This window comes from Panicum virgatum, chromosome 8K, assembly GCF_016808335.1.
Source record: "Panicum virgatum strain AP13 chromosome 8K, P.virgatum_v5, whole genome shotgun sequence".
Classification (NCBI taxonomy): Eukaryota; Viridiplantae; Streptophyta; class Magnoliopsida; order Poales; family Poaceae; genus Panicum; species Panicum virgatum.
This window is the reverse complement of record NC_053143.1, coordinates 10,577,514-10,720,680: the sequence shown is the minus strand read 5'-3', so window position 1 is coordinate 10,720,680 and position 143,167 is coordinate 10,577,514. Positions and strand designations below refer to the sequence as shown.

The window sequence follows — 143,167 nt, the reverse complement described above, 5'->3', positions numbered from 1 at the left end:
GGTGGTGGATTTAAAGACGACGGTGTTGGTGGATTTTAGTACCGGCTCCAGTCATTAATAAGGACGGTGGTGGCGGTGGAAAAATTTAGTACCGGCCGGTGTCTCCGGCCGGTACTAAATGACGCTTTTTAGTACCGGCTGGTGTTTCAGGCCGGTACTAAAATGACCACGCCATTTTAGTACCAGTCCAAGACACTACCCGGTACTGAAAGGCAACATTTAGTACCGGACGGAGACACTAGCCGGCAATAAAATGGCTCAGAGAACGTTTAAGTTTAGACCCGGTACTAAATTGACCTCGGGACAATGTTAGTACCGGACCAAAATATACCCGGTATTAAAGGCCGCGGACGAATGAGCCATTTTCTAGTAGTGTTCTGTTGTCTTGAATTCTAAAGAAATGAATAAACTATCAATAATAATATTGACAAAAAGGTTTGACAGGACATATTCAAAAGACAAACTGAACAAAGCTAGTATCGGTACATGCAAGTGTTATGGTATGATGCTATTGGCATTTGCATCCTCAGGCAAAAAAAAGAGGCCAAGTTTACATATGTTCTCTACTCCCCTGTACAAATAAGAAAAACAAACTAATTTAACATGCGGTACCCTACAACTTTCTAATATGATGTCAACAAGAAAAATTAGTACAAAAATACCATCTATCAACGTGACTGTATAATTTACAATGCGAGCAAGATGAGTCTTACATGCATCTTGGCAATGCAATTTATTTCAACTAAACAGTTTCTACTTGGGTATGATCGACACCAAAAACGAAATGAATTATATCAAGCTCTCTATTTTGCAGCAATGCAGCATCTTCATATTCAGCTAATTGGTTTAATCAACATTACTTCAAAAGATCTTAGGAGTTACTATACAGTTCTATTTTGCAAAAGTGCAGTATCTTTCATTCTTTACAAAATATGAAGGGAAACTGTAAAAGCTAATACAGAAAATATATGAAAGGCTGACACATGTATATGTTCGCATGTAAGGCTTGTTCACAAAATTGGTTTATTTGTGTTACTCTAATTTTCATTTTTCTACATCATCTTGCCTCATGTCAAGGCAAAGCATAGGAATACGAACAAGCAATAGTATTGCAATAACGTGCTAATATAAACCAAATGAATGTAGAAGACAACCAGTTTTAGTACGTCATCATCTTACATATGTTAAGTGTCCCCATGAAATTCAGAAAGCTGTGAACTCTTTCATTGATCTTTTCACATTTGACCTCGACTATCTGAAGGTATTCCAATATTTTAGTTGACTCATCTGTAGCATCAGGGCGTCCTTGGATTTCCACATTGTATTTGGATCGAACCTAAATACAATGAGATGAAGTTACAAAGATCAGCCAATAATAATTTACTATATAACTCTGATATGCAGTAGTAGTTGCCCATTTACAAATTTTCTACCTGGCAATAAGAAAATAAAACTGTGAGCATCTCTAAAACTGGTGTATGTTCAAGAAAACACGGCAGTGTACGATCAGCAGGCTCACAGAAGTTTTCATTGAGTATCAGGGTCTTCAACTTGGAAAATGTGGGGCACCATCTCAAATCCCTTCTGAAAATAAACTGAAATAGATTGCAAAGAAGAATAATAAAAGTTATGGTAAGTATAGCTTATTCTATCTGGAGCATGATATTTGTTGGAACATGATCATATAGTAAGTACGTAAATGATCGCTCATATAATTGCTACAAGATGGTACAGTTATGATTGGAACACATATGTACTCTGATAATGGTAAATAATTGACTGAGGCGAATGGCATGCATGTGTACCGTTGAGCGGGAAGCCATCATCTCTAGATCTTTAGCTTGAGCTAAACCTTCAAGGAGCACACACTTTGTGGTAGCAGAATCATCTGAATTACCTTCTTCATTGCCACTATCTGAAATGTGGCTAGGCCGCATAACGTGATAACAACCCATGGGATCATCACAAGAGCATTGGTCTTCATCTGAGCCAATATTGACATATGCTCCGACCAAATCTGGCATGCTCTCCAGCAGGGGAGTCCTGCACTTAAACAAGTCCTCCAAACACAGCGATATCAGACGTGGTGCACAAATTCGAACGCCGTAATTCCAACCATCGTGAGAGAACTCGCAGGTTGTGATGAGCAGGCGTTCAAGAGATGGTGATGAAATCTTTTCCACATCATACAAGTTGCAGTCACTAATCTCTAGATCTTCCAACGCAGGAGAGCCCGAGAAGTCGAGTTTTTCACCGCATATCCATACGCCTCTGAGCTCTAGACTGGTCAAGTGCCGCGAGACGATGGAGCTTCCGCTCATCTGCAAATAGAGGGCAAGGTCCATATGACCACCCATGTCGACCCAGAGCTCCTTGACTTGACATTTGAGCACACGGCGGATCCAGCTGTTGACGCTGGATGTGTCCTCGTCGCCCATGTAGTCGTCGTCGTACTCGTGGCCCCATCATAGCCCTGGACCGGATCGAGTATGATCTCGCACGCGTCGAGGGGCGCGCACTCGAGCCCGGCGAGGCGGACGCGAAGCAGGCCGTCCACGAATTCCCGGAGCTCCTCCACGGTTTGGCCCCAGATGAGCAGGCGCTTGGTGATCTTCCAGAGGTCGCGCCAAGTCCGCGCGAGGACGCACGTCCGCACGGCCTCCTGCGCCGGCAGGAGCGACAGGATCTGCGCCAGGACCTCATCCGGGAGCTTGCTGAGGCTGTCCGCGGGATCGATCGCCGGGGCTGGAGGCGCCGCGGCGAGAGCTTTCTTCCGGCGTCTCGTCAGAGGCGCCATCGTCGCTGGATCTTGACGATCGGAGCGCCGTTGCTCGAGCTGCCAACGATGTACAGCAACGACGTGAAGCGGGCGAGTGAAGGAAGAGAGGCAAGAACGGATCGGAGGGCATCAAGCAAGATGGGGAGATGCTCACCAGTTGATCGAGTTCACCTCTCGCCTACCTGATGGCCGGCGGAGAGACAAATTAAACCGGCCGCTTGTTGGGTTTCACACAGCCTCTGGCCCCATCGCTGGCCACTAAGATTGGGCTTAAGGCAATCACAACCCAAAACACTATTAGTGGTTCTATACTTGCCATGTTATATAGACACTACTTATATAAATTACATCCTCAATGGTTGGTTTCTTCAAAAAAAATTGCTATCCAATCATATCTCTTCTCTCTATTTTCTCCCTCCAATCCTATCTTCTTTTGTCTTGATTTTCGTGTAGACATGGTTTCTTGCATGAGACTTGGTTTCTTCATCTTTTTTCTTCTTTCCCCATTAACTCTCTTGCCACCTCAGCTTTTTTTTACATAACAATGTATTTAATGCTATAGAAACTAGCTAAATTGGAGAGTTGGTACTGCCCTTACTAGTACTCCATACTAGTAAAAGAAGTCGTTTTAGACAGGGACACGGTCTCCAAAACAAAATTTTAACTTCTTGTTTCTATAAAAATATTTGTCAAAAAATGATATATTTATACTTTTATAAAAGTATTTTTTTCAGACGAATCTATTCATATAATTTTCACATTTTTTAGTTCAACAACTTGAGAGTTATTCATGATTTATATTTCCAAGATTTGACTCAAATCTTGTCCTAAACGACTTCATTTACCAGTATGGAGGGAGTATAAGACTAGTCTCAACTCTCAACCCTCCAACTAGGATGATGTTCATAGCATTAATAAAGGTGCTATATAAGCAAAGAATCTGGTGTGGCATAGGATTTAAGGAAGAGAGAGAAGCAAAATACAAGAAACCAAGTCGCATGCATAACAGCAGTCGGTGTCTTGTCCAAGACGGAAGAAACCAAGGAACATCGGCGTTGGGCAGGTCTCTTCTTTTCTTATTTCCCCCGAGTTTTCCTAGTCGCCTCGATCCAGCGCGCCCGGCCACACCTCCGTCACGCCCGCCATGGCCACTACACGCGCCTGCTCCTCCCGCGCAGGAGTCCCTCCCACCCACAAGAGCCCTGCAATTTTTTTGGCGCGCACCCGAATCCTCTCGGCGCCAAAGGTTCGATCCTCCGTCCATATATCTTGCCATCCCTAAATTTCCCCCCTTGGCAAGCTGCAAAAGAAAGCTCTCAAATCTCCTTTTTTTAGATTAAGCTCTCAAATCTCTTGAGTAGAGCAGTGGTGCATAGGAACTGCCGAGCTGGTCTTGGCCCGTGTTCGAACCCGTGTGGAGGCACAATTTTTCCTCCCTTCTGTGCTCAATCGGCACACCTGTTTTTACAGTGGGCCTTTTCTTCTTCCTAGGCCGAAACCTATTTTCACAGTGGGCCATTTTTTTCTTCCTGAGCCAGATTGAGTGGATCCTAGTGGCTCACTCAAACCTCAGCCATCGGACCTGACTTTGAAATAGGCCCAGGACTTCTATCTGCGGGCACCACCTGGCCACAATGTGGACACGCTAGATAGGACAAATAACATGTGGCTGCACGACTACTTGCCGAACCCACTACTCGTACATGTGGCTGCCATGTGGACCTACCCAACTAACCTGCATAACACATGTTAGCCACCCCAGCCTGCTGGGCCTACACTTGTACGAGTGGACGCCCAGGTCAAACCTCTCGCAACGGACTCACGTTGACATAGTTGACCAACAAGTCAGGGACATGGACCCGGCAGCCGGTCTGGTTTTATGACAAATCGTGTCCATCTCAGGTACGAGGAGTTGATGGTGCACCATTTTTGTGATCATATGAAATGTTGTTCTGCGAGGTACGAGGAGTTGATGGTGCACCATTTTTGTGATCATATGAAATCGTGTCCATCTCAGGTACGAGGAATGTCGTCTTCACTGTCTCTGCCTAAACGTAGTCGCTCTAGTAATTGTAAGTCCTGAATATTTTGAACCTCATCTCCACATTCCTTGTCAACTTCCCTTTCATTGTCGACTTCCATTCTAATCTCGTCGGATAAGTCTATCTCGAAACTCCCTTGTAGCCCCTCTTCTTGAAAAAACTCTCTATCATTGTTGTAATCTTCGTTGTTTGGGAGAGGTAGTTTGCCGTGTGGCGATACTTTATACACAATATCCCAACCCCGAAGACGGTGGTCGGTTTGGCACGGGTATGAGAGATAATAAACTTGTATGGCTTGTTGAGCCACAATGTACACATCTTCGCCTTGTAACGTTGAATCCTGTCGAATTTCGACTAGGCCAACACTAGGGGTTTGTCTTGTTAACGTTGGATCAAACCAATGGCATTTGAAAATGACTGGAGTGAGCGGTACAGAACCATGAAACTTGAGTTCGAATATTTTTTCAACTCTTCCGTAATACTGGACTCCGTCTTGACCTGGCGTAAAAATGCCGGTATTAGTGGTTCTTCTATTGGGTCGACTCTGCCCGTATGTCATTGTGTGGAAGCGATATCCGTTCACGTCATAAACGTTAAACAACTTGACCCTGTAGCTAAAACCATTTGCAACTTGTCTCAACTCGGCACTCATGGATGAATCAGTTTGGCCCTGCAAGCATATGCAGGATAGTTTGTCATATAGTTCGAGGACAACAAAATGGAATAGAACTAAGAATTCAAGACTACCTTCTGTTGAAACCAATAAATGAAATCGGATTGGAGCCCTTGACCGACGCCAAAATAGTTGTTGAAATTCCCTGTATCAAAAATGACAAAGGGGGTTGGATGCTAAGTAGTGGAAACTTGTGAAACGGAAACTCGTGAATTAGGCAAAAATGTTGAGTACTTACGCAATATACGGCTCCACCTCGGAAAGGTTGGTCAACACGTATAGCATGATACGGTGCCACTCTTCATGGTTCAAGGTCTTGTACCTCGCATCACTTGCACTTCCAAGTTATCCTCGGAAGATGCTGAGACTCGATTCATTATCGCCAGCATTGTAACGAGGGGGTGGATTATGCACGCTGGGAAGATTGTCACCATAGTATTTGGTTGTGAAGTTTAACACCTCCAGAATATATGACTCTGCAATAGAAGCTTCAATTTTATATTTATTTTTGCATTTCGTTCGAAGGACCTTCTGACATCTCTCAATTGGATAGCACCAACAGTATTGCACAGGCCCCCCCATCCGTGCTTCGTACTGAAGATGTAGAAGCAAATGCTGCATCGGATTGAAGAAGGCGGGTGGAAAGATCTTCTCCAGCTTACATAGCAACACAGGGGCCACTTTTTCCATGTCCGAAATGACGGCCCGAGATAACTCCTTAGCACATAGCTGGCGGAAGAAATTTCTCAACTCTGCCAACACTCGCCATATATTATCAGGGAGATAGCCTCGAACCATCACAGGAAGAAGCCGCTCAATCCATATGTGGTAGTCATGACTCTTCAGCCCATTGATTCGCATCGTAGTCAAATTAACTCCCCTCCTCAGATTCGCTGCATACCCATCTGGAAATTGTAACTTTTGGATCCACTCTAGTGCTTCCTTTTTTTGGGGCCTCGTTAGGACGAAATCCGCCGGAGTCTTCCTCCATTGTCTCCCTAGTCTCGGAGTCTTCATTTCGTATCTTGGTCTATCGCACAACGTTGCCAGATCTACTCGAGCCTTGACGTTGTCCTTCGTCTTATCGGGGATGTCCATGACAGTTTCAAAAAGAGCCTCGCCCCAATATTTTTCAGTGTGCATGGCATCAATATTGTGTGAAAGGAGGATATCATTAATATAGGGAAGCCTCCACAAGCCAGAGATCTGAGTCCAGGAATGTTCTTCACCATATCCCACAAAACCACCTGCATCATTGACCTGGAGAGCATCTATCTGAGCATGAAGCACGGCACCCGTCAGCATCTACGGTGCAGATTGTGTAACTACGACACCTTTCGTGAAGTTCTTAATGTCTCTTCTAAATGGATGGTCAGCAGGAAGGAATTGTCGATGTTTGTCAAACGACGAATACTTGCCCCCCTTTCTCAACCAAATGAACTGCAGAGTTGCCTTGCATGTTGGGCGTGGGAACATTCCATGAGTACACCATCCGCAAAAAATGCCATACACTGGGAGGCCATGCAGGGAGTAGTGGTACCACACATACATTCTGAAGTTTGTCTTTGTTACTCGGTCGCACATCCACACCCCCTCCTCCCATGCTTTGATCAACTCATCGATTAGAGGCTCCATGTAAACACTCATTTTATTCCCTGGGTGCTTAGGAATAATCAATGACACAAATATGGTTTGTCGTTGAAAGAGAATGCCGGGGGGGGGGGGATTCAAGGGAATAACGAACACGGGCCAACATGAGTACGATGTGGCCATCATACCATAAGGATTGAACCCATCGGTTGCCAGCACAACACGTACATTATGATCTTCTTTAGCTTTCTCATGATGAATCTCATCAAAATGAGTCCATGACTCACCGTCGGAGGGATGCACCATCTTATCTGGGTTGTATCGAACACCTTTTTTGTGCCATGTCATCTGTTTCGCGATTTCCTCGGTCATATAGAGTCTTTGGATCCTCTGAATGAATGGAAGGTAACGTACGATTTTCACAGGAATCGTGAGCTGCCTCTTAGGCTGACCGTCACCAGCATCCACCTCCAGGAACCTTGAGGCTTTGCATTTTGGACAGTAAGTTTCAGCCTTGTGCTCTTTCCTAAATAAGATGCACCCATTAGGATAAGAATGTATCTGCTCATATGGCATATTCAGTGCACTAAAGATTTTCCTCACCTGATACATTGTCTTGGGCAGAATGTGATCTTCTGGAAGCATGCTCCCAAAAACGGTCAACATACTATCAAAGGCGTCTTGGCTCAGGCCAAACTTGGACTTTAAGGCCATAAGGCGTCCAATGCCATCCAGCTGAGAAACTTTTGTTTGGCCGTGAAGAGGTTTCTATGCCGCCTCCAACATCTTGTAAAACGCCTTTGTGCTTGCCTCTGGCTCCTCCTCCTGCGGTCCTTCACCGAAATGTGCCTCCTCATGGTCATCTAACATGTCTCCAATCCCACCAGTAGCATCACATTCATCGATGCATTGCCTCATGACCTCATCCCTCATACGATGGGCTTCACCGTGAAAGATCCACCGGGTATAGTTTGGCGTAAATCCATAATTGACAAGATGTTCGCCCATGACCTTCTTTGTCTTTCGTTTCTGGTTTCCACAACTCTTGCAGTGACACCACATGAATCTCGACCCTTCAGCTTGCGCCCATGCCCCTTCCAAGAACTCGTTAGTCTTCTCAATCCATTCATTGGTCATGCTAGCTCGAGTTACCCGACCGGTGTACATCCACTCACGGTCATCCATCTTCCAAGATATCAGCGGCTACTATCAAAATTCGGCTTAGACTCTAGTAGGTAAAGATAGGTCCTAATCCCACCCGACCATGCGTAGATAAGATCAGCTTCCATGATCCACTCCTATCCGAGACAGAATTTCGGTAGCACCTCCCCGCTGTTCTCCAGATACACGTCCCGAAAGGAAGATTGTGTATCCCGAGAACAACAGGGAGGTGATGCTGAAACTCTGACTCGGATCGGAGTGGACCATAGAATCTGACCCCATATACGCATCCTCGGGCTATCCAAAGAAGCATAGACAATTCGAAACAGACACGATTAAAGATATGTATAAAACGTATCTCTTCCAAACGGGAGACACCTAACTGGTTTACGCGATCTATGAACATGATTTACTAACTACATATCATTATCCAAATGAACTAAACTCTAATTTAGTTATCAATATTTCGGTTGTAAACTAAAATAAACTAAATAAATATCTACTTAACTAAATAAACAAACAAACTAAAAATATACACTAAGAATATATATAAACTAAATTCAAAATAAACTAAATTCTACATAAACAAGCTATAAATAACTATATAAAAATAAACTAAATAACCTAAATTTGATATAAACAAAATATAAATAACAATCTAAAAAAACTAAATTCTATATACACTAACAATATAAACATTTAAACTATAAACTAAAAATATTTTTAAAAAGTTACCTTGCCGGCGTGGAGCTGCGGGCCGGCGGTGCTGCGGGCCGGGGGCGCTGCGGTCTGGGAGCGGCGCTGCGGGCCGGGGGCAGCTCGGCCGGGGCGTCGCAGACCCGCGGCCATGCCGGCGTGGAGGGGTGGCCGGCGGCGCTGCGGTCCGAGGGCGGACCGGCCGGGGTGGCGCGGACCCGCGGCAGCGGCGGCGCAGGCCGGCGTGACCCCAGGAGGCGACGAGCAGCGGCCCGGCCTGGGGCGGCACGGACCAGCGACGGGGCCGGCGCGGGCCTGGGCGGGGCGGGTCGCCGTGGCTGGGCGGGACGACAAGGCTGGGGCGGAGCTGGGATGCCGGGGCCGGGGCGGCGGCGGCGCGGCTCGGGTCGGCGGCGGGGGCGCGGTCCGGGGGCGGCGCGGGTCGGCGGCGGGGGCAGGCCGGGGGCTCGACGGCGGCGGAGTGGCGCGGAAGGCCAGCGGCGCGGGTCGGCGGTGGCGGCGTGAGCCTGCGTGTGTGTGTGTGTGTGTCGAGTGTGTGGCGTGCGTGCGTGTGTGTGGAAACCGCGGGGTTAAGTCCTGGAACCACACTTTTTGCCGAGTGCCGCATCGGCTTTGCCGAGTGCCGGATCAGGGGCACTCGGCAAAGCCATTTTAAAAATCACATTTTATTCGCCCTTGGCCGAGTGCCAGATCGGCGGGCACTCGGCGAAGCTTGGGTTCGCCGAGTGCCAGGCACTCGGCAAACAAATTTTTGCCAATTCAATTCTAACCTGCAAAACACAAAAAACTAAGATACAAATTAAAAATAAACATTATTTCATGCATAATAATTTCAAACTCAAATTAAGATAATTAGAATTTCAAGTTTCATGATTTTATGCAAGAAAACCTATTATTTCATGTGTTTCTAAAGACAAATTGAATTTATATCAACAAATTCGTTTTGATGAGGTATGTATAAAACATTTAGTGACTACCAACTAAATAATTTGCCAAAATAATGCAACAATTTATGGTTCATGATTTCATGCAAAAAACCCTATTATTTCATGGGTTTAAAGATCAAGTTAAAACTAAAACTAAATATATTGATTTTCAATGTGTGCTAAAAATAATTTTATATATAGATAACTAAATAAAAATTAACCAAATTTTCACAGGACACATGTTTTGTTGTTATTTCTCTATATAAAAAGTTTCACAATGAGAATCATATGCGACTTTCATTTCAACCACAAATCGAACCGGATACTACGCATCTCTCTTAAACTTCTTCGGAGATCCTCCGGCTTGTAAGCGGCGTACCTTGTCACATGTCCTAAACGTTGTCAATTTTTTTCTACTCCATCCTAGCATGAAGCCAAGGGATTTGCACAACTACCATAATTTTCAGACATTGTATGCTATTTTTTGTTTTTTCCGAACGTCCGTGCACACGCTTGTGATCAAGTTTCCTGATAAAGATGCTTCAACTTTTAAGTTCTTTCATGCATACGGCATCAGTTTTGATTCAAGTACATAAATATCAAATTTCCATCCATTGATTTCGAAATTTCGACCCACTTCTAATTTTAAATTAACTTCAACCGATTATTCCCCGCAAACAAAAAAATTAACAGAAAATAGTAAACCAATCAATAAAAGTATTTTATGCTACTAGGGATTAAATTATCAAATTTCAGTAGAGACCAAAAAATTTGTAGGCCCAAAAAAAATTTTTTAACCAATTTTGCCGAGTGCCTAAGCTCCAGCACTCGGCAAAAGAAACTCTGCCGAGAGCCAGGCCAGGGCACTCGGCAAAGTTTCATCTTTGCCGAGTGCCTGCTGGAGGCACTCGGCAACATGTCTCCTTTGCCGAATGCCAGAAGGTGGCACTCGGCAAAGACTTAACGCCGTCAGCCCCCCTGACGGGCGGCGCATAGCGGGCGCGCATGCTGGGCACGTGCGCGGGCATTGCCGAGTGCCCTGCTTTGCCGACTGCCGGCACTCGGTAAAGCCTGGGCATGCCGTGTACCAAATTTTTGCCGAGTGCCCGTGGCCTGGCACTCGGCAAACAACATCTTTGCCGAGTGCCCGTAGTCTGGCACTCGGCAAAGGCCGAGACACTCGGCAACTTAGGGTTTTCCGGTAGTGAATATCCTTCAGAATATTGCTGCTCATGTATGTCTGACCGTGTATGTTTGTCTGTCAGTATAGTATCATTGACAGCAGGTTGCACAACTGGTTTTTCGTGTATGCTTGTCTGTCAGTATAGTATCGTGTATGCTTTCCCGTGGGCCAAAGGCTCTCAAATTTTAACAGAGTGGTTGGTACCTATTGAATCTATTACAACTTGGAAATTTCTCTGGTCATACAGTTATTCAAAGTGTGCCTGCTTGGGAGTACAATGCGCTTGCAGGCTTGCAGCTACTTGCACAATTCATATTCTAGTGGAGTGCGCTGATCTGCATAGACGATTGGGACTCATTTGCATCAGAATGGCAGACGTGTGCTCATCTTTGCACTGATGGACCTGGGCTGTAATTTCTGCTGCTCACGTTCGGCATCGGCTGATGAATGTTTGACCCTCGCAGCTCTACGGCATCGCTCGCTGCAGGCAGCCAGACAGGACCGCATGACTGTCAGGATCCGCCGAGCGCCAGAGCCGGTAAGGAAATTCCGAAATTATGCAATTCTTTTAGGAATAATAGGATTGCTATTTGGTTAAGGTACTCACATTGTCACCCGGGATTCCTTCCTTGCTGACACTGCATCTTTCCCTCCCGTCCTTATTCCTTGCTGACACTGCATCCTTTCCCTCCCCATCCTTCTTCCTCGCTGACACTGCATCCTTTCCCTCCCCTCTGCTTCTTCCCTCTTTAGAACCGACACTCCATCCCTTCTCTCCTCTGCTTCTTCCCGCTTCCTCGTACACCTCTCTCTCTCTCTCTCTCGCTCGCTCCCTCCCTTATATATATTGAACCCCCAAGTAAAACTAGCTTTGGCAGGTGCATTACCACGCACCGCAACCTTTGCCTGGGGCACGGCGAAGATAGCGGAAGCGTCTTCCAACTCCGACGAGTGCGTGACAACAGTAGCGCCAGGAGGGCGACGACGGCTATAAGCCGCCGACCTCTACAAGTCTCCAGAACATGGCGTTTCTATTATTGCCATTTGTTGGAGCATTAGAGGCGGCGGTGGCGGCGGTAGCTGGAGTGGCAGTTGTAGGTATACCTGTTTTAGCTGGACTGGCGGTTGGAGAATCGGTTTTTCGTCCAGGTGAGGGAAAAGACATCATTTTTCCAATGTCCAATTCCTGCGCAGTGTGGTCGTATTCGCATCTCTCCCCTCTAACCCCCACTAAAATTAATGAAGTTCAGGTATCAACGAGGACGTCACCCACCCTGCCCCCCGGGTGGACATTGATGATCTCCAAAAGAAACTGGATAAGTCTAGGGAGAGAATGGCTGAACTCGAAGGGCAACTGGTTAAGTCTAGGGAGAGAACGGCTGAACACCAAAGGCAACTGGTTAAGTCTAGGGAGATAACGGCTGAACTCCAAAGGCAACTGGTTAAGTCTAGGGAGATAACGGCTGAACTCCAAAGGGAATTGGACGAGTGTATGATGGCAAAGCCTAAACTCAAGGTCGAATTCGAAGTAAAGGTTAAACTCATTATGGAACTCGAATTAAAGATTAATCTCCAATTGGAAATCGAAGGAACGATTAGGCTGGAATTGGAGGAGTGTAAGGTGAGAAAGGATGAACTCCAAAGGGAATTGGAGGAGTGTAGGGAGGAAAAGGTTAAACTCCAATTGAAATTGGAGGTGTGTAAGGTGAAAAAGGGTGAACTCCAAAGGCAATTGGAGGACACAAGGAAGGCGATATGGGTGTTGGCAAAGGCAATTGTGGCAGCTACAAAGGCATATGATGCTGAGAAGGCAAAAATGATGAAGGAATTAGAGGAGTTAAAGAGTAAGCAGCTGAGGAAGTAGGACGTGACAAGAAGGCATACTTATCATCTTGCATCGATCTCCAAATGATTAGTGATGCCGACCTATTATGTTACTATGTAATCATGCTCAGTTGGTACTATATATGCAGTAAATAAAACGGAACATGTATATATTTCCATTATTATTATGTGTGTTGTTTGTTATTGTTTGGATTCATTTTGTGAACTAGCTAGATGGCACCCCGCGCGTTGCCGCGGGTTGAAGACGAAGTATTGCCCCATCCCATGAGCTGGCCTATGACGAGGTCCATGGCGATGCGGTGGCTTTGGTGATGCTGAGATCGATGCCCCTTGTGCAGCTAGAGGCTTGGGTTCACGGCTCCGATCCGACGACCTGCTACTTGTAGCCTTGGCCATCTCATAAGTGGTGCACGCTGTGAATCCTTGATGCCCGGCACACTGTCCTCGGCGGTCTGCATGGCAGCTGCATGCGTCGTGTGCTGCAATGGGCTCTCCAGCGAGGTTGCCCGTCGCGGCGAGCATGCACGTAGCTAGTGTTTGACGAGATTTTGTACCATATGAGCTATATATGTGATATGAATCATGTGTGCTGTATCTCTAAGCAAGAAGAGAAAAGAAGCAAGGAAAAGAGAAGAAGCTAGCAACCTTGGCTTCACATGCACGCACGCATGGCATGACAAGGTAATTGCACAAGAGTGCATGCATGCTTCTGTGTATTCTGATTCTCAAGACCAGGTAGCGTTGATCATTAGTCTGCATGACAGCCATTGTGTGTGGCGTCCTGTACGTGTACAAAATCAAGATGCAGTACTTTCCTAGTGTATGAACAGGAGACGGATTGTTTTGGCCCACCAGACAGCCATACATTGTGCATGGCGTCCTGCGCATGATCAAATTCCATATATTGGAGTTAAACATGAGAGATGCTAGTCCATCCGTTGCTAGCTTTCTTATCTTGTGTACGTGTTAACAAGGAGGTGGGCCGGCGCATGACTAGCCCTACGGCTTAGAGCTCACGTTCGGCCAGGTGATCGACACGTTCACATTCGTTGCCGCCGCACTCTCCAACAGAACAAGATTATCCTCTAAACAGATCCCGTGAAGCTCGTACCATTCAGTTTAACAGGATGACGGCTCTTCCGTGGATCCTGACTCCCGCCGCTTACCCTAGTCCTCGCCTATATAAGGCCACGAGGTCTTCACGTACAAGGGCTCCATTTTTTTCCCATGGGGGGCAGCCGGGCGAGGGGACGAGGCGCGTCCCCGTCCATCCAAGTTGTTGACGTCGTGCCCCTCCAGCTCGCCTTGACGAGCGGAGGAGAGGGGCTCCCACCAGGACGCCATCGACGGCTCGGCCACTGGGCAGGGCACTGCAGAGCAGAGCAAAGAAAGATCGATCTTGAAGCGGAGCCGGCCACCGCGTCGACGCCGCGTAGATACGAGGAACGCACCAAGGAAGCAAGAAGGCAGCCATGGCCGCCTCTCTCTTGATCTAAAGAGTGTTACGGTCTCAGATTATGGGACGATAATTGGAACTGGTTTACGAGGTCAGATTACACGACGACACGTTGTCGCCCAAATCCTCCGGCAAGCCGGCCAAATTCCAATTACATCCGGTTCGAGTTCTTCGGTCTAGATTGGGAGATTAATATAAAGCAACGCGTTCATCTCCTGTCGTGCGTCTTCAGCGTGGTTTTTTCTTTTTTATATTTAAAAAAAAATAAAAATTTCAAAAATATATGTCCATTTTGAAATATTTCAAAAATACCCCCGGTCGCCCTATGGGGGGCGACAGGGTCCTGTCGCCCAAGCCATGGGCAATAGGATCCTAATGTATTTTTTTTTGGAATTTGCAAAGAGCTCCCTGGCCCGGGGGAGGGGCCTGTCGCCCCCCCAACGGGCGACAGGGGCCTGTCGCCCCCCCAAGGGCGACAGGGTTCTTCCGCCCTATATAAGTCCTGACCGCCATTCCCTTCTCATTTGAACCTAAAAATTCAGAAAAAAAGAGGGGTGAGGAGAAGAAAAGCGGCGAAGCTCTGCCAAATTTCGCACTTGTGATCTGCCAGTAACTTCCGTATGAATCCGTTGATATTGTATAACAATTTAATTTAATTAGCGGATTAGCTGAATTAGATTTGGTGCTTTAGAACACTCGTTTAGTATTACAATTTGAGTACTATTACAGACTTGTTTTTAAATTAATTATGAATTAGAATATAATTATGACAGTACCTTATTGATATTGCAGCATAAGACAATAGAATTATGACAGTACCTATATTTTCACGCATCGATTTGGTATATGATATGTGCATTATTGAAATCATTGTTCGTCATTTGGCGCACCACACTATAGCACCTCATTGTTCGTCAGGATCAACCTACATTCCGTGGAGTAAGTGTGAAGCCACCGTACCTGAAGGAATTGATGTGCCAATGTGCTTCTGCGGTTCGTTATGCAAGTTCATGCAATCTGAGGTTTTAGGAGATGACTACGACATGAGGTTCTTTATGTGTGAGAACTACGAATATGATCCACCTAAGCGATACGGCAAAGACCGGGCCAAGGCAGCAGGACAACAGACGCTATTTTTCTTTATGACCTAACATTGAGTTATGATTCTAACTTTTGTTGGACAAAGTCTCCTCCGCCTCTTTGTGATTTTATGCAGTGGTTCGACATCGTGCAGTCGCAGCAGGCAAAGGACTTTGTGGAACAACAAGCAAGGTGGGCTGCAGAACGTTGGCGCCGAATGAAGCACGAGTAACAGCAAGAGGAGAAGCGCAAGAAAGAGCAAGAAGAGATCCGCAAGAGGATGGAGGAGGTGGATCGTAAGGCGGCGGCGGAACGTGAAGCTGACAGGGAGAGAAAGCGAGAGAGGGCATGCCGTGCGAAGGAAGCTGGGCCCGAAGCAATTAGGAAGGGCAAATATCCTCGGTGCACTCAGTAGAGTAGTACCATGTAATCCCGGCATTTTACATTCCAAAAGGCATGGTAGGTTTAGATGCAACAAAAAATTACCTTGTCGCGTGCACATGCCACTGCAATTAATTGTTTATGTTTTCAGTTGAGAGCTTGACTCTGTGTGTTATAACTTTTACCATTAATTTGCAGTTGTAGCCGGGAATCTATGAAATATTTGAACTTGTCTTTAATATTTTCGGAGCTTTTCATGTCACTAGAATACTAAAAAGCACACATTTAATTAATATAACGATAAGAAATAAGAACTAAGAAATGCATTACATAATGTGAACCATCAAGTTTACATCATAATACAATGGTAATGAAACACACATCACACATGCAGTGGCATGGCAGAACCCGTTGCAAACTACGGTAAACATATTCTGGACTAACCTAACATGCCTTAGGTAATTTAAAAAAACACAACAAATACAACGATGCAGCATGTCACTAGCACTAGGGTAGTCCTAGTAGCCATACCCCCACGTAGCAAACTGCGTTGAGCCTTCTCCGCAGTATCCACCCATTGCAGGTGGTGCAGGCGGTGGTGCCGGAGGCGCAGGGCCCTTCTTCTTGTGACAAGGGCAGTTGCAGTAAGGAATAGTGCATGGTTCATCCTGTGAACCAGCAGCATTGCTGGTATCATCATCTTCGTAGTCTTTGTTACCCTCGCTCACTTCCTCATAATGGTTCACCTTGCATTCCAGATCAAAGATCTTTATCTGGAGGTACTCGATGAACTCCTGAACAGAATCAATTGGTGCAGGATCGACCCACCTAGTAAAACCACAGTTTTCTGGAGCATCGGAAGACTGCAAAACAAATTTCATGTAAGGTGTCTCATTGAAGATAAAGAAATGAAACAACCGAGTATTACCCATGCGTGTGGACATTTAAAGAAACGCCGACCGCCATCCATCCCGTCGGTGCACATCTGCACTAAGCAGTCCTCACCATGTCTTTCGTATTGACATGTAGAAACCAAAATACGAAACATAAACTAACCTATGTAGGCCGGTATCTGTGGCCCCGGTACCATCCCTGGATACGGTCCGCCAACTGGTGCTGTCCCTCTAAACATTCCAGTATCGCCGAACGCAGTAGCTGGATCGTATCCTGTTTGTGATATTAGTAAATATGTAGGAACACTTGATCTAATTTTAAAGAGATATCTACGTTACCTGCAGTTATGAAGAATTGCGATGTCAGCCCGTGCACGGTCGACAGACACGGGAATGACGACGAGGCCTGGGACGACCCGTGGCTGTCTTCGTACTGCACACGGCTTCCCAAGTTGTGCACTACCTGACGCAACTGGTCACGCTGCCTCGACCATGCCTCTGTCTGCTCAAATTGGGTCATTGGGGATCCGGCACGTACCCTCGTCAGGTAAGTAGAGCAGTCTGTCTCCATCATGTTGCTAAGGCGAAACTGCATCCATTCAGTAAAGGAACAATTAGAAACACATGAATTATCTTATGAATATTAATATATATATGCAAATATGATCAAGAGACTCACCGCGCCAGCTAGTGCCTCCACGTGGTGCCGGGCATAGCCATCCTGAGGCCTCGCCTGGTGTGGCTGCGGGTGAGTGTCAACATAAACCAGACGAGCCCGAGTCCGGGGTAAGTACCAGGTAAGGTAAGCCCTAAAGGAGCTATCTGTGTGTGGTCCTGTTGGATAGACCAAGTGCTCGTCAGCCTGTTTCCATTGGTCCACCCACGGCTGTATCTTGGTGAGCCAATCATCAGAGCACGGCAAGCCACTCCTTGACAACCTACAAAAGTGGACCACGAAGAATCGTTAGATTCGACACGAATGTATGAGCCAAGTTCATTCATAATTACCTGTGGACCTGGCGACTGACACGCTCCAACGCGGTGGGCACCAGAAACTCCTGGCGCTGCCCAAACTGTCTCCTAACTCTCCAGGGGCAATATGCCTCAACCGCGATGTCATAAACCAGGACGGCTGTAGTAAGCCATAGGCTCACATTCGCGGAGCAGTGCAAAGACAGGCCTGCTGGTGCACGGGTAGCCATAGCCTCTGGCTGTAAGGCTCCCAGACAACGTCCTCGGGCGTCAGCATGTCGAGCTCCGAAACAAACTCAGGATATGCGCGTCTAACCTGCGCATGCGCCCAAGACCTCTGCAGTCCGAATAAGTAAAATTAAAAGTGCGCTAATGCATCATGAAACAATGAATAACAAAATTAGATTTGTTGCAAACGTACCTGACGCTAGATCCAGAGAGTTCCCATAGTGGGCCTGTCGTCCTCCTCGTCGCCGTACATGGCCCCATCGTAAGGCTCATGGCTGACGATGGGCCGACCAACGGCTAGCCTCTCGTACGACCAAAGTTGTATCAGTAGTGGGCACCCTGCCAGGATAGCGTTCCCATGTGTCTTCATGCAGCCGTCGCAGAGTTCACGGTAAGTGGCTGTAAGTACCGCCTCACCCCAGCTGTAGGCCGGTACGTCCTCGTCTCCATCTGCAATCTCCCGTGCATACGGAAGGAGAATCCTATCGACCGAGTTGCCATGAGTGTTGTTGAACATGATGTAACCAAACAACCAAAGTAGGTACGCCTCCAGCGATCTGGTCACACTGTACTCGTCGGCATTCGCAGCCAACAGGGCAGGCTGCATAAACAATTAAGATTAATGGTTTCAACTAACAATGCAACATGTGAATTGTAACAATTAAATTTAAATATGCAATGAATACGTACTGTAAACTGTAGGAACCAGGTCTCCAAAGGACCTGCTGCTCACGAGTGCAGGTTGATCGGACCTGCTTCTTCCACGCAGTCAACCAGGGCAAAACGGGCCTCCAGGTCATCCTTCCACGAGGCCTCCACCACACACAGACCTACAGCCACCCCGACGATAGGGAGGACGGGGAGGTAGGCCACGTCATGGAGTGTAGGAGTCATCTCCCCACACGGGAGGTGGAACGTGTGTGTCTCCGGCCTCCATCTGTCAACGAGCACCGTCAGGAGGGATCGGTCGAGCTGAATAGGCCCACCCTCAACAAGACGGCCCAGAGTCAGTAGACCGGCCTCACGTAACCTGCAATAAACAAAATTGTCGAAACAAAGGAATACCGACGAATACATAAGTGATAAACAATAATATTTCATTACATACCTGTCACACCAATCGTGGTGTATAGAGATCGCCACCCCGGGTGGACGAGGACGTAGCACCTCTAGGGCTCGGTGCTCAACTGCTACAAAGTAAGACCTATGGCTCGAGTCGATAACTGGGTCTAGCAAGGAGTCCATCTCCATACCTGCATTCAAAAATATATGAGAACACAAAGGTAATATATGTTTCATACAAACTGGACGCGTAATATTTATACATTACAGATAGGTTCGATACAAACTGAAACATCCCGTAATTTTACGGAATGTTATAATCTCTAAAAATATGAATTTTTTCAAAAACTTTTGTGTGGAAGTGTTAGTAGCTAGGATCACTTAAGGGATAATGCTACTCTTTCCCCAAAATTCTTAGAATTTAACCTATACCTCTAACATAAGGACCTAAATGATAGTGTGCCACATTTGGATTTGGAGTTTATTTGCCTCTACTGGTTTCAGTTTTGTTTGAATGGTTTTTGTTTGAATTGTGTAGTATTTGATTTGAATTTAAACCCATTCAAATCAAATACAAAAGCTAACCTAACCCTCTAACTGAAACGGGCCGAACCCACCTAACCTAGACAGCCTGGCCCGCTAACCTCTAACCCCGCCGGCCCGACCAGCCTGTTCCGCCCGGCCCGAAGCTGTTCTGCGGCCCAGCCCCACACGCGGACGCGCACGCCCGCGAGGCCACCCCGGCCCGCTCCACCATCGCCCAGCACCGGCCCAGCCAACCCCCGCACGCTCGTTCGCCGCCGAGAGCCACTGACAGGTGGGCCCCGCCTGTCAGCTTTCCATTCCTCCTCACGCCCGCCGCGCTCCCCTGCTTTTTCCCCCACGGCGCGTCGCGACAGCGCGTGGAGCGCGACTCCCGCCGGCCAACTGCCCTGCTGACGCCCGCGCCTGCCCCCGCGGTCGGCCCCGATGCCTTGCCGCGCGTGCCTCCCCTTTTCCCCTCACACACGAAAGCCGCTGTGGACTCCTGATGATGCCACGCATCCGCCCAGCGAGCCCGTCAAATCACGGCCGTTCCCTGACGTCCGGGCCACCCCTACCCCTAGAGCCTCGCCTATAAAACCCCCACGGCCCCTGCGCCAAAACCCTAGCCACCCAGGAGTTTTCCCCTCCGCCGCCGCTGCCAAAAGAGAGGAGAACAGAGGAGGCAAGGAGGAGAGGAAGGGAGAAGAGGAAGGAAGGAGAAGGTCCCGCTACTGGAGCTTCTCCACGCCGGCGACCCGTACCCCTGCAACAATGTTGCAGCTCGGCACGGCACAGCCTCGACCCGCCTGCACCGAATCGCCGCCGCACCGAGCTCATCTTCCCCAGACCCGACGGGTGAGCGTCGTTCGCCCCTTTTACCCAAATTCCTGCTCCGGTGTGCTTCGGCCGCCGTTGAGTCGCCGGTAGCGAGTCCTAGGAGCCCCGTTCCCCTTGATTGTGCGCCTGCAGGAGCCCGACGAACCGCGCCGCTGTTCACCCCGCAACCCGCCGTGCCCTGACCTAGCGCCGCCGTGCCTCGCTCACGGCCACGCCGCGGCACAGGCAAGCCTGGTGCCCGCGCGCGTGTGTGCGCACACCCGCATCGAGGCCCGCCATGTGCGAGGCTGTTCCACCGCCGGGCCTCGCCGTCGCGACGCCCTTGCGTCGTGGCAGCCGTCGCCCGTTGCCGCCGCCGCCGTGACCGCGCAGCGCGTGGACCACGTGCGAGCGAGTGTTGCGGAGCCCAGGTAAGGCCCTTGCCCGCCTCGGCGCCGTGGAACGCGGCCGCCGAGTCGTTCCGCCGACCTGCCCTGGCTGCGCCGCCGCCCTACTAGCGTGCGTGCGCTCGGGACCGGCCCAGACCGCCCTTGACCCTTCCAAGACCGCGTACGTGCATGCCACAGCCAAGGCAGAGCCCTTGCTCGCCGGAGGCACGGGCACCACCGCCGTTTGTTGCGTCGGACCGCCACCCCGACGCGCCATTGCCGTGTCGTCGCCGCGCCCACGCCGCGACGTCGCGTTCGCGGCGTGGCGAGCCTGCCCAGCACACACAACACACACACGCACACACGCACTGGAGTGCACACCGGATCGAGAAGAAGCCGCACGGGATCCCGGAGACGCCGACACATGGGCCCAAGCTGTCAGTCGCGGAAAAGAAAAGAGAAAGGAGAAGAGAAGGAGATGGGCCCGAACCGGCCCAGCAAGCCCAAGAATGAGGAGAGCCCAGGAGGACTTTCGGCCCGAAGATGCGATCCCTTTTTCCTTTTTCTTTTTGCACGGCACTGACACGCGGGTCCCACCTGTCGGTGAGACCCGCTGACTGACCAGTGGAACCCACCTGAGACCGCTGACCGTTGACTGAGTCAACGTTGACCTGGTCAATGATGACGTCAGCATGGGCCATGCTGACGTCATCATACCGGACCCCCCTGATGGCGTCATGCTGACGTCAGCATGCCACGTGGCACTCCCAGAGGCTGCCACATGTCACTGACTTTCTTTTATGTTTTTCCGAAATCCTTTTATTATTTTCAGAAATGCTTTTTAACTCCGCCTATGCTGACTGGAAGACTCTCTCTCTCCTGAGTCATCTCAGCATAGCCGGTCCCAAGCCCGGATAAAGGAGGAGGGTTGCGTTAGGTTTTGGCAAACCAGCATAAAAATAGCCACTCTAATGGATTTGAAACCCACAAGAAACTCGTTGGTGCGTAACCCTCTTAGCGACGCGCTACATCGGAACCCGGGTGTGGTGATAAATGGGCAAGGGCCGGGTCGCCATCCCCCCAAGGGCGTGTCGTATCATGACCTGGGTACGATGATAAGTGAGCAAGGGTCGGGTCGTCACCTGAATGGCACGCTACATATACGCCCGGGTGTAGTGAAAAATGAACAAGGGTCTTCGCACTTCCCTCGACGGGTGCGAAGGGTAAGGAAGCTAGACGAGCCAATTAGGATTCGTATAGGTAGATGGAACATAGGGTCCCTAACGGGTAAGTTGCGAGAGCTAGTTGATGTAGCAATTAGGAGGCGTGTAAATATTCTATGCGTTCAGGAGACTAAATGGAAGGGCCAGAAGGCGAAGGAGGTTGAGGATACTGGCTTCAAGCTTTGGTACACGGGAGCAACTCCGGGTAAGAATGGTGTAGGCATCTTGATTGATAGGAGCCTTAAGGATGGAGTCGTAGAGGTTAGAAGGCAAGGCGACCGGATTATCCTAATCCGGTTAGTAGTTGGAGATTCGGTTTTGAATGTGATCAGTGCCTATGCCCCTCAGGTAGGCCTTAGTGAGAGCAGCAAGATGTAGTTCTGGGAAGATCTAGATAGCATGGTTAGTACCGTGCCTACCAGCGAGAAACTCTTCATAGGAGGAGATCTCAACGGCCATGTGGGTGCGACTAATGTAGGGTTCGAGCGAGTGCATGGGGGTTTTGGGTTTGGTAGCAGGAGTCAAGAGGGGGAGGATGTGTTGAACTTCGCGTTAGCCTACGACTTGTTGATAGCGAATACCGTGTTTAAGAAGAGGGAATCCCATCTTGTGACGTTTTGTAGTGGACAACACTCGAGCCAGATCGACTTTATCCTTGCTAGGAGGGAAGATAGACGTGATTGCTTAGATTGTAAGGTGATACCTGGGGAGTGTGTTGTCCCTCAACACAAGCTTGTGGTGGCGGACTTTTGTCTTCGGGTACGTGTCCACCGGGACAAACGTGCCAAGATTGCGAGAACAAAGTGGTGGAAGCTTAGAGGGGAAGCGGCACAAGCGTTTAAGGAAAGGATGCTAGGTGAGGGGCCTTGGGAAGAAGGAGAAGACGCAGATGACATGTGGCTAAAGATGGCAACATGTGTTCGGAAGGTGGCCTCAGAGGTGTTTGGCGTGAGTAGGGGAGGCAAACAGGAGGGGAAAGACACCTGGTGGTGGAATGACGAGGTGCAAAGGGCTATTAAGGAGAAGAAGGAGTGTTTCAAGCGCCTCCACCTTGACAAGAGTGCAGCCAACATCGAGGGCTATAAATTAGCGAAGAGAGTTGCAAAGCGAGCTGTGAATGTAGCAAAGGGTAAGGCGTATGTTGACCTGTATCAGCGGCTAGGCACGAAAGAAGGGGAGAAGGACATTTATAGGATGGCTAGGATCCAGGAGCGGAAGACAAGGGACATCAACCAAATCAAATGCATTAAGGATGTGACAGATCGACTGCTAGTGAAGGATGAGGAGATCATGGATAGATGGAGAGAGTACTTCGACAAGTTGTTTAATGGGGAGAGTGAGGGCCCTACCCTTGAGTTAGATGACTCTTTTGACGATACCAACAGACGTTTTGTGAGGAGAATTCAGGAGGTAGAGATCGGGGAGGCTTTGAAGAGGATGAAGGGAGGTAAATCGATGGTCCCTGATGGTATCCCCATTGAGGTGTGGAGATGCCTAGGAGATAGAGCAATAGTATGGTTAACTAAGCTTTTTAATCGCATTTTTCGGTAAAACAAGATGCCGGAAGAATGGAGGAGAAGTATATTAGTACCTATCTTCAAAAACAAGGGTGATGTTCAAAGTTGTACTAACTACCGTGGGATTAAGCTGATGAGCCATACGATGAAGCTTTGGGAGAGGGTTATTGAGCATCGCCTAAGAAGAGTGACAAGTGTGACCCAAAACCAATTTGGGTTCATGCCTGGAAGGTCAACCATGGAGGCGATTTTCTTAATACGACAATTGATGGAGAGATATAGGGAACAGAAGAAGGACTTTCACATGGTCTTCATTGACCTTGAGAAGGCATATGACAAAGTACCGAGAAATGTCATGTGGTGGGCCTTGGAGAAGCACAAAGTCCCAACTAAGTACATTACCCTCATTAAGGATATGTACAAGGATGCGACGACGTTTGTCCGGACATGTGATGGCAACACCACTGACTTTCCTATTAACATAGGCCTACACCAGGGGTCAGCATTGAGCCCTTATTTATTTGCTTTAGTGATGGATGAGGTCACAAGGGATATACAAGGTGAGATCCCTTGGTGTATGCTCTTTGCTGATGATGTGGTGCTAGTTGACAAGAGTAGGGCAGGGGTTAATAGGAAGTTAGAGCTGTGGAGACACACGTTAGAGTCGAAAGGGTTCAGACTTAGTAGGACCAAGACCGAGTACATGATGTGCGATTTCAGCGCGACTAGGCATGAGGCGGGAGATGTTAGTCTAGATGGACAAGTGGTGGTCCAGAAGGATACTTTTCGGTATTTAGGATCGGTGCTACAAAAGGATGGCGACATTGATGAAGATGTTAGGCATAGAATTTCAGCTGGCTGGTTGAAATGGCAGCAAGCTTCTGGCATCCTTTGTGACAAGAGGGTGCCACAAAAGCTAAAAGGCAAATTCTATAGGACAGCAATTCGTCCGGCGATGCTATACGGTGCTGAATGTTGGCCTACAAAAAGGTGACATGTCCAGCAATTGAGTGTAGCAGAGATGCGGATGTTGCGGTGGTTTTGCGGGCACACAATGAGGGATAGAGTCCGTAACGAAGTTATTCGGGATAGGGTCGGGGTGGCACCAATTGAGGAGAAACTTACCCAGCATCGGCTGAGATGGTTTGGACATGTCCAACGAAGGCCCCCTGAGGCGCCGGTGCGTAATGGGGTTCTTGAGCGGGTCGATAATGTAAAAAGGGGTAGAGGTAGACCTAAACTGACGTGGGATGAGTCGGTTAAGAGAGACCTTAAGGATTGGAATATCTCTAAAGAGATAGCTTTGGATAGGAGCGCTTGGAGACTAGCTATCAATATGCCTAAACCTTGAACTTATTTCTTTCGGGTTTCATCTCTAGCCTACCCCAACTTGCTTGGGAAAAAATGCTATGTTGTTGTTGTATTTTCAGAAATGCTTTTAGGCTTAGAAAATTGATAATAAATCAACCGTAACTCCGAAAATTATGAAACCAGTTTCATAATTCTTCTAAAATCATGACCTACGCGCTAGAACAGGAGTTGTTGTGTTTTGGATCATCTTTTGAGGAGTTTTGTGCATCTTTGCACTTGGACCCTTATACTTTTCCATAATTGCGATTAGGACCTGACGCCGAGGAGCAGTCCGGAGGCTACGACTACCCCGATTCCAGGAGCACTACGAGGAGACACCAGGTTCACGCCCATCCATGTTTTGAGTACCTATTAGGCATTGCTTGCTAGACACGCTACGCCCCCAAATTGAGTGTTGAGATGAGCTTGCATAGCCATTTACTACTGTATTCCTTGTTACCCATGTTTATCTTTATTGTTGTATGCTATTGTTACTATGTGTGTGAGATTGGGGTATGGGATCATATGTATGGTATAGTCCTTGTGTGCTGGAAGATGCCTCCACATATACAGGAGTTGGGGATAGGTTATAGCAGGGCGAGCGGACCCTTTTCTCCGACCTTAGGGTCAGAAGTTGGGGGTTGTGTGTTGGGCACAACCCTGTGAGCACCTGTGATGGGTGACGAGCATCTGTGGTGGGTGCAAGGCTGTTCCCGTGGGAACACGAGTTGAGGAGTTGAGGAGGCAATACCTGTAATGGGTGCTGATCGCGAACCGTGTTTACGGAACGCAAACTGTGGACGAAGACGCTCGCCCTTGCGGGATTAAGGACTTGACTTTGTGGCCCCGGTGATGGAACTATGTCAAACGTGCACACCACTTATCCTTTATGAGGGGGGACCCAGCCCGAGCTAGCTATGCGCGGCACCATTACTGCAGGAGGAGAGTGTTTCAGTGTCAACTATGTCAAACGTGCACACCACTTATCCTTTATGAGGGGGGACCCAGCCCGAGCTAGCTATGCGCGGCACCATTACTGCAGGAGGAGAGTGTTTCAGTGTTAGGGGGTGTGGGCAGGACCCTTTAGCCCCCGATCGCAAGATCCATGGTGATTCAATTCTAGATAGCTTCACAGCCCCGAGCGACCTACTATGGGAGGACGCGCCCCAAACCGGGAGTAGGGTGGTGCCGTAGCCGTTAGTTTCGTTGACTAGTGCCTCGGAGATAGTCGGAGTTGCTTGCCGGCTGGATTCGGGGCAAGTGGGTACAGGTGTACAACCCCTGCAGGGTGAAAACTATATATATATAGCCGCGTACTCGATCATGTACAACTCTTGATCTGGCCCCACAAATGTAGTTAGATCCATATACACTCTTCTACCTCCCTCTAGTCCACTTTCCTGCTCGGATAGCAACTGAGGTGCGGGGAGAGGGAGTTCCCGTACCGAACTTGGGTAGTTGTTGTAGTGGAAGTTAGTTGACCAGGAGTCCGGGAGCCGGAGCTGCCCGCGTCTGAAGGTGAATGGATGACTTGTTATAAATGCTTGCATAGGAAACCATAGCCTTTCCCTTGCCATTGTTTTTACCTTAAATGCATCCACATATTGCTTCATGCGGATGGTGACGTGGACCTATCCCACCCTTGGGGATAGATTGGGTAGATGCAGGATATGACTCGGAGTACGACAACAACGATGACGGTTGGTATGACTGAGGGCGTGCTACACTCAAGGATGCCTGTGGAGAAGAGGATTCCCAAAGGAGGACCAGCAAGAAGACCTAGTTACCGTTACGCTTTCTGTTTGCACTTCATTTAGCCCATCGGGCTTGTACTCGGAGATTAATACTTTTATCCCGAATGCTGTAATAAGTTAAACCCATGAATGTTCTATAACCGCTGGTATGACTATGATTCTGCCTGAAATGAGTTCTGTATGTGATAGCGACTGATCCAGGGACTATCACGATGATACAGGGAGTCGGGTTGCCCTTTCAGGAACCCGGTTCGTTTTCAGTTGGTATCAGAGCCATACTTGACTATAGCACGAGCCTTAGAATGAACGTTAGCTTAGGAATGATCTAAAACTACTCTATCTACTCCTATATGCCCCCTTGAACTATAAATAACTACCTTTCCACTTTTACCACCTCCTTCATCTAATCATCTCACCTTTTGCTAACGCCTTTTCTACGTTCGCGCGTAGATGGACAAGGTCGAGGAGATCGAGCAGCTGTTGAGACAGTGTCTCCACCACGACGAGGAGGCTTACCAGTTGCACCGCGCCGAAGCTTTCGAGTGGTTCGAGCGAGTCCTCCGGAAGGCCGACATCTCCAAGGACCGCGTCAAGTTCGCCATACGAAAGGTGACCGAGGGAGACTTCGAGAGCTACGACGCCGACTTGGTCGTGATGCCTGATCCGACTACCCCCGGCTCTACCGGCTTGTCGGTTAAGGCAGTTTCGACCACAGCCACCGCCTGTGCCCAGCTCGCCGCTTACCGGATGGTGAAGAAGGTGCTTGCTCAGTACTGGGAGAGCAAGTTCCGAGACATCAGCTACCGTCTTCTTCCCAGAGCAGTGCTACCAGGAGAGGACCCTGACGTCACCTGTCTGGAGACGTTCTCAGCACCAGTCCAGGAGGGGAGAGGAGGTGGTGCGTTGGTACACACCGCAGGTTTGTACTTGCTCAGTACTGACCGTTTGCTAGAGGACGTGGTTGAGGAGAACCGCCAGCTGGACTCTATCTCGCGAGGCCAAGCGAGGCTGATACCACGGTTGGAACGAGAGAACAGGAACATGGCCTTCGCTCAGACCCACTTGGTGTCGATGCTCCGCCAGGTCCGCGAGTCCGAGTTGCAGACATACAAGATGATGGATGCCAGAGACAAGGCTGAGGAGAAGCTGCGACGGTCAGAGGCAGAGCGCCGCAAGATGGCCAAGAAGATGGAGGATCTTTACCGGATCATCGCCGATCGGAAGATCCTGGAGACTACCGTCAGCGACAAGGTCACTGAGCTGGAGACCCGTCAGAGGGAGAACCAAGACAACCTCACCCAACTACTCCGCACTGTCGCATACTACCGCGACAAAGCCGACCGTCTAGAGCAGACTTGGAGACTGACTGATGCGGTGAGGGTGTGCGAGCTACAGGAGTTGCAGGACCAGCTTCCAGAGGGGAGTAGGACCAAGATCCGCAAGGAGAACTTCGAGCCTATCCCTACGGACCTACACCTGCACCGTTGCTCCTACGAGAGCTGCCGCCAGCGATCGAGACCCCGGAGGTTCTACAGAGTCTGAAGACCGTCGGGGAGATCTTTCCCCTCAGCTACCCAGAGGAGATCAAGAGAGTGCTCCCGTTCCGCAAGCGCCCCCGTTCAGGATAGAGAGTGTGAGTAGTAGAGCTAGAATAAGGTAGATGTAGAGCAGCAGCCGCTGATGTCCCATTTCGGCGCGAGAGTCATGAGTAGTGTAGTGCCGAGGACCAAAATGCCGGCAGAGTTGTCATGATGTGTTATGTAATCGTTAAGAGTCACCCCTTTTGAGTTTTTCACGATGTATCTCTCTAGAGCGTGAGTCGGGTGTGCTATCCAAGGGTTAGGGATTAGCCTCGGATAAGCACTGGTGTCTCTTGTATCTCATGCATGATTGACTGAGTGTTTGGATCTTATGATGGTGCTTTATGATTATTGTATCGTTCTTCACATTAATTGTATAATTATTATGTTTTACTTATGACTCTTCTTTTTGAGTGACGTTTGTTAAACGGTTTAACCTTCGTTTTCGAAAGATGTCGATCCGTCGGTCCAACTGGATCATGGCCCACTTCGAGGAAGCCGCTCGTGAGGAAGCCGTTGTCGCCGCACGTGGACGTGGACGTGGCCAAGGACGTGGCCGCGGACGCGGACGTGCACCCGCGCCAGCACCGCCTGCTGGGCGTGGCAGGGGCGCAGCCCCGGCTGCCCAAGCCCTTCAACAGTACCAAGGGCGGGCAGAGGGAGAAGGTGACGAGGACGAGGAAGTCGACGAAGAGATCGAGGTGGAACTACCACCGCAGCACCAACAGGCGCCGCCACCGCCACCACCACTGCCTAACCTCATTGAGGTCATGGCAGCTCAGACTCAGTGGATGCAGCGCCTGACCCAGCTCGCCGAGCAGGGGGTTCAGCATAGGGAACCACACCCCGCCCCCCAGCAAGAAGGCCTGCACCGGAAGATCGAGAGGTTCATCCGTTTGAAGGCACCGACGTTCAGCTACTCGGAGGACCCGATGGATGCCGACGACTGGCTCAGGGTCATTGAGTCGAAGCTTGACCTCACCGACTGCAATGACGAAGAGTGCGTCGCCATTTCTACGCACCAGCTGGAGGGACCCGCTAAGTCCTGGTGGGACAGCTACTGTGACTCCCACGCAGACCCCGCTCACATCACCTGGGAGGAGTTCGCTAAGGCATTCCGCGACCAGCATGTGCCGAAGCAAGTGATGATTCAGAAGGCCCAGGATTTCCGCACAATGGTCCAGGGTACCATGAAGGTGGAAGAGTATGAGCGCCACTTCATGAAGATGATGCGATACGCCCCCGACGACACCAACAACGATGAGAAGAAACAGTTCTGGTTCCAACGTGGCCTGCACCACGGGATTCGCCAGCTGGTGGCCGGATGCGAGTTCCCCACGCTCCGCCACCCGGTGAACCATTGCATCACTGCAGAGAAGGAGAGACTTACCTGGGAGGATCGCCAGCGCAACAAGAAGAGAAGGGCTGACCAGCCAATGCGTGACCGCCCTTTCCAGAAGCACAGGAGTGCACCACCACCTCCGTCCAGGAGCAACTACCGCTCCGGCTCCGTCCCACCAAACAGGAACTTCAGAGGGGGAGGCAACCAGAACAACTACAATAGGGGACCAGCTCAAGGTGGAGGAGGCTACAACCGCTTCCAGCAGGGGCAGCGAACTAATACCGGTACCGCTCCGGTTGTTTGCTTCGCCTGCCACAAGCCTAGCCACAAGTCCTATGACTGCCCCGACAAGAGGACCCAGATGCATGCGCACGGCCCGGCATCTGTTGGCCGTCCTGCGCAGACGCCTCGCACGACCGACCATGGTCGCCTGAACCACATGACGGAGGAAGAAGCTCGTGAAGCGCCAGAGGTGGTGACAGGTATGTACTTAGTCAATGGTGCAAAAGCTTTGGTATTGTTCGACTCTGGAGCGACTAGCTCCTATATTACTACCAAGTTTGCTACGCAAAACTCCCTCCCCATGACCATTAGAAGCCGACCCATAGTAACCAGTTCCCCACTGGGAGATCTTAGGTGTACCCTTGAATGCAAAGGGGTGAGGATCATGATACAAGGAATGCCTTTCATGGCTGACCTGACTATATTGAAGTCAGAAGGGATAGATGTAATCTTGGGAATGGATTGGTTAACCAAACATAAGGGAGTCATCTCATGCTCACCTCGTCTTGTAACCTTAGAACACCATAGTGGAAGAAAAATAGAGGTAAAACCCCTAGAGTCCTGAGATGTACCTCGGGTATACCACCTAGGAAGTACAGAGGAGCAAAAACTACATGATGTACCAGTAGTGTGCGAGTCCCCGGATGTGTTTCCGGAGGAGTTGGCAGGACTACCGCCTGACAGGGACATCGAGTTTGCAATCTACCTAGTACCAGGTACAGCTCCGATCGCTAAACGGCCCTATCGGATGTCGGTGGAAGAACTGGTAGAACAAAAGAAGCAGCTGAAGGATTTGCTAGATAAGTGTTATATCCGACCAAGCGCTTCGCCATGGGGATCACCAGTCTTGTTCGTAAGGAAGAAGGATGGGTCCATGAGAATGTGCATTGATTACCGCTCCTTGAATGCGGTAACCATCAAGAACAAGTACCTGTTGCCAAGAATTGATGATCTGCTAGATCAACTCAAGAAGGCCAAGTTCTTTAGCAAGATAGACTTGAGGTCCGGTTACCACCAGATGAAGATACGCCCAGAAGACATTCCGAAGACAGCTTTTGTGACCAGATACGGCCAATATGAGTTCACTGTTGTGTCCTTTGGGCTGACCAATGCCCCGGCATACTTCATGAACATGATGAACAAGGTGTTTATGGAGGAATTGGATAAGTTTGTCGTGGTCTTCATTGACAACATACTAATCTATTCCGAGACCGCAGAAGAACACGCAGAGCACCTGCGGATTGTACTCGAGAAGCTAAGGCAGAACCAGCTATACGCCAAGTTCAGCAAGTGTGAGTTTTGGCTAGAGAAGGTTGCATTTCTGGGACATGTTCTGACAGCTGAGGGTGTTGCAGTAGACCCCGCTAAAATAGAAGCCGTAACAGAGTGGCAGCAACCAAGAAACATCACTGACATCAGAAGTTTTCTCGAACTGGCCGGATACTACCGCCGATTCATTGAAAACTTCTCGAAGATAGCCAAGCCAATGACAGAATTGCTCAAGAATGGTGTACCTTTCGTCTGGTCAGAAAAATGTGAAGCCAGCTTCCAAGATCTCAAGTCCAAGCTTACTACTACCCCGGTCCTTACACTCCCAGATATCCGGAAGGACTTCGTGGTGTATTGTGATGCTTCTCGCCAAGGTCTTGGATGTGTACTGATGCAAGAAGGCAAGGTGGTTGCCTATGCTTCGCGCCAGCTTAGAAAGCATGAAGAGAACTACCCGACACACGACCTTGAGCTCGCAGCAGTTGTGCATGCGTTGAAAATTTGGAGGCATTACCTGATTGGCAACAAATGTGACATCTACACCGATCACAAGAGCTTGAAATACTTCTTCACCCAGTCAGAACTGAATATGCGGCAGAGAAGATGGTTAGAGTTGATCAAGGACTATGATCTCAACATCCAGTACCATCCCGGCAAAGCCAACGTAGTGGCAGATGCCCTCAGCAGGATAAGTTATTGCAATAACATGATGGTTCGTAATGAACAGCCTGACTTGTGTGACGAGCTGGATAAGCTGAAGCTTGAGATAATCGAGCAAGGGCAGCTGAACGAATTGATCATCAAATATGACCTCGAGGATAGGATCCGTGAAGCCCAGAAGCAGTGTCCCGAGATTCTCGAGATACAAGAACTAATGAAGGAGGGAAAAGCCGTCGACTACAGAGTTGACGAGCAGGGAACCTTATGGTTGAAAGATCGCATATGCATACCCAAAGATGAACAGATTAGGGGAGAGATTCTGAAAGAGGGACATGATTCCAAGTATTCCATACATCCGGGGAGTACGAAGATGTATCAAGACCTCAAGGACCGATTTTGGTGGAAAGATATGAGGACAAATATAGCTGAGTATGTGGCTAGGTGTGACACGTGCAGAAGGATCAAGGCTGAGCACCAACGTCCGACAGGACTGCTCAAGCCCTTGGACATTCCAGTATGGAAGTGGGACGACATCAGCATGGACTTCATCGTGGGATTACCCCGTACCCAGAACGGGCATGATGCGATATGGGTGATTGTTGATCGATTAACTAAGGTGGCTCACTTTATACCCATCAGTGATCGATACAGGGTTGCCAAGTTGGCGGATTTGTACGTCGACAACATCCTGCGACTGCATGGGGCACCCAAGAATATAGTGTCAGACAGAGGGCCACAGTTCACCGCCCGGTTCTGGCAGAGCTTGCATGAGTCCATTGGAACCTCACTAAAGTACAGTTCTGCGTACCACCCCCAGACAGATGGTCAGACGGAAAGAGTCAACCAGATACTCGAAGATTTGCTGAGAGCGTGTGTTCTGACCTACGGCACAGACTGGGAAAAGAGCCTATCATATGCAGAGTTCACCTACAACAACAGTTTCCAAGCTAGCCCCAAGATGTCACCTTTCGAGGCATTATATGGCAGAAAGTGCAGGACACCACTGATGTGGTCAGAGGTCGGGGAGCGACCCTTCTTCGAACCAAAGGCGATCGAAGAAGCAGCCGAGAATGTGACCAAGGTTTGAGAGAACTTGAAGACAACCCAGAGCCGACAGAAGAGTTATGCAGACAAGAGGCGGTACGACCTTGCCTTTGAAGTTGGAGATCATGTGTACCTGAAGGTATCACCACTTCGTGGAACCCGGAGGTTCCATGTGAAAGGGAAGCTTGCACCAAGATACATTGGCCCATATCCAGTAATTCAGAGGATCCGAGAACTAGCGTACAAGTTACAGCTACCAGAAGAACTTGCCGGTGTGCACCCAGTTTTCCATGTGTCTCAGCTACGCAAGTGCTTGCGAGTGCCAGATGAAGCTATACCGGCAGAAGCAGTGGATTTGCAAGATACTCTAGAGTATATGGAATACCCGGAGAAAATACTAGACAGAGCCGTCAAAGAAACAAGGAGGACCTCCATACCCTACTGCAAGGTTCTGTGGAGCAATCACACGGAACGAGAGGCCACTTGGGAGAAAGAGGCCGATCTGAAGGAGAAGTACCCGCACCTGTTCGAAACCCAGGTAAATCCTCAATCTCGGGGACGAGATTCTCGTGAGGGGGGGAGACTGTAACATCCCGTAATTTTATGGAATGTTATAATCTCTAAAAATACAAAATTTTTCAAAAACTTTTGCGTGGAAGTGTTAGTAGCTAGGATTACTTAAGGGATAAATGCTACTCTTTCCCCAAAATTCTTAGAATTTAAACTATATCTCTAACATAAGGACCTAAATGATAGTGTGCCACATTTGGATTTGGAGTTTATTTGCCTCTACTGGTTTCAGTTTCGTTTGAATGGTTTTTGTTTGAATTGTGTGGTATTTGATTTGAATTTAAACCCATTCAAATCAAATACAAAAGCTAACCTAACCCTCTAACAAAAACGGGTTGAACCCACCTAACCTAGCCAGCCTGGCCCGCTAACCTCTAACCCCGCCGGCCCGACCAGCCTGTTCCGCCCGGACCGAAGCTGTTCTGCGGCCCAGCCCCACACGCGGACGCGCACGCCCGCGAGGCCGCCCCGGCCCGCTCCACCATCGCCCAGCACCGGCCCAGCCAACCCCCGCACGCACGTTCGCCGCCGAGAGCCACTGACAAGAAGGCCCCGCCTGTCAGCTTTCCCTTCCTCCTCACGCCCGCCGCGCTCCCCTGCTTTTTCCCCCGTGGCGCGTCGCGACAGCGCGCGGAGCTTGACTCCCGCCGGCCAACTACCCTGCTGACGCCCGCGCCTGCCCCGGCGGTCGGCCCCGATGCCTAGCCGCGCGCGCCTCCCCATTTCCCCTCGCGCACGAAAGCCGCTGTGGACTCCTGATGATGCCACGCGTCCGCCCGGCGAGCCCGTCACATCACAGCCGGTCCCCGACGTCCGGGCCACCCCTACCCCTAGAGCCTCGCCTATAAAACCCCCACGGCCCCGGCGCCAAAACCCTAGCCACCCAGGGGTTTTCCCCTCCACCGCCGCCGCCAAAAGAGAGGAGAACAGAGGAGGCAAAGAGGAGAGGAAGGGAGAAGAGGAAGGAAGGAGAAGGTCCCGCCGCCGGAGCTTCTCCACGCTGGCGACCCGTACCCCTGCAACGACGTTGCAGCTCGGCACGGCACAGCCTCGACCCGCCTGCACCGAATCACCGCCGCACCGAGCTCATCTTTCCCAGACCCGACGGGTGAGCGCCGTTCGCCACTTTTACCCAAATTCCTGCTCTGGTGTGCTTCGGCCGCCGTTGAGTCGCCGGTAGCGAGCCCTAGGAGCCCCGTTCCCCTAGATTGTGTGCCTGCAGGAGCCCGACGAGCCGCGCCGCCGTTCACCCCACAACCCGCCGTGTCCTGACCTAACGCCGCCGTGCCTCGCACGCGGCCACGCCGCGGCCCAGGCAAGCCTGGTGCCCGCGCGCGTGTGTGCGCACACCCGCATCGAGGCCCGCCATGTGCGAGGCTGTCCCACCGCCCTTGCGTCCTGGCCGCCGTCGCCCGTTGCCGCTGCCGCCATGACCGCGCAGCGCGTGGACCACGTGCAAGCGAGTGCTGCGGAGCCCAGGCAAGGCCCTTGCCTGCCTCGGCGCTGTGGAACGCGGCCGTCGAGTCGTTCCGCCGACCTACCATGGCTGCGCCGCCGCCCTACTGGCGTGCGTGCGCTCGGGACCGGCCCAGACCACCCTTGACCCTTCCAAGACCGCGTGCGTGCATGCCACAGCCAAGGCAGAGCCCTTGCTCGCCGGAGGCACGGGCACCGCCGCCGTTTGTTGCCTCGGACCGGCACCCCGACGTGCCATTGCCACGTCGTCGCCGCGCCCACGCGGCGACGTCGCGTTCGCGGCGTGGCGAGCCTGCCCAGCACACACAACACACACACGCACACACGCACTGGAATGTCGTGGGATTTCTAGGGTACCCACAGCCGGGTGGCGGAGCGCATCCGCCTATTCCCAGAGAGGGAGTACTCGGGGAGGTACTAGGCGATTGGGCTGATCTAGTTCTGAGGCGTGCACACAAGAACACACGATCTAAAGTGGTTCGGGCCGCCGGAGCGTAATACCCTACGTCCACTGGGAGAAGTTTTGATCTCTGTTGTGTATGAATCTATCCTCTGCCGGGCCTTAGCTCTCACCCAGCTTGAGTCTTCCTTCTAGCGGGCGCCCCCTTTTATAGACCAAGGGGGCGGATACATAGGACGTTGGGGCCCCGACAGGTGGGCCCAACGCGAATGCGCATCATACTACGCAGAGTATTCAGATGGGTACAGTGGTTACGGATCTTTCCTCCGATACGCTCTGCTAGCGCTACAGTGGTCTTCTCTTGTCCCGTCACCAAGGTGTCCGTTGGGGGAGCGTAGCTTGCGGCGTAGCCTGTGGAGGCTATTATGTAGGCGTCATAATGGGTGAAGCCGAGCCGTCGTATCCATCTGTTATGGCAGACTTGGCAGGCGCGGCGTGGGCGGCGCCTGCGGCTCCACTATCTTGGTAACACGCGATCAATAGTGCCTCCTGGTCAAAGAATCGCCTTGGCTTCCACCGCATCAATGCGGGTGTCCACCTACCATAATAAATGCAGTGGTGGGTGAGGCTTAGTATGGAGACCAAGCGGCCTTGAAAAGTCGTGCTTGTAGACACGTGTCGCTCCGGACCACCCCGAGGCAGGACGTCGACTTCTTCCCTTAGCGAGTGGTCCGGTTACCATACAAGGGGCCCGGGACTTCCGCGGGGGTCCGAACCCCTCGGGAGGTCCGGAGCCCCGGTTGTTTGGGCTGCCCGCCTCTTCCGGGACACGCGTCATTCCCGGACCTTTCCCAGCCGTGAGGCAGGTCCGGAACCGTCGCCGAGAGATCAGGACTCCGGACCACAGGGGTCCGGCTGTTTGGACGTAGTCAAGGATAACTACAAGGCTCTTGCCTAGATACAGCAAGAAGGGGTACCCCAGTCCTGGGGTACCGACAGGAGTGCACACCGAATCGAGAAGAAGCCGCACGGGATCCCGGAGACGCCGACATGTGGGCCCAAGCTGTCAGCCGCGGAAAAGAAAAGAGAAAGGAGAAGAGAAGGAGACGGGCCCGAACCGGCCCAGCAAGCCCAAGAATGAGGAGAGCCCAGGAGGACTTTCGGCCCGAAGACGCGATCCCTTTTTCCTTTTTCTTTTTGCACGGCACTGACACGTGGGTCCCACCTGTCGGTGAGACCCGCTGACTGACCAGTGGACCCCACCTGAGACCAATGACCGTTGACTGAGTCAACATTGACCTGGTCAACGATGACGTCAGCATGGGCCATGCTGACGTCATCATACCGGACCCCCTAATGACGTCATGCTGATGTCATGCTGACGTCGGCATGCCACGTGGCACGCCCAGAGGATGCCACGTGTCACTGACTTTCTTTTATGTTTTTCCGAAATCCTTTTATTATTTTCAGAAATGATTTTAGGCTTAGAAAATTGATAATAAATCAACCGTGACTCCGAAAATTATGAAACCAGTTTCATAATTCTTCTAAAATCATGACCTACACGCTAGAATAGGAGTTGTTGTGTTTTGGATCTTCTTTTGAGGAGTTTTGTGCATCTTTGCACTTGGACCCTTATACTTTTTCGTAATTGCGATTAGGACCTGACGCCGAGGAGCAGTCCGGAGGCTACGACTACCCCGACTTCCAGGAGCACTACGAGGAGACCCCAGGTTCACGCCCATCCATGTTTTGAGTACCTATTAGGCATTACTTGCTAGACACGCTACGCCCCCAAATTGAGTGTTGAGATGAGCTTGCATAGCCATTTACTACTGTATTCCTTGTTACCCATGTTTTCTTTATTGTTGTATGCTATTGTTACTATGTGTGTGAGATTGGGGTATGGGATCATATGTATGGTATAGTCCTTGCGTGCTGGATGTAACACCCGGTTTATAAAAGGACATAAACCGAGCAATCATATACATGCCAAGATCAAGTCACACGTATATACAACAGAATGAACAGTATATCACAGCACATATCACGTAAAAAGATATAATAAAGAGAGTACGAATGTTATTTATTACATTAATGACAAAAATGTCTGATACAGAGTATGCGGAAGCGTAATACATAAACGATATCTCTCGTCGGAAGCTGAGCAGGGCGCCACAGGAACGTCGACTGGGAGACGAACGCCTAGAAGTCCTCGTAGTCCTGGTAGCGCTGAGCGAACTCCCTCGCGTCGGCAGGAACTGAGCAGCAGTAGAGTGTCCCCAAGAGGAAAAAGAGTGGAGTAGGCAAGAGTGAGTACACAACTTGTACTCAACAAGTATAACACAAACTATGAGGCTCTAAGTTGGCTGACTCAACTGCATTAGCTTTTAAGTCTTGGCAAAATTTTATTAAAACAAATTACTACAAGTTGATGATTTACCATAAACCCAGTTACATAATAATTAATCAAAATTAATCATGTTACTAGTGAGAACCAAACCGAAACCACCAAGGTAACCCTGAGAGGCACCCCCCTCGTCGGAAGGAGATAACTCCACTAATCAAAAGGAGGATCTGGGCCGCTCATGACCATGAGCACGGCTAGTATACCAGTTTTACACTCTGCAGAGGTTGCACATCTTTACCCACAAGTCGTGAGCTACGCTAGTTGTTCATCACACTTCCTTAGGTGAGATGACTAGCCAACTCACTACGAGGCCTTTACAAATAATCTCGTTGGTAAGGAATAACCGCGAGGGTTGGATCGGCGACTATATAGCAGGTTTAGTGGGCGTCAAGAATACCACAGACGAGGCCACTCAGTACGAGAGACATAGAAGCTTACCACCCTTGCCCCGCAGGTAAGTTACTCCAAACCAAAAAGACCTAATTATTACGCCAAGACCGTCCCATTCCAGTCTTGTGGTAGCGTTGTTGTCCCAGTTTGTCGCTCTATGAACCGGTCCTGATGGAGAGTGGCCAACCAGGTAGTAAGCACTGTGCTGGCCCCCTAAACCATGTTTCTAACAAAACCAATTTTATGACGAGACGTGAGCCCCTCAAACGGGCCACTCTCATAAATTAAGTTGCATATACCATTAATCAATTTAATTAAAAAGGACCAAGTGTGTTATAGTGTGGCACCTAGCACAACTAACCAAAATGCAACCCAAAGGATATATATAAAGGATATAAAGTGGCTAGGGAAGTCCTTATAGGCATACAGTATTAAAATGCAGTATGAAATTGTATTTAAAGTGATGGGTGTTGTTCATGTTATACTTGCCTTCCTCGTACAGCTCTTGCTGCTGCTCAAACTGGTCGGAAGACGGCTGCTCCGGGTACTGGTACTGGGCTCCTCAGATGGATCAACGTCTACTCACGAACACATGGCCAAAACAAGGCACAACAATAAGCATACAAGCAAACACTAACAAAAGCTAAGAAACAGAACATCAATACATAAAAACAGCACACTAAACTAGTCTAAAGCTATTCTACGTGTTACAACGATCGCGTGGACATAAAGAACGCCTAAAACGGAGCTAAAACGCAAAATCTAGGCCAAAAACAAGTTCTAGGGGCTTATCTGTAAGAAAAATAGAGTTTCTGGGGGTTTTCTGCAAAAACCGAGGACCTAAATGTAATTAAAGGATAGATCCAGTGGCTAACGTGCAAACCAACGGATCTGGACTGCGGGTTCTATTTCTATAAAGATCAGGGTTCTAACTGAATAAAACAGGGCCCGGTTGGAAATAGTTTTAAACTTAGCTGGACCGCGGGTTGATTACCAAGAAATCGAGGGGCTCTTATGCAAAACTGACAGGCGCTGACCGGTATCTAGTGTGTTTGACTCGGGCTCGGGTTGACTCGGCCCATCCGATCTGGATCCTGCGGTCAGGAATAGCCGAGCGCGGGGCAGGGCGGCGGAATCCACCGGAGACGAAGCACCGCGGCGGCGAGTTCGTCGGAGTAGCGGTTCGGGCGTTACAGAGGGTCATTCGGGCCGCTATCTAGTGCAACAGAACGAGGGTGACATGTGTAGTCCACTGAGACCAAGAGCGAGGCATGGCGAGGCTCTGCGTGACGGGGGCAACTGCGGCGGTGGCTCCGCGCCGTGAGGTTCACAGGCGAGCGTGCGTTCACGCGTTCCCGGCCTAGATTCTGTGTGCAAAGGGTGTGGTTGTGTGCGCTGCGTTGCTGCAAGCCAAAACAAGGGCAACGCGGAATGGTGCAGCGCTGTAGAGAGCCCGCCATGGCGGATCTGCGGCGTGCGTGGCGGAGGAACGCCGGCGAGCGGTGTTCCGGCCTCGAGGTTGGCCCAGGTGCCACAATAGTTAGCGCAAGAGGTAGGTAGGGTCGGGGCGGTGCTCACCGTGCACTGGATTGGATGGAGGCGTGGCGCAGGGTCATCGGCGTCGTAGTTCGGCGGTGGCAATGGTGTGGTGGTCGCGGACGGGGTTGACGCAGGGGTACTCCGGGCTCCTGGGCTCCACGGGAAGCTTCGTGGAGTCCCTGCGATGAGTCCAAGGGGGTCAGGGAGGTCGGGAACCCACCGGAGGCGAGGAATTGCTTGGAGGTCAGCTCACCGGCGGCGGAAGTCGGCGCTGCGCACGTGGAGGAGGGTGTTGCAGGGGTCGGGGTCGGAGAAGAAGGGCTCAGCGAAGTTCGTGGCCTCCGGGTGGAGCTCCTCCGGCAGCTTGCTGAGGTGGAAACGTCGGCGAGCGCCGGGAACGTGGCGGCGCAAGCTCCTGCTCCGACTCCGGGGGTGTGGCGGCGCGTTAGGGTTTGCTGGCGGCTAGGGCATGGAGATAGGGTTTCCAGGGTGGTCGCGGGGTGCTATTTGTAGGGCGGCGGGATGGCCTGGGCGTGCGTGCCCGGGATTGGAAAGCCGGCGAAATTCCCGGCGAGGATCGGGTGCGGCGGTTGCGCGACGCGGGGAAGGAGGAGCTGACGAGGGGGGCCCGGGTGTCAGCGGGGCAACGGCTGAGCGGAAGACGCGGCGCGGGGGAAAAATGGGCACCGACAAGCGGGCCCGGCGTGGCAGCGGGACGGGTCGCGCGTGGGGCGGAGAAGCGATGTCTTGCTGGGCTGGTGGCGCGCGCGCACTGAGCTGGGCCGGGAGGCTGCGCGAGCTGGGCCGGGGTGGGTGTTGGCACTAGGCTGGTGCGGGAGAGAAGGGAGGTCGCGGACCGAGCCGGGAACTTGGGCCGCGGGGTGGAAAGAAACAGGCCGCGGGCTGAGGAAAGAAAGAGGAGGCGGCCTGGGCTGAACAGATGGAGAGGAGCTGGGCCGTGGTGTGGGCTGCGCGGAGGGAGTGGCTGGGTCCGCGTGGGGAGAGAACGGGCCGCTGAAGGTGGACTGGGCCGGACGTGGGAAGGAAGAAAGGGAGCTGGGCTCGGGTTGGTTTGTTGGGTTTTGGGCTGGGCTCTCTTCTATTTCTTTCTCCTTTATAATTCTAACTCTATTTCCTATTTCTATTTCTAACTAAAACAAATCTATTTGAATTCAAACAAAATTTGAATTCAACAACCTTATGCACACAAGCAAATAAAATAAATGCTCCAGCATGAATGCAGCAACAAAGTTTAACCTATGATAAAATTTTACTTAATTGAGGATCAAAATTAGAGTAAATGCAAGTCTAAACACAATAAACCTTAGAAATTTAATTAAAGCCAATTAAATTTATTATTAAATAGGAAAATTAAATTAGGGTGTTACACTGGAAGATGCCTCCACATATACAGGAGTTGGGGATAGGTTACAGCAGGGCGAGCGGACCCTTTTCTCCGACCTTAGGGTCGGAAGCTGGGGGTTGTGTGTTGGACACAACCCTGTGAGCACCTGTGATGGGTGACGAGCACCTGTGGCGGGTGCAAGGCTGTTCCCGTGGGAACTTGAGTTGAGGAGTTGAGGAGGCGATACCTGTAATGGGTGCCGATCGCGAACCATGTTTACGGAACGCAAACTGTGGACGAAGACGCTCGCCCTTGCGGGATTAAGGACTTGACTTTGTGGCCCCGGTGATGGAACTATGTCAAATGTGCACACCACTTATCCTTTATGAGGGGGGACCCAGCCCGAGCTAGCTATGCACGGCACCATTACTGCAGGAGGAGAGTGTTTCAGTGTCAGGGGGAGTGGGCAGGACCCTTTAGCCCCCGATCGCAGGATCCATGGTGATTCCATTCTAGATAGCTTCATAGCCCCAGGCGACCTACTGCGGGAGGACGCGCCCCAGACCGGGAGTAGGGTGGTGCCGTAGCCGTTAGTTTCGTTGACTGGTGCCTCGGAGATAGTCGGAGTTGCTTGCCGGCTGGATTCGGGGTGAGTGGGTACAGGTGTACAACCCCTGCAGGGTGAAAAACTATATATATAGCCGCGTACTCGGTCATGTACAACTCTTGATCTGGCCCCACGAATGTAGTTAGATCCATATACACTCTTCTACCTCCCTCTAGTCCACTTTCCTGCTCGGATAGCAGCTGAGGTGCAGGGAGAGGGAGTTCCTGTACCGAACTTGGGTAGTTGTTGTAGTGGAAGTTAGTTGACCAGGAGTCCAGGAGCCGGAGCTGCCCGCGTCTGAAGGTGAATGGATGACTTGTTATAAATGCTTGCATAGGAAACCATAGCCTTTCCCTTGGCATTGTTTTTACCTTAAATGCATCCACATATTGCTTCATGCGGATGGTGATGTGGACCTATCCCACCCTTGGGGATAGATTGGGTAGATGCAGGATATGACTCGGAGTACGACAACAACGATGACGGTTGGTATGACTGAGGGCGTGCTACACTCAAAGGATGCCTGTGGAGAAGAGGATTCCCGAAGGAGGACTAGCAAGAAGACCTAGTTACCGTTACGCTTTCTGTTTGCACTTCATTTAGCCCATCGGGCTTGTACTCAGAGATGAATACTTTTATCCCGAATGCTGTAATAAGTTAAACCCATGAATGTTCTGTAACCGCTGGTATGACTATGATTCTGCCTGAAATGAGTTCTGTATGTGATAGCGACTGATCCAGGGACTATCACGACGATACAGGGAGTCGGGTTGCCCTTTCAGGAACCCGGTTCGTTTCACAAACTCCACGCACGATATTTATACATTACAGATATGTTCCATACAAACTGGATGCACGATTACTACATATTACAGATATGTTCGATACAATTGTGGATCATGACACCGAATGCCTTCCACGAGCAATTCTCGCCGATGGTCGTCTGAACGTAGGAGGTGCTCCATCTCTGGGATTTCCGGAAGAACCGATGTCAGCAGCATCGTGAAGTGTATTTTGAGGACACTTCTTGTAGTTGTGACCCAATGCTCCACATTGGCTGCAATGCTTTTGTGCCTTGCTTGCTTCAGACTCATCCATACCATTCCGAATACGGCGTGTCTGACGGCGGCCTTTGCCTTTTTAGTGGCTGGATCAGGAATAAACATCTTATTCTCATTATCCTGAATGAAAGACCCCACTATTCCAATCCCGTATACCGCATGTCCCCAGGTGGATACAGCTGCTTCCTTGCTGAAGTAAGGTGAAACAAATACTCCAGGCTGCAACCCAGACTCTGCACATGCCGCAATGAGATGCGAGCATGGCAAATGCAATAACTTAGGCTTCATGGAGGAGCAGAAGGCTTTGTCATCTACTGTAATCAAACTCTCATGTACCACCCTATCTCTATGGATACCATGACCAGTTCTATCCTTGCATAGAACCTCAAATCTATGCTCCATTGTACCTGTCGATATGACGCGGTGCAGTTGGGCCTTTTCAATCTTCTCTTGCATATATTGTGTCACTCTTGTGCAAAACTGAATTTGGGAGTTGCTGATGTTTGTGCTTGCAGCCATGTAACGCTCTCTGAAATACTTCATGCACCCATACATGACAACAACGCATAACCATATTGAAACACTCTGCATGGTTCGTTGTCTGAATACCATACCGTATTCCGTTGGTATCATAAAGGAATGACCATTTCTCCTTAGGTGCACCTCGAATCTAGTGTGAAAATGGCTTCTCAATTGAATCCCTAGCCTCTGTAGCCTGACTCGTGCTTGTTCCTGATGCCCTTACCTTCACTAGCTTTGCAGTCAACTGATCAAGCATCTGCCATAATGCATTGAATTTTCTCTGTTGATTTTGGGTGCACAACCTCTTAAACATGTTCTTAAGATCCTTGTTCTTGAAGTGGTCATAGAAGTTTGCACCCATATGCCTAATGCACCACCTATTTTGGACATCGGGCCACAATGGAGGCGTTGTTGCTGTTCCACGTTGCAATTTCAGTATTGATTGGAGCAGACCTGCGTGCCTATCACTAATAAGGCACACATCTGGACGTGCAGCAACAACATGAACCTTCACTCGTTCAAGGAACCAATACCAACTGTCTAAGTTCACATTCTCAACAAATGTAAATGCGAGGGGAACTATTTGGTTCTTGCAATCTACCCCGATTGCGGTGAGTATCTGACCTTTATACCTTCCAGTCAGAAATGTGCCATCAATGCAGATTACCGGAAGACAACACTGAAATGCTCTAACATAAGCACCTATGCAAAAGAAGATTCGTTGCAGAATGCTTTGCCCCCTAGTCACGGCTGGTACGAGGTATGTGTCATAAAAGCTTCCAGAATTTCTAGTAGCAACCTGGGATAACATACGAGGTAGGTTATCATGTGATGCCTCGTATGTGCCGAACCGCATCTCGAACACCCTTTGTTTAGCCAGGCATGCCTTCAAATAACTAATGGTGTACTGGTGAGTCTGCTCAATGTGTAGAACAATCATTTTTGGCTCATAATTTAGGTTGTACATAATCAACCCATATATTTGCGATGAGAGGGAAGAACTTCTGACAGCAAACAAGTATGCTCTGTCACAATGGAACATTTCCAGTTCGACTTCCATTTTCCCTTGAATGCATGTACTCACCATGGACATCCATCATTCACACACTTCACCTCATATTCTTTACTGCCAGACTTTACGACTCTAAATTCTCATTTCAATAATATTGCCCATAGTCTCACAGCATCTTTTACGGCTTCAATGTTTGGATATGTTGCACCTTGCACTACCTCATTCCCTCTGTACTCCCACTCCTGATTTCGTACGTCTTCTGCGACATGACTACCAAAATCATGCTCCTTCCACTCTTTTGGCAATGAGTACTGCTCGTCATCAGATGAGCCCTCATATTCTTCCATCTCTATTGCGGTTTGGCCTTCTGCCTCCATCTCGTCCACAATGCAATGTATCCTCTCTCCCTCATCACCAAGGCCCTGTGGTCCCATGTTTTGGTACTCTATCTCTTCTGACTCATCTTGCTCAACATAGTTGGTCTCTCTTCGAATACTCGGAGTTGCTTGATCTGCACCATGTTGGATTTCATTTTGTGTCTTCTCCCGGATTTGAACAAGAATGGCCAGAGGCCACACACGCTCTAGAGCTGCTTGCATGTACTTCTGCCAGTCATCAGTGCTGTGTATCATCATCAATTCCCATAAATCACTTTCTACCTCCCAATTAACAAGAGACTGGACGATCATCAAATGTGTCAACGGATCAACACGGAACCCATGCTGCAGCCACTTACATATGGAACCAAAACTCCTTTCCAGAGGTTTATCTATGGCGCTAGATGTGCACTTAAAGGCAGAAAGGTCTACTCCATTTGGCCCATACAAAACATTGTAGTCATCATAAAATACTTGAAACAGTATCTTGCTCGACATATCTGTATATCACAGAATACTTCTCGAGTTATACTCTTTACTTCACTACCTTATTCAATAATCCGTAAAAACTAAGTATGGAATTCAACTACAACATATAAGTATTCATAACTACGTGATGACACTCAAATTCTATACTGCATATGCAAAATTCTATTCTAAATTGTAATTAATTTATAAACACGTCTCTAATAGTACTGCAATTGTAATAATAAATGCGTAGTACTAATTTTCTATACTAATTTACTACTACGTAACTAAAGTATTATTAAACTCCTACTTAAATGGTTCTACTATAGCACTAATTAAATTAAATTACTCTACAATACTAATGGAAAAATACATAAACTAAATGTACTAACATGCAGATCACAAGTATGGAATCCGGCAGGGCTTCGCCGCTTCCCTTCTTCTCACCCCTCTCTTTTTTTCTGGATTTTTGGTGGAATTTTTGGGCTCAAATGAGGAGGGAATGTGGGTAGAATGCTTATATAGGGGGGGCAAGACTCGGTCGCCCGAGGTGGGGGCGACAGGCCCCCCTGTCGCGCTTGTTGGCGAGGCCCACCGGTCGCCCGAGGGGGAGGCGACAGGCCCCCCTGTCGCCCGTTGGGGGGGGGGGGGGGCGACAGGCCCCCCTTGCATGCGCGCGCCCCCGGCCAAGGACCTCGTTGCAAATTTGAAGAACAAAAATTACATTTAGGGTCTGTCGCCCCCCCATAGGGCGACCGGGGTATATTTTTGAAAATTTTCAAAACAGACATATTTTTGAAATTTTGATTTTTTTAAATATAAAAAAGAAAAAGCTGACCCATTGTGGGCCGTTGTACTTCGGGTTGGGCCTTCGTGTCCTGGGCTTGTGTCCTTCCAGTTGGGCCGGTGTCGACTCCGTGACACCTCCCTCCCATGAGAAACGGCTTGTCCCCAAGCCGATGCAGCAGGAAACCGCCTCCGAATCTCATCTTCATCTTCCCAGGTAGCCATTGATGCCGGCCATGACGACCATTGCACAAGAACTTGTGGCACCAGATGATTGTTGCGAGACAGATTTCGTCACTGCAGTATTTTAACAGGAACTTGAAACTGGTCAGACACTGGTGGTAAAACATCACTGACCTGATGATTGGTACCCACAGCTTTCTTCAGCAGAGAAACATGAAAAACTGGATGGATTGTAGTGGATGCTGGGAGATTCAATTTATAAGTCACTGTACCAATCTTCTCAATCACAGTAAAAGGACCAAAATATTTGAATGACAGCTTGTGATTTGCCCGTTTGTGAAGAGAGGACTGAACATATGGTTGTATCTTCAAAAAGACTTGATCACCCACCACAAAAGATTTCTCTGTGCGATTCTTGTCAGCCTGATATTTTTGCCTCTGCTGAACACGATAGAGTTGTTGTTGCAGCAGTTGGACCATCAACTTGCGGTTAAGTAACCAGGTTTGCAAATCAGGAACCGCACAGGCTTCCACCACATCTATACCCAGATGGCGTGGTTATTGGCCATATAACACATCAAAAGGAGTTTTGTTCAGACTGGTATGATAACTTGTATTATACCAAAACTCAGCCAAAGCAAGCCATTCTTTCCACTTAGTAGGACAAGAATGAACAAAACAGCGCAAGTACCCTTCTAAGCATTGGTTGACCCTCTCAGTTTGCCCATCTGACTGAGGGTGATATGCTGAACTCATTCTTAATTCAGTCCCAGCCAATCTGAATAGTTCTTGCCATAAATTGCTTGTAAATACCTTATCTCTATCAGACACAATGGCTTCAGGTAAACCATGTAGTTTGAAAACATGTTCCATGTATTGTAAAGCAACTTTAAGAGCAGTAAAGGGGTGAGATAGGGGCACAAAGTGGGCATACTTGGAGAACTTATCTACCACCACCATGATACAGTTATAGCCATGAGATCGTGGAAGACCCTCGATAAAGTCCATAGTCACAACTTGCCAAGCAAAATCAGGGGCTGGAAGAGGTTGTAACAAACCTGGATACTTCACGCGTTCAGCTTTTGCCTGTTGGCACACTTGACAACCAGCCACCATTTCTTGTACACTTTGTCTTAATCGAATCCACCAGAATAAGGCCTTCACCCTGTGATATGTGACATGAAAACCAGAATGTCCGCCAACTGGGCTAGCGTGTAGTGCTGAGATAGTTCTGGCTTGCATTTGATGATCAGGTGGAACCAGAATTTTCCCTTTGAATCTGATGATTCTATCTTTTAAAGTGTAATCTCCCAATGGATTCTGGAGGGTTAAAGAAGCCAATATCTTTGCTATTTCTGGAAACTTGTAATAAGCCAGCCTAAGTTCCTCAAGCCACACTGGTTGGGTGACCGAAATGGCAATAACTTCTAGGTTATCTTGGGGTTGAATACGAGACATGCACCGGCAGCTCGATTCTCAATGCCTTTCTTGTAACATAACTTGTACTGCAGCCCCACTAATTTGGTCAGAGCCTTTTGTTGCCAGGGAGTTGTAAGTCTCTGATCATCCAAATATGTAAGAGCTTTCTGATCAGTTCTAAGCACAAATTCCCCTTGAATCAGATATGATCTCCAATGGTCAACAGCTAGTAAAATAGCTAAGCATTCCTTTTCATAGGCTGAAAGCATTTGATTCCTAGGACCCAAAGCCTTGCTGATGTATGCAATAGGATGGCCATTTTGCTGCAATACTACACCAATCCCTTTATCTGAAGCATCAGTCTCAATTTCAAAAGGTTTGGAAAAATCAGGTAAAGCCAAAACTGGTGCTGAACTTAAGGCAGTTTTCAGAGTTTGGAAAGCCTGTTCCTAATCATGAGGCCATAGAAATATTTCTCCCTTCTTGAGCAGATTTGTTAGAGGTCTGCTAATGATTCCAAAAACCTTCACAAACTTTCTATAATATCCTGCTAGGCCCAGAAATCCACTAACTTCTTTGAGTGTTTGTGGTCTAGGCCAATTTTGCACATCTGAGACTTTAGAAGGATCAGTAGCTACACCAGAACCACTGATAACCTGTCCCAAATATGGAATTTGTTTCTGTGCAAACAAACATTTGGAAAGTTTTACTTTAAAGCCTTCCTGCTGCAAGGTCAGAAAAACTGCCCTGATATGAGTGATGTGCTCCTCCCATGTTTTACTGTAAATAAGAATGTCATCTATGAAGACTACCACACATTTGCGTAGAAATGGGGCTAGAACAGAAATCATGACATGTTGAAAAGTTGCAGGACCTCCAGTCACTCCATAAGGCATGACTTTATACTCATAATGCCTATTGTGTGTTTGAAAGGCTGTCTTGTAGATATCAGCAGGGTCAACTCGGATTTGATGATAACCAGATCTAAGATCTAATGAAGAAAACTAACAAGCTCCACTCAATTCATCCAGAAATTCTTCCATGACAGGCATTGGATATCGGTTCTTAATTGTCTGGGCATTTAACCTTCTATAGTCCACACACATTCGCCATTCTCCACTCTTCTTTTTTACCAAAAGTACAGGAGATGCAAAAGGACTAGAACTTTCTTGGATCATTCCATTTTTCAACAGTTCTTGCACCTGCTTCTCTATTTCATCCTTCTGACATGGGTTGTATCTATAAGGTCTGATCCTGAATGGTTGAGCTCCAGCAATAAATGGGATAGTATGGTGGTGAGACCGTTTTGGGGGCAGTCCCTGAGGGGTGTCAAAAATGTCAGCAAATTCAGCAATCATTTTCTGGATCTCCATCGGCCAGCTATCCATTTTTGTTTCAGTGTTCACCATGAATAGCTCTAGTATGCACCAAACTGCATCCTCATTGTGCAACCTCTCTACTTGAGAGAGTGATAGAGATGGGATTTTAGTCAAATCAGGCACCACACCCTGGATTGTAATTCTGGTTCCCATATAATTGAAAGACAGCCACTTTAAAGCCCAGCGAATCTCCATGGGGCTAAACTGTTCCAGCCATTCCATGCCCAAAATCACATCATAGCATTGAAGAGGTAGAATTTTGAGGTCCACCAGGAAGAGATGTCCTTGAATTACTAGCTCTACATTCTCCAGTTTGTGAGTACAGAGAATGATATTGCCATTGGCTACTTGCACAGACACACAGGTTTGAGCAAAGGAGTCCACTCTGTGAATTCTGCAGCTAATTTTTCACTGATAAAGTTACTGGAGCTACCAGAATCCAACAGCAAGATAGGTTGATGGCCTTTGATATTACCCACAATCTTAATTGTTCTGGCTGCCTCACACCCATTCATAGCATGGACAGAAATGCTCATGAGATCATCACCTGAATCATTGTCTTGATCAATAGGAAGAGTAGGTATGGTATTAGGGTCTTGTAATATTTGCCACAATTTTTCAACAACATGCAGGGACATGTTGGTGCACACTTATGAGAAGGATTCCATTTAACACCGCACTTGTAGCGCAATCCTTTGGCTCTACGGTAAGCTTTGATTGCAGCAGATAGATCTTCAGACTTACTGAGTTTCGGAGAATCCACATGCTTCTTCTCATCTGGGCTGCCATAAGACACAGGCCGTTGAGTTGTGGCTGGTAGTGAAATTTGAGATGTTGGTGGAGTCTTTAGATAAGAATTCCCATCAGATCTTCTGAACTCCCTCTTGGATACATCCACAGTCAGTTCCTCCTGTAAAAGAGCAAGAGAACTCGCAGTATCGAGGTCGATAAGTTTATGAATCATAACAACTGCTCTAATAGAATCCTTTACACCATCTACAAATCTATTGGTGGTTAAAATGGCAGAAAAGTTTGGGTCATGAGCGCGAAGTTGGTGGACTATCTCATCAAACTGCTCAATATACTCAGCTACTGTGCCTACTTGCCTCACATGAAAGAACTGCCTAACAAAATGATTGTATTGGTCTCTTTCAATCTAGCATGAACAGCTAAACAAAGGTCCTTCCACAAAGCAACCTTAACCATAGCATCCACAGATTGCAGCCAAAAAGCAGCCATGGCAATAAAATTGAGCGTAGCAAATTTGACCCACATATGGACTGGAAAAGCATACAGATCAAAGTAGGATTCACATTTGTGTTGCCACATCTTAAGGTTTTTGCCATCGAATTGAGGAAAATCCATCTAAGGTATAGCCGATCCCCAAGCATGGGATAGCCACCCAAATCCAGGATTCAGGACAGGGGAGGGGTGGGGGTCAAAGGTGAGAAGCGTACCTGTGACCGGAGGTGGTAGAAGGGTGGTGACCACCCCACGACCAGACTCCCGGTGTGTATTGTCATCGCCGTGGCCAAATTGCCCAGAAGCCGCCTTTGAGGAGGACAGTGTCAGATTGGCGACACCCGGCTTCGTCGTGTCAATGTGCTCGTTGGTACTTTGCAACGCCACGAATAAAATCCGCAAGCGTACGGATACCGCTGTAGCTTTCACACAAGAGTATTCCAGGGTATCATATCCACTAAGGAACGTGAGTACGCTATCTACGGTTTCAGGCTCATCAAGGGACACACACGCTGGTGTGGAGAAGATAGAAGAGAGGACTTCCTAGATATAAAATCTATGGCTAGAAGAAGAAATCACGTCGCCGTTATACTTCGAGCTACCGGTTTCGACCGGCTTATACAAGCCGATAGCTCCGATAATAGTGCTCTATCCAATATCCGAACGTGAAGGATTACTCAGGCTCGGACAGGGCTGTCACCACCTACCGGCTACCTCTACAAACTGTGGGACTATTGGACAACTGAGTGGTATAGTCCATCCTAGACACCACGTCTACACCTTTCCCTACTAACCTTAGCCCTGGCCAAGACTACCCTTTTCTATCCGAGGTCTTAAGCTAAGATCAAATGCTACTCTATAAGCATACACATAAACTAATATAAGGCAGAGATGATAACTTGCGATCTAGACTCTAATTCTAAATAAGCAAAGGAAGTCTCGAACACTTACAACCGAATAAGCATCCGTCGAGATACAAGAGGAGAAGAGTGCCGACAGACCTGGCACTTCCCCCTACTCCTCCTCACTCTCCTCCTCTTCTTCTACACCTCCTAGTCTACCTAAGCATCTAGGATGAAGGCCTCAAGCTCCAAGGGAGAAATGTGAGTTGAGTTGGGTGTGTTGTGTTTTCCTATTCTCACCCCCTCCCCTTGTATTTATAGGAGGGAGCCACCCCGGGAATGCAGTCAATCCTCCTCAAACCGCCTTCTAGAGCCAATAGGGAAGTGACACGTGGTAGCTTGAGGCGGTGGGGCCCACTGGGCCGTCGGCCGACCAGGTTGGTCGGCCGAACTGGCCCAGCTGCCAATCGCCTTCAGCCTTCGTCCAGTGGTTGACACGTGGGTCCCTCGGTCTTCAGCACGTGGTATTGCCTCTGGTAAGTCGGTTTAGCTGATACATTTGGGTCCATGGATCCTTGCGCTTGCATCTGATTGGTCGAGAGGAGTTTGCCTCGGATTGGTGACGTGTCATTGCTCATGGGCTGCATCTCCTTCTTATGTGCAGCTGCCAAGTGGGCCCTTTTGACCCTTGGGCTTGCCTAGTGATTGGGCATTTGTACCTTGGATCATTCTTGCTAGTTTTCTATATTTTTAGCCCAAATTCACCTGCACACATTCTTAGACCAGCATCTATGGAATTCATCAAATAATCGTCCTATGCTAGTATTTATTCCCTCCGATGCTCGACTTTTGCACGATAGTTGACGGTCAAAATGGGTTGTTAGTGACCGTCAACAAGATCCCCCACACTTAGTTCTTTACTCAACCTCGAGTAAAGGCAAGAACTAAGGCGGACCCGGACTCATATGATATGGAACCTGCATACAAATTATTCTAAGCTTCACCCTTACCTGTGAATTTTGATGTGTCTACCATGAATTGCTTGGGAAGTTGAAAAGCGGAATGGTATTGACTTCAGTCTCCTCCACTTTTCTGCTATATGACTGGGGTTTTGGAAATATTTTTGCAAAGACCAACCATAGCTTTACTTCTCCATAGGATCTCTCATGTCGCTTACTGTGTATAAATCCTCACCAAGGCATTACTTCTTTTCACCCTACTTCTAAAGATGGCTTATGTGGAGCTCAAGGTAGGAGAAGTGGAAGCATGCACTTGTGTCACATATATTGCAAAATCAAACAAAGGATCCATGGAGATGACAAATCAAACAAGCTGATCAAGATCCTGCACATATGTGGAAGGTGGATGGTGCAAATGGAATACTCCTTCTATGGATCTCTCTCCCTTTTATTTGGATAACATGAGGGCATGGCTATATTAATATATATATATATATATATATATATATATATATATATATATATATATATATATATATATATTCCCCTTTTTTCTCTTGGACCTTCATGTGTCCAATTTTTTTTCAACACTGGGACCTTCATGTGTCCCTATTTTTTTTGGGCATGCCATCTTTTCTCTTTTTTTTTAATTTTTTATATAGCCCATGCCTCATTTGAGAGACACTAGAGAGAGATCATATTCAACATGGAGTTTTATTTTGTGGATGGATGGAATGGCATAGCTAACTTCTAGTGTAGAAGTTTAGCTGGTGGAGTGCACATGATCTTGATCAAACAAGTATGAAAGACGTCTCACTAGGGTCACAAAGTTTGATGAAGCTCAAAGCAACAACAAGGCACATATGTGTAAGATTTGTATCATAAAGGTCAACATATAGCTTTGGTAGGACAAGCACGTGGAGTTGTAAAGCTGTGTATGTTTTCCTTTTGATAAAAAAGTTTCCCAGACATAAAAGCAGAGAAAGCAAGGATTCTTCCATCAAACCATATCTCACTGGTCAACAACTTAACAATTATGGGTTCCCTAAGATATGATTCACAAGCTCAGGGTTAGCAAAGAATAAAAGGTATGCAAGCCGATCATAGAGAAGCATAAGAACCAGAGGATACCTTGAGTTTAATTTTAATGATTAATCAAATATTTCATTTAAACTCATTGGTTCAGGAGAGTACGAGGGGTAGAGTGCACAAACCGTCGCGATGAAGATGATCGGAGCTGGTGCTAGTCAGCCAAACCTGAGGTTCCACTGCTCAATACGAGCTCTGATTCGTCTTGGCTTTTTGCATCCTGGTTCGTTCGGTGTTGTGCATGTGTTTGTGGGAGATCTCGAGTGTATATGCATGAAAGTTCCGAGAGATCTCCCCCACACTTGTTCTTGTACCTGGTGCTTATTCAAAACAAAACTACGGAAACAAACTAATGGCTCTACTGGTTTTAAGAACAAGGGAGCTGCTAAAATTTATTGAAACTAAAATTTAATCTCACCAAGATACTTACTCAAGCAAGGATGAACTAAGATTGCATCAACATGCATATGTTGTGCAACATTAATTCAAAACCTCTACTTACCTTTCCGTTTGAATTCAGCTCACTGACTCACCCAATTGGATTTGGAGATTTCTGTAGGGGTTAGACCATATATGCAACCAATATATATACAAGTGTTAACTCCAAGAACGTCAATCAAACTAGACACAAGGTCTAATTGACTGAAGAGGACATTTTAACCCAAACACCATGCTTGATTTAAAAGGCCTATGAATGTGTCTCATGACACACATTCAAACTAGAGCATAAGAGGACAGATAATGGAAGCATGAAGCATGATCGAGCATTATTCAAAAGGAGATAAGTATGAGTACGAACCTGGTGATCCTCGGGCGACCTCCCGGTAGGGCTTTGTTTAATGTCAAAAGCAGGACATTGAGAGCACTTACCATGGCATTTTGTTGATGAAGACTCAATGTTGTCACCATGGCAATTCCTCTCATTTTTTTTCATTTTTTTATAGAGCAAGATGCGAGGACATATACCAATTCCAAGACAAGATATGAATTGAGAAAGGAACTTACTTCGGGGTACACACATACCTCCCCCACACTTGGAGTTTGCAAAACTTCAAGTGTATGGATTTCAAGTCTCCTTCTGTAGTTGTTCCTTCATCAAGGCATATCGAGGTGTTGTAGTCGGTGTAGCTCTCATGTCCGTAGGTGTTGCTTGTTCGTAATTCTTCTTGATCTTTCCCTAGAAAGGTTAGCGACCAAAAATACCCGAAGGAAAACTATATCCTAGAACATGCTCTTGCTTTTTATTGAAAGGGAAATAAGGAAGTAAATAAATAAATGATAGTCCAGGCTATCTCCCGGTAGTGCTTTGTTTTTGGTCATAAGCTCGACCATGATAACTCTTGCAGCCATCATTGGTGATGGGTCATCGTTTCACCACCAATCGTTGAAGCTAGCTACAAAGTTAGTGCCACGGTGCACCCACAAAATCTGCAATGTTTACGATAAACATATACATCTACAACCAACCTTCTAAAGATTTTGCAGAAGAGGACCATAAGGTGGTTGTTGTCCTCATGTGTGCACGGTGCACTAATCATGCCTGACTCTGGAGTTGCATTGAATGAGCATGGTTTATGTGGTATGTCAAAAGTGAAATTTCCAAGCTCATTTGAGGAATCCTTTTCATTGGACTCCAGAGTCGGCACCTCACAAAGTTCCATGGCCCTTTGATTCTCCATCTCGAGAGATTCATCATGAAAGATTATAGTTGTATCTCGATCAAGGTCGAGAACAATAGATTCTAGGCCAACGGGAAGAGGCTCAAACTCGGTCGAGGGGGACGATGAACGTTTGTCTTCACAAAAGTGAAGGCTATCTTTTGAGTCGTGCTCTTCAGAAGATTCGACATCTTCCAAGAGGACGGGGTCGGATGATACGAATGGAGATGTATGCACCATCTCCTCGAGCAAGTTCTGCTCAGGAAAATGCTTTGCCATGGGATTTTCTAGACAAGAGGCAGCAGTGGCAGAAGCATTTTCCCTTAGCATTTCATCTAGGCTCCCATGAGATGCTAGAAGTTTTTCTAGCGGGTAGCCTAGGAGAAGATCAAAATCGAGGATATCGTAGATGTAGAAATCCAAGTGCACCTCGATTTTGTCTACTGTGATAGGCACGTCCCTTGCAATCCCCCGACATTCAAAGTACAGTCCGGATGGACTTTTAAAGTACTTGTCGGTTGGGGTTAGAGGCTTGTTACCCACGAGAGTGTCCAAAAGGCACTCAGGTATGATGCAAACCTCAGCAAAAGGGTCATGAAGAGCTTCTACGGCTTTTCCCTTCATAAAACAAGGGATGGTTGTAGAGGTTGGGCTAATCCGAATTGCTTTGGAAGCACGCTTGGCCTCCTTTGACCAATCCATTGCGGGTGTATGGCGGAAATTTTTATCGAGTGTCTCATAAGGACACAACGATACCGTAGATTTCTCGTGCCTAAGATTCGAGGTGTTTCTGATGTTTCCTGAAGGATCATCCTCGAATTGGGAAGAGAACTTCGAAGGTTGAATTTCTTCTTCCTTCGGTGTTCGTGGTTCGGGAGAGGGCTCAACAAACGAATGTTGGGATGTGGAAAATGAAGGCTCAGATTCAGATGTTGAGAGATTCTTATGGCTTGACGCGGATTCCTCCGGGTGGGGTTCACTATGGTCGGTAGCGAAGAAAGAATTTTCTAGGAAACTATCTAGGATGTCTCTTTCTTCTTCCGGAATTGTGTGTGCGAACCATCCTCCACTGGCGACGTCAAGCTCTAGGGCAGTTTCCATGTCCAAACCCGAGTAGAAAACATTCAACGATACTTCATCGGGTATAGACATGTCTGGGATAGATGCCAAAAGGCGTTAGAATCTAGCCCATGCTGCACCTATGGACTCCTTCTCTAATTGCTCAAAATCAAGGATGTCGGTCGGTAGGGAGTCTATGCATCCGATGAGGGAGAACGAGTAACAAAAGTCATCTCGAAGCTCCTCCCAATCACCGCTCATATTTCCTATCGTGCGGGTGTACCATTGCTCCACCCTCTCTATAAGAGAGAAGGGGAACAATTTCCACCGCAAGGCTTCCTATGTCATGCCTAGGATTACTAGTCCCGAACATAGTTCCTCGAATTCTTGCAAATGCTCATAGGGATCTTCATGAATTTCTCCCGAGAAGGGTCGCTTCCGAACCATGGCTATAAAGCCAGGGCCAAGTTCATGGTTAGATGAGGAAGGTGGTGATGGCTCAGAGAACTCGCCCCTTGGGGTAGAGAGCTGTAGAAAGGATGGATGCTCCATGGGTAGCGGGGGTAGAGATAGAAGGAAAGAAAAAGAAAAGGAAGATACGAGGATGACTGTGTCCGAAGATAATGTAGCTGTCGTTCCCCGGCAACGGCATCAGAAAGCTTGTTGGTACTTTGCAATGTCACGAATAAAATCCGCAAGCGCACGGATACCGCTGTAGCTTTCACCCAAGAGTATTCCAGGGTATCGTATCCACTGAGGAACATGAGTACGCTATCTACGGTTTCAGGCTCATCCAAGGACACACACGCTGATGTGGAGAAGATAGAAGAGAGGACTTCCTAGATCTAGAATCTATGCCTAGAAGAAGAGATCATGTCGCTGTTATACTTCGAGCTACTGGTTTCGACCGGCTTATACAAGCCGATAGCTCCGATAATAGTGCTCTATCCAATATCCGAACGTGAAGGATTACTCGAGCTCGGATAGGGCTGTCACCACCTGCCGGCTACCTCTACAAACCATGGGACTATTGGACAACTGAGTGGTATAGTCCAGCCTAGACACCACATCTACGCCTTTCCCTACTAACCTTAGCCCTGGCCAAGACTACCCTTTTCTATCCGGAGTCTTAAGCTTGTGGCGGAACCACCCAAAACTACTAGGCCCGGGTGCACTGATCTTTGTTGCTAAGCAACTCTGACCCAATGTGGCACTCACCGGTAGTTCCTCGAGTGAAGCCTCGATAAAAGCCACGCTATTCCAGGATCAGCAGACAACACTCACACGAAGGTGAGCCCAGAGATTACAACACAAACCATTTCATACATCTCAGAGTGATTGCAGCGGAAAGAAAATTTATTACAAACCAAGTTCAGAGTAACAAAGTACCACGGAGTTCCAACTACTCAATTATTTAAGTCTCATGTTCAACAGAAGCAGCAAAGATAACTAGCGAGATAACGTGACGCATCGGTAAAGCCCGTACGAATGCGTCACTCAGCGGGAGGGTGATTAGCACCAGCTGAAGGGCCATCCCACTCAACAGACCAACCCGGAGGCAGAGTACAAGGCCAAGTAAGACTCGCAAACAGATCTTCAAAGTTAGTACCTGAAAAACAGTGCCACAAGCAAGGCTAAGTATACTAATACTCAGCAAGACTGACCCGTCTCCGGATATACATAGTCCGATAACTAGACATGCAAGGCTTTTTGGTTGGTAGGGTTTGTTTGCCAAAAACGCCGCTAAGTGTTGATCCTTACTTTCAGGTTTCACTTAGCCAGATTCTAGTGGAATTAACCATTCTAAATTTGCAACTAACTCTACTCAAACATGGTAGAGCAACCATTTAATCAACCAGCAGTATTATCATCATCATATTCCACTTGTTACTCTATGTGACCGAAATCATTAAGCAATCTCATGCCGTGAGAGGCGGACGATTCCGAATCGAATTTCAACCTGGCCAGGGGAACCTAGACCACACGCATGGGGATCGACTTCGCTCCCGCCCACGCTACTTTTCCCCTTTCTTTCCAGTCCGTGGATCCGGAACACCCTCCCCGACTACAGAGTCCGACCACTCTGCACCCGTACGTCGCGACAAAAATATAAATCCTACTTCTACCAGGAGGGTGCGAGATCGTTCCACTCGCCGGTCCAATCAGGTACTTCAGCTTACCGATTATCATATTTCTCGGTATGTGGCTAGTACTTTCAAACGCTTAACGAAATGAGCCACACACCGCGACCTTAGCCATTTTTGACTACACCAGCGGGGTATCACAACTATACAACCCCGCCCGTTGTCCTTACATTTCAACAGGAATTAAAGTCAGTACAATTCCTATTTGCTCGCGAGAGGCAGGAAACCACTCGACTTCTACCGTACCTATTTAGCATGGCAACTAGTCGGTACAAAGATCCGGTATCAAACATAGGTTCCTATGGATCATGCATCTAAGGTTTTCGATCAACGCCTAGAAAACATAATGCAGAAAACCAACTATTACCATACATAAATAAATAGATAGCAGAATGATAATTCGGAAAAATTAGTGGGATTATGCTCCGGGGCTTGCCTTCTTGGGCACTGTCAGGCAGAAAAGCTTCTAGGGCTTGGCCCAGGTCTTGAGACATGTTAGTACAGTTCAAGGAGACCTCCTGATCCGCACGAGAGTCCGCGGGCACCAGTTCGTAGTCACCGTCCGCAAGATTAACCGTTTCTATATGCCATGCAAGATTAAGAGTTATTCATGGATAACAATTTCTTTCCTTCACGATAAAGTTGTAGTCCAACAAAAGTCACTTAAGTGATGATTTCAACAGTTTATTTCATGGGCAGTCATTTATAGAGTAGTAAACCTAACTACGTTTCTTCATGAATGAGTGGGGGGTTTTAGTTTCCATTTTTCAATTTCAACATATAGCATGCTTCCCTTATTTCTTATCAACACAACTACTAAAGAGCTAGTGATGAAACACTAAAGTAACCCAGATTCAAAAATAAGTACTTATGGTATAGATTTCAGCATTTAACCATAAAGCAAAAACTATAACTATTCATGCAAGTAGATCGCTCTAGTTACTTCATCTTTTTGTACAGAACGTTTAATATGGGTTCTGGTGCTACAATTTTTACGAGAGCAACTTCATAGCATCTACTCAGCACTGAAATTTTTCCAGATTTTATTCACTTATGTAACTGAGGTAATAAAAAGAACAAAAACAGCAAGCTTGTAACTAAGATTAATTCTACAGAGAGTTTTACTAGGGATATGGCTCTCAAATTTTTACCAGAGACTAGCCATGAGTTAAACATACTCCAGAAAATTTTTCAAGATTTAACTCACTATGATAAATTAGTTATTCTGTGAACTTAGCATGAGTTTGCATAAATCTCTCAAGGTGCAATTAACCAGTATTGCTTATGAACTTTTTATTACAGTTAGATCATACTCTAGACAAGATCGTGCCCAACAATAATGATCAGAAACATTGTAGATTACTCAGAACAAAAATAGTAAATCTAGCCCTAAGATGCTAAGCATGATTATTCAACAAACCAAAACTCCATAACTGCAGCTCAAAATTTTTAGACAGGAACATAGAGCTAAAAAGAGACTCCAGAAATAAATATAGATTTTTCTGAGCATAAGAACTATATATGAGGAATTAAGTTGATTAAACCAGCATAAATCATGGTATATAGCATATGAACTCTAATAAATTTGAAATTTAGATATTTGCAGGGATTCAGTGGCACAAGTCTGTAGTAAAATTTTCAGAGCAAGTTCATGTGTATATTTTCCTGAATTAAATCGAAAAAGCTAACAACAGATTAGAGAATCTTGATTGTTCTAACATGATAACTGTTTTGGGTTGGTGTCATCTTTTTACTGTGATCTTAGCATTCCATTAGTGATAACATATCCAAAAATCAAGGTCATTTGATGGGTAGAACTTCATGAACATGCATAAGGTGGTTTTCTTATTCTTTTCCCTAGATTAAATTCGGTTGAGTTTCTGCAAATGTGAATGTTACAAAATTTGTAGATATTGTTACAAGGAATCCAGATCAGTTGAGTTTACATTTTTCCGATTTTTCTGTGATTTGTTTCGCATTTTAGGAGTTCACTTTGTACACTGAAAAACTTGCAGAAACATCCTTAAACGAAAAAAAACAAATTACAACCGGGTCCTTCGCCGGCCTTCTCCGCCGTGGCATCTTGCCGGTGGTGTTCTGCAGTGCAGGGCTTACCGGGGAACGGCGTCGGGAGGGGGTTTGGGTTCGATTCCGCGCGCGTGGAGCGTAACTAGGGGTGGAGAAGCTTCTGCGGTGGTCGGAGGGGGCAATGTGGGGCTGGGCTAGCCGGCCCGCGCGAGCTGGATCTCGGCGGCCATGGCGGAGCGGCGGGAGGAGGAAGAAGGGGGAGAAGGGGCGCGACGGTGGAGCTCTGGGGGTCTTTATTGGCCATAGAGCTCCTGGGCGAGGGGTGCAGCGACTGGGGGAGGTCGATTTGGGTCAGGGGCGCACGACGGCGAGCGGGCGGAGCGGCAGCGGCGCGGCGCATGGCGGAGGGTGTTGTGGCGGCACGGGGAGCGGCCTGGGACGCGTGTGCGCGCGAGGAGATGCCAAGGGGCGGGCCAGGTGGCGCTGAGAGACTCCCTGGGTCCATTTGGCCGCGGGCGCGCGGTGGACGAAGTCCACCGGCGGCGTACGGCGGGCGGCGGGCGAAACAGAGCCAGCCGGGAGAGAGAGATGGAGATGGGGGCTCTTTTGCGATTTCTGAAATTTCCAGGGACCTCTCGGTAAACTAAAATTATCTCCTAATTGGAGGGCTCAAATGGAAAAGTGTTGAATACCACTTTTGCATAACTTTTCAAGATCTACAACTTTTGTGTTATGCAAATTTTCATTTGAAACTCACATTTTGAACTATTGGTACATTTGCATATTTGCACAAAAGGACTTTAGTTTTATTCAGTTTTTGAATTGATTTTTGCTGAAGTTCAATTGAGCACATGTCAATTGAAACACCTCCCATGAGCCAACTAAATTTTTGTGCATATTTTTGAATTAACTTTTGAATAGCTTTTCACCCTTTTTCTTTCTCCTTTCATTTCTTATGCAATAACTGGTCTTTTATTTGAACCCTTCTCTTGAATTATTTTCCCAAATTTTCTTTTAACTTTAACTAAGGTGTATTGATTGGATTTAAAAGTATTGACACCTGAGGTGTCACAACCTACCCCCCTTAAAAAGAATCTCGTCCCGATATTGGATGATTGGATTTAGGTGGGGAAAATGATATACCTGAGGTAGAGCTAAGGAAACCCGGATAATGTCGATTAAGATAATCCTCCGTCTCCCAGGTGGCTTCTTCCTCAGTGTGATGAGACCACTGAATTTTATACATTTTTACCACCTTTCGACGAGTACCCCTCTCTTTTTGATCCAGAATTTTGAGTGGATATTCTGTATATGAGAGATCGGGCTCCACTAAAATTTCCTGTTGATCAATGATTTCCGTAGGAACTCGAACACATTTCTTGAGTTGGGATATGTGGAAAACATTATGGATGGTGGCAAGTCGTGAAGGAAGTCGCAAACGATAAGCCACGGGTCCACATTCTTCAATGATTTCATATGGCCCGACATAGCGAGGTGCGAGCTTACCCTTGACTCCGAAACGTTGAACGCCTCGAGTTGGGGACACTCGTAAATAGACGTGGTTACCAACCATGAACTTCAAAGGATCCCTTCTTTTATCGAAATAACTCTTTTGCCGAGACTGGGCTGCTCGGAGATTAGCTTGTACTATTTTTACTTTCTCCTCAGCCTCGACCACTAATTCAGGTCCAAATATTTGACGTTCCCCAGTCTGAGACCAACTCAAAGGAGTTCGACACCGTCGACCATACAAGGCCTCGAAGGGTGCCATTTTCAGACTGGCCTGATAGCTGTTGTTATTAGAAAACTCCGCCAAGGATAAACATTTGTCCCAGTTCTTGTCATAATGGATGACACATGCTCGAAGCATATCCTCAAGAATTTGATTCACCCTTTCGGTCTGTCCGTCAGTCTGTGGATGGTAAGCCGAGCTTCGAATTAATTTAGTTCCGAGGGCCTCTTGGAGTTGCTCCCAAAATCTTGCCACAAACTGAGGACCACGATCCGATATAATTGTTTTGGGTGTACCGTGTAGGCAGACAATCCGATCAATATAGATCTCAGCATATTTCTTGGCTCGATATTCAGTATGCACTAGAATAAAATGAGCAGTCTTTGTGAGCCTATCAACAATGACCCAAATGGAATCATGGTGCCGAGAAGTATTTGGTAAGCCTACGATGAAATCCATGCTGATATCGTCCCATTTCCAAGATGGAATTGGTAGAGGTTGGAGAGTTCCAGCAACTTTCAAGTGACTAGCTTTCACTCTCTGGCAGGTGTCACATTCTGCGACATATTTGGCAATCTCTCTCTTCATGCGAGTCCACCAAAAATTTTGACTGAGATCTTGGTACATCTTGGTGCTACCCGGATGAATAGAGAATTTAGAGAGATGTGCTTCGTCCAGTATTTGTTTCCGCAGCTCAGGATTCTTGGGAACGACTAGGCGATCCTCGAACCACAAAATTCCTTTATGGTCCACTCGGAAACACTTATATTTATTTTCACCTTCTACTACTTTCTGCTTGATGATACCAACACTTTTGTCCTGTAATTGGGCCATGATGACCTTGTCGTGCAGTGTCGGTTCCACCGAAATATGATTCAAAGAACCTTGAGGAATGATCTCCAATTTCAGCCTTTGCATTTCAGCACACAATGTGTCATTATACGACTCCACTGAAAGGCAATTGCAGTGAACCTTGCGACTGAGCGCATCGGCTACCACATTAGCTTTGCCTGGATGATAATGAACTTCCAGGTCATAATCTTTGATTAATTCCAACCATCTTCGTTGCCTCATATTCAGCTCACTTTGAGTGAAAATGTATTTGAGACTCTTATGGTCGGTATAAATATTGCAATGAGTGCCCATAAGATAATGTCTCCAAAGCTTGAGAGCATGAATAACTGCGGCTAGCTCAAGATCATGAGTGGGATAATTTAGCTCGTGTGGCCGAAGAGCTCGGGAAGCATATGCTATAACCCGATTGTCTTGCATCAGAACACAACCAAGACCAGTACCTGAAGCATCACAATAAACATCGTAGGGTTTATTGTTGTCAGGTTGAGCCAAGACTGGTGCAGTGGTTAGATGTGCTCTCAATGTATGGAATGCTTCATCACACCTCGCGCTCCATTTAAACTTGACATCCTTCCTTAGTAGTTCTATCATGGGCTTAGCAATTCTGGAGAAGTCTAGAATAAATCTGCTGTAATACCCCGCCAAGCCGAGAAAACTGCGGATCTGATGAACTGAAGTAGGAGGTTTCCAGTCCATCACTTCTTGTACTTTGCTGGGATCAACGGAAATGCCTTCACTAGATATAGTGTGACCCAGAAATTTGACTGTGTCCAGCCAGAATTCACACTTGGAGAATTTTGCGTATAGCTTATGATCTCTGAGACGTTGAAGAACAATACGCAGATGTTGCTCATGTTCCGCCTCGTTCTTGGAATAGATCAGAATGTCATCAATAAAAACCACGACAAACTTGTCAAGTTCCGGCATGAATACCGAGTTCATGAGATACATAAAATAAGCCGGAGCATTGGTGAGACCGAAAGACATAACCAAATATTCATAGAGACCATATCGGGTTGAGAAGGCGGTCTTGGGAATATCGCAAGGCCGGATTTTAATTTGATGATACCCCGAACGGAGATCAATCTTGGAGAAGATCTTTGCCCCAGCCAACTGGTCAAACAGTACATCAATGCGGGGAAGTGGATATTTATTTTTGATGGTCACCGCATTGAGAGGCCGGTAATCAACACACAACCTCAGACTATCATCCTTCTTCTTTACGAACAATGCTGGACAGCCCCAAGGTGAAGCACTAGGGCGGATAAAACCCTTGTCCAACAGTTCTTGTAGCTGGATTTTTAGTTCAGCCAATTCTTTAGGTGGCATTCGGTATGGCCTTTTTGAGATAGGTGCTGTACCAGGCTGAAGTTCAATGACAAATTCGATATCCCGGTCTGGCGGCATACCAGGTAAATCTTCCGGAAAAACATCTGCATACTCACGGACTACCGGAATATCTTCGAGGCGAATATCTTTCATGGTATAGGCACAAGAGTTGTGACATTGATGATGTGGTAAATATAGAACCGAATGACCATGAGTTGGAGAATTTATTTCAACGGCCCGGGAAGAGATATCTAACATTACCCCATGTCTGTTCATCCAATCCATTCCCAGAATAATGTCCATACCTTCTAGTGGCAACAAAATTAAAGTGGTAGGAACAGTTTTACTACCCAAACTAAGTGGCGCATTATGAACGATTTGGTTTGATGCGACTCTACCACCCGGGGTAGATATCATGAATGACCCTTTTGTGTGACAGAAACCTAACCCAACCCTTACTCCAAATTCAGAACTAATGAAGCTATGAGATGCACCAGAATTGAATAAGATAACAGTGGGGTGTTGGTTTATAGAGAATGTACCCGACATGATTGGTGCTCCCTCAGGAAGGTCAGCAAGGTTGGTGAAGTTAAGTCGGCCCTGCCTGACTTGAATGGTTTGCCTCTTGCCCTTGTGCTGATCATTTCTGCGAGAAGCCTGCCCTTGAGATTGTCCCGCCTGGGGGCACATTTTGGCAAAGTGATCTGGACTCCCGCATCTGAAACAACGGTTATTATTATCGGGGCGAGCGGCTGGCTGAGCATTCGGCCTAGGGCCGTTCTGCTGCTGCTGAGGTGCAAATCGAGCTTGCTGAGGAAACCCGAATCGAGCCTGCTGCTGCTGTTGAGGAGGCCGAATAATCCAACGCCCTGGCTGAGGGGCCTTCTGAGAGGGTGCGGGTGGGTTATTCTGCACAATACGATACCTCGGTGCAGAGGCACTTGAGGGTCCAGCAGGTGCCTTGCGCTTCTTTTCAGCGCGATGCGCAGAAATCAGATCCTCCTGAGATATAGCCATATTCACCAATTCATTGAATGAGTCTGCTCGGACAAGATTTAGCCTCTCCTGTAACTTGGTACTAAGGCCTCGACGGAAGCGTTCACGCTTCTTAGCGTCGGTATCCACGTGATGTCCAGCATACTGACACAGTTGATGGAATACTTGGGCATATTGCACCACAGTACGAGTGCCCTGAGTTAAGGCCAAGAACTCGTTGAGCTTACGGTCAAGAAGTCCAGCTGGGATATGATGATCTCGAAAAGCCAACTTAAACTCATTCCAATTCACCACATGATCAGCCGGTAGCATCCCGTGGTAATGATCCCACCACATACGAGCTGATCCGCGAAGCTGCTGCGCGGCATAGCGAGTCTTGTTCGCTTCGGAACAAGGAGTAGTCAATAGAGAAAACTTGGATTCGATCGTTCGAATCCAAGCGTCCGCGTCTAGAGGCTCATCCGCTTTATTGAACAGCGGAGGCTGAGTACTGAGGAAATCTTGGTAGCTCGCTTCTTGTGTGTGATGAGCATGATGCCCAACCCGCGGTTGTTGCTGAGCTTGAACCAACTGCCGCAAAATCTCCGTCTGGGCGGCAAGTACCTCAGCAATACCCACTGGTGGAGGAGTTGGAGGTGGATCGCCATTCCCTCCGGCTCCAAAACCACTAGGGGTGCCTCGAGTCGATCCCACCATCTGAAATGTGAGTACTTTTGCGTTAGACCCATCATTATCATCATCTCGAATGGGAATTTCAACTCAAGATGACATGTAAATGTTCGGAATTGCTTAAATCACGTCGTGCAGAAAACCAGTGATACAAAAACACTCATAACTGGAGTTCTGTACATGATATAAACTTGAAATTTTTACAGGAGATAGATAATTTCATGATCTACAACTTTGGTAGTCATAACAAAGTCAGATTTCCAGAGTAGGTTAGTCGAAAAATTCATTTACTCCTCCTCTGGTTTTTCTGTTTCACAGAAAGCAGAGCTTCTGTAATTGGCGATTATCTCCCGTGTTACTGATCCGTTTGGGCTGAAATTTTGCGAGTATTTCCACGATGAAAATTGGAACAACTTTGGTATTCAACTCAGGAGCTAAATCCGAAAGGAAAAGAGGATAAAAATTCGAACTAGCTGCTGCTTTCAGCTTTTCACAGATCACTGATGATTAACACTAGTAGCATTAGGGATTCATTACATCCATCATCCTCTCATTTCTACTTGGTTACTCCTAACATCAGTACTAAGGGGGTTACTCAACTCTAAGTTAGCCTAGTAGCCATGATCCCAAAAGTAGGCCACACTAAGAGGAGTCTACAAAAGCTAGACAACCGCGCCTCGGTCTACATGTTGACCGATGCCTCACTCGCCGCGGGAGTGTGAACCTCAACCGGCGCGGGCTGCGGCGCCTGGTCCTCGGAGTCCATCTCTGAAACGCCCTCTATCTCCTGGGGCTCGTCCTCCTCGTCCACCTGCATCTCGTCGGGAGGTGCGTGAAGGGCATCCTGCGCGTGCTGTATCGCGTGGAGCTGCCCCTGGGCCTCGTCCATCTCAAGCTGCAGGTCGTGAAACTGGTCCTCCAGGAAGTTGATCGTAGCGTCACGATCCGACACAGTGTCCTGAAGCTCGTGAACCTGGCCGTGGAGCTGGGCGATAAGAGTAGCCCTGCTCTCGAGCTCGGTACTAGCCTCCTGAAGCTGTCCATCTCTCAGCTGGACCGCCAGGTGCAGGGCCTGAGCGTGGTCCACCAACTGAGCGACGGCGTAACCCTGGTAAGTGTGAAGTCTGTAGAGACCGTCCAAGCACCTCGCTGTCGTCCGAAGGGCCCCGACCGGGTCAAGGGTAGCGACCACGTCCACGTGTGCCATCCGGTCGAGCCAAAGCGGGTCTGCCGGGTCAGTTGCAGGGAACAACCCGAACGCGGTCAGAACCACCTCCAGAGGGCGCAAAGAGCAAAAGGTGGTCATCGCCCTCATGGCGGTAAGCTCCCAGGTGTCCAGCAGGTAGTGACCGACCATCTGAGTCACGATCGGCTCCCACCCGTTGAGCGGGTGCTGCGGGATCACCATCGTCACACTGCAGCGACGAACTCCGTCCTCCACAAACTCGTGGCCATCGTAAACCGGTGGCTGGAGGTAACCGGCTGCACTCAAAAGCTCCCAAAGACGGCAGGGAAACCCGTCCCAGTGCAGGCAAGCGGAGTGCACGTGCCCCTGCGCGTCAACGACCAGCAGCTCTTCCATCTGTCCCAACAAAAGACCGATGGATCAGCTGATGGTAACAAGAACTACTAACTCTGGAACAGTGAAAGAAATGGCCAAAACTGTAGAGAACTTGCTTCAAAAATTCTCAAAAATTTACACAAGATCCCTCTGATATTAAGGAGCAATTCATCTAGTCATCACTAAGCTCAATTCGGATTCCATGGGGGTGATATGCTCAGGTATTCAGAGTGATGTCAACCAGGAAAACTGAGTGTCCAGAGAGGGTGTATTTTGACTATAACTCTCAACCCAGACGTCAAAAAATTTTCAAATTTTTATGGTATGCTCATCACTTAGTTGTCTACAACTTTCATGTTGAACGATTTTTAGTTTGAACAACTTATAAAGGTCGAAAAATTTCAGTTGTATAGACTGTTCAGAGTTAACAGTTTTACACAGGGTTGATCCAAAAATACAAATACCATGCAAGAAGGCTTCAAAAAATTTCAAATTTTTACAGCAGCTGGATAACTTAGGAAACACCATTTAGTCTTACTACCCCAAGTCGATTTGAGTAACTTAACAGAAGGTTAAAATTCGTGGAAACCAGGTTGCAGACTTTCTGGATACTCCTTAGGATGGTGTTTTAGCTGATTTGCTTGCGATTTCCCCAGAGATTTATTTGCTAATCTTTTTTAGAATGAATGCAGAACCTATACGTCCTCACCAAGAAAAAAATTGCCAAGTAACCTTGGTCTTACGCAATGACTTTGGTGGCATACATATTACATCTCTCACTATATAGCTACTCGATATAGCTAGATAGCCTATAATTCGATTTCGAGTTAGCGTACCTGCAGAAGATTGACAGTATATAAAATGAACCTTTCGTGCCAGCACTCACGAAAGCGTCCCCATACATTACCGATCACTATAGAATCGGCATCCATACCATTACCGCCGTATGGACAACGTTAAGCATACGTTATCGAAACAACGTATTGACTGAGTACCGTCTTTGACGGGGAATTGAATTCCAATTTCGAACCATTACTCCCCATATACTCAACCGAAGTTGGTATATGGGCAGCAGCTCAAGTAGGCCACTGCTTGAGCTCCAGCGTTCGGCTCGCATCACTGACGGGAAGGTCAGACTCCCTCAGCTGACTGAGTAAGCATACCTTCGTGGCGACGACGTAGTTGCAGAATTTAAATTACAGAATTTAAATACTGAAAGGTAATGTGCTGGAAGTTAGCCATACAAAATAAGCCACCTGATTATACCCATAAGATTCCCTAGGGCTTTACGTCCTAGACTTGTCCTTGGAGATCCTAAACTCTTTCAAAAACTTTAGTAGCTTTGAAGTCAAGTTTTAAGTTGTTGTTGTGAAAACTGAGGTTGCCATCCCTGGTAGGCTGTCTGCGAGCTCTGATGCCAGCTGTGGCGGAACCACCCAAAACTACTGGGCCGGGTGCACTGATCTTTGTTGCTAAGCAACTCTGACCCAATGTGGCACTCACCGGTAGTTCCTCGAGTGAAGCCTCGATAAAAGTCACGCTATTCCAGGATCAGCAGACAACACTCACACGAAGGTGAGCCCAGAGATTTTCAACACAAACCATTTCATACATCTCAGAGTGATTGCAGCGGAAAGAAAATTTATTACAAACCAAGTTCAGAGTAACAAAGTACCACGGAGTTCCAACTACTCAATTATTTAAGTCTCATGTTCAACGGAAGCAGCAAAGATAACTAGCGAGGTAACGTGACGCATCGGTAAAGCCCGTACGAATGCGTCACTCAGCGGGAGGGTGATTAGCACCAGCTGAAGGGCCATCCCACTCAACAGACCAACCCGGAGGCAGAGTACAAGGCCAAGTAAGACTCGCAAACAGATCTTCAAAGTTAGTACCTAAAAAACAGTGCCACAAGCAAGGCTGAGTATACTAATACTCAGCAAGACTGACCCGTCTCCGGATATACATAGTCCGATAACTAGACATGCAAGGCTTTTTGGTTGGTAGGGTTTGTTTGCCAAAAACGCCGCTAAGTGTTGATCCTTACTTTCAAGTTTCACTTAGCCAGATTCTAGTGGAATTAACCATTCTAAATTTGCAACTAACTCTACTCAAACATGGTAGAGCAACCATTTAATCAACCAGCAGTATTATCATCATCATATTCCACTTGTTACTCTATGTGACCGAAATCATTAAGCAATCTCATGCCGTGAGAGGCGGACGATTCCGAATCGAATTTCAACCTGGCCAGGGGAACCTAGACCACACGCATGGGGATCGACTTCGCTCCCGCCCACGCTACTTTTCCACTTTCTTTCCAGTCCGTGGATCCGGAACACCCTCCCCGACTACAAAGTCCGACCACTCTGCACCCGTACGTCGCGACAAAAATATAAATCCTACTTCTACCAGGAGGGTGCGAGATCGTTCCACTCGCCGGTCCAATCAGGTACTTCAGCTTACCGATTACCATATTTCTCGGTATGTGGCTAGTACTTTCAAACACTTAACGAAATGAGCCACACACCGCGACCTTAGCCATTTTTGACTACACCAGCGGGGTATCACAACTACACAACCCCGCCCGTTGTCCTTACATTTCAACAGGAATTAAAGTCAGTACAATTCCTATTTGCTCGCGAGAGGCAGGAAACCACTCGACTTCTACCGTACCTATTTAGCATGGCAACTAGTCGGTACAAAGATTCGGTATCAAACATAGGTTCCTATGGATCATGCATCTAAGGTTTTCGATCAACGCCTAGAAAACTTAATGCAGAAAACCAACTATTACCATACATAAATAAATAGATAGCAGAATGATAATTCGGAAAAATTAGTGGGATTATGCTCCGGGGCTTGCCTTCTTGGGCACTGTCAGGCAGAAAAGCTTCTGGGGCTTGGCCCAGGTCTTGAGACAAGTTAGTACAGTTCAAGGAGACCTCCTGATCCGCACGAGAGTCCGCGAGCACCAGTTCGTAGTCACCGTCCGCGAGATTAACCGTTTCTATATGCCATGCAAGATTAAGAGTTATTCATGGATAACAATTTCTTTCCTTCACGATAAAGTTGTAGTCCAACAAAAGTTACTTAAGTGATGATTTCAACAGTTTATTTCATGGGCAGTCATTTATAGAGTAGTAAACCTAACTACGTTTCTTCATGAATGAGTGGGGGATTTTAGTTTCCATTTTTCAATTTCAACATATAGCATGCTTCCCTTATTTCTTATCAACACAACTACTAAAGAGCTAGTGATGAAACACTAAAGTAACCCAGATTCAAAAATAAGTACTCATGGTATAGATTTCAGCATTTAACCATAAAGCAAAAACTATAACTATTCATGCAAGTAGATCGCTCTAGTTACTTCATCTTTTTGTACAGAATGTTTAATATGGGTTCTGGTGCTACAATTTTTACGAGAGCAACTTCATAGCATCTAATCAGCACTGAAATTTTTCCAGATTTTATTCACTTATGTAACTGAGGTAATAAAAAGAACAAAAACAACAAGCTTGTAACTAAGATTAATTCTACAGAGAGTTTTACTAGGGATATGGCTCTCAAATTTTTACCAGAGACTAACCATGAGTTAAACATACTCTAGAAAATTTTTCAAGATTTAACTCACTATGATAAATTAGTTATTCCGTGAACTTAGCATGAGTTTGCATAAATTTCTCAAGGTGCAATTAACCAGTATTGCTTATGAACTTTTTATTACAGGTAGAGCATACTCTAGAAAATATCGTGCCCAAAAATAATGATCAGAAACATTGTAGATTACTCAGAACAAAAATAGTAAATCTAGCCCTAAGATGCTAAGCATGATTATTCAACAAAGCAAAACTCCGTAACTGCAGCTCAAAATTTTTAGACAGGAACATAGAGCTAAAAAGAGACTCCATAAATAAATATAGATTTTTCTGAGCATAAGAACTATATATGAGGAATTAAGTTGATTAAAACAGCATAAATCATGGTATATAGCATATGAACTCTAATAAATTTGAAATTTAGAGATTTGCAGGGATTCAGTGGCACAAGTCTGTAATAAAATTTTCAGAGCAAGTTCATGTGTATATTTTCCTGAATTAAATCGAAAAAAGCTAACAACAGATTAGAGAATCTTGATTGTTCTAACATGATAACTGTTTTGGGTTGGTGTCATCTTTTTACTGTGATCTTAGCGTTCCATTAGTGATAACATATCCAAAAATCAAGGTCATTTGATGGGTATAACTTCATGAACATGCATAAGGTGGTTTTCTTATTCTTTTCCCTAGATTAAATTCGGTTGAGTTTCTGCAAATGTGAATGTTACAAAATTTGTAGATCTTGTTACAAGGAATCCAGATCAGTTGAGTTTCCATTTTTCCGATTTTTCTGTGATTTGTTTCGCATTTTAGGAGTTCACTGGTATACACTGAAAAACTTGCAGAAACATCCTTAAACGAAAAAAAACAAATTACAACCGGGTCCTTCGCCGGCCTTCTCCGCCGTGGCATCTTGCCGGTGGTGTTCTGCAGTGCAGGGCTTACCGGGGAACGGCGTCGGGAGGGGGTTTGGGTTCGATTCCGCGCGCGTGGAGCGTAACTAGGGGTGGAGAAGCTTCTGCGGTGGTCGGAGGGGGCAATGTGGGGCTGGGCTAGCCGGCCCGCGCGAGCTGGATCTCGGCGGCCATGGCGGAGCGGCGGGAGGAGGAAGAAGGGGGAGAAGGGGCGCGACGGTGGAGCTCTGGGGGTCTTTATTGGCCATAGAGCTCCTGGGCGAGGGGTGCAGCGACTGGGGGAGGTCGATTTGGGTCAGGGGCGCACGACGGCGAGCGGGCGGAGCGGCAGCGGCGCGGCGCATGGCGGAGGGTGTCGTGGCGGCACGGGGAGCGGCCTGGGACGCGTGTGCGCGCGAGGAGATGCCAAGGGGCGGGCCAGGTGGCGCTGAGAGACTCCCTGGGTCCATTTGGCCGCGGGCGCGCGGTGGACGAAGTCCACCGGCGGCGTACGGCGGGCGGCGGGCGAAACAGAGCCAGCCGGGAGAGAGAGATGGAGATGGGGGCTCTTTTGCGATTTCTGAAATTTCCAGGGACCTCTCGGTAAACTAAAATTATCTCCTAATTGGAGGGCTCAAATGGAAAAGTGTTGAATACCACTTTTGCATAACTTTTCAAGATCTACAACTTTTGTGTTATGCAAATTTTCATTTGAAACTCACATTTTGAACTATTGGTACATTTGCATATTTGCACAAAAGGACTTTAGTTTTATTCAGTTTTTGAATTGATTTTTGCTGAAGTTCAATTGAGCACATGTCAATTGAAACACCTCCCATGAGCCAACTAAATTTTTGTGCATATTTTTGAATTAACTTTTGAATAGCTTTTCACCCTTTTTCTTTCTCCTTTCATTTCTTATGCAATAACTGGTCTTTTATTTGAACCCTTCTCTTGAATTATTTTCCCAAATTTTCTTTTAACTTTAACTAAGGTGTATTGATTGGATTTAAAAGTATTGACACCTGAGGTGTCACAAAGCTAAGATCAAATGCTACTCTATAAGCATACACATTAACTAATATAAGGCAGAGATGATAACTTGCGATCTAGACTCTAATTCTAAATAACCAAAGGAAGTCTCGAACATTTACAACCGAATAAGCATCCGTCGACGTACAAGTGGAGAAGTGTGCCGACAGACCCGGCACTTCCCCCGACTCCTCCTCACTCTCTTCCTCTTCTTCTACACCTCCTAGTCTACCTAAGCATCTAGGATGAAGGCCTCAAGCTCCAAGGGAGAAAGGTGAGTTGAGTTGGGTGTGTTGGGTTTTCCTATTCTCACCCCCTCCCCTTGTATTTATAGGAGGGAGCCACCCCGGGAATTCAGCCAATCCTCCTCAAACCGCCTTCTAGAGCCAATAGGGAAGTGACACGTGGAAGCTTGAGGCAGTGGGGCCCACTGGGTTGTCGGCCGACCAGGTTGGTCGGCCGAACTGGCCCAACTGCCAACCGCCTTCAGCCTTCGTCCAGTGGTTGACACGTGGGTCCCTCGGTCTTTAGCACGTGGTATTGCCTCTGGTAAGTCAGTTTAGCTGTTGTATTTGGGTCCATGGATCCTCGCGCTTGCATCTGATTGGTCGAGAGGAGTTTGCCTCGGATTGGTGACGTGTCATTGCTCATGGGCTGCATCTCCTTCTTATGTGCAGCTACCAAGTGGGCCCATTTGGCCCTTGGGCTTGCCTATGAGTGATTGGGTATTTGTACCTTGGATCATTCTTGCTAGTTTTTGTGTATTTTTAGCCCAAATTCACCTGCACACATTCGCAGACCAGCATCTGTGGAATTCATCAAATAATCGTCCTATGCTAGTATTTATTCTCTCCGATGCTCGACTTTTGCATGACAGTTGACGATCAAAATGGGTCGTTAGTGACCGTTGTTGGCAGTCCTTAGCCTTACAGATAAATCCGCAAGTGTACAGATAACGATGTAGCTTTCACTTTGGAGTAATCCAGTGTATCGAATCCACGAGGAACGAGAAGTGTACTAGTAGTGGCTCTTGTTTATCCAGAGGATATGAAGGGAGTGAAGAGGTCCAGATAAGATAGGTAGAGGTGATCTAACATCGTCTTGCTAACTACTTCTAACAAGAATACTTGACTCTAGTTGCTTCGAAGGCCTCAGGGAAGGACTCAGAAAGGGATAAGAAGGGAGTCCAACGGCAGTCGGCAACTACTGCTACGAAAGCACCCGAATGTGGTGGACTACAAGGGACGGACAGGGCTGTCACCACCTGCCGCCTACCACAGCGGTTCCGTGGGGTGAAACACAACCCAAGGTAACTATCAAGCCTAGGCACTGCTTACACTATCAAGTCACTGACTTCTGCCTCACGTTAAGGCAAGAAGAAACCCCAAATGGATAGAACTTGCTACCCACGCAGACAAGGGATCCCACAACTAGAGAGACCAAGTATTCAAGTAAAGGAGAGAAAACAATATTACCGACGAAAGAAGAGGAAATTACTCGAACCGAAGCTTCATTCCTCGGAGGCACAAAGTTGGAGAGGGGCCGACACTCCGGCTCCTCTCCGGATGCTAGCTGGACGACAAGGCTTGCAACCCGAGAAGAGAGACAAAGGACGCCACTATTTAAAGCCTGCAAGCTATAATCTGAGCAAAGAGGAGAAGGAAAGTATGTTCGATTGCTTGAACAGTATCAAGGTCCCGTCTGGGTACTCCTCAAATATACAGGGCATAATAAATGTGAAAGAGAAGAAAATCCAAAACTTGAAGTCCCATGACTGTCACGTTCTGATGACACAATTACTTCCGGTTATACTGAGGGGTATTCTACCAGAAAATGTGAGATTGGCAGTTGTAAAGCTTTGTGCGTTCATGAATTAAATTTCGCAGAAAGCAATTAATCCAAATAATCTAATAAAGCTGTAGAAAGACATTGTCGAATGTCTTGTCAGCTTCGAGATGGTCTTCCCACCTTCCTTCTTCAATATTATGACACACCTTCTAGTTCATATTGTGACAGAAATAACTATCCTGGGCCCTGTTTTTCTACACAATATGTTCCCTTTCGAGAGGTTCATGGCAGTATTGAAGAAGTACGTACGTAAACGTTCTCGCCCAGAAGGATGCATTGCTAAGGGCTATGGAACAGAAGAGGTCATTAAGTTTTGCGTTGACTATCTTCCTGATCTCAATCCGATTGGGCTCCCCGTGTCACACCATGAGGGGCGACTAAAGGGAAAAGGCATACTAGGAAAGAAATGTAATATGAACATCCCTTGTAGTGAATTCAGCCAAGCAAACTTCACGGTTCTTCAGAATTCATCCAAGGTGGCTCCATATATTGATGAGCACATGAATATTATACAGTCTGAAAATCCACAGAAGAATCTTGCTTGGATTACACGCCAACAAATAAAAACTTTTGACGGCTGGTTCAGACAAAAATTATTGGGCAACAACACAGTTGATCAAGAACTTCAATGGCTGGCTAGGGGACCATCAATCACTGTCCGGCAATACCAAGGGTATGAAATCAATGGGTATACATTTTATACGAGAGTTCAAGACAAAAAAAGCACAAACCAAAACAGTGGTGTCCGTATGTGTATAGTAAACAGTAATGGAGAAAAGAACAACTACTATGGTGTCATAGAGGAGATATGAGAACTTGAATATGGACCCATAGTTGTCCCTCTGTTTCGTTGCGAATGGGTGGCTGGAGGAGGCGTAACGAAGGACCTGTTTGAGATGACCATAGTCGATTTTAAAAAGATTGGATATAAAGATGAACCATTCGTTCTAACCAAGGATGTGACACAAGTGTTCTATGTGAAGGACATGTCGAGCAAACCGAAGAAGAAGTCGGATAAGACGCCTAAAGCAGACAAGGCTGGAAATGAGCCGAAACGGCACATAGTTCTTCCAGGAAAAAGAAAAGTTGTTGGAGTTGAGAATATTTCGGACAATTCGGAATATTATGACCAGATTGATGACCTTCCTCCATTCTCAGTTGACGTTGACCCTAGCATCCTCTTATCCAAAGAGGACACACCTTACTTACGCCGTGATCACGCTCAAGGCACTTTCGTCAAAAGGAAGATTATCAATGTTCCAGTAGATAATGATAATGAGTAGTAGTTTTATATAAGTTATATATTGAATTCTCTCAATCAGTGATGTAATGTAACGCACCGCATCGTATTTATCTCAATTCTCGATACTATTTGTCCAATTATGACACAATATCATCTTCAGATAATATTATATTTTTGCATGGTATAAATATTATTTATGTTCACTAATTTTGCATTACTAGAAGCATTGAAACATTAAATTACAAATAAATAATCAAGTAATATACGAATTAATTACATCATTGTATAGGCTACTATTGAAAAGTTTTTTGAATATTTTTGCATGGATCAAAATGAAATATTTTTTATTTATAACGAATAACAGAAACATATACACATATAAACCCTATAAGCTACACATAATTGATAATGGTTTCATATTCGTGTATTTACTTCAAAACGAAATGTTTTCAATTTATTGTGTTGATATAATTAATAATATGCTAAAAAATTAAGATATATTTTTTTCTATATTATTTTAATTTTTAAGCCTATTACGAATAAATTAATCAATATTAAAAGTTTATTGTAAAAGGGAATTGATAGGGCAAATTTTTTGTTCCCGCCAGATGGAACACGTTAGTGCCGGCTGGTAAAACCAGTCGGTACTAACTTTGCACGTTAGTACTGGCTAGTTTTACTAGCCGGCACTAACCTGTACTGCTGACGTCATCGAGGGCACATTAGTGCTGGCTGATAAGGCCAGCCGGCACTAACCTTACCACCGCCCCCAACTATTCCCCTTAATTCATTCCTTCTCTCCGACACCTCACCAATTTCAGATCGACGTCGTCCGGGTGTGCCCCTGCTCCCGCGCTCGCCAGCTTGCGGCGCCGCCAACGCCGTCCCCGGCCGCGCGTTGGTCCCCGGCCGGCCCTCGCCCCGCGAGCTCTGCCACGCGTCGCGTCTTCATCCTGCCCCGCGGTGCCGCACGCCTCATCGTCCTCGCGTCCCCCGCGCACGCTGTGCCGGTGCCTCGTCCTCGGCGGCCGCCTCGACGCTCTGCCCCGGCCGCCGCCCGGCCCCGACCTCGCTCGTCGCCACCGTCCCCGGCCGGCCAGCTGCCCCCGCGCCGCCTCGGCTTCGCCATCCTTGGGCCCGCGCCGCCCCTCGCCGCGCCCGGTCTGCGCTGCCGCCCCTCCTCGTCCCCGTCGACGTCATGGCTGCGCCCTGCAAGGTGACAATATAAGATGTTCTGCCCATATTAAACTTTGGTTCCTGACAATTTTTCCATATTACGTTCGGTCTGAATACTCGCTAGGTGGCTCCGATCGAGCAGTGACAACAGTGCTGTACCGCTCAAGCAGTATTGCTGCACCCAGCTCTCAGTTCAGAGCAAAGTAAGCAGACCATCCTTGTTTGATTATCCATTCGCCCCCTTTAGCGTTTGTTGGCCACTTGTGTTGATTTGACTCTACTGGAAGCATCATAATAAATCGCCACAGCTAAGTTCATTTCAGCGTGCGCAGTATTGCTAAGCTCTGAGTGTCAAAAGCATCCATAGGCTTGGTTTCTATTTACGGTTTACACCTCTTTGCACTCCACGCAGATGTCGACAAACGGGATCAGCAAATAAAGGATATTCACTTCTCGGTTTACATCTCATTTGCTAGCTCTATTAGTTGTTGCTGCGTGGATCGATTGATCAGTTTTGCAGCTCTATCCTCCATATCCTGGTGCCACGCGATCGTCTCTACCGGCATAGAGGAGTCGATCTCCACGTGGATATGTTTAGTTAGATTGAATGGCTGCTGTTTAGTTAGATCTCGGTATGATTGAATGGCTGCTGTTTTCTCAGCCCTTCTGTGAATTACGTGCTGCACACAATCAATAGTTTCTTATTTCATTTCCCCTGACAGAGACAGGTGTTTAGTAGTTGGTTGCATCGGATCAGTCTCAGTCTAAGTTGAGGATCAAGTTTTTGGGAAATTTGCTTGAAGTTTAGTAAAGTTAAAAATGTATTTGTTTCTTGCAGATTTGTTGATCATGCTCATTCCATTAATCTAGAGACTATTTTTTTGAACTTAATTAGACACTATTTTTATCTACAATGTTCTCGGTCCATTGCCAGACCTGTATATACTAGGAGGGCAAGCGCGCTTAGCGGCACCCCTTGTCTGTACATGCGCAAAAACTTGGAAACCACATGTTGGGCCACGGATAAGATTGACGTTGTCGGCATGGTATATTATGCTCTGCACCAACATTAATTTCAAGGCTAAGAGGAGCCTGATCATGGCTTCATATTGTACATACATTAGAGTGTTTTTTGAGGCACCTAGCATGCATAAAAAACAACATGTTGATGCAGTCCTCAAACTTGCCATCACCAAGACTGGAAAGTGTGACAGGAGCCTTCGATAGGGAAAAAATGAGTAAATTAGTTGTCCTTTGACAGCAGTGTAGATTGAAGATACCATTGTTATTCTTGTTTTAATATTTTCCATTAATAAAGCCTTAAAAAAACCTAACCTAGGTCTACTGAAGATATGGTAGTGTTCTTGAGCATTATTTTTTATTAACAAATCATCCTTCTGTCACATTTGCGCACCTAACCTAGGATCAAATAAATAATAGGACTGTGCCACATTTTTTATTACCATGATGAAATAATGTTTACGCCCTTTATAGGACTGTGCCAGAGTGTCGGTCATACAAATGAATGTCCTTTCTGTCTTTATGTTTCCAGTCATGTTTCTGTATTGGTACATGTACACCAAAACAATGAAACCATGTTCCACTAGCCTCTCCTTGTTCAGATTCGCTACCTAGCAAGGATAATAGGAATCATGTAGCTATGGGCCGCCCATGTGGAAAATTATCATACAATTATTCAGTAGTTCTCTGCCGATTGAATAAAAAAATCGACGAAGCATTTATGAATATAAACTAGTGTACAATATTTTTTTTTAAATACATGCGTGCCGCATGCATATTTTTACTAGTAGTAGAAAATATTTAATGTTTTTATTGTTTCAGGTACTGGAAATGGATCATACGGACAACCAAGACGAGTTAATGCACGAGCTCATTCGTGGTAGTATTGGGTACATTGCTCCAGAGTCTGATGAGGACGAGAACGATGGCAGCCAATTTTTAAACTTGTATTATCATGGCAGCGAGGAGCAAGATATTAGTGGGGAGGAAGAAGAAAATGTCGAGGAAGCCGAGGTATAAAAGTTTAGATATTCTTTCAGGCATCAGGATAAACATTCAAAGATTCTTGTTTGTGACACATGCGGCCCAGCTGCGAACTATTTGTGTTATGTTGCTAGCTTTATTGATGATTTCAGTCCTTGTGTAAGCAATCGTGCTCCTGCTAAAAATTCTCATGAATGTTTCAGTCAATAAGTTACCTAATATCATGATAATTTTCGATCTGGAACCCTTGTTCAAAGGGATATCCATCATTGAATGTTTACTTAATTGTTCAACATTCAAAGATTTTATGATGTTTTCGAAACAATACGTACAAGTGAACCGTTGTGAAGAAAAAAAGCTAGCTAAACTTGTTTGCGGGTTATGCGGGTTACGCATACCTGCCGCGACGTCCACTAGTTGCTAGCAACCCGCTTGATTAATTTGCGGACAGTCACGAACCCGCTTATATATATATATATATATATATATATATATATATATGTGTGTGTGTGTGTGTGTGTGTGTGTGTGTGTGTGTGTGTGGACAACTTGTATTAATTTTTAGATATTCTTTCAGGCATCAGGATCGACGAAGAATAACGGAAACGTGGCTCCAAGAGGAAGATGGTAGGATGTACGACCATCACAGAGATCGACGAAGCAACCGGCGAGCCACTAGCCCCTTGTCAAATTAAGACGACATTTGTAAATCAATTGGGATATCTTGTTAGGGAAAGCATCCCCATAAAGTACAAGCTTTGGAAGCGAAATAAAGTCTCTGATCCACCTGAAGATATCGTGCCAGATTCAGAGAAAGATTTGTTATGGAAAGAGGTGTCGTTGCACTTCAACTTTCCCCCAGGCAAAGCTGACAAAGTAAAGGGATGGGCATTTAAGAAGATGGCAATTCAGTTCGGCTCGTTCAAGAAAAAATTGGTGGCAAACTTTGTCAACAAGGGCCTCACACTAGATTTTGATAAAGTCTGGAAGAAGCAACGAGAGTGGTGGAATGAATTCGTGAACTACAAGGACAGTGCTGACAGCATGGCAGTCTCGATTCAAGGCAAAATTAATGCTAGCAAAAAGATAAACTTCCATAAACTTGGGCCTGGAGGTTATAAGGTTGCTATTCCGAAATGGAAAAAGATGGAAAATGATTTAATTGCAAAAGGAATCGTACCGCAGATCTTAAGTTGGCCCAAACGAGCAAGGTATTACTTCTATGCTCATGGAGGCACACTAGACCCCGACACTGGAATGTTTGTGACTAGCGACATACTAAGATAGGCTGCCCAAAGACTCAATGACGCAATGAGGCGTACAGAAGAAGGAACCTTCCACCCCAACAGAGAGAATGATGAGCTAACTTACTGTTATCGCCATAAATTAATAGGATTAATTTATGGGCCGAAAGCAAGATGAGCTTAAAGCAGAAGATTGAAGAAGGCTTGTAAATCGGCTCCTGCGTGAGCATTTGGGCTACATGGGCTATGTATCTTAGATTTAGTTCAAGATTAGAGATAGAGTCCAATCGGGACAAGATTAGTTTAGATTGTTTCCCAAGTCTCCGGACTATAAATATGTACCATATGTTATTTGTAAGAAGAGAGAGAACGTCATCACGTCTCACAAACAACAATCTCGGCGCATCGCCACCCCTAATCCTAGGGTTTCATCCAAGTAAGCGCCATGCTGCCATGATCGCTTCTCGCGATCAGGACAGTATTGTTCTTGCTTTTACCTTGGTATTACTCGTACTGAAGCGTTTTTTATGGCGAGTAATGCTAGTTATACTGGTATTCGTAGCATGGCTTTTAGTAGATCTGTTGTGCTTTGTTGAAGATCAAATCCGATGATGAGTTTCACTGGGGGCAGAATAGCAACAAGCTTTCGATGAAATCAAAGAATATTTGTCAAAGCCTCCAGTGTTGGTTCCTCCTCAGCAAGATAGGCCGTTCTACGTGTACCTGTCCGTGGGTGACACGTCCATTGCTTCTGTGTTAGTCCAGAAGCACGACGGCCAGGAGAGGGTGGTTTTCTACCTCAGCAGACGTATGTTAGACACCGAGACTAGGTATCCTGAAATCGAGAAGCTTTGCCTTTGCTTGTTCTTTACATGTACAAAGATTCGTCATATTTTGCTCTCGGCGGAAACAATTGTCATATGCAAATCGGATGTCATAAAGCACATGTTGTCGGCTCCTGTCCTGAAAGGCCGGCTTGGAAAATGGATGTTTGCATTGTCAGAGTTCGATATCCGATACCAGCCTGTGAAAGCAGTCAAAGGACAAGCACTGGCGGATCTTGTTGCAGACAGGATCAGTACTGATATTGCTGCACTATTTATTCATGTTTGGGCTATGTTTTTTGATGGATCGGCCTGTGATGATGGATGCGGTGTGGGAATTCTGTTAGTATCGCCTCGAGGGGCGACTTACTCCTTCTCCATCAGGATGACTGCCCCATGCACCAATAATTTGGTAGAATATGAAGCCGTTCGCAAAGGGATGGAACTACTCCTCGAAGCTGGTGCAGAAGCGGTGGAAATTTTTGGAGATTCAAAGCTGGTGATTTCTCAACTCACGGAAGAATATAGATGTGAGAGCGAGGCTCTTTTTCCGATATGGATACAGTGCCGTGAGTTGATGTCACAATTCAGGTACATCAATTTCCACTGGATACGCAGGACTCTGAACAATGAAGCCAATGATTTGGCACAGATGGCTTCCGGGTACAGGGAAACAACCGATGGAGTCGATGTAGAGGTTCAGTTTCTAGAACCCGGAGACTGGAGAGCCGATATCTTCAATTACTTGAAGGATTCGGCTCGAGGGGCACCCAGAAGGATAAGACTCAAGGCCATGAAGTATGTTCTGATAGGGGATGACATGTTCTACAGGACCTTGGAAGGACTACTGCTTAAATGTCTGGGTCCTTCAGAGTCAAATCGGCTCTTGCATGAGGTTCATGAAGGAGCCTGCGGTACTCACCAATCGGCTCACAAGATGAAGTGGCTGATTAGGCGATCGGGTTATTACTGGCCCACTATGCTTGAAGATTGCTTCAAATATTACAAAGGATATCAGGCATGTCAGAGGTTTGGCAAAATTCAGATAGTGCCAGCATCAGTATTGAATCCTATCATCATGCCGTGGTCATTCAAAGGTTGGGCCATGGACATGATTGGTCAGATCAACCCGTCATCCAGCAAGGGTCACCAATGGGTCTTAGCTGCTACAGATTATTTCACAAAGTGGGTAGAGGCTGTGCCCATGAGGACAGTAGCGTCAAGAGATGTGATCAGCTTTGTTAAAGAGCACATCATTCACAGATTTGGGATCCCTCGGACCATTACGACCGATGGAGGATCGGTCTTTATATCAGAGGAATTCAGGAAGTTTGCCGATGACATGGGAATTAAGCTGATCAGATCATCTCCATACTATGCCCAAGCTAATGGATAGGCTGAAGCATCCAACCAGAGCCTCATCAAGCTCATAAAGAGAAAGATCGATGAATATCCTAGGCGCTGGTATGAGGTGTTGTCAGAAGCTTTGTGGGCGTATCGTATTTCATGTCACGGGTCCACCAAGACATCGCTGTGCTACCATGGGAGATCACGGCCGGATCAAGGCGTGTTGAGTTTCAGAATGATCTATCTGCTGAATAGTATGCAGCCTTGATGAATGATAATGTCGAGGATCTGACAAAGCTAAGGCTTTGGTCCCTGGAGAAGATCAAGGAAAATAAGGCTAAAGTTGCTCGTGCATACAACAAAAAGGTCAAGCCTAAGGATTTCCAGGTTGGAGACTTGGTTTGGGAGGCAGTATTGCCATTGGGAACTAAAGATAAAAAGTTTGGTAAATGGTCTCCAACTTGGCATGGGCCGTACAAGGTTGATCAGGTTTTGCCTGGGAAGGCATACATGCTCGAAGAATTGGACGGCGTCATGTTTCCTGTTGCTGTCAATGGCCAACACCTCAAGAAGTATTTCCCGAGCATGTGGGAGAGCGAGTAACAAGAGCCGATGAGATCCATCTGGCTGTAATCATGACAGGCCAACACATTGAGTTGGCCGGTAAAAAAAATGAAAGAGGCCAACACGTTGAGTTGGCCAGTAAAAAAAAGATGAAAGAGGCCAACACGTTGAGTTGTCTAGTAAAAAAAAATCATGACAGGCCAACACGTTGAGTTGGCCGGTAAAAAAAATGAATGAGAGGCCAACACGTTGAGTTGCCTAGAAAAAATGCATATGAGAAGCAAGACAGCCAATGTGTAACCATCGACTTAAGGTGTTTTTAAATAAGTACAAGTTTCAAGTTTTAACAGGCAACATCAAGTGTTTTCTGAATAGTTCTACTAGTTCAGGAATTCTTCTATGGCATGGATGGCTTCTGCACGTACGGTGTCTGCTCGTGCTATGATCGCTTCGTCATCCTTGTCATCGCCTGTACTATCTGCCGACTCAAGGTGTTGATCTCTGCAAACTCTGCTTGTATCTGCTCGGTTATTTCCTGAGTTTCTTGTTCGGAGTTTGCGATGGAAGTTTCCTCGGCCTGGATGAGTTTCTTGGTGGTACGAACCTTTTCTTCGAGTTCTACCAGTTCTTTCTTCAGGAGATCGAGTCGGTTCATGTTGGCAGACACGTCAGCTTTGATATCTAGAGTTGCCTTCTTCTGGTTGAGGGCCTTGCACTTTTGAGCAATGTCAGCGTTTAGAGAAGCTTGAGAGCGACATGCTTCTATTCTTTGTCGTGCTTTATTCACTTCTACTCGGAAGAATGGAAGATTGCTGGATGGCCAAAGTTTGATTTGCAATGGCTCCGGGAGTTGGGATTCTATTTGCTCGAAGATGTTCTTTATATTACTGGAATTATCAACCAGAGTAGTAATCGGAGCAGATAGTAGATCCTTGATGAGACGAAGCTGATGTGCCAAATTAGCCGATTGCTGCAAAGATGGTGCTTTTGCTCCAGGGACAGTCAGACCCATTGATGCTGGGTCAAAGGAAAGCAAACCTGAAATATCAAAGCCCTATGGACATATCTGAAGTTAGAGCAAGGTACGTTTATGAAGCTATCGGCTGATTCAGAATTGGTTTTTGTAATGTTACCTGTTCTAAAGAAGAAGTGTTGGGCGGTTCAAGAGCGATCGTCCTGTTAGAGCTTGTGTTAACATCAAGAGCATCAACTGTATCAGCTTGTTCCTCATTTGCCTCCGTCAGTGCATTAGGAGTAGCAGTTATCCCATGTTGTACTTGGCTTTCTGCATTAGGGATTTCTTCAACTGCATCCTGAAAATAGAATTACAGTCAACCAGAATACATACATACGCAGTAAGGAAGAGGTTTTAGAAAGATAAGTTACCTGGTTGGTGTTGGACTCTGATGGACATGGGGAAGCTAGTGCTGGTTTCTTGATAACTCGCCTCGTGATCATCTTCCTTTTCTTGGTTAAGACTCGGGGGGCAACGCTTGCAGAAGTTTGTCTTCGTTTGGAAGCCGACTGAAGTAAGTTTGACTGAACAGTCATTATCACTTTCTTCATTGTTGGTGATCCCTTGCAGAAGAGTACATCAGGGGCAGTTGGAAGAAAGTGGAATGGTTCCCCGTTGCTGGTCGTAGGTTCTGGACCATCCTGTTGCTGCTAACAGGGTGAGCAGGATTAGCCAAGAGAAAGAGATAGAGGACTTGGAAGGAACAAAATGAATAAATTCAGTACCTCTTCCTCGGGGATTACGTATTCAGGATCAATTTGCTGCAGCCGAGGACCTAGAGTTTTCCTGAAAACATGGGTTTTCCACATTCCCCACCACGTGCTAAAATCGATTGATGAAGGATCGAATGATAGATCGGCTGGTATTGGGATGTGGAGGTCATCGAACATGCTATAGCATCTTGAGCTGGTGAGACCATCAGGCAGATCGGCTCTACTCCCCACCAAGTGGTGAATATGGAAGTAGGGAGGGACCTGTCCTAGGCCAAACTGCCGAGCAGCTATAACTGGTTGGTAAGATTCATAACCTGGCTTGATAATTCTATTAGAGGTGCTGATGCCAACAGGAAGGAAGCCAGGTCGGATCATTAAAGAGTATAGATGCCGAGTGCTATCGTCATCGGCAAAACTATCTAGTCTGAAGGCAGTTGGGTTCTCAAAGGATTCAGATTCAGTAAATGGGAAATAGAGTGGATTGTCCAGTCCTTTGTAGAAGACTCTGAACCAGTTTGCTGCATATGCTGAATTTAGTTTACTGCCAGGGAGACTAAATAAAGCTTGGCCATAGCTAGTACATCTAATTGGTTTGCCACTCTCATCAGGAAAAGAGTTCTTGGTCAGGTCTTGGAAGTTTGGAATCTGGTGCTGAAAGTACAGTTGTGCCCACAACTGAATAAACCACCAAGAGCCTCCAGTTCTCAGTTTCTTTTGGTTAAGCAAGTTAGATGTCATCAAATGGAGATATCTGTAGGTTTCTCCAAGGAAAAGTTTGCCTAGGCCGGTGTGATTGCCATGGGCTAAGTGATAGGCCAAGGGAAGGTAATTCTTACTTGGAGCTAAAGAAGGACCACAGAAGATGAAGTGCTCTAGTCAAAGATTTAAGAAGGTTGTGTGTTCCTTCTTAGTCACTAGACCTTTTGTTTTCATGTGCTGATTCATGTAAGTGCCCCAGTTTGTGCAGTTAACTTTGGAAGAAAGTTTAAAGGGGAGTTCTGCCATTTTGTGGGCAGCAGGATTAGGAGATCTAATGTCTAGGCCAGTGATCATGGTGACATCTAGTAGAGTGGGAGTCATGGGTCCATGACCAAAGAGGAAACAGTTCAGAGCATCGGACCAGAAATAGCCGATAGTTTTCAGAAGATTTTCATCTTTGTCAAGTGGAGACAATGATAAACTAAGTGCATCGGCTATGTTTAAATCCTGCCACAAGGGCATATGAGCTTTTGCTATTCTGCTATACCATGTAATCCAGCTCTCAGGAGGGTTAGGCCAGGCTCTTAAGCAGTCGGCCCAGAGGTTCAAATCGATGTTTCGACTCACGAAAGGTATCCTATTTGCTTCACAAGAGATCAAATCTATGGGGTTTTCATGAGTTCGTGGGCCGAGACAGAAAGATTTTGGGTTCGAAGGATGCGGTAAAAGGATGTCTGACACCTGAAGTTCAGAAATTCAGAAGTGTGCATACGGTGTCAGGTTTTAGGATTTAAAATTTCAGAGGCTTGCTAAGCTGAAGAAAACTAAAAGGATTAGGCTGAATATTACCTTCAGGCCGCAGATTACCGCATCATCAACGGAAGGATTTGTTGTCTGAGCTGCAGAGTCTACCATGAGTCAGATCCGTTGACTTGGGGTTTGGTTGATGTGGGTTCTGATTCGAATTCTGGATGCTTGAGGAGTCCTTGCTTGGATGTGTAGGGCTGGGTTTTCGAATTGTGCTCGGATTCAATAGTTCGGTTCAAGGTGGAAGTGTTACTCTATTCTTGTGCGGGTTGCTTCTAGTTTGAATTCCGTCGGCTCTTGGATATTTATAGAAGCCTGATGCGTTGCCATCGGCTTTTTGGAAAGTAAACAGATACACAAAATTGAAGAAAATTTGATTTCATTAAGGGAAAGTTCATTACAAGGAAAGCCAATTTTACAATGGAATTAATCCTTCGGCTTTGTGATACTACCCCTACAATGCTACCTACATCTACCAGTCGTAGGTATCTGAATGCCTACGGCGCTTCGGACTTCGCGACGGTGTGTCTCCGCCGTCGTCATCGTCGTCATCGCCGTCGTCGCTACTGCTGTTGCCGTCGTCCTCGGCACTGCTGCTGCTTCGCCCGCCGCTGCCGCAGCTTCCTTCTTCTCTTCCCTCCATGGGGGCTTTGAGGAATTGGTGGGGGTTTCCTCCTGTCGCCGTGTCGTCGCTGGAGGAGGAGTCGATCTCTTCGGAGGAGTTGGTTCCCTCCCAAGAGAAGACGTCGTCTTCACTGCTCTCCAGTTCCTCTTGGAACAGGAACTGCAGGTCTTCCTCTCCTTCGGTCTCGGGCTCGTCTTCCTCGGAGACGACCCCGAAATCGAACTCCTCTGCATCCCAATGCAGATAGCCAGCGCTTCGTACGCTGCTATCGGATCCCATTCGGGGGTCGACTCTCGGCTCTCTGGGATAGAGTCGATGGAGGAGGCGGAGAGGGAAGAAGAAGGAGATGGGGAGGAGGAAGAAGAGGAATCTCCAAAAGAGTTGGAGCCAGAGGAAGAAGAGATGGCCATGGCTGGTGAAGGATTGGGGTTTTCTGCGCTACTGGCTTTGGGAAGAAGAAGGAGTTCGCTGTGAAGAAGAGCTGATTCGGGGTGAGATTAAATAGTGAAAAGATGGAAGACGGATCGGCAGTTTCACGTTCTACGAGGAGCCAGTTGCAGAGACGTTGTGTCTTCCTTGGTGGTTACAGTGTGTTTAATGAGCATTAACGGGAAGATGAAGCGACAGATTGGTTTTGGAACTATCATTGCCAAAACCAGGGGGCATGTGTTATCGCCATAAATTAACAGAATTAATTAATGGGCCGAAAGCAAGATGGGCTTAAAGTAGAAGATTGAAGAAGGCTTGTAAATCGGCTCCTGCGTGAGCATTTGGGCTACATGGGCCATGTATCTTAGATTTAGTTCAAGATTAGAGATAGAGTCCAATCGGGACAAGATTAGTTTAGATTATTTCCTAAGTCTCCGGACTATAAATATGTACCCTATGTTATTCGTAAGAAGAGAGAGAACGTCATCACGTCTCACAAACAACAATCTCGGCGCATCGCCACCCCTAATCCTAGGGTTTCATCCAAGTAAGCGCCATGCTGCCCTGATCACTTCTCGCGATCAGGGCAATATTGTTCTTGCTTTTACCTTGGTATTACTCGTACTGAAGCGTTTTTGATGGCGAGTAATGCTAGTTATTCTGATGTTCGTAGCATGGCTTTTAGTAGATCTATTGTGCTTTGTTGCTTATCATCTACGAATATCATGTTGTCTTTACGCGATCATGTTATCATCTTATACTAGCTCTTGTTGCATAGAGTTAGTTGTGTAAAGGCAACACCCTGCTTCTTTTATGTCTAGTAGATCTGATCTGTTATGGTTTGCTCTTATTTCTAAGAGTTGGCGTAATATCTGTTAGATTAGGCCTTGCAAACGGGTTGGATGATCCGGTGGTGTAGTAGATGCTTTATCTTAGCCTTGATGGGGATTGTCCTGGGAATCAGCTCTTGCTAGTTCTTAGGCCTCTGTTTTGGGTTATGGTTTAGTTATCTGTTACGTTCATTAGTCCCAGTCACGTGTAGGATGTTCCGATCTAGCAGTGAAGCTTTTACCATCGTGGATTAGATTGATTAGATCTAATTGAAGCAGCTTTACAGTTATTTGCTTTATTCATCAATATCTGGATACATACAGATCCAATCTGACACCGGAACTCGATCGGCTCTTTAAAGCCGATGCAAGAGTCGTCCCGGGGAGACGACCACGGCTCGGACTTATGTTTACACGTGTCTTTGTATGCAGGAAACTGTTTGGAGCACGTTCGCACCTTCCTGATCGGGTATAGGTCAGGTGGCACACCCGGCTTTCCACAGAATCTCCGGGCGCGTGACGGAATTGCGGGCCGTCGACGAGGGAGCTGTGCCTGCCAACGCCCCGGTGACCTCCCGGCTCTTCATTTTGCCTGTCGCTGCTCGCCGATGGGTTTTGACCGACAACACTTATGCTCTTGGGAATGCGGAACACACTGGACGGACCCGAGGCATGGGCGTAGTTCCATGGAAATATGGCTTTTCCGGAGATCTCGAAACCTACCGAAGCCGATGCAGAAGCAAGGCAGTAGTGGCAGAGAAGATCCATAGCCTAGAAAATCGGATAATGTCACCTGAGGCAGCAGTTGGGCAACGCTCGGACCAACCAGCTGCCAATGTGGAGATCAGCCCCCCTCTCAGCGTCGTAGCAGTGTTGCTTCCACGGAGCACCCTAATTTGGGTGCCGACAGGACGAGGGACCCCATTGACGACATCACTGTTAGGACCCAATGTGAGCTTCTGGTTCTTTATGGGAAAAAGCTCAAAGTTTGTGCTGAGGGTTATGCAGAAGTCCAAGAAGAAGGCGGGACAATACATTGCCAGCCGATTCCTGAAGGATTCGCTAGAGTCTTTGTTGACCGAATTACTGAAGAACGCTGGGAAGACATGGACCTCCCGATCCCTATAGGTCCTGAAGAAACAGAACTACAACATGCCGTACACACATGGATCGCGTGGCCAAAGCGCGACATAAGATTGGTGCAAGTAGCCACAGATTCCGCTCGGTGCTCAAGGCAAAGATCACCAACGCCAGCTGACAGGAATCCTAGTGTTGGCCCACCTTCTCCACCGCCTGCACGGGACCCCAGCATGGATCCGCCATCACCAGCCGCACAGGATCCGCCATCACCAGCCACACAAAGCGAGCCAATTCCGGCATCATCACCAGCCGCACAACAGAATCAGAGTCAGCGACAGAAGGCATACACGGTACCTTCGGTCCAGCCATCTCATAAGCAGCAAAGAAAGAAGAAAGCGAAGGCTCCAGAAGAGGATGAGGCAGAAGAATCGTTACAAACCTTCTTGCTGAAACGCAAGCTACTGAGGGAGGCTGCGAACAAGAAGCCAAAAATAGATCCGGGTGCAAAGGCACACTTCATTAAATACTTCATTAAAGATCCCACCAAGGAGAAAGAGAGAGAGTCGGATTATGATTGGCAGATCAGAAAGTGCTACAGCAACCCCAAGAATCGACGGATTAATGCAAAAACCGTTCCCCAGCTCGAAGAGCAGTCCAAACAATCGATCCCTCCGTTGATAGTGCCGCGTGAAGAATGTCCCGATGAATCAAAAGATCCATTGACCATGGCTGGGATGATATTGCAAACTGATCTAACAAGGGCTCAATTGCTTGGGGAGTCTCTATAGAATGCACGCGGCAAGAAAAAGTTTGTACTTGGTGAACCTTTGATATGGCCAGAGTTGCTAGCATTTCTACCAACGAGAATGGCCGAGTTACACAAATGGTATGCCGTGCAATCTAAGGCTAATGAATTAGAGATGTTCCCTGCTCGGATTAAAGATGAGCATTTCTGGCGGGGGGTAGATGATGTATATATCGAGTTTGCATCACTTTACAATTTATACCATCAAGATGCCCTTCACAAGTCCCTCGTGAGTGTATGGTGCATGTAAGTATTGTCTCTCGTTTCATTATTTTTAGCCTTGTGTGTTGACTGATCCCCGTTTTTCTTGTGTCCCATAGATCAAAAATTCAAATTTGCCGAAAGAAGAACTTCCATAACGTCGGGTCTTCGACCCTGATATTATACACGAGAAATCGGTAGCGCAAAAGCCTGAAGAAATAGTCGATGTTATATACAGGGGGTTGCGTAAGAATAGCATGTGTCCCTTCATTCTCTTGTCATACAACCATCAGTGGGTCGTTCTTTGTTAGCCTCTTTTTTCAATCCCTTCGTATTAATAATACTATTTAATAACTATTATAATAAACATTAATTGGTTATGCGTATGTATATGCACAGCTTTCATTGGATATTGCTTTGTATTCGGATTGAGGAGCACAAGGTCTTGGTGTACGACTCGTTAAGGCAAGATAAATCAAAGAACCAAGATCTCATCGAGGTGGTAAATACTGCATGGAGTCGCTACCTCCCGCAAACACATAGGCTTGCCCATAGGTCAAATCGAGCCTCTTCGTAGGGTGACTGATTTTCCGGTATGAATATACTCTCGCTACTAATGTCATTTGCAATAAACATCAGAAAAATTCTATATCGTAACTCACATTTGTCCATAGTGTTGGAGACAGGAACAAGAAAACAACTTATGTGGATACTACGTATGCGAGTGGATCAACTCTTTTGCAAGTGAAAAAGGGCAAATGACAGTGGAGGCATTCAATGTACGTGAGCACAATCACATCTGCTCATTATTTTAATTCATTATTTTTTATTCTCATGTTTTTATCCAAAAATGTGACAGCATTGGTGGATGAAAGAAGAACTCATTGAAATGGCTCGGATCAGGGCAATTCAAGAAGCTATATGCGGATTCCTGCTCGATGAAGTCATAAATCCTAAGGGCGAATTTCATGGCGATCTCCGTACAAGCGTCGCCAAAGAAGATCCGACGACGGGGAAGCTGATAAATTACTATAGTTGATGTGCTTAATAATTTGTAATATCTCAAGTACTTTTGAACTCCTAAGTGTTCCATACATGACGAATATATATATAATATTAGTGTAATATGCTGTCCTAATATTACTGTGCAATGCAAAGAGTACGACTATGTAGTCACATATGGTAGAAATACGCATAGTCATACGTATAAAAACGAAAAAGAAAAGAAACATAAAAGAAGAAAAAACATTTAGTGCCGCCCAGATATACCAGCCAGCACTAACCTTGCTGCCAGGAGGCAGACGGGGTCGGGCACGTTAGTGCCGGCTAGTATTTCGGACCGGCACTAATATGCGCACGTTAGTGCCGGTCAGAGTAGCCGGCACTAACGACTGTCACGTTAGTGCCGGCCATTTAGTGCCGGCCACAGGGACCGGCACTAAGCCATTCTGTGACCGGCATTGATGTGCCTTTCTCCAGCAGTGGAGGTTATCCATCATTTCGCCATTAGCACATGGATTCTTGCCGTAAATTATATTGGGCTGGCCCATTAGCAGTAGAGATTGCCTACAAAGTAGAATAGAATCTTTACATGCATGCAGAAGAGTCAAAAATGCTGACATCACTCACATGCATGCAGATCTGAAATTAAAAAAATTATAACCATTAAATTAAGCATCTAACTTAAATTTGAATTGCATCATTATCTTTCTTATAATAAGATCTTCAAAATAAGACACACTTGCCTATGTTTGCATGATACTTTTTAAAGAATATTTTCTTCTACACTAAATAATTAATTTTGGATCCTAGGAACAAATAATTTGACAACACAAACAAATAATTATTTATATGAACAAAAAATTAAACACAATAAACAAATAATAATAATATACAACGAACGAAATATTAAACATCACGAATATTTTTTCGTGTTGTTAAAATATTTGTTCTCAGTAGCCGAAATTAATTATTTAGTACTAAAAATTAGTTTTGAAAAAATATGCAAATATATGCAAGTGTGATTTTATTTTGAAGATCTTGACATAAAAAAGATAATGGTGCTTTTAGAATTAAATTCGGATGCACAGTTTATGGTTTACAGTTTTTTAGTATGAAATTCTCTTGCATGTTAGTGATATCATCTATTTTGTCTCCGCATGCATGCATGTGGAAAAGTGCGGGAACAATTGAAAGAAAACACTGCTAGACTAAATTCGGCCCAATAGTACATGCTCTCTCGGAGAGAATTAATCCGGCTGCTTGAGGCGATGCGAGGAGATGCTACCGTGCGCGTGATGCATAGGACCTGTTTTGGACCGCGTTAGTGTCGCTTATGAGCCGAATACGCAGAATAATCCCGTGCGAACGGCCTGCGACAAACGCGCGTACGCCAGCTGCCGGCAACGCAAAACGCCGAGAAATAAACTACACATGCGAGAATCGCAGAAGCGGCCTCGGAACTGCGTTGGGCTTCTACGCGTCGCGATTTTTACGCCCGCGGTCCCAAACAGGCCCATAGTCTTTTGGCCGTCGCACTGCCGTGCGCCATGGCGAGATTCCGAACCGGGGAGATATCCTCTGCAGCTTGGCCTAGGGGACTTGGCCCTAGTGTGGCTCCGCCCCTGTCTCATGTGCACATTTACAACGGGATTTCACGACATACTCTTATATGTCACAGTATTTTCCTTTTGTTTTTTTAAAAAAAATGAAGATGCTAATTGCTAAGCTCCCCTGAAGACCTGGGCCCCTAGTGAATGCGTCCATGACTAGTGGGTCCGCTAAACTTGGAACGTGGGGCCCGCAAGACAGCGTCGCCCACTTCCATGGAGGTCGCCCAATTTCTCTTCTGTTCCACTCTGCTTCCGTCCCTCCCTGTGCTGCTCGTCCCCTTCCTTTCATCCTTTCCCCACCCGCGCCGCCTCTCCCTCTGCCCTGCTCCTCCGCTCTAATCCTAGCTGCGTTGATTCTTCCACATCCCGCGCCTATTGCCTCGCTCTAATTCGACGCCCAGGGTTTGGGGTTCCTCCTTGGCGAGATTTGGCGGCTCGGGCTAGCGCGCTTGCGTTCTTGGGGTCCTCGCGGCGGGACCACCGCTGCAGCTGCCGTCGGCGAGGTGAGGTTTGGCCACTCGACTGGGCTTCCGTCTTCTTTTTCTTCTTCCTGTTACTGGTGTACCCAGCACCCCTGCATTTGTGCCTCCTCACCATTTCTTGTCCCGCAGCTAGGGTGCTCGACGGAATGCCTCCGGGGAAGAGGGGAGAGGTGGACGAAGGCGCACGTCCGGATGTGGAAGGAGACCGAATCAGCGCGCTGCCTGACGTGCTCCTGAGCCACGTGCTCTCACTCCTGCCGGCAGAGGAGGCCGTGCGGACGTGCGTCCTGGCCCGGCGCTGGCGCCATCTCTGGAAGTCCGCCCCTGCCTTGCGCATTGGGCACCTCCACAAGCATAAGCCCAAGTCTGTCGGCGCGCTCCGCAAGTTTGTGGACCATCTCCTCCTCCTTCGTGGTGGTTTGTCTCTCAATAAATTCGAGCTCAGGTTGGGTGGCTTCTCAGGCCCTGATGATGTGCCCCGCGTAAATCTCTGGCTGCGGCAAGCTGTAATGTGCAAAATTCGGGTGCTCAAGCTCTACCTCCATCATAATAATGCGTATATTGATCCCTGGCTTGAGCTAGATGATCTGCCTCTGGTCTCAAAGTACCTGACCAGGCTACAGCTTCGCGGTGTAAGGTGTCATGCTAGTTTCCTCAACTTTTCGAGCTGTCCGGCACTGGAACAAATAGAGTTTGAGTACTGTAATGTCTCATCAGCCCAGAAAATCTCATCTGAGTACCTAAAATGTCTGAGCATCTAGGATGCACGGATACGGGTACGTGTATCGGATACGATACGTATCGGATACGCTATTTCAAGAAAAACACCAATACGCGGATACGGATACAAATTTTTTAATAGAAATAAAAACATACAGCAACTTGCAGTCTTATAAATAATTTAAAACTTAGTTCCAAACAAGCAAACATAATAGTCTCATAAGTCATAAATAACTGAAACCATAGTTCCAAACAAGCAAACACAATAGTAGTAAATAACATATCATCAATTTGAATCGGAGCACGTTCATCACGTCCAGCCATCTTCTAGAGTAGGTGCTACCGTGCTAGTGCTACTGGGAGAATGCAAAGCCAAAGGAAAAACCTATCACTATCAGATCAGAGATTCAGAGGCGGAGGCTAGTGCTAGTGCTAGTGCTACTAGTGCTAGTGCTACTAGTGCTAGTGAATGTAGAAGCATAGAAGGGAAGGGAAGAAGGAATTACCCAATAGTCAGGAGCAGAGGCGTCGGGCGGCGTCCGCGGCGTCGGGCGGGGTCGCAGGTCGCGCTGGCGCCTGGCGGATGCAGGACGCGCTGGGCTCCGGCGGCCAGCGGGAGGCGGCGACCGACGCGTAGGGCTCCGGCGGCCAGAGGGAGGCGGCGGCGCGCAGCAGCTAGAGGAAGAGGAAGAGGGGACCAAAGAAATCAAGCAACAAGAACTCACTAACTCTGCTGAAATAGAATAGATCGAGAATGGGGAGAGGAAGACGAAGTGGGGAGCAAAGAAATCGAGCAGCAACCGGCTACGAACTGAAGAAGAAGAGGAGATCGAGAATGGGGAAGGGGATTAACTCACCGGAGGAGCTGGATCCACGTCGCAGGGGCGCGGAAAGTCCACTGGCGAGCAGGGACGTTGCTCGTCGCCGGCGAGCAGGGGCGGGTGCTCGTCGCCGGCGAGCGGAGGCTCATCGCCGGTGGCCGGCGGGCGGCGAGCGGATGTCGCGGCGTCCCCGCGCGGGATGCGGCGCGGTGCGGGCGTGCGGGAATGCGGGGGAGAGCCAGCATCGCGGCTAGGGCGACGGGGATATGCGACTTCTTGTTGGGCTGGGCCGTATCCACGAAAGCTGATACGCTGTGTCCACCAAACCGATACGTATCAGCACACGTATCCGAATTTCGCGAAAATAAAAAAAAATCGGATACTCCTCGGATACGTATCCGACGCGTATCGGACACGTATCCGTATCCGATACGCGATACGCGTCTTCCAGCAAGTATCCGTGTAACGTAGCTGAGCATCACTGATTCCGTATTTGGTGAGGATTCCCGCATTCGAATTTGTGCTCCAAATCTTGTGTCGTTGCATCTAGATGACCCTTGGTTCTACACACCCATCCTTGAAAGCATGCCAGGATTAGCAAAGGCATTTGTTCGAATAGCCGAGCAATGTCATGACAGTTGCAGTAAACTATGGGATCCACATCAGCATTGTGATTGTCAGTACTGTAACAGTTCTGATAACATTGGTGATGGAGCTGACAATTGTATGCTTTTAAAAGGCTTATCGGAAGCTAAGAGTTTGGTATTGATTTCTGACCTTGACTTGGTATACTTACACCCTACCTCAGTTACGTGATAACTTCAATTCTAAGTCACCGCCTTTGTTTCTACTGCATTGTTTACCTTATTTCCACTTTATTATCTACATAGTTGCTGGACATTAATCGATATCTGCCTTTGAGGATTATCTCATCTCTTTCGTTTGCACCTTATCCAGTTTATTTTCAAAAGCGATTTGAGATGGTGTCCTACCTTTAAGAAGCTAAAGACTATGTTGCTCAATGAATACTGGTGTGTACCTGACCTCCAAGCATTAACTTGCATTCTTGAGCACTCACCGAATTTAGAGAAGCTTACTCTTCAACTCTTTTCTAAAGTACACACTTCATAAATTGCATTGGAACCTTCTGCATTTTAGAATTATTACACTTCTTGATCCTACAAAATTCTTTTTTTTACTTGTTCACTACAGGGGCCTAAACATAAAGTGGAAATGAATGGAAGCTTCAGTTCGATGGAGCGATCAGTTGGAATATCTGAACATCTTAAGATAGTTGAAGTCAAGTGTGAAGTGATTGACGAAAGAGTTCTCAAAGTTCTGCAGTTCCTATGCACATTTAGCATACGTAAGCTAACTTACATCTCTTCTCGCGCTTCTATATTTCTGATATTGTTTTAACATGCATTTGTGAAAAATATAGTAAAGAATGTAAATTTTAAAGAAAAAAAATCTGAATACTTAGACCTTACCTAATTATGGACATATTGTTGGATGTACAATGCTGCAAATTGATTTATTTGAATTGAATTGGATTGAACAGGTCATGAGTCAATTTGTTAAATTCAATTAGTTCTGAATTTTCTATGTGTGGATTAGTTCGAGATGGAAATAATGACAGAATTTAGTTGTTCTGACTATATGCTAGTTTGCTGATTATTTCTGAACAATACCTCTGATATCTGCATTTAATCATTCTAAGAAGTAACGTGATATGTTGATCTCTTGTCTTCCTGCCTCCCTTTTTGTTGAAGGCTCATTTGACATAATCCAGTTAAATCTGGTGTTTGTTGAAGCTATTCACTGAATCAGCTAATCTGGTGTTTGCAAACAACCTAACTGCATGCATTCTGTAAGCAACGAATTATAGCTTCTCCATGCATTCTGTTGATTATGCATGCACATACCACCTTCAGTTATGTCCTATATGCATTAATGCATATATGTATTACAAACATCAGCATGACATATTTACACTGTTGCTTCATTTGCCAACCTTATTTCTGTATGACCTATGTTTCGTATTCCTTATTCACTTCTACTATTATTCTAGTTCACATCTCTTAAAATAACTCATGACATGTTGTGCTTTTTCTCCCTTTTTATGTTATTTTCTTCCATCTCAATGCATACCCTCAAATGATCTTTTGATAGCTCAGAGTTCAGAATACATGTGTGGTTTGCATCCTTTTCATCATAAATAATGGAAACGCTTGAGTGTTTCATGGCTACAAAACTAGGCACCAGACAAATGAATATTTTTGGTTCATTGTCAAGTTATGTCAACATGTTAATCCGATTAAGTTTAATGTCAATAAAGTGATTTTCGTATTCATGGAAGTCTCTTCTAGTATTTTAAACCATCTGTCAAATAACTGAAAATTTTACTTATACAGATTACATTTTACTCTAAACTTATTGTGCATTTACTTTTTTATACAGGTTTCAGTTTTTAATTAGAAGCGAAGATTTGGGCAGTTGCTGGATCTACGGTGTCTCACTGTTATGAAATGCAATGCTAATTTCAGTGCAATGAGGATACCATCTTTTGTCTATTGGGCCATCGGGTGTCTTGGGTCAGTACTAGACTTCTGATCTTAGGAACGTGTAAAATTTGTAATTTAAATTGTTCAAGACTTTCTTTATCTAGTTGGGCCTTGCCATCTCTATTCTCGTTGCCAGATGTCCATGGAGCTGCCTTAGATGTAAACGAAAAACCTTGAAGATGATTGCTAATTTCGAAAGATAAAAATCTAGTCTGTTAGAAAAACAAGGGTGTTCTGAACGTACTGTTCTCAGGTGTCACTTTAGCTTGCAGTATTCTTGTTACAAATAGAGATTGCTGTGGTGCGCCCTAGATAGAAAAGTCACGTGCCTGATGGTCAATCGATGTTTTTCTTTCATATTTAAATTAATCGAACATATTTATCAGACTAAAATCTCCACTCTGGAGATGTGGTTAGTTCCTTTGGCGTAAAGTTTTTGAAGTATAAAGACACGCATTTGAAGTATTAAACATAGACAAATAACAAAACAAATTACAGATTCTACATGTAAACTGCGAGACAAATTCATTAAGGACTAAACACACCTCCAGTAAACATTTGCTAATGAGAAAAAAAAAGGAGAGGTCAACTAACTGATTGATCATGTGGGAGAAAAAAGAACAAAAAGCATCTAAGAGCATCACTAAGAGCCTTTCTAATATGTACTTTCTAAATTATTATTTAGAGAGTCATTTGAGTAAAAAATCATTTCCTATATCTTTGTACTTTTCAACGGCTTTTCTATATCTTGTGCATAGTCAAGAGAGCTATTCTCGCTCTTCATCTTTGGCTAGCGAAAAATCCGGAGTAGAGAAGGTCTATATTTAGATATCCAATTGAAGAGGCTGTTGGAGGTTACTTTTTAACCAAAATCTCTATTCTAAATATATAAAAAGCCTTTTGGAGATGGCCTAAGAGAGCAAGTTCAGGTAATAAGGTGTTAGTGTGTTATACAGAGTTCACAAAAAATAGTGTGTTATACAGAAACTAAAATAACTAGAGAAACACACAGAAAAGTAAATTTGGCATATGGTGAAATTGACTCCATGGGTCATGTGCATATTATGTTACAACGTGAAGCGACAGACATGTCACATTATTTTCATTTTTTTTTAAAAATCAACATGCTAAGCTCCCCTGAAGGCCTGGAGTTGGATGCGTCAATGACTAGTGGGTCTGTTGAACTTGGAACGTGGGGCCCGCAAAACGGTGTCGCCCCCAATTTCTGTTCTGTTCCACCCAGCCCCTGCGCTGTTCGTCCCCTTCGTTTCATCCTTTCCCCACCCCCGCCGCCTCTGCCCTGCTCCTCCGCTCCAATCCTCGCTGCAGTGGTTCTTCCACATCCGGGCCTATTGCTTCGCTCCAATTCGACGCCCAAGGTTTGGGGTTGCTCATTGGCGAGATTTGGCTGCTCGGGCTAGCGCGCCTGCGTTCTTGCGTCCTCGCCGCAGAACCACCGCGGCAGCTGCCGCCGGCGAGGTGAGGTTTGGCCACCCGACTAGGCTTCCATCATATTCTTCTTCTTCTTTCCGTTACTGGTGCACCCAGCACCACCTGCATTTGTTCCTCCTCACATTTTCTTGTCCCGCAGCTAGGGTGTTCGACGGAATGCCCCTGGGCAAGAGGGGAAAAGTGGGCAAAGGCGCACGTCCAGGGGTGGATGGAGACCGCATCAGCGCTCTGCCAGACGCGCTACTGAGCCACATGCTCTCACTCCTGCCGGCAGAGGAGGCCGTGCGGACGTGCATCCTGGCCCGACGCTGGCGCCATCTCTGGAAGTCCGCCCCTGCCCTGCACATTGGGTACCTCAACAAGTGTGAGCGCAAGTCTGTCAATGCACTCCGCAAGTTTGTGGACTATCTCCACCTCCTTCGTGGTGGTTTGCCGCTCGCTAAATTTGAGCTCAGGTTTGGTGACTTCTCCGGCCCTGATGATGTGCCCCGCATGAATCTCTGGCTGCGGCATGCTGTAATGTGTAAAGTTCGGGTGCTCACGCTCGGCCTCCATGGTCATAGCTTTATAAATCCCCGGCTTGAGCTAGATGACCTGCCTCTGGTCTCAAAGTACCTGACCAGCTATGTTACACGGATACCGGTACGGGTATCCGATACGATACGTATCGGATACGCGGATACACACTTTCCCAAAAAAACACCAATACAGGGATACGGCTGGGATAATTAATAAATAATAATTATATATAAATATCACATAGATATTCAGCAACATAGTGGCAGTGGCTTAAGGCCAGTAGGCCACAATTAGAGAATAACTAACTTAATAGAGTTCAAAGATAGCCAGATACATCATACTGGAAACTGGAAAGAAAGATATTAAGCCACTAATTGATGAAAAGATAGGAAAGTAAGGCAATAGAGCAGCAAGACCCCAAGTCTTCTTCCATCACAAGATTCTCCATATCATCGCTCATGCTCTCGTCCCCATCTTCAAAAGACATACTCTCCATCAGGGGTTCATCAAGCGACAGATCAGCAACTTCTAGAATGCCAATACCAGATAGAGATTCAAAGCCATCTCCTCCAACATCCCACATCTTTGCCAGCCCTGACTTGTACTCTTTTGCCTTTCTTGACAACAGCCTTAAATTGTTGTGTATAAAGACTAAATCTTCAGCACGTTCAGGAGTTAACTTGTTCCTTTTCATGCTGTGGATGAAGCTATATGTGCTCCAATTTCTTTCACAACAGGAAGACGAGGCTGGCTGGTTGAGTAATTTAAGAGCTAATTTTTGCAACATGGGAATAGGTTGTCCATGATTTGCCCACCATTTTATTGGATCAAGTATCCATCGATCATAAATGGAGTCAAAGTCATTGAGTTCTTCAGAGCAAGTAGCAAATCTTGAATACTCATCTTTCACTTGATTGAGCTCTGCAGTAATAGGGAAGAATTTCCTGAAACACTTCATTCTCATTTGTGAAATCTCAAGGTCCTTGTGTGGGGGGTTACATCCAGCACGCTCATTGATCCACTTCTCATGATAGTACCTACAGAAAAAAATATGATCAGCATAGACAAACAAAAACAAACGAGTGGTCTACTAATCTGACTTGGTAGAATAGACTAATGGAGTGTTTACTTTGGATTAAGAGAATGTGCAAGACAATGAAGTGGAGTGTTGCTTTTTGTCCAGCGGTCAACCAATATGTCCAAAACAATTGAGAAGAAGGTGGACTGCTCATCATATTGCTTCTTTTCTTTGGTATATATCACTTTCTTTACATTCTCTATCATTGTGTCCCACATCTCATAGATAAGATGAAGACAAGGCTTGTCAGTGTCAGCCACACGTAGCATTTCATAAATGGGATTAGTGAAATCAACAATGTAAGCTATATTCTCCCACCACCGCTCGCAAAGAATTTTCTGTCTTACATGTCGTGCCAGCCCTGAATTGTCTTCTCTATAGGTCTCCCATGCGTCACTGATCACCATGCTCTGGAGAGCCCTCTTGACCATTAACAATCGCTTGAGCATAACAATAATTGAGGCAAATCGTGTTTCTGCAACAGCAAGTAACTTCAGCTTGCTAAACTCATTGAACATAGAAAGCCTCATGCCATGGTTCATGATATAATTCTTGATCATACTAGCATCCCCAGCTATTAAAGTTATCCAATGCAACTCATCATACACTATCTCTTCTTCTTCTTCAGTTCTTGGCAGTTTTGCAGCGCAAATGTTTTTCAGTGCAAGATTGAGAGTGTGAACAACAAAAGGAGTCCAGAAAATATTGTCATACTTTTGCTGAATAATAAGGCCCGCACCTTTGCAGTTTGCAGCATTATCTGTGATGATTTGGACCACATTTTTTGGCCCAATTTCTTCTACTACAGCCACCAGCTTCTCAGCAATATAATCTTTTGTCTTTTCTTCTCCTGAAGCATTGATGGCTCGCAAGAACATTGGTGAGGTCTCACAAACAGCAATAAAGTTAATGAGTGGCCGTCTCTGCACATCAGTCCACCCATCAGAACATATGGTGACTCCCTTTTCAGACCAAACACTCTTTGTTCTATCCAGCAAGGTCTCAACATGTGCCCTTTCTTGCTGAAGCAAAGTTGTTCTCAGCTTGTCATAAGAAGGAGGACAATAACCATCCAGACTGTGGCTTGCTGCAAACTTGTACGACTCTCTGTAGTAGGGATTTCTTGCAATATTGAAAGATAAGGCTGCACAACAACACAAGACAAACAACCAAAGATAAATTAGTTAAGGACCCAATTCTTTAACTCATAACTATCAATTTCAATACTTAATTAATACAAGGTTGCAAACCTCCAGAGTAGAACAGTCTGGCAATCATTGCATCCAGTTGATTGCGAGACTCCATGTCAAAAGCTTTCTCAAGTGCTGAACCTCTTCTTTGTCGCTTCTTCATGCTGAAACCAGCAGTTGTCGTTGGTACTGGCAATGGCACATCTTTAGGCTTTGATTTATCATTGTCATCTGCAGCCTTTGCAACTTCATTCTTCAGTTGGCCTAGGATTGACTTTGTAACTCTAGGACATATCTTGATTCCACCTCCAGTAATCCGGAGCAAGTGAGATTTTACTCTTGAGTAACTTCCTCTATACTCAGCCATGCAATACTTGCATTTCCATACAGCATTACCTCCAGAACTAGCCTTCTCTACAAGCACAACGTGATTCCACAAGGGATTCTTCTTCAGTTGCTGCTCATCTAGTTCTATTGGAGCACGTTCATCATTCTGTGACATCTCTTACTACCAAAACAGCAAAAGAAATGATAAGAGGGGGCTTCAATTCAGAGAAGAGAGCAGAGAGGGGGCTTCAATTTATACCTGCTGAGTGCTGATGCTCCTGCTGGCTGCTGCTGCTCCCCTGTCGGCACTCTGCTGCTGCTACTGTGATGCTCCCCTGCTGCGGGTGGGCGGGCGGACGGCGGGCGGGCGAGCGAGCAGAGAGCAGAGTGGGCGGGCGGCCGGGCGGGCGAGCAGAGAATAGGGCGGGCGGCGGCGGGAGAGCAGGGCGGGCGGGCGAGCAGAGAGCGAGGTGGGCGGCGGCGGGAGAGCAGGGCGGGCGGCGGCGGGAGAGGCAAGCAGAGAGCAGGGCGGGTGGTGGCGGGAGAGCAGAGAGCCTCGCCGGCGGCCGGCGGCCACCGGATCCAAGGGTGACAAGGAACGGGAGCACGAGCAGTCGAAGATTGCGGCGGTTGCTGTTACTCTGTTAGGTCACGGTCTCTAAATCTGGTCTGGGATGGGCTCTAATTGGGCTGGGTGCTACTTTGGGCCGTATCCCATCTAGCCCAAACGTATCGGATACACGTATCCAACACAAAATGTATCTGCATTTTGTGGATACGGCTGGAAATGTATCCGGGGCGTATCCATATCCGAAACGTGTCGGATACGGATACGCCACCCCCTAGGAGTATCCGCGTAATAGAGCTGACCAGGCTACAGCTTCATGGGTGTACGGTGTCATGCTAGTTTCCTCAACTTTTCGAGCTGTCCTGCACTAGAACATCTAGAGTTTGTGTTCTGTGATGTCTCATCAGCCCAGAAAATCTCATCGGAGTATCTAAAATGTCTGAGCATCACCACTTGCGCAATTGATCAGGATTCCCGCATTCGAATTTGTGCCCCAAATCTTGTTTCATTGCATCTAGATGACCCTAGTGGCAAGACACCCATCCTTGAGAACATGCTAGGATTAGCAGAGGCATTTGTTCAAATATCCCGGCGATGTGACGACCGCTGCGATAAACTATTGGATCCACATCAACATTGTGATTGTGAGTATTGTGACAGTCCTGATAACATTGGTGATGGAGCTGACAATTGTATGATTTTAAAAGGTTTATTGGAAGCTAAGAGTTTGGTATTTATTTCTGACCTTGACATGGTATACTTACACCCTACCTCATTTACGTGATAACTTCAATTATAAGTTATCGCTTTTATTACTTCAATTATAAGTTATCGCTTTTATTTCTACTGCATTGTTTACCTTATTTCCACTTTATTATTTACATAGTTGCTGGACATTAATCAATATCATCCTGTGAGGATTATCTCATCTCTTTTGTTTCAACTTATCTAGTTTATTTTCAAAAGCGATTTGAGATGGTGTCCTACGTTTAAGAAGCTAATGAAGTTGTTGCTCAATGAATATTGGTGTGTACCTGACATCCATGCATTAGAGTGCATTCTTGAGCACTCACCAAATTTAGAGAAGCTCACTCTTCAACTCTTTTCTAAGGTACACACTTCATAAATTGGCAACTTCTGCACTTTAGAATTATTACACTTCTTGATCCTACAAAATTCTTTTTGCACTTGTTCACTACAGGGACCTGAACATAAAGTGGAAATGAATGGAAGCTTCAGTTCGATGGAGCGGTCAGTTGGAATATCTGAACATCTTAAGATAGTTAAAGTCAAGTGTGAAGTGATTGATGAAAGAGTTCTCAAAGTTCTGCAGTTCCTCTGCAAATTTAGCATACGTAAGATAACTTACATCTCTCCTTGTGCTTTTATATTTCTGACATTGTTTAAAAATGCATTTGTGAAAAATAAAGTAAAGAGTGTAATTTGGAAGATAAAATTATGAGTGCTTAGACCTTACCTAATTATGGATATATTGTTGGATGCACAATGCTGCGGATGGATTTATTTGAATTGAATTGGATTGCACAGGTCATGAGTCAATTTGTTAAATTCAATTAGTTCTGATTTTTCTATGTGGATTAGTTCGAGATGAAAATAATGACTGAATTTAGTTGTTCTGACTATATGCTAGTTTGCTGATTATTTCTGAACAATACCTCCGATATCTCCATTTAATCATTCTAAGAAGTAACGTGATATGTTGATCTCTTGTCTTCCTACCTCCCTTTTGTTGAAGGCTCATTTGACATAATCCAGTTAAATGCCCCTATTCACTGAATCAGCTAACCTGGTGTTTACAAACAACCTAACTGCATACATTCTGTGAGCAACGAATTATAGCTTCTCCATGCATTTTGTTGATTATGCATGCACATACCACCTTCAGTTATGTCCTATATGCTGCATATATGTATTACAAACATCAGCATGGCATATTGTTATGATCGGCATCACCTACAAGAGGCACCGGTCAAGTGGCTAGTGGGCCATGGCCAGTCGGGGCCCAGGGCCCATAGATTATTAGCCTTTCATGATTAGAGGAAAACCCTAGAGACTTATATATATTGTAAACATTTGGTCATTGAGGAATTAAGCTGCAACAATAATTTGTTGCTGGCTTCTCTGGAAGCCGTAGCCGCCGCACGTCTCTCTCTCTCTCTCTCTCTCTCTCTCTCTCTCTCTCTCTCTCTCTCTCTCTCTCTCTCTCTAGTTCTTCTTCCTCGCTGCACACGCCTAGCATTGCAGGAACCCTAGTTCCTACCAATCAGCTATGTCAGGTTCCCCGCATCTCCACCACTTTGCCGGGGTGTTTGGTAAAACCTCGTCCAGTGACACGGCCTTCCAACAGAGGACACTACGTGGGAGCAGCTCCAGGAGTTTCAGGACCTCTACCCAGCCTTCCAGCTCGAGGACGAGCTGTTCGTCGAGGGAGGGAGAGATGTTATGACCGGAATCACCTACAAGAGGCGCCGGTCAAGTGGCTAGTGGACCACGGCCAGTAGAGGCCCAGGGCCCATAGATTATTAGCCTTTCATGACTAGAGGAAAACCCAAGAGACATATATATTGTAAACATTTGGTCATTGAAGAATTAAGCTGCAACAATAATTTGTTGCCGGCTTCTCTGGAAGCCCTAGCCACCTCTCTCTCTCTCTCTCTCTCTCTCTCTCTCTCTCTCTCTCTCTCTCTCTCTCTGCACACGCCTAGCATCGCGGGAACTCTAGTTCCTACCACATATTTACACCGTTGCTTCATTTGCCAACCTTATCTTTGTTTCTGGTGAATCTGTATATAATTTATGTATGACAAATGTTTCATATTCCTTATTCACTTCTACTATTATTCTAGTTCACATCTCTTAACCCACGACCTGTTGTGTTTTTTTCTCCCTTTTTATGTTATTTATGCATACCCTCAAAATGATCTTTTGATAGCCCAGAGTTCAGAATACATGTGTGGTTTGCATCCTTTTCATCATAAATAATGGAAACACTTGAGTGTTTCATGGCTACAAAACTAGGCACCAGACAAATGAATATTTTTGGTTCATTGTCAAGTTACTTCAACATGTTAATCCGATTAAGTTTAATGTCAATAAAGTGAATTTCATATTCATGGAAGTCTCTTCTAGTATTTTAAATCATCTCTAAAATAACTGAAAAATTTACTTATATACAGATTGCATCTTACTCTAGACTTATTGTGCATTTACTTTTTTTATACAGGTTTCGGTTTTTAATTAGAAGCGAAGATTTGGGCTGTTGGTGGATCTACGGTGTCTCGCTGTTACGAAATGCAATGCTAATTTCAGTGCAACTAGTGGTTATGCACGTGCCCAGGCACGTGTTTGAAACCAATTTCTATATCAACTCTATAAGAACATAATGTACACCATGGTGCAAGAGTTCAACTAAGTGCAAGAGTTCTTGTGTCAGGCGGACTCCATATTTGATATGAGCTCTGTTATGGCTTTAGCTTTAATTGGATACAAACTTTTCTAGGTAGTTTGGAATGTTGCATCTTCATAGTATCACTCTCCTTCTATCACTGGGCGGGCGGGTAAACATAGGCACAGTGACAAAATCTTTTTACTTTGGGCACAATCACTCTCCTTTTAACAGTTTTTTTGTCCACCCAAATTCTGTCAACCACCTGGCCCTTACATGTGGGCCATTAAGATGTGTTTTGTGAGCAGTATGAGTGGGTTAATTTTGGTGAACAATGTATTAGAATGTTTCATCCTTTATAGTATAAATTCTTTCGCTGATCATGTGGCACGTTGGTCCATCCTTCACCCAATGGATTCCTCTTTTCATAATCAATCTTTTCCCTTTCAAGCCTAGATACATGCTTCACCAAGATATCATCTAAGCCCTCTGTCACAGTTGTGCTTTGACCATGCTTCTCAGGATGTTTGGGCACATTGGTTTGTCCTTTGCGTGCTTCCCTCTTTTCCTTCTCCAATCTATGGATTGGCTTAATGAAGATCTTATCCGGGTCAACATCTAATGTGTTGCCATCTACAGTACAGAAGGATTTAAGTGCTTCCAGCTTAGCAGCTTCGATTCGAGTTAATCTTTTACCACCCTGTCTGCCCATTGCACCAGAGGGCGGTAGCTGATGTGAATATACACTTCTGTTCTCTTTTACTTCTTGCACAAAATCAGGAAAGTCTTGGATGTGATTGCTGTCTTCACCTGATCTCTTGGAATCACAGCTTCTCTTTGAATCACTCTTATTTTCAGCTTCTAACTGTGTCCTGTTGAACTTTGGTTCTCTGTTTCTGGACTGCACATCACTGGCTTTGACATCACTGTAGCTTCCTTTCAAATGAATGTTTTGATTATTCTTCTCTGCTTCCAGGACCCCCTTCTCAAGCTTAGATACACGCTTCACAAGAATGCTGCCCAAATCTGATGCAGATTCTGCTGCCTTTGCATTGCTGCTGGAAAATTGGCTGGGGGTATCATGTGCCACATATTTTATCGAAGTGGCTTTTCTGCTTGCTTCTCTTGCTTCCTGAACTTCTCTTTCGAGTTTTGAAAGATGCTTCACTTTAAACTTGTCCAGACTTGGTAGCTCAGAAGTGACTTCTTCCTTTGGTCCTTGGACATCAACCAAGCTCACTGCAGTAGAATACCTCCTTGATTGTGATCTGAGTGACCCAGCACTAATGTTGTTCACAGGATCTATTTCATGATATTTGCCCCTTTCACATTGAAGTGCAGTGTTAAGCCCAGATGTGGCTACAATGACTGCCAGGGAAGCAAGCTCGTCTTCATGAAGAGCTTTTAGCCTTTCAAGCATACTGCTAACTACATCTATGGATTCTTGAACAGTTGTGGTATTGAAATCAGAAGCAGCACTGCTGCCGTTGATGTCTTCTTTATTGAGTTTCAAGCTACTTGTACCTTCATTGCTACAGTCACCAAGCCGCTGTTTGTCGTCATAATTCGAATCAGCCTGTCAAATCAGGATTTTGGCTTATTTTCCATAACAGCTCCTTAAACTCTTCTCTCTTTCCTGAATCTGGAGAGTTCGCGAGTCGAACAAATGCCTTTTTAACTGCAGCAGAAACCTACATATCAACCTGAAAAGCAGTCTGAAAGGACGCAGTAACTTTATGGGTTGATCGTCCTCCCGTATGTGATGATGATTCCACCTCATACTGCTGATGTGGACAATCTGGGCTGCCATACATCATCACGCCCATTGCTCTATCTTCCTCAAATGCTTCGGTTGCTCGAAGCATGGCCTTTTTCCTATCTTCTTCAGCATTTTTATTATGGATCCTGTAGCAAAATAAAATAAGAGAATTGAATCACGAACACACAACATAATAAAAGAATGAATGCATAAGATCCAGCATAAGAGATTAAAAGAGCATGTGGAGTAATCTCACCTCGCTGCTCGAAGAATTCTACACCATGAAGCTTCAACCGTAGCTGCTTTGCGAGCTTCTGTCGCCTTTCTGGCAGCCTCTCTAGCTGCAATCTTCTCCCTTGCCATCCTTGTATAGTGAGGATTAGCATTTCCTAGAGTCTCATGAAGGGAGGCAGTCATTCCATCTGTTTCCTACAGAAGACAGAAAGGCAGAGCTTTAATCCTTCATGCTAAAAAAATAAAACTGATTACCCTTCTCCTTTTTTTTGGGTAGCATGACGCTAACTATTACAAAATACTCAAAATATCAGAGTCCATCTTATACATTTAGATATTGTTGATCGCCATTTAATGAAAAATTAAGATTTGTGCTGAGCTTCACAAGTCAATGTTTCTAACATATACAGTGGTTGATAGCAAGAGATAAATGCTAAAACAATAGTATCCTCTTGAGATGCCATGAGAAATTATGGGCTAAAATTTGATTGACAAAAAAGCAAAGACAGAGTAACAGTAAACACAATATTTTCTGCTAATGAATAGACGAATAGAGAAATCAAAACAAGGTTCGGCCATGTGCAAATTATGGTTCTCACAGTATTCTGCCACGGTTGCAATGCATTCACAAAAATATTACTTAAAAAATAACCACTGCTTAACTTGATTAGATCGTAGAAGATAAGCAAGCAAGTTCGGGCAGGGAGCACGCACACATGCTTCAATGACAAAGGTACCTGAAAATTGCTGCATGACATTGTCAGTATTGTTTGATTCCCTTTGGAGTCATTGATTGTCTTCATTTGTTTCGATGGCTATATCCAGAACTGCATGGAGTTGCCGCCATATAAATTGTGAATAATAAGCTCTGCCCTTCTTGAAATTTAGAGGACACTGAAAAACTTGATCATACCTGTTGACTGAGGCTGCAAGTTGTCTTGTTGAGAATAGCTTAAAGGGACAGGGCCATCTGCAGGTTATACTATACAAACAAAGGCCAATGTTTATTACAAATAATTCATGGATGCACTTGTATACATAAACTAAATTATTTTGTGGAGAAAAATATTAACCAAAACTGAATTTGGCTTGTAATTGGGGTGCTGTGTTATGGCTTTGGACGCACATGATGTTGACAGAGTAATCTCTGATGCGGTGATGCCTAAGTCCTAGTGGCTATGCTTCACTAATGACTAGTGGTCATGGACAAATTGGCATGACAGCATGCGCGCCCGCTGTCTGCCCGACTCGCTGCCTGGGTGCCTTGGATCATCGCCGCCAAGGGACGACACCTTCAAAGCAAGGCCGCAAGGCAAGAAAAGGGACGACCCTGTTCCACTTCCATCGCATACCCCACACGTGCCCCGGGACCCAGGCCTCGATGGCGAGGTAGAGGATTTGGGGATAACCATAACCATACCTCGTAGTGGCCTTGGGCGTCTGCGAGAGGATTTGCGAGATGATCGTTGCATCGATGGCGAGGTAGAGGATTTGGGGACAACCATAACCATACCTCGTAGTGGCCTTGGGCGTCTGCGAGAGGATTTGCAAGATGATCGTTGCAGCAGCAGATGTCGATTCCTGGCGGGGTTCTCCTTGATTATTTGTAATGGTGAGACGGTGGCAGCGCGGTGGACGTCGGTTACCGGCGGGCCGGTGGCGTGGTTCTCCGTGATCTTCAACGGCGAGACGGCGGCGGATCCGCACGATGGGATGGCAGCTTTGATGGGACGACGCGCCGCCGTGCGATAGGACGGTGGGCTGGCCAACGCTCTGCGCGGCGGGGAGGGCAATGGGTTCGAAGGTAGGGGGGCTAGGAATCTGCGAGAAGGGCGGACGGAGGGAGCCATCTTACAGGAGGTAGATAGATGTAGCCGATCCAGATACTCCATCAGCATCGAGCCGCCATCGTGCCCGCCCTCGTCGTCTCCAAGGCATCCGCCGTGGGCGGCGTCCCGTTCCCTCCTTCACGGCCACGACGTCGGGTCGCAGCGGCGCGGCGGGCCCCCCGAGCTGGCACCCCAAGGGCCATGCGTCGCGGCCGTACAGAGGCGGGTACGGAAAAAAATCCAGTGAAAAAAAAGGCAGAAATGGCAGAAACATTTTCCTTAATGATGTTTTTGTCTTCCATCAAATCCTGTCAAGCACCTAGCCCTTCCATGTGGGACTTAAAGAGGTGTTTTGTGAGAGGGATGAGTGGATTAGTGTTGGTGAGAAATGATCTCAATTTTTTCATCCTTTATAGTATAGATGAGGTTACCATCTTTTGTTTATTGGGTCATAGGGTGTCTTGGGTCAGTATTAGACTTCTGATCTTAGGAACGTGTAAAATTTGTAATATAAATTGTTCAAGACTTTCTTTATCTAGTTGGGCCTTGCGCAACATGTCAGTATGTCACCTTATTTCCTTTGTACTGAGCTCGTGACTTTGTTCGACAATCTGAAGCTACTAACGTGCCGTGAGCATATCTTGATTCATTGTTGTTGAGCTGGTAACATGACCTGTGGTAGCAAGATTATGAAAAGGGAAGAAAACATGCTGTGTTGGAAGTTTGCACTGGTCCAGAACTACACTTCGCTGCGGGCTTTCTCTGCTGGTTCGTTTCCAACCAGAAGTGAAGCCTTTGTTACTGCCGTGTCTATAGCCCGATGGCTTGGTATCCTTACACTGTAGCTCTGTTTTCAAATCCTATCTTTGTTGAACCTGTGCATGGCTCATGTAATGCTAGTTCTGCTCACCATATGCCATGTAGTTCAGTATTAATTCGTAACAGTCTGAAGCCTGATTTACCACATGTCCAATCATTTTATTTGACCCCTTTTATGTCCACAATAATACAGTTGTGAAATAATCATTCCTGTCATCTCTATTCTCGTTGCCAGATGTCCATTGAGCTGCCTTAGATGTAAACGAAAACCTTGAAGATGATTGCTAATTTTGAAAGATAAAAATCTAGTCTGTTAGAAAAACAATGGTGCTCTGAACGTTCTCATGTGTCACTTAGCTTGCTGTCCTTTGTTCGCGCTAAGGGATATTTTCAGTGAAAAAGCATATTCATGTCAAAAACTCTTCTACTTCTTTCCCCAGGCCTAGGAATTCCTAGAAGACTCAAGTCATTTTTTTCATCGGTAGACGAGCATGCTTCCAACATATCTGTAGGCGTGAATAAGAAAGAGGTGTTTAGCTTAAAAGGAGAAGTCCAAATAGTGGCTGTGGAAAAGTCAATTCTATCATTTTTCGAAAGTTCAAGAAAGGTCATGCATTCTTGTTACAAATAGAGATTGTTGTGGTACGCTGTAGATAGAAAAGTCACGTGCCTAATGGTCATGTTTTTGTTTCATATTTAAATTTATCGAACATGTTTATCAGACTAAAATCTCCACCCTGGACAAGTGTATTTGTGGAAGTTTGTTCCACCATTTTAAGCATCTCTATGGAGTACTACCTCCATCATACGAAGAGTACAATTTTAGATCTTTTTTCCAAGATAGATTAGAGTGACGGCATAAAAAGACTCATGCCCTGGTTTGTTTGTCACATGCGGTTAGTTTTAGCATACAATTCAAGTTTGACAACTAAATTAGGTAGGTAGTTGGGATCCAATTTCTAGAATTGTATTTTTTTGTGGGATTTTTTCAAACTCACGCAGGATTGCACTTTTCACGGCGGGAGTAAGATATTGGGGCTTTGGCGTTCTTGCCCCTGTTTTGAAGTGAAATGGTGATTTTGCCCCTATTTTTTCAACTTTGTGAATTTACCCCTAATTTTTTAAAACGAAGGAAGCATTTCCCCCTATTCCGTGAAAGCCAGTTAATGGTGCTAAAACTACTTTGAAAAGACCAATTTGCCCTTACGAATTTGCCCCCTCAATTATTTGAATTTGGTGATTTTACCCCTATTTTCTTAATTTGACAGGTATAAAAACAAATTTTCTCATGCATATTCAAACCAATTTCTATCCCAATCTACGGCACATGAAAACAATTAGCGTATCAAATTAAGTTTTAATTTTTAGCATGCATTGTTTGGAACTTATGTCATATAATAATGATATGTTACTTTATAATCTATAGACATTGGTAAAGTGTGATTCCTACTTGATAACATTTTTATTTTTCGTTATCTTCCACTCGTGTTTTCTTTCCTTTGTTTTTTTGTTTCTTGGCGGGGATAAGCATGGCTTTCTCGATCGGTACGGCTTGCTTGCTTTGTCTCAAGTACATAGACTTATGTCTGATGTAGACTGCCATAAACTGGCAATATAGAAACTGCCCAGGCTTGGCTTTACCACACCCTAGCCTGCACTTATTCATTGCTTGATCCTGTATGTAGATCAACGCAATGGCCCCTTCACGCACTGCACGCCTCACTGGACTGATCCGACACGACGCTGTAACCGCTGCTGGTCACGTTCCTCCAGTAGCACCCGTCGGTGGCCTCGTACCTGTACGTCTGCCGGATGCCCCACGACGCCCCCCCCCCCACCCCCAACCACGCTGCTCCGCTGCGTGTTGCGCAGGGACTGGTGCCTGGGCCCCGACGACCAGAGGCCGCCGGCTACCGTCGTCTCCTCCAGCCCGTGCGTGACGGTCACCTGGTCCGCTCCCGAGTCCAAGAAGAGCGGGAAGCTGTGGTGCGTCTGCGCCGAGTAGTACAGGACGCCGGCGCGGCCGGTGGCGGCGACGCCGGCGTGCACGACGGTCGTCTGGTTCACCGTATCGCCGCCGGTGTTGGTGTTGTCGAAGGCGAACGTCTGCGTGGCGTTCGTCGTCATGTTCCCGTACGACGACTTGACCCATCCGGTCGCCGAGATCTGCCGGCTCGCCGTCGTGCGGGAGGACGTCGCCGTCGCCGCTAACTCCGGCGCCATGTAGCTCACGAGGCCCGCCGCCGTTGCGGCGCTCCCAGGGTCCAGCCAGAGGTGGAGGTTGGCGTCGACGTACCACACGTCCACGGCGTTGGTCACCGCGAACCCCAACTCGTGCGCCTTGCCGTCCAGCATCTTGCCGAGCAACGGCGTCAGCTCGACGTCGTACGTCGGGAGGTTGAAGGAGCCGATGCCGGTGATGGGCCGCCATAGGAGGGGGTTGACGCCGCCGGTGAAGATGACGGGGAAGGGCCACGCGGCGCCGGCGAGGACCCCGTCAACACGGACGGTGACCTCGCGGAACGGGCCGTTGGAGTCGGCGCCGGGCCCGTTTGTCCACCAGAACTCGTCGTCCCCGTGGAACGAGACAAAGACCTCCACGACGGCGCGGTAGGTGTTGGATGGCAACGTCACGCTCGTGGACACGACGTCGGTGGCGTTCTGTATCTTGTACCAGAGCCCGTCGTTCAGAGGCAGGCCTCACGACATCGGGACGATGAGGTCGGCGGGAGCCACGGCGGGCGGCGGCGGCCTCGTCGGCGTGCGGCGGAAGTAGAGGTGGAGCGTCACGTTGGCATAGTACACGCCGGTGAGGCCGCTGTTGACGAGGTTCTCGACGAAGACGGCGAGGGTGGAGTTGCCGGAGGCCGCGAGGAGGGACGCGTACCTGGTGACGTCCTTGGAGAGGGACCAGACGACCCCGTTCTGCAGCGGCTCGGCGGTGCTGCCGCGGAGGAGCTCGGCGCCGCCAAGCCAGACGCCGAAGATTCTGTCGTACTGGACTCCTTGGCAGGTGGCGCGCCACTCGAGGACGGCGAGGGAGATCGCCGAGGCGCGTCCGCCCGCCGCGGCGAGGCAGGGCGGCGCGGAGTACGCGGCAGTGGCTGGCGGCTTGGTGAAGGTGAACGCGAAGGAGCCGGAGAGCAGGAGCGTGGAGCACGGGCCCGAGCTGCCCGGTGGCGGACGGAGCGGGCGGTCCACCTCGAAGAAGGTGGTCGGCCGCGACGCGTCGGCGGCCGCGTCGAGCGCGGCCAAGTCGGTAGGGGATATGCGTAGATTACGACGTGGTGAGGCGACGGTTGCTGGGACCAGACAGAGGAGAAGGACAAGGTGAATGCAGGAGACGGCCATGGTTGAGATCAGTGGGGAGGCAACGCTTCCTTGCTGCGTGTACGGTGTATCTCGTGATGTCAGGCAAGCTTGGATTGATGAAGCAGAGCGTTTTCTATTAATTAACTTCGTGTGGCCCCTTGGGATGGCCCCTTCACTAATTAACTAATTAAAAAAATTAATCATTAATATAATTTTCTTCACAACACAAAAAGGACGGACCACCAGGTCAACGTCAACGTCAACATGAAGGATGCGTCCATTCATGGACGACCCTGGAAAGTCTTTCAAAGTCTTCCATGGATTACAGCTGCCGCCACAGCTAAAGGGTAACGGGCAACAGTAGTTAACTTCGCCGCGGAGAGCTACTTGCCTGGTGTAAGGATCACCGGAGTGTCCGACCCTAAAGGGGAGGGGGTGAATATGGTCGCTAATTAGCTTTCTAACCTAGGGCTCAATCTACTTGCATAAGATAAACCTAACACGTCTTACACATGCTAGTTATGATTAAGGTTTATCTATGCTACTCTCTACTTACCCCAAAACACTTGCAATCTATAACCAATTCTAATCAAACTAACTATAAAAGTAAAGACACGCAAGATAGAGTAAATACGGAAACGTAATATGGTAAGTAAAGAGGTAAGGGAGAGAATATGCAAACTCCCGCGAGGACACCAAGACACACGATTTAATGTGGTTCGGTTAGGACACAAGTCCCTCCCTACGTCCACGGCCACTTGTGCAATAAGAACAAGTGTGATGCCGTGTCTCTTCGCTTGATCACCGTCTTGCGTTCGCCACCAAGGCTTCCGGCAAGCAAAGGCTAAGTGGAAGTCAAGGCCACCGCCACCATCTCTCTCGAAGCGTCACCAACGGCACCGTCTTCACTGTCGGAGCTTCTCACCAAGAGGGGTCTCCTTCCTCGCACAAAGTGTCGTTGCCGCTCCACACCAAGTCGGAGGGTCACACGACGATTACAACGATTGCTTGCCGCAGCAAGACTTCTCTCAAGCTTACTCTCTCAAGAGCTAAGCCTAATCAAGCACTAAGCACTCTCACAAGTGTGCTTAAGCCTATATGATGTACAATGAAACTCTATGATGGTTGGAGGTGTTCTTCAAGTGTAGTAGACTTCTCTATCTCTTCAGTAACTCCAGCACACTCCAAATGAGGCGTGGGGTGGGATATATATAGCCAACCCTCCAAAACTAGCCATTAAGAAAAGCTGACAGATTTCCTTAGCACCGGTTAATCCGACGGTCAGAAAAATCGTCATCACCGGTTTAACCGGTGAGTGCATTTTCCCAGCCGACCGTTGGCCACTGTCCGTTACTGTTCCAACGGCTACTTGATCAATTGACCGATGCTCTCAAAAGCATCATCGGTTTAACAGGTGTATGTAAGCTCAGAAACCCCAAAAAACGGAGTTTCTGGACAACTGCACCGACGTTTATCTTCAGGCATCGTCAGTTCAACCGACCGATGCAAAACCCTAGCCTCAGCTTTTGGGTCCATTGCACCGATGAGTACAATTTGCTCATCATCGGTTTAACCGGTAATAGCAAAATGTCTCTGTCTTGTTTGTTTTGACTTGATTTCTTCACGATCTCTTCAATCTTTGTCCTTTAGACCGAAGAGGTTTCAGGGCGATACCCTGAGACCCGTGAGGGGCGGCTCCCCCTCGACCCCCCGTCCACTAATCGGTTAGCGGAATCCCTGTAGGGGCGGCCCTTCGGGCCTAGCTACGCCTATTTTCTCTTTGTCATCACTTGAACCTAAAAGCCTGAGAATGGTCATCTTAACAATCATATTAGTCCAAGTGTTGTGTTGTCTATATCAATCACCAAAACATTATATTGAAATATGACATGAGATGCCATTTTCGCTACACTTGGCTGGACCGGTGCTGGCAGAAAGCGGACTGCGATGGCACACCTACTAGAGCCAGTTGCTTGGCAATTGGCATGCTAACTGCAAGCCTTTCCTATATATATATATATATATATATATATATATATATGCAACGCCTGCAAGAAGCTGTGGCACATACGAGACCTTGTCCCCGTATGCAACAAGAAGAACGTTGTTCTCATCGCTGGACGTTGTCCTAGGTGAACCGAACCAGTATAGATCTCTTGGTTTTTACGCCTTCCAATCAGTAGATTTGACCATAAGTGTCTAGTATGCGTGCTCTTCCGATGAGCAGTACAGTTTGATCGGAAACAGTTGTTTTTAGTGGCGAGGCAGGATTGAAGTCAATTTCTTTGGGTTTTTTATTCATACCATTGCAATTCTTGAAGTTTGGATAAACACCATTACAATTCGTCTATTTTGAACCGCGCCACTATAATATTTGCTTTTCTAAAAAATGCCATGGAATACGTATGAAAACGACTTGGGCCCAGCTGCAGATGTATTCGTATACGTATATTTCATTGAAGCCATCTCCCCTGTCACCGACATGTGGGCCCCACATGTCATGTTCTACCTCCTCCTCTTCCCATCTTCCTTCCTGCATCCAGGCGGCTTCTCCCTCAAGCACGGCAGCAGCGGCTTCTTCCTCAAGCCCGCCTCCTGGTCGGCGAAGACGACGGCGTCACGGCGGCGGTAGCCGTCCTCGTGCTAGCGTGTGCACGACTACTTCCATCGCTTGCCGTCAGCTCGCACCGGCACTCGCATCGCCTCTGCTCAACTAGCGTGTATCAAATCACCCCCTGTGCTCCCACCGCCCGCCTACTTCCATCGCTTGCGGCTCCCGCCTGCACGGCTTCGAGCGGCCAGCGGAGCTCGCCCACAGGGGCTCCCGCTCGTCCGCGGCGGCGGAGCGTGCCCGGCGCTGCTCTAGCTTGCACAGGGGTGGGACGTGCTGCACAGCATCGGTGTGACCGACGGAACTTTGCCTGCGAGAGGACGCGCCGCAGCTCCAACACCGTCCGTGCTCGACTCGCCGGACCTCGACTTGCCGGAGCTCGATTAGTTCGAACAGGACATCGATTCGACCGAACAGGACCTCGAATCACCGGAGCTCGAGGTCCTGTTCCGTCGGGGGGGGGGGCTGGCCTGGGACCGCGGGACATGGGGGGTTGGGCAGTGATTCGCCGCGTGGTTGTGGACGCCGCCGTCAGAGGCCGCGCCTGTGGGGGCTTGCTGTGCCCGTCGGCCGGGGCTAGCCTGGTGCCGCGGGAGGCAGGGGGCGGCGATTCGCGCGGGAGATGTGGAGGCGGTGGCCCTCCGGTGGAGCTTGCGCGCCCCGCTGAACGAGCTGCGCCGCCAGAGTTGATGCGGAGGAAGATGTGAAGAGGAGGAAGAAGAACATGACATGTGGGGCCCGCATGTCAGTGATAGTGGAGAGGGGCTTCAATGAAATATACGTATACGAATACATCTGCAGCTGGGCCCAAGTCATTTTCATACGTATTCCGTGACATTTTTTAGAAAAGCAAAAGTTATAGTGGCGCGGTTCAAAATAGGCGAATTGTAATGGTGTTTCTCTAAACTTCAAGAATTGCAATGGTATGAATCAAAAAAACCCTTCTATATAAGCATTCTTGGTGCAGCGGGTGTGTTTGTTTCACTGCCGCCAGACAAGTGTCAGCTTAACTCCTTCAAGCCCTTGCTTGGGTGATGGGAACAGTTTGCTGCAAGCTGAGGAGGGCCATTGCATGCTCTGAGTCTCTCTGATGTATGTGTGTGGGTCATGCCAGTGTTCCCCAATATCTAAGTCGTATGTGGTGTTTTACAAATTTGGCTTTGCAGAATCAAGGGAACACGTGGTTTGTGTTTTTCTATTTCAAATAATTGTCTATGTTTTCATGCATGCATGCATGGCTGATGGCCCCAAGAAAGGTATAATTTCATGAGCATTGCGTGGAGTAGTACGGCTTTCTAACCCTGTTTAAATAAGGTCAAGTACCAATAACTGAACTTCCCAATTCCCAAGTACAGATTTCAAATTATTTATACTAATTCAGTTAAATTGTCTGTAGTATGTTCATAACAGCTTAGTAAAAAGTATACCGGACCGTCAACTACTCCCTCCTTTATTTTTTTTTGACAGCATACAACTGACCAAACTTCTTACAATCATGGATAGAAGAAAATTTTGACATGCAAATTAGGCGGTTGTTGTTGTCCAATTTCTAGAATTGCACTTTTTCGTGAGTTTTTTTTCAAATGCTATGGTTGCACTCTTCGTAGAACCGAGGGAATAGTAGTGAAATGTACCATCTTCATGTTGATAAGGAGGAAAACAAATCAAACACTTGTCTAGAACAACTTTTCTGAAAATTACTAGTTCAACGACAGTCGCTCATTGCTTAATTCAACGGGTACTCCCATGTAAGGAAAATTCGAAAATATAGAGGGTAAAAAGTTCCGGAGTGTCCTTTCTTCTAAAAAAATTATGCACCAGAAATCCTATTCCTCGCCCAGTGGCCCACTGTCATCCAAACACACTGCCACTTCACTCCTGATCCAGGGATCCCCTTCCTCCGCCCCTGCTACTCCTGAGCTCCCCGCCTCCGCCAGCCCGCGCGCGGCTGCCGGATCTCGCGCGGTATGGCGATTCGCCCATTCCATCGCTTCCCCCTAGCTTCCATCCCTCCGTAGTGACTCCGAGCTTGAACTCCGGCCACGGGCACCCCGCCGGCGCCCACCCGTTATCTCAGATCTGCGCCTGGCCGGCGTCATCTGGCCACCCACCGCCGGTCCTCTCCGTCCTTGACTGGCCGTGGGAGACCCCGAAACTGACCGCGTCCGGGTTGCGAAGCTTCAGGCGAAGGTAAGAAAGCTCGGCCTCCCTGATTTCCCCCTCCCCAATTCCACGTTCCTCAGAATCGCGTTTATTTCCCATCCCGCAGCATTCGGCACTCGACACGCGCCGCCTGTTCGACGAAATGTCGAGCCGCCAGAGCAAGAAGGCGTCGAGTGCGGACGGCGGCGACCGGATCAGCGGCCTGCCGGACGAGGTCCTCCACCGCGTGCTGTCGCACCTGCCGGCGCCCGAGGCCGCGCGGACCAGCGTTCTAGCCGCCGCCTGAGCGTCGCTTTTCCTTGGGCGTCCCTGCCTGTCGGCAGGACCGAGAGAGTCGCGAGGTTAATATCCCAGCACGGGCTCCGCCGCAGCCACAGTCTCCACCAGCCTCGGTTGAGTGTTGCACGCCTGCTGAGTGTTGCTGGGGATAGGACTGCGCTGGCTGTTGACAGGCTGAACAGGATGGTGAACCGCCTGCTTCTGCTCCGCGACCCTGTGCTCTGACATATCTGCAACTTCAGATTTGATGGTTTTCCGCGTGTGGACGGTGCCGAAGTCGACGTCTGGATCCGGCATGTGCTGTCCTGGCAAGTTCCGGTGCTCATAGCCAGGCTTGGCACCAATGTTCACACGCAACTCGGGAACCAGTTTCTTGTTTCAGCACACCTGAAGAGGCTAGAGCTTAGTGAGGTGAAGTTGACAGGGAGTTTTCTTGATTTCTCATCATGTACGGCGTTGGTGTGTCTGAGGATGCATGCTTGCATTATGTTGACAAGATCTTCTCCGAATCACTCATAGACCTCAAAATCACACACTGCAACTTTGACTTCGGTGCCATAACGACTATTTCTGTCCCAAGCCTTCGTTTTCTTGTACTAGCTTATTGTGAAGGTCAAACTCCTATGCTTGAAACCATGCCACGGTTGGTGAATGCAGTTATCACGCTTGGATGGTTTGATGAGGATCGGTGTGGTATAGATACTGACGAGGATCACTGTGGCGAAGGTACTGATGAGGTTCATTATGGTGAAGGTACCGATGAGGATTATCATAAGCTATGCAGGAACTGTTGTGGTGTATGTGCAAACTGTTGTGGTAATGACCGCAACCGCGACTGTGTGCTTCTAGGGGGTTTGTCAAGTGTTAAATACTTAAGATTGGATCCTTCCTATCAAATGGTATGTCTGTTTTATCATATACTCTTGTTCACTTGACTAATCGCAAACTCTACTCCAAAGTAACCTTTAACTGCCTTCGTGCACTTTCTACAGTTCACTGTCAAAAGGGATTTGCAATGCTGCCCCATGTTTGGCAATTTAAGGACTTTGGTACTTGATAACTGGCGTTTGAACATTGGCTTGGAAGTGCTACTCTGTTTTCTTCAACACACACGACTCCTAGAGAAGCTTAATATTAATGTGCCAAAGGCGCAAACACACACACATCCCATCCACCCACCCACACTTATCAAGATATGACAGATGTTATTATATTAAATTTATCATGTGTGTTTGATCTCTGGGGTTTTGCTTGCTCAGGAATCTGAGAAGCCCAATATTGTGGACAATGAATTATGCAATTCCATTGCAGAATTCGTTCATCTGCCATATCTTAGTGTTGTTGAAGTTAGATACAGAAAGGATGGTTATAAGATTTGCCATTGGGAACTTTTGAAAATCTTGGAAGTCTCTGTAAGCAATCTGAAGCAATTCAATGTCATCAGAGATATTTGGTACGTACCAAACTACTGGAACTACTGATATAGTTAATGAAGAAAGTTCCTCCTCATCCCATGAAGTATGTTTCCAAAATCTGACTAAAATATGTGTTAGGACAGAGTTTAGGTTTACGTTGGCATGAACATACATGAACCAATCGTACCATCTTTGTTGCAGATTTGCAGTATGCTGCAAATGTTTATGCAGACCTAAGTTTAGTGCGGAATATTCAACAAGAGTCCTGGACAAATATTTCTAACAAGAATCCTTCCTTAGGTCATTAGCCGAGTACCCATCCAAATTTGCAATAACTGCACCAATTTTGTGGTTGATTGATCAGCTGCCTAGAGTAACACCGATTCTTGTATTGCACTCGACATCTGTAACCAAGGGGCTAGAATTTGTTCATGTTTGTACTAGTTCATTCTTGCAGAGAACCATTGCAGTGTTGAAGTCTCGAGGATGGTGGGACTGCTGGCAACTATCCGGGGAGGTGTGTGGATGAAGTTTGTGGCCTTGATGTTTGCGCCACTGTTTTGTAGTTCTCAGATGTACCTTTACCTGATTTAAACGGTTGCTCACCTCTCTTGCTCTTTGGTTTATGTATGTATAGCTTTGCAAGACTAGCGTACGTTGCTCAAGTATGTAGTCACCAACTATTTCTAATATTTGAAATTTGAAGAACCAACTGTTGGGATAATGTTTGGTATGCGGTGCTCATTGCTAGAAAAGGATCTGTGAAGGCTTTTGCTCCTCAGCTCCAAGAACTTGACGAGGCTTCATCTTAATGATGTGTTCTTAAAGGATGAGTACCCAAACTTCTGGAGCTCTCTGGCATTGCAGATATGTTACCGACTGTTACATCCTTTTGTGCCAATTATTGGACAATGTCTTGTCCCGGTCCTTAAAATATCTGAGCATTACCAAGAGGTCGCGAAGGGGGCAGCTATTTTGCCAGGAGGTTTAGAATCTAAAGGGATGAACAAGAAGGGAGTGGTACCGTCATAACAGAAAGAAATGAGCACCAATGTTTGAGAATATCCGATGGCTCAAGAAAAATGTCGCAAAAGGAAAACCAATTCACACAAAACCAGAAAATGGCGTAACAGACTAGGGACTTGTTTTTTTTTTTTTGCCAGAATCCTCACGCGCTTGATCGACGTCGACGCACGCGTCTGATTCCATCCATCTCTTCGTACGGCAGCAGATTTAAAAAACACAAGTACATGCATGACTAAAGAGTATTCAACTTTATAAGAAATATTCCAGGCTAATTTCGAATCGAATAACTAGCCGCTCTAATTAGTACTCGGAGGGGCGGCGACAGCAGCAGCCAGCAGGAAACATGAAGTTGCCGCCGAGATGCTGCGAAATGGTCTTCTCTGACTAGGGTCTTGCGTGAAATCGCTGATGAATGTAATTCGATAATTATCGGCAGTAAAATATTGGTCAAATACTGTATTTTTTGAAAAAGACCAGAAGAGATCGAATTGTTTTCTTTTTCGATTGTGGATCTTTTTATCATTTTCGGATTTTCAATAACTGATACCATTTTCGTTTAGATCTAAAATCCGGTAAAATCTTGATAACGATTCCATTTTCATTCTCATCCCTAACTATAGATAGCTCCTGATTCGGCCTGTTGCTAACACATCCTAATTTTATCCCCGTTCCAAATAATATAGGTTTCTGACTTTTGTGTGAGTGTGACTTATAATTGTCTACTCTCTCAATCGCCAGAAAGATTTCCCAACAGACATGAAAACTTAGGAGCACATTAGCATACATCATCACATCGGCGGGTCACAAAAATAATACAGCAAAGGAATAACAGGAGCGAATAGACGCTAAAACTGGGAAACCTTTCATGAATAGACGCTAAACCAGAACCTAAGTTACACGGCTGCAAAACCAAAATAGCAAGTTAAACCAGGCATAGCCTAGCTACTAGATGAGTCAAACAACTGACTACACACTGTCAAGTCTATCATATGAGTGAAACAGATGAAAAGGGTCCACATCGGCTGATAGAACATCATTCTTGTTAGCCTTTGCTTCCCATGGTAGAATTCGGTCTTCCATTTGTTGTTGTACCGATCAAGTGTAGCATATTTGTCTTTGGTTCAGACCTACCCCTGGCCCTGAGACATGAAGCTTGGATTGGATGGCTAGCAATGATTCTGTTTAGACGGCCCATACAGTTTCAATAATCTCTGCAAATGCATCCTCTCACTTTCTGTTACTCAAAACTGAAACTTGTACGAATCTGAAAGCAATAGTTTGCAAGGAGTGTCAGAAATAAAATAAAACATAGTCGACGCAATTGACTACAACAATAGACTGGCTAGCACCAAAGAAACTTGCTTTCCAAAATTGCATAATATGAAATTATTCCAAATATTTTACAGATGTTTACTAAAACTGGAAGTTTAACTAAAAAGCCATGTGGGACATCTAGGCTGTCTTTGACAAGTATCATTAAAAAATTTATTTCCATAAAAAATATTATGGTATCATTTTGCATGGACTGTATATATTACTTTGTACATTGATGGCGAAAGCTAAGAACTTTTGTTACATACTTCCTACAGTAACAAGATGTAATCTATCTTTGCACGATGGTAGTATTACATTAGTTTTCAAGCAATGGCATCCAATAACCTCCACATCAATAGCAAGAATCAGAATATCAGATGGCTAGTATTACATAATTCTAGCCAAGGATATGGATATGTAAGACAACAGGTAAACAGAGGTAGCCAAATGAAATTGTTATACCATCAGCAGTTTTTACAAATTGAGTTGCCATTTTTTTTTCAAATGTTCAATGAGTGGACAAAAAGGAAAATCAAACGAAATGATTTAGCATGTCTCAACACAGACAAAGAAGCGTAGAGGACCAACAAAGAAAAAATTATGTAAAACACCCGAACGCAAGTTTGAGAACACAGAAGACTCGATAACAAATGGAGTACGGACACATAGAACACTGATGCCTATCTAACCACATACATACATACATACTAGATTCCAAAGTTAAACACTAGCCTTTGTCCTATAACTCATAAAGTTTAGAATCTCTAGTTCTATTCTTGAACAGATTTATCAGACTCTGTGGAAACAAATTCAAAAATTCTGATCACCATTCTGCACAAAAATATTTAAATTTACCGCATAGAACTGTATTAGTAGATTTATCACAAGTAATAAGTTTTCAAATTGTTATACTACTAGTAGTTTATAGTAAGATATATTCAATGAATGTAACGATAAAATATAGTGTATTGGAGAATGGGACTAAAAAAAGGAAAAGTTAAAAAGGAAGGAAAATTGAAGAAATCAACACAATGTGTCATTGCTTAAGTGTTAAACACACATTTTCAGTTACGACTAAACAAATCTGTAAGCTAAAAAGTAACATTACCGCTACAGAACTACTTAATTCAATAGGTTGTGTTACAACTCAACAAATCCGTAAGCTGACAAGTAACATTACCGCTATAAAACTACTTAATTCAACATGTGTATAATGGAATAGGATTCACTTAGACTGCCGCATCCATTTTGTTTTCTATTTTCCTTTTCCACCAACTAAATGTACAATGATAGAAGGATTTTATATCTCTGCAACTAGCCCAGTATTGACTAATACTAATGATCTTAGGAATTTCCTCATAACTTGGTTTCCTATCCCACATGTCAAAGCAAACTTCAGAAGCACAGAAAGTGTGAACAATGACATTGGAGCTTACATATGGCAAGTTTATTCAGGAACTTCAGAATATTTATCACTCTATCATCAACCACTTCACATTTGACTTCCACTACTTTAAGATGCTCTGATATCGCATTTGATCTCTCTTTTGGATCAGGGCTCCCTTTCATATGCACATTACTTTTGGGTCCCTACAGAGTATATGAAGATATTTGAAACATTAAATAACAATCTCAGCAATTTTAAAATGTAGTCGTTATATATCTAGAAATTGTATACCTCACAAAATAGTTGAAGAGTGAGCTTCTCTAAAACCGGTGAATGTTCAAGGATACATGTAAGAGCACTGAAGTCATCAGGCACACACCAGTATTCATTGAGTAACAAAGTCTTCAAGTTACTAAATATTGGACAACATTTCAAATCCCTTCTGAAAATAAACTGGGCATGCAAAGATGATCAAACCCCAATATTAAAAATGATTAATCTAAAAAAGAGGGAAAGTGAAGAAACAAACTTAACAATAACATTTGTCAAGCATAGCATACCATTTTAGTGTCAGAGATTAGCACCAAACTCTGAGCCTCTGATAAACCCTGGAGAAGCACGCAGCCAGTATCACCATCTGCCCCATAACAACCAGGACAGTGCTCATCCTCACAGTTCCCAGAGTCAGCAAGATGACAGAAGTCATCAGGTCTACCAATTCTGACAACCGCTTCCACTAGGGATGGCATTCTATCAAGAATAGGAACCCTGCCGATGAAGACCTCAAGCCACAATGAAACAAGATTTGGGGCATAAACATGAAAGCGATGAAACTCACTGAACTCACAACAGCCAGTGATACTTAGAGACTTCAGGGATCGCGACAATATCCTATCGAGGTCAGGTATTTCACATTCTTTGATTTCAATAACTTCCAAGGCCGGGCAGCTAGAGAAGTCAAGGAAGCTATCGTCGAGATATAGACTAGAAAGCTCTAACCTCTTCAGGTGTTGGGAGACGAGAGGTAGACCATCCAGAGAAAAACATTTGGTCCAACACTCGCTATACCAAGTCATATTGAGGCTGAGCACCCGAACTCTACACATCAGAACATGCCGGATCCAGAGGTGTATTCTGCGCGTGTCATCATCATCCTCGTTAATATCAAGCAAGTTGAACTGGCACGTGTCAAGAGGCGAGCCTCCACGGAGGAGGAACAGATGGTCCACAAAATCCCGGAGCTTCTTCACATTCACTGCCGCCTCATTCTCAGGGCCGCACGAGATACGAAGGCCCGTGGCGGACCTCCAGAGGTGGCGCCAGCGCCGGGCCAACACGCACGTCCGCACGGCCTCCTGCGCCGGCAGGAACGACAGCACGTGGTGAAGGACTTCGTCTGGGAGCTCGTCGATGCTGATGCGGCCGGCCCCCGGACGCGCCGCCCTCCTGCCCTTCCCTCCCTTCCTCCTCGGAGGCATTCCGTCGAACAGATGGCGGGCGTTGATGCTGGTGGTGGTGGGACCAAGCAAGAAACGCTCAGACGACGCAAGGTGTTCGAGGCATATCGGGAAAGTGAAGATGCAGCCTCTTCGATGGGCGGGAAGCACCTCACCTTGGCTGACCGGCGGCGGCTTCACCGGCGGCCGCAGCAACGGCACCGAAGACGGGGGCGCCGACCGCAGGAGCAGGAGCAGAGCTCGGAGAGCCCGGGGCGTGGAGATGAGGAGATAGGGCCCGGGGCAGCGGAAGAGCGGCAGGAATTTCAGGTCGCCATGGGCGGCGGCATTCGATCTCAACCTTAGCGTTGACGGCGCCGGCGGTGGGGAACGGAAACGGAAGCCGTGGGGATTTTGCGAGCACCGACGAGTGGGCCCCACGGTAACGTTCATCGGATACACCGGCCGTCCGGCCCCACCTGTACGGCCAGGTCAAGCAAGATAATCAGAACAGGTAATCAGTGAATCTTCCATTCGTTCCAAAATAAATGCATTTTTAGAGTTCAAAATTTATCATAAAATAAATACACATCTACGAATGTGACAACATATCTCTATTTGTTTTTTCTTACTTTCTCTCAATAATTACATTTTTATAAAGATATATACGTAATTTCTCATTAACATCGATCTCTGCATCCAAACTCTAGAAGTGCACTCATTTTTGGACCGAGGGAGTACGGTTGAAAAACAACTAGTTTCACTCTATTCACTGTGTTGTGGCGAGTGACTGGTGCTGATTTGTTGTGAAAAAAAATACTGGGTGGTTGCTGCTGGCTAGTGCTAATTTGGTGTGAGAGTAAAACACTGTTGGCTGAATGCAGCTAATAGAGTTTTTGTCGGTAACTTTTAACTTGGTGCAACAAGTGGAACTGCGCACAATCCTACACATAAAAATGTTACATTCTTAGATCCTGTCGTTTTCAAGCTTCTTGAAGCTCCACTTATCCCAAAAGCTAGAAGTTGGAAAGCTAATGGCAGGGTGCTTCTAGCTTCTGATTTTTAAGGGTATTTGACTTTATCTTTCTTGAAAGTTAATGATCGAAAAATACCATTAAGCTGAAACAAACAGAATTTACTGATACCATATTGGGCTTCCGCTAATGCAGGTTGGTTCCTCGTAGAATTAAGTGGTACGGATTCTGGCTACAGAGGCCAACACGGTAACATGTATTACATTTAACTCAGACATTTCATCACACAGTTTAAGTGGTACAAGATTCCTACCGAACCGTAACTAGCAGGTGGCACTGAAACGCAATCCCCAGCAACTAAACTGGCGTGCCCAATTTCCCGGCTATATCAGTGCTTCGCCTGAAAGAAGCAAATCATGTCCAGCTAGATAATCGAAAAGGCCAAACTCTTAACTGGGTCAACAAGTGGACAGAAAACAATCCCACAGGCAAAAGGCGGCGTTCTTCAATTGTCATTGCTTCCGCTGATGCAACTAGTTTCAGAACAGAATAAGGTGGTAGAAGTTTTGTACATTGAAACTGAAACCTGTACAGACATAAAAGCAGAAATGATTGAGGCGAAAATAAAAGGCAAGTGAATGAAGAATAGCGTATAAAGGTTTCACTTGACCAAACTGCAGCATACTGGAATGTTCCAAAGCTGCAGTAGTGATGTACAACTAAATGGAGCTACAATAGGAACTTTCAATCAATTTACTCCTGTTCAATTCAGGACATTGGCAGTGTTTGACATGCAACTTTGAAATTCACATAAATAAGTATGTTGGTACATAAAACTCTCAAAGTTTTTGGCATGAAACCCGTATGGTAAGCTTTTAAATAAACTATGTTGGTACAAACTTGTAAAACTATCAACCAATCTAAACAGTATTTTATATATCTCTAGATGGATGCATGGTTTTCTTTTTGCAGTACATGAGCAGGAAACAACCTACTGATCTAATTAGTATTTCATTAGTTTTGAAATAACATCTCCCAATATTTCCACTACAAACACTACTAGCACGAAAATCAAGATATTCATGAAAAGCAGGTAGCCCTAAAGGCAAGTTCTAGGCTTCTAGCTGATATGGTGCATATCAAAGCTGAGAAGTTGAAGTAGCCAAATGCAAAGGAATTTGGATATCAGAAAATTCTCTATTTGCACCCTTGCATAGAAATTGGTTACTTCCATAACTGTTCAACCAGCACATGGGTACCAGAACTTCCTAAGAGGGTGAAAACAGATTCAGAGGTTCCAAAGTGTCATACTAGTTAACTCAGCAATAAAATAATGAAACATAGAAGAAATAAGAATATTCCATGGAAGACAATCATACACTAGTTATATATAGACTCCCAATGAAAAAAAGAGAGGCTCTGAAAATAACATTAAGCCCATATAAAAATTACATATACAGTAGCTATTCAACAAAATCTGAAATATGGACACATTTATGTTATTTTAAAGAACTAGAAGTAATCAGTAAACGACACATTGTACTACTGCTCTGCCACCAAAAAGAAAGGTATGTTTCCTTTTTTTCACCCACTGAGTAGGGTTTCATTTCTCTCTAGCTATATTATTCACTGTTTTCCTAAAGTTAGGATTTAGGAGTTTCTTTGAAGCTTTCTCTTTCCCTGATATAGAGGCAACCAATTAATATGAAAAGCATGGAGAGTGAGTCTGTGTACCAACACTTGTAACCAAAGTGGATCCGATGTTAGATTTTCAATTCTATAATAAAGGGTAGACCCAAGTCACTGCTTTGGTAACTAATATGGAGTTCTTTCATTCCCTGCCACCTCAATTTTTACTATATGTTCAGCCAGACAGCATAAATATATAGAGCACGAGAGTGTTGCACAAAAAAAAAAACATACTGATGTTAAGTTTACTCAGGAACTCCAAAACTTTAAGAACTCTTTTGTCAACTGTTGCGCATCGGACTTTAACACTCTTAAGGTGTGGTGATATAGTGGATGGTAGCTCAGTTGGATTGAACCTTCCACTCATTTTCACATTACCTATGAATCCCTGCAGTATCATAAAGGTTTCACCAAGATCAACAAACAATCAACATATAGTTGTACAATGCAGTAGTTATTCATTTTGAAATGAAACTGTTTACCTTGTCGAATACAACAACAACAACAACAACATAGTCTTTTTTTCCCAAGCAAGTTGGGGTAGACTAGAGATGAAACCCGAAAGAAATAAGTTCAAGGTTCAGGCACATTGATAGCTAGTCTCCAAGCGCTCCTATCCAAAGCTATCTCTTTAGAAATATTCCAATCTTTAAGGTCTCTCTTAACCGACTCATCCCACGTCAGTTTAGGTCTTCCTCTACCCCTCTTTACATTATCGACCTGCTCAAGAACCCCATTACACACCGGCGCCTCAGGAGGCCTTCGTTGGACATGTCCAAACCATCTTAGCCGATGCTGGGTAAGTTTCTCCTCAATTGGTGCCACCCCGACCCTATCCCGAATAACTTCGTTCCGGACTCTATCCCATCTTGTGTGCCCGCAAAACCACCGCAACATCCGCATCTCTGCTACACTCAGTTGCTGGACATGTCGCCTTTTGTAGGCCAACATTCAGCACCGTATAACATCTCTGCTACACTCAGTTCCTATAAAATTTGCCTTTTAGCTTTTGTGGCACCCTCTTGTCACAAAGGATGCCAGAAGCTTACCGCCATTTCAACCAGCCAGCTGAAATTCTATGCCTAACATCTTCATCAATGTCGCCATCCTTTTGTAGCACCGATCCTTAATACCGAAAAGTATCCTTCTGGACCACCACTTGCCCATCTAGACTAACGTCTCCCCCCTCATGCCTAGTCGCGCTGAAATCGCACATCATGTACTTGGTCTTGATCCTACTAAGTCTGAACCCTTTCGACTCTAACGTGCGTCTCCACAGCTCTAACTTCCTATTAACCCCTACCCTACTCTCGTCAACTAGCACCACATCATCATAGTGCATGATAGTGCATGTACATAGTGCTCAGTGAGTTTCAAAGTCTTTAACCGACTAAAAGTAGGGCACCATTTCAACTCCCTCCTGAAAATAAACTGGACAGGTAGCAAGCATATAGATCAATAAATCTTTACAGTAATATGCATGATGTTTGAAGCAAGAAGAGCAAGAACATGATTATTTGAGGTGCAAGCATACCATTTCGCTGACAGCTCCAAACTGCAATAACTTTGCTTGTGAGATACCATGCAGAAGTACAGACGAAGTGTCATTTAGCATGCAACCTATGCAATTTTCATCACCACAGTCCCCATTGTTAGAACGGCTGCAACAGTCACAAGTTCCTATGATTCCAACATCTACCAAGACCAACAAAGGCATGCTCTCAAGTATAGGAATCCTTCCTCCAGTGACTTATAGCTCCAGTGAAGCAAGATTTGGGGCATGAATTCGGGTGCGGGAACTATGGTTGAACATGGCTCGTATGATGTTTAGACGCTTTAAGGACAAGGATGAGATCCTTTCGGCATTCATGAAGCTGCTGTCTTTGATCTTAACGTCTTGCAACACGGGACATCTCGAGAAGTCAAGAAACTCATTGTTAAACACTAGACCACGGAACTCTATATTCGTCAGGTGTCTGGAGGCGAGGGCCGGGTCCTCCATCCGAAGAAAAGCAGGGGCTTCCCCATGGATCCTGAGCCGGAGCACCTGGGCGTCGCACATCGTGGCGTACCTGACCCAGAGCCTCAAGTGGCGAACGTCGACGGCGTCTCCGGCAACCCTGACCTCGAATGTCTCGAGAGGCGAGCTTCCGCGGAGCAGCAGGAGGCTGTCCACGAACTCCCGGACCTCCTCGAAGGGGGCCGGCTCCTTGCTGTCGGCGCCGACGACGCGCAGGCCGGTGGCGGACTTCCAGAGGTCGAGCCAGCGCCGGGCGAGCACGCAGGTCTGCACGGCCTGCTGCGCGGGGAGGAAGGAGAGGACGCGGTGCAGGATCTCGTCCGGGAGGGCGCCGATGCGGTCGCCGCCGCTCCCCGGAGCTGCGGCCGGCGCTCCCTTGCGCGATTTACCCGCAGGCATTCCGCCGCCCGCGGCAGGAGGCGACAGGGCAAGCTGCGAGATTTGGGGACGGGACAGGTTTGGGCTTCGTCGGGGCGGCGCAGATGAATCAGGGCAGTGGGGGCGGCGGCGGGAGCTGGTTCGCAGCGGCTGTAGCTAGGGTGGATTCATATCTGCGGCCGCCATGGTGGGGTGGCGGCGACTGTGCACTCGACTGTGGCGGCGGCGGAAGGCCGGAGGCTAGAGAGGGTGCGAGAACGCGGTAATTGGAAAAATTACCGCAGCCCCATCCATAATGTTTCTTTTGAATATTTTTCATCCTTGAAGTATTACAAAAGTGCAGTAATCATCCCTCATATTTTATTTGATCCAAATAAACCCTTTAACTAATTAAACTAGAAGTAGTGTATTTATCATCCTACCTTAGTTTAACAATGGTTTAGCACAATTTAATGGCGGTTTATACCACACAATCATTTGACTAATATCTGCTTAGCAATGTGATATGCTATTGAAGATATAAAGCCTAAAAAATTAGTAAATCCTCTAAATTAGGTGCCCCATATAAATTTTATCCGAGAAATTAACTTAACTGATTCACATCGAATTATTACAACGATTGGCTTAACATTAGACGTGGCTAGGCAAAGATTAGTAAAATAATTACATGGCCTAAACCAATATTATATTATATGATACTAGACCATTGTTAAATTAAGATGTGGGTGATAAATTCACCATTTTAGTTAGTTAAGGGTTGATTTGCACCGTAGCAAATGAAATACGAGGGAAGAATGTCACACTTTTGCGATATTTTTTTGAGATTATACAGTACAAACATTTACAACGCACGCACACTCACACCCCTATAAACACACGTACGTAAACTCTACCCCTATAAGCATCTTCGAAGATTGAATATATAAATCCTCGATATTGACGAAGTCACCACAGCCCTCTCGCTGTCGACGGGGACGTCGCCTACCACTGAATGCACAACGCTGTTAAATCTCAGAATATTCGCTGCCATAAGGAGTCGAACCAGGACCTCAGGTGCTACCGAGACTCTTATAACTACTAGGCTAACTTAAGGATGAAAAATAAATGTTTTTCAATTTGTTATTGCAATAAATTGTACTAAATCTTTTTTTCAAAATAGGTAGAGCTAAAATGGAAAAAAAAAGTGCAAATGGAATTTAAACAATGTCATTGCAAATTATATCAATAAATTGTACTAAGTCTTTATTTAAAAAATAGGCCGAGCTAAAATGGAAAAAAAGAGTGCAAATGGAATTCGAACCGCGGGCTCTTTTTTTTCTCTAGACATCATGTACTCACCTATCAGGTAGGACACAAATGTTTTAGAAAATAGAAAAAATGTTTTAAACGAAAAATTGAAAAAATATTCACCAGGATTGGAGCTCCTCCAGAATAGGTTGCACGAATGCCTGGCAACTAAGCAACTAATTCAAAAAATGTGAATCCAGTATTATTTTTTGTGTGAGATTGAACTCAAACTGGAACACTTGTTTTTTTTAGGGGTAAACTGGAACAATTGTTTGAGTGGCTTAGGCTTGGGATATCAATAATTGGCCTAGATTTAATAACTCAATGGACTAGGCCCACTAGGCTATAGAGTGAATTTAGAAAACAAATGAGCTTTAAAATTGGCTTGGCCCAAATAGAAATCAGCCATGGGCCTTGCTGGGCAATTAAATATTTTATAACGCTGCCACATCAGGTCCTAGTTACTGCTACATCATCCCACGTCTAAGGTGACAATAGAAAAATTAGTGACAATAGGTCTTTAACAATGAAAAAATATCATCACAAATTAGTGAAAATAGAAAAATCATCGTAAAATTTCTGACAAAAAAAGGTAATGAACGAATTTTCATCGTACTGTCATCACAAATGACGAAAAAAGCCGAGAAAGCTTTTTTTACAAAAATTAAATCAAACGCAACAAAAGGATACTGTGTTGTAGTGTTGTTGAATTGATGTTTATGTTATTGTGCCTCCGATTCACTTTTATTACTCTGCTCCAATGGAAATTCGCCACTGGTGCTGATGTAGACGGGCGAGTTGTTGGCCTCCCGTGGTCGCGGAGACAGTAGGAATCCTGCAGAGATTAATTCCCGGTGTGTGGGGGCGGGGATGGGAAGAAAATGATCCCCGTGATTATTGACGGGGACGAGGGCAGAAAATCACCCCCCCCTCGAACGGGGATGGGGCCATTCCTAGTTGCCATCTAATGGGAGGAGTAGGCACTCCCCAATACTCTCTCCATTTAGTTGTGATCAAAACATTTTCAAAAATTGAGAATTTTGTATGGAAGTAGTATTTAGTCTGCACCTCAAGTTTCCACCAGCAGTCCATTCAGCGTTCTAATTGCAGTAACTCCAGCCGGCAACATGCGTGTCTTGGGACTGAGAGGAAAGTTGGGACTGAGAGGAAAGTAGCGGCTTTGTCTCCGCGAGATTAAGATCGGCTACTCGCATCTACTCACAATTTCACATGTTCACATCCTCCATCTCCAACTACTCCATCACGAGCGACTCATCCTCCACACCCACGCGCTGCCACCTTGCACGTGCCCACATGCATGCCTTAACCTCTCCTTTGCCCGCACCGTCCCATCGCCATGCCGCCTTCACCTCTCCTCGGCTTGCCATGTCCCATCAGCAGCTAGCGCCTCAGCCATGTAAAACATGGAGGGCAGCGTGCACATGGTGATGAAGAGGTCATCTACGAGTCTGATCACACTTTCATGTCAATAGGGATGCAAGTTCCACATTTTTTGGGTCACTGGATCGACCCAAAACTTGATAAAATAAACTAGAGTGGCATGCTACGTAATTAATTTGGGAGAAAAAATGAACTAACATGAGAAACCCAGAAATACCAATGGATACCCACTTGCATCCCTACATGTCATGCTCGACTCCTTCACCAGCCAGACAGAGGTTTTCCTAATTCCGATGCCTCAACGCCGTGAATGTTGAAATGGTTGCCATCGCTCATGCTCTAGTGCTTCTCTACAAGACTAAGTGAACACATATCAATCAAACAAGGAGCCTTGATAAGTGGCAAATTTGATGGTTTCTCTGCCACTAGTTCCTTGCTCGTACGGAGAGGAAGATGAGAATGTAAAGGATACAACGACTTCTTATAAAACCTCCACTGATGAGACTGGCCTAAGGTGAACCACTACTACAAAACGAGTCATCCCAAATGCCTCATCAGATCCATAAATTTCAATCACAACAATTATAATCTAGAACAATCACTAAGAATCAAAGTTCACAATTAGCACTTGTGGACCGTCCATGTGAAATTGATTTACAAGTACTTCATTGAATTTTTGATAACACAGGTAATTGAGAACAAGTAATAAAAATTCAGAAGCATGTGGTATACTGATACCTGATCTATGTCTTATGATGATCCTGATCTATGTCTTATGATGAAAGAGAAACTAGGTTGGTTTGATGCTCAATTGTTGACAAATGTGCAGCTAGAAGAATGAGCAGCCAACACCAACATAAAAAGCGTACGTGATAATTTGTGCGAAACCTTCTCCATTTTTTACATTAACCACCGCGTATGAAATCATGACAAATCTTATGATTTTCAGACTTGTTTGCTTTTTATAGAGTTTTAAAATGAACGTGCGGCTGAATTGTTTTAAAATTCTGTAAAAAGCAAACCAAGTATGAAAATCAAAGATTTGTCAAAGATATCATGATTTCATACGTGGTGGCTAAGGTAAACAATTGAGAAGGTTTCGCACAAGTTATCACATGGGCTCCTTTGAAATCTTAGCATCCCCGAAGAAGATCCATGAAGGTGTGAAGGAGTCGTCAGATTTCGAGTCAAACTAATCGTCGAATTGGGGTTTGACTATAGAACTTTTTGTATATGCAATAGACAATTTAGATTGTTTCATGCCAAAATTTGGTTATTTTTTGGAGCAGTTTGATAATTTTAAAAAAATTTGTAATTAAACAATATCATGTGATATACATTGAATTTAAGCTACAACTGAATGAAATAATAGATTTGTTGCAACTAAAATTTAGTGTGGCTATTTGTTTTGGAATATTGTTCCTTAAAAACGTGCATGCCACACATACACTCTACTAGTTATTCTAAAGATAAGAAAAGTGGGTCTTGTTCTGTAGCTATAAAATTGTAATGGTGCAAACAGATTTGAAACAGACGCTTGGTGACAAAGTTATCACCGATAAAACAAACTAGAACAAACTATCCTCTTGGGATTCCATTGCATGCAAGCAATTTGCTCTAGATGTTCTAGACAGGGGGTCACGCGATTGCTTCCCTGCGCAATTGGTCGCACGTTAACACAGTCCGATCAAAAAGTATATATCTTATTGGATGGTTGGTTCGTTGTCCATATTTATTCTATATCTAATTATATTGGATGAAATAGTGCTGCGTGTACTTGTAGATCTTAAGCAAAAATTTCAATAGTCGTAGCATTTGCAGTAATTGCCTGAGCCTTTGTATCAAGCATGACTTGAATGTGTTTTTGATAATAATACGACGCAAATAGATTGTTTGATAGGCAAACAAAGAGTGATGGTGCATCTTTTCACCTTGCTTTCTGATGTTGATAGTTCTTTTGTTGATTATTATGATACATTTCCAATTAAACAATTATCAAATTTTTATTTCTCACAATGCTTAATTCTAGAAACCAAACCCAAAACTCTAAACCTTAGAGAATTACAACAACTAGAAGTCTATCAAAGTTATATTGTTTATCCTGGAAACGAATGCTCCGGGGCTTGCGGATACCTAGAACTTAGCATTTTCTTCAAAAGGCTGCACATCAGCTTTCTCTTTTGAGCAGCGGTTATAGCTAGCATGAGTACTACACTATGGTTATTACTCGGCAAGTGTTGTAGATAATATGGTATAAAAGGCCAAAAGTGAGTAAAAGCTTAGAGATAAACTGTGGTAATCAATTTTAATTGATCGACTGTTATTTGCTCCTAGTTACTAAGATATAAGTGTACACCAATCAGCCACAATTTAATTTATCTTCTAATTCATTAGTCATGCAAGGATCCAGAACACTCTTAACCATGAACATGGTTGTTATATCAATTTTAGACACTGTACAAATGTTGCACATCTTTACCCACATGTTGTGTATCCCATGTCACTCGAGGTAGCTAGCCTCTTAATAAACACGCCGAGGTGAGTTGCTATGGATTCAATTTGAGGCCTTCACAAAGACTCCTAAAAAATAGTAGCTCATGAGGTTTCAGCAGCTAGGTGAGTTTACCCTTCCCCAAAATGGGTGTACCTCATAGGCACACCAATCCCTTTGGCAGGCTGATTACCTCTCTTAAACCTAGATCCCCCTCTTGCACCTTTCAGTAAGTTACTAACAAGCTAAAACATCTAATTAATTAGTCAGATCAGAATACATTTAGTTCTTGTGGTTGCATTTCATGTTCCAATTAATACAAGCAGCTCATATTGTAACTAACAAAGCATAAACAAGAAAAAAAGTGTATCATCACCATTGTTGTCATCATAGTTATCATCATTCCTAGACCGCAATCAATTTAAAGCAACTAAAAATATAGATATTCAACGGAATGGTCAAACTCATGTTAACAAGAAATTATCATAAAGACTAGGGTAAATCTTAAATATATAGCACCCATCATATTAATGACACAACATGCAGAGGTGATTAATCAAAGTTTATTAGGATAAAAGTAGGATCAACGAACACTTGGCCTTTATTCTAAAGAATAGCTTCTCAGAGTCTTAAATACTTGTTCTCAAAATTCTTAATCTTCAAAACTCTGGGATGGCCTTATTTCTAATCGCGATAAGCACAGACACAAGCATGCAAACAAACAAATAAGATACTCTAAAAACAATACACCAAATAATGTGACAAGGTGAAAAGAAGTGGAAAAACTATTTTTATGCATTACAACGAAAGATACGCTTTAAACAGGGCTGCAACGGCTTAAACTTGAGAAAAACTAATTAGAGGGGCTAAATAGAAAAAACTAAAGGTCTGCACACAATTACTTCTAAGACTAAAAGGGCAACGGTGCTAAAACAACCTAATAGGATCGTGTGTTCCAATCTGGACAAGTTCATGGCCCTAAATAATAAAATAGGATTATATTGTAATTACTTTTGAACTATTGCCGACTGCAGTTTTATGTTGGATAAAACTGTTTGATTGTCCATGTTTAACTTGGTAGTCCGCTCTGGTCCATAGATCGAAAGGCTCCGAGCAGTGCGGTGCGCGTTCGGCCACGGCAGTTTTCGACCGGAACTTTCCGCACTGGCGTGATGACTGATGAGTAACGGCTCAACACCGGTGAAGGCACGGGGAAAGCTACAGTGCAACAAAAAAAAATGTCGCGGGGCAGGTGTACTTGGGGAAGATAGAGCGGCCTCAATGATGGCCAACGGTGATGCCTTGCAGCTCAGCAGGTCCGGCGTGGTCGGAAACTATGTGAAGGGCTCGAGGGAGAGGGATGAGGGATGTGAGCATAGGATCGAAGCTCTTGGTGTACAAGATCCTATCACTCTGGAGCTTGGATCGAGTAGGGTCGGAGTGCACGGCACTACTACAAAAACTAATTAACTGAGGCACTTTAAAAAGGCCTCGGAGGAGGGCACAATAAATAACCTCCTTGGTTAATGCCAAGCATTAACCGAGGTGGTTATTTTCTATTAACCGAGGCGGTTACGAGAACCGCCTAGCAAAATTGATTAACCGAGGCGGTCAACATTAAAATAACCGCCTCCGTTAATACTTCTATTTTCCGAGGCGGTTCTATTATAGTGGTCCGCCTCCGTTAATATACTAGGCCCAAACTCGGCCCATACGCGCCCAATTGCATAGAAGGACTATATAACAACCACAAACCCTAACCCTAATGCTCAATCTCTGTCTCCTCATCCTCTCCCTCCACTCTCTCCCTCTTCCTCCACTCTCTCAATCTCTCTCTCTCTCCGCATGATGGGCATCGGAGCCGGCGCCCCCTCCCTCCCTCCCTCTCGGCGGCGCGGATCCGGCGCGCTGGGCCCGGCCCCCTCCGGCGGTGGCGCGTGGGAGCCTCCCTCCCTCCTAGCAGTGCAGACCCGGCGCGCAGGGCCCGGCACCCCCTCCCCCGGCGGCGGCGGCGGCGATGCGCGAGGCCCGGCCCCCTCCGGCGGTGGCAGCGCACGGGAGGAGGTCCGGACCCCTCCGGCGGCGGCGCGCATAGGAAGAGGCCCCCTCCTGCGGCGGCCATGGTGCGCGGGAGATCCGGTGCGGCCCCCGAGCTGTGGTTCCGGGCGCTCGGCGGCGGCCCCCGCCGGCGGATCTGGGGGCGGGGCTCGGCGGCACGCTCCCCCGCCGGTGGATCTGGGCCGTGGGGCGCGGCGGCGCGCTCCCCCGCCGGCAGAGGACCCGGCAGCGACGTGATGGGCTCGGGGGGCTTTCTTTTTTTTTAGTTTTTTCATTTAATTTACCGAGGCAGGCAGAAAACCGCCTCGGTTAATGGCTCATTAATAGTGATGGTATGTCCGAGGCGTTTGGCTTGCCCGCCTCGGAAAAGAGATTTTGACCGCCTCGAAAAAGGATTTTTGTATAGTAGGGCGGAGAAATGCCACCAACAAGGAACCGTGGCAGCAGCGCTAGCGAAACTCAGGTGCGGCGCAGGGCTAGTGGACGCAAATCGAGGCACAAGAGCCAGGGCGCGGTCACACTAGGGTTAAACGGTGACGTGTGTGCAAGACGTGCGTACCCATGTTGGATTCATGTGGCAGCGGAGGGTGGGGATGGCAATGGGCTGGTTCGGTTTGGATATCTTTGGGTTTTAGGTCTGGCAGTTTCGGGTTCGGGGATAATTTCTCACCTACGGTTTTCGGGTTCCGGGCTTCAAAACCTGTCAGGTCCGGGTTTGATGTTGGTTTTTCGTCCGTGGATACTCAATGGATAACCGTTTTCAATAAAAACTCATGTTTTATAGTATACTTAATAACAACTTTGTTTGTTTAAACTATTAAATTTATTCTAAATTAGCTTTAAAAATTATATACTATTTATTGCCTCTTGTTTATACGTGTGAACGTTATATATATTATGCATATGTTTATAGGAATTACTTATTGCTCTTACTATATTCCTATATAAAATGGATTTTGGGTATTCAATTGGGTTTCAAGTATCCCCGCTTTTGGTTTGGGGGATGGATTTTCACCCAAATAGGTGTTCGATTCGGGTTCGGGTTTTATGTTTGGGTTTCGGTTTTGGACGCCCAGACACTCCGTCTGACCCAAACCCGACCTGTTGCCATCCTGAGCGGAGAGTCAAACCCAACTCAGATTCGCTTGCGTGGAAGGGATATCACCACCGGAGAAATGGCCTTTAATCCCGTTGGAAACGGGGACTAAAGGGTCTACAGGGTCAAAAAATAAAAATAAAAATATATGTGTCTCTGGATAGGATGCTTTTCTTTTGAACTAACCTAACCTATGGAGGACCTCCAACATAGACTAAAGGCCATTTAGTCTTGGTTGATAATACCAATCGGAACTAGTGTCTAAAGCCCTTTTAATACCGGTTATTAACACCAACCGGGACTAAAAGATGACTTTTAGATCTGGTTGGTGTTACACTCGAGAAGAAGCAAGCTTTTGTTTTGGAGTAGTTCACCTAGGAAAAGAACCAAACTTTTATTTTGCCCTAGTATATATAGCTTATCCACATGGCAGTGGTGCTCTTGGTTGTCTCGGCAGTAATGGCCTAGTGGGTTCGTGCAGGTGGTGAGTGATCCTTCTTCTCTCTAGCCCTCTCCCTTTACACTCCTTGTCCACGTCTAGGAGACGGAGCACTTTGGTGTCTATCACGACTATAAATGGCCATGCAGCCTCAGCCCGACCCGAGGCCCATTTTTTGGCCCGACCCGGTGACCTACGGGCCCGGGATGGCACGGCCTAGGGGAGCAGGCCATGCCTGGGCCGCACCCAGTGAGCCGGCATGGGCACAGCCCGATCCCAACGGCTCTCCCCTCCCCCTGCCGGCCAAGCCCACACCCCACCCCCTTGCTCCTCCACCCGCTACACTGCTCACACGCGAGCGCGCTTCCTCGCTCTCGCTCTCCATGTTTGCCGCTTCCATCGCCACCCGCCTCCTCCTCCTGCGCCGGGCCGTCCCCTTCCGCTCCCTGCTCTGGTCCTCCCCTCATGCCGCCGCATGGTCCGCGCCAACGCCGCTGTCGCCGCTGGAGGAGGCGGCGGAGGAGGCATCTCCGGCGGTAGTGGCGGAGCGGGGGCCGCGCGAAAGAACTGTCGTGGACGCTGTTCTCCGGCGGCTTCAAGCAGCCGCATCCCGGAGATCCAGGTGCCCGGCTGCCCGCGCTCGTCCTCCGCGTCGGCGCTAAGGAGGCGCAGCGGACCGGGATGAGGTGTCCGGGATGAGGTGGCGGCCGCCATGGACCAGGGCGGCTGGCGTGGGGATCGTCAACTCATCGTGCTCGATGTCGGGGAGGAGGGCGGCGGGTTTCACGGGCCGCACGGCATGAAAAAGAGCCCATATGGCCGTGCCTGGGCCGAAGGCCAGGCACGAAGCACGCAGCGGTACGGCCCATGAGGCCGACGACCCGTGTCGCCTGACCACTTTTGGCCCGTGCCGGCCCGGGCCTGGCTAGCCCGTTAGACATCTATAGTCACGACCATGTGGTGCATCGTCGGTCACGCTTAGCGGTCCGGTGAATGATCATCTTCTCCCGTGGGATATGTGGTTTGTTTTTGGTACGTAACCGTGCTAGTTGTTTTCCTCTAGTTTCTTTTTCGATTGCCTGGTTCTGGCTCATAAGGAACAAAATTCTTTAGGTAGTGTTTGGATGTAGATCATGAAGGTTAGAATTTAGAACTGGTATTGAGTACCCCCATTATCAGATATTTGGATGTTCTTGGAGTTGGTATTGGAAACTTGCTCCAATACCATTAGCATGGTGTTGCACCTTCCCCCATGATTCCAACCCGACTCCCTCCTTTTTCCCGCATCCCTCCATCGCCACTCTTCTGTCCCGTGTTGCGCCGCTCCGTCTGCCGCGCCCCTCAGCCCCCGCGCTGCTCCCTCCTCCCCACCCATCAGCCTCACACCGCTTCCTTCGCTCTGCTCCCCCATGTCTGCTCCCCTCCTGCTCCTTCCCACACCTACTGCTCCTCAGCGCCGCAAAGCCACCGCGCTGGGCCCTCTGCCGCTACTCCGGTCTGCTCCGATCCCCTCCACCGTCGGCTCTCCATGGCGCTCCTCCATGCCCTACCCTGCTACCCTCGATGCGGCGTGGGGAGATCGATTTGACCTCGAGTTCAACGATGGATGAGCGGCAGGGTTGGGACGTGAGAGGAGCGGCGACTTGTCTTCTCCTCGGCCCATCTTCTCTTGGGTCACTCCTCTTTCAATTCCATGTTCATAAATATCCAAATAGGAATTGAATTGTTTTGCTTCTTATGATTCCAAGGTCCAATGGTCATCCAAACAATAGATCGAATTGTAGTCATTTCAATATCATGGCTGCTTTGGTATTGAACACAATTCAATGCCACCCCTCCAATATCGACATCGAAATGGAGCCTTATTTCTTCTACTATATCAGTAGAAACACTCACATTGGGTGTGGTTCATCCAAAAAAGTGCTAGTTACCCACTACTCATCATAGCAAGTTTTGAAGATCGGACCACCCTAAGGAGGTTCCTATGAAATGTATTGTGGGGGATAGTAAAACCTTGAATGGCCACAATCCCGCAATTCCAAGCTAAAATTTTTGAGGTAATGTTGCAGCAGTAGCGAGGAACACACCTTTCTCCATTGTTCAGTTTCTCTTGGTTATTTCCAAGTAACCTGGCTCCAGATAAGGTCTACCACTGGCGCAAGGTCAAGACAGGCAGCGACGGGAAAGGAATCAACGTGCTCCAGGGTGAGGCCTGCAGCGCGTGCTCATTGTGGCAGCATGCAGCGGCGGGCATGTCAGTGGGGCCCACGGTTGCCGACGAATAGATTCAGGAGCTCCACGGGAATGAGCGATAGCTTATGGGATTCTTGGGATTGGTGGATTGTAAAAGCTGTACCATAAGCCGGGGTGGTGCTTGAATATAGCTGGATTTTAAAAGCTGGTTGAACAATTTGGCTGGATCAGACCGTTAGCCTGAGCAAAACAGCTTGCTCTTGGTAGAACACAGATTGGAAAAACTGGCAAATGTTTTTTTCTAGGAATGCATTAAATTTACATAGCTGGATGCTATCCCTAGTGTCCGTTACTACGTTGTATAGCCATACAGTTCACCTAGGAAAAGAAGCAAGCTTCCATTTTGTATACTAGTATATCTTTACAGATCACGTAAAACAAGCAGCCTTTAAATTTGGACTATTATAGCTTTAGAGTTCATCTGGAAGAACAAGCAAACATTTTTTTTGGACTATATAACACTCACAAGCCCCGCCGCTCCACTATACAAATAAAAAGAGAAAGGCTAGCACCTCTGTCAGTAGTAGTCCATGGATTCATCAACTTGGGAACCCCTAGTTGCGTATGGTGACTCTGAGATGAGTTCATCAACCTTTTCCGATAGTGAAGTCCCTCCTGCAGTGGTAGATGCAGAGGAGGAAGAGGCTGTGTCTTCTGCGCTAGTTCCGGTGAAAATTCAAGCAGATCCAAAGATGAAGGGTCTGAATCTGGTAGAAGCAGTTCCTTTACGTATGATTCCGGTTCCCTATGGAGGTAAGGTTCCAGTCCCGTTTGATGAAGATGAACTACGTCGCTTAAAAGGCCAATCTGCTCGTGTTGGAAAAAGAGAAGTTCCCGTTCCCTCTGAGTTGAAGTCACATAAGAATTACACTGAAGGAGACTGGACAGCTTTCATTGAATTTAGAGATGATGGGCGCAAGGACTGGGTTAGTATTTCTATATAACATCAAGTGCTGAAATCTTCTCCATATATATTTGATTAGTTTTGCATCTGTATATCTAGATCTTCCTCGCAAAAAAGAAAATCTAGATCTGTGGCTTTGTTCACATATGCCTTTTGCTACCTCACCTGAAAAATATTCACTGCTAACTGAAGAATATTTTCTCAGATGATGTGCGCGGTTTATGATTGCTATGTATGTTTCTGTTTGGCGGTACTGGTTCGATTTAGTCCAAACTGGCATTTTTATTTCGGTTCCTGAAGTAAAATTATAAACTTAGATATAATTCCTTGTGTAGAACCTATATACTCTCTCTCTGTACATATGCGCAGACAAGCAATGTTCCTTCACTTCTTAGGCATTTTGGTACCCTAGGTGTCAACACATGCATCGATCTGATTGCTCTTCTGCCTATTGCATTGTTCTATGCTGTGTGTAAATTCATTTAAATTATCATTTTCATGTAATTCTAGCATTTTGGCGTGCTTCAGTTGAGCATTATCATGCGTGGCACTATTTTCAAATATATAAATTTATATCCGGACATTTGGTTAGTGGTTTCAAGGCATTTTTTTGGGGATGTTTCAATCATATTATTCAAGAAAGTTCGAAATAGGAGTTGCTGCTTTATCATTATATTCTAATAATGCTTGTGTGCGCACATTATTTAATCCTGAATATAATCTTGTGTTTATTGTGAATATCATTTTTTGTCGGTAAGAAGAAGAAGCATCACTGCCACATAAGAAAAAGAGGTTGTGCATGAAATGTTGTAGAGCATAAATTCATTGCCGCGAGCTATTCTGATAACGACCGACTGCGATGATCTACATCATAATCTTTTAGTAGTATTTCAGTAAATGTAGGGATGTTCAATAAAATACTGAGCACATTATCATTAAAGAGCATACATTCAATGACAACCTTCTGATTTTATTCATGGAAAATAAAGATCTGTTGCACGGTGGAAATATTTAAATTTTATTTTTCT

At 46.3% G+C, this 143,167-nt stretch overlaps 7 protein-coding genes and 3 pseudogenes across 10 annotated transcripts; 4 read left to right on the top strand and 6 right to left on the bottom strand.

Annotated features, from left to right (window-relative positions):
* Positions 1 to 1,159: 1,159 nt before the first annotated feature.
* Positions 1,160 to 2,797, bottom strand: LOC120645430 (F-box/FBD/LRR-repeat protein At3g51530-like). The gene is made up of 5 exons (XM_039922214.1): positions 2,455 to 2,797; positions 2,117 to 2,377; positions 1,806 to 1,915; positions 1,455 to 1,595; positions 1,160 to 1,336 (listed from the first exon to the last, which is right to left on the bottom strand). The coding sequence occupies exons 1-5, from the start codon at positions 2,795 to 2,797 to the stop codon at positions 1,160 to 1,162; spliced, it is 1,032 nt and encodes a 343-aa protein (XP_039778148.1).
* A 9,141-nt stretch (positions 2,798 to 11,938) lies between these two features.
* On the top strand, positions 11,939 to 13,083 carry LOC120646146 (puff II/9-1 protein-like). Its single transcript, XM_039922848.1, has 2 exons — positions 11,939 to 12,220; positions 12,322 to 13,083. The coding sequence occupies exons 1-2, from the start codon at positions 12,094 to 12,096 to the stop codon at positions 12,933 to 12,935; spliced, it is 741 nt and encodes a 246-aa protein (XP_039778782.1). The 5' UTR covers positions 11,939 to 12,093; the 3' UTR covers positions 12,936 to 13,083.
* Positions 13,084 to 92,635: 79,552 nt separating this feature from the next.
* Positions 92,636 to 97,249, top strand: LOC120643906 (F-box/LRR-repeat protein At3g59190-like). Of its 4 annotated transcripts, none has more exons than XM_039920421.1 (6): positions 92,636 to 92,941; positions 93,054 to 93,669; positions 94,933 to 95,268; positions 95,419 to 95,577; positions 95,674 to 95,827; positions 96,922 to 97,249. In XM_039920421.1, exons 2-6 carry the CDS (start codon positions 93,067 to 93,069, stop codon positions 96,933 to 96,935), a joined length of 1,266 nt encoding a protein of 421 aa, XP_039776355.1. In that variant the 5' UTR covers positions 92,636 to 92,941; positions 93,054 to 93,066; the 3' UTR covers positions 96,936 to 97,249. The 4 variants fall into 4 exon arrangements, with proteins under 4 accessions (XP_039776355.1, XP_039776354.1, XP_039776353.1 ...); XM_039920420.1 differs by having other exon boundaries at positions 92,636 to 92,946; positions 93,050 to 93,669; XM_039920419.1 differs by having other exon boundaries at positions 92,638 to 92,941; positions 93,050 to 93,669.
* Positions 97,250 to 98,197: 948 nt separating this feature from the next.
* Positions 98,198 to 105,703, top strand: LOC120645429 (F-box/LRR-repeat protein At3g59190-like). Its single transcript, XM_039922213.1, has 6 exons — positions 98,198 to 98,504; positions 98,617 to 99,208; positions 102,472 to 102,913; positions 103,112 to 103,270; positions 103,361 to 103,514; positions 105,404 to 105,703. Exons 2-6 carry the CDS (start codon positions 98,634 to 98,636, stop codon positions 105,415 to 105,417), a joined length of 1,344 nt encoding a protein of 447 aa, XP_039778147.1. The 5' UTR covers positions 98,198 to 98,504; positions 98,617 to 98,633; the 3' UTR covers positions 105,418 to 105,703.
* Positions 99,206 to 100,368, bottom strand: LOC120643908. The gene is made up of 2 exons (XM_039920423.1): positions 100,126 to 100,368; positions 99,206 to 100,033 (listed from the first exon to the last, which is right to left on the bottom strand). The coding sequence occupies exons 1-2, from the start codon at positions 100,341 to 100,343 to the stop codon at positions 99,367 to 99,369; spliced, it is 885 nt and encodes a 294-aa protein (XP_039776357.1). The 5' UTR covers positions 100,344 to 100,368; the 3' UTR covers positions 99,206 to 99,366.
* A 199-nt stretch (positions 105,704 to 105,902) lies between the features above and the next one.
* Positions 105,903 to 109,578, bottom strand: LOC120643905 (annotated as a pseudogene).
* A 2,158-nt stretch (positions 109,579 to 111,736) lies between these two features.
* On the bottom strand, positions 111,737 to 113,639 carry LOC120643904 (annotated as a pseudogene).
* Positions 113,640 to 117,977: 4,338 nt separating this feature from the next.
* LOC120643903 lies at positions 117,978 to 120,181 on the top strand. The gene is made up of 4 exons (XM_039920418.1): positions 117,978 to 118,319; positions 118,399 to 119,470; positions 119,564 to 119,719; positions 119,831 to 120,181. Exons 2-4 carry the CDS (start codon positions 119,018 to 119,020, stop codon positions 120,050 to 120,052), a joined length of 831 nt encoding a protein of 276 aa, XP_039776352.1. The 5' UTR covers positions 117,978 to 118,319; positions 118,399 to 119,017; the 3' UTR covers positions 120,053 to 120,181.
* A 1,584-nt stretch (positions 120,182 to 121,765) lies between these two features.
* On the bottom strand, positions 121,766 to 125,654 carry LOC120643902 (F-box protein At5g03100-like). The gene is made up of 5 exons (XM_039920417.1): positions 125,326 to 125,654; positions 124,274 to 125,219; positions 124,005 to 124,166; positions 123,763 to 123,916; positions 121,766 to 122,276 (listed from the first exon to the last, which is right to left on the bottom strand). Exons 2-5 carry the CDS (start codon positions 125,189 to 125,191, stop codon positions 122,254 to 122,256), a joined length of 1,257 nt encoding a protein of 418 aa, XP_039776351.1. The 5' UTR covers positions 125,192 to 125,219; positions 125,326 to 125,654; the 3' UTR covers positions 121,766 to 122,253.
* A 609-nt stretch (positions 125,655 to 126,263) lies between these two features.
* Positions 126,264 to 130,483, bottom strand: LOC120645428 (annotated as a pseudogene).
* Between the last annotated feature and the right edge of the window lie 12,684 nt (positions 130,484 to 143,167).

Excerpts from the sequence above, each read along its gene's own strand:
- LOC120643902 (XM_039920417.1), bottom strand. The coding sequence starts at position 125,191 with ATGCCTCCGAGGAGGAAGGGAGGGAAGGGCAGGAGGGCGGCGCGTCCG. Across the intron at positions 124,167-124,273 it reads TAATCTCTGACACTAAAATG|TTTATTTTCAGAAGGGATTT; the intron begins GTATGCTATGCT and ends TTGCATGCCCAG. Across the intron at positions 122,277-123,762 it reads CCTGAATAAACTTGCCATAT|ATTCGTACAAGTTTCAGTTT; the intron begins GTAAGCTCCAAT and ends TATTGCTTTCAG.
- LOC120643908 (XM_039920423.1), bottom strand. The coding sequence starts at position 100,343 with ATGCTACGTGTGGCTGACACTGACAAGCCTTGTCTTCATCTTATCTAT. Across the intron at positions 100,034-100,125 it reads GCACATTCTCTTAATCCAAA|GTACTATCATGAGAAGTGGA; the intron begins GTAAACACTCCA and ends TTTTTTCTGTAG.
- LOC120643903 (XM_039920418.1), top strand. The coding sequence starts at position 119,018 with ATGTACGGCGTTGGTGTGTCTGAGGATGCATGCTTGCATTATGTTGAC. Across the intron at positions 119,471-119,563 it reads TGGATCCTTCCTATCAAATG|TTCACTGTCAAAAGGGATTT; the intron begins GTATGTCTGTTT and ends CACTTTCTACAG. Across the intron at positions 119,720-119,830 it reads TTAATATTAATGTGCCAAAG|GAATCTGAGAAGCCCAATAT; the intron begins GCGCAAACACAC and ends TTGCTTGCTCAG.
- LOC120645429 (XM_039922213.1), top strand. The coding sequence starts at position 98,634 with ATGCCCCTGGGCAAGAGGGGAAAAGTGGGCAAAGGCGCACGTCCAGGG. Across the intron at positions 102,914-103,111 it reads TTATTTCTGACCTTGACATG|TTTATTTTCAAAAGCGATTT; the intron begins GTATACTTACAC and ends CAACTTATCTAG. Across the intron at positions 103,271-103,360 it reads CTCTTCAACTCTTTTCTAAG|GGACCTGAACATAAAGTGGA; the intron begins GTACACACTTCA and ends TGTTCACTACAG.
- LOC120646146 (XM_039922848.1), top strand. The coding sequence starts at position 12,094 with ATGGCGTTTCTATTATTGCCATTTGTTGGAGCATTAGAGGCGGCGGTG. Across the intron at positions 12,221-12,321 it reads AGAATCGGTTTTTCGTCCAG|GTATCAACGAGGACGTCACC; the intron begins GTGAGGGAAAAG and ends AATGAAGTTCAG.
- LOC120645430 (XM_039922214.1), bottom strand. The coding sequence starts at position 2,797 with ATGGCGCCTCTGACGAGACGCCGGAAGAAAGCTCTCGCCGCGGCGCCT. Across the intron at positions 2,378-2,454 it reads GGGCTATGATGGGGCCACGA|TCAAGGAGCTCTGGGTCGAC; the intron begins GTACGACGACGA and ends TCAAATGTCAAG. Across the intron at positions 1,337-1,454 it reads CAGTTTTAGAGATGCTCACA|GTTCGATCCAAATACAATGT; the intron begins GTTTTATTTTCT and ends CATTGTATTTAG.
- LOC120643906 (XM_039920421.1), top strand. The coding sequence starts at position 93,067 with ATGCCTCCGGGGAAGAGGGGAGAGGTGGACGAAGGCGCACGTCCGGAT. Across the intron at positions 95,269-95,418 it reads TATACTTACACCCTACCTCA|TTTATTTTCAAAAGCGATTT; the intron begins GTTACGTGATAA and ends CACCTTATCCAG. Across the intron at positions 95,578-95,673 it reads CTCTTCAACTCTTTTCTAAA|GGGCCTAAACATAAAGTGGA; the intron begins GTACACACTTCA and ends TGTTCACTACAG.